We start from the raw sequence: 111,851 nt of genomic DNA, 5'->3' as shown, positions 1-111,851 counted from the left end.
AAAAATCAATTGTTAAGGAAAAATGTAGCAATAAAAAAAACGAAGAGAATTTATGTTAGTCATTCTTTCTCTATTTTTTCAATGTTGGACAACTATTCTCAACTCATATGTAGGTTATACTCTTAATATTTGATGCTTCTATTATTAATTAGTTGAATAAATGAATTTCGGCTACTATATATTAATAAGGGAAATTCCACCTAGTACCACTATACTTTGGGATTTTCCATTTGATACCTATTTTTTTTTTTTTGGATTCTACATGGTAGCATGTAGCTTGGGTTTATTCTGTATCTTAATATTATGACAAACAAAATTTTAGTTTGGGGGTTAAATAGGGTTAGGGATTTGTCTAATTTTGCGTAATTATGATTTTGAGAGTCATTTTTTGTCCTTAACGATAAAACTTAAGGTCCAATTTGAAAAAAAAACAAGTAGGTATTTCCTGACATGTAAAACGAAATCTATCATTTTCTCTACTTTGACCTCAACTGCCATAAGAGCCAAAATTCTCCCAAACTTTAGCTGAACAATTCTCAATGCACAAGACACGTAAAGGAGACAATTTACTAACCATTTTAACCCAAAACTAACATTTTATCTAACAAACTGTCATCGTAGAGAATAAGTCTACAATATAGTGGTACCATGTAGAATCCAATAAATAGTTGGGTACCAAATGGAAAAGCCCAGAGTACAATGGTACCAAATGAAATTTTCCTATTAGTAAAAAGAATATCAAATGTTTTCTAGATTTTTTTTCTCAAATATTGAATTCATAAACTTGTACAACCTAACTATGGATGTATAAAACAGGTATATCTATCATTGTAATTTATAAGAGATACGTTAGTATAGACGTATAAAAGATTCATATTGATCAACCAAATTCCTAAAAAGTATAATCATTGACCATCTTATTTAACAATGTGGTTGTTAATCATTCAACCTTCACATTCTGGTTAATTAAACCAACAAAGAGACTTGTTAATTATAAAAATCGATAAGTTACATGAATAATCTTAAAAATGTTAAGGACGGAGGATATTAAGAAGAAATTATAACTTGCGTATTTGAATTAGTTTATTTTGATCTTCCTACTCCATTTCCAAATTTATAGATCCATCACTGCTTTGTGAAGATTGTTAGCTATTCTCACATGTATACCATAGTGTTCTATTAGCTTATCCAAAAAGACAAAAGTACAAGAGTATCCATGTAACAATTATTCCTATAAAAATGACTATTTGTCGCAATCTCAAATGCTATCAACACTTTACGTACACATCAGTGTACGTAACTGAACAGTCAAATCATAATCCAAATTTTAATACAATCTAGCTAGTTATAAATCTGTAAGTCTCATTATTACGCATCTTACTCTCCTATTTTTAAAGTAGTTCAAACACAATCAACCAATAATTCTCAGAAGCAGAGCATTTGGTACACACTCAAGTCTCTAGCAAATCGAAAGAATCCATAATTGTATTTTGTATACGAACAATGTTCGAGCTAGTAGGATGCTAACAGAAGATTCAGGTTGTTTGAATATGTTTCCTAATACGATGGATGTGTGCAGGGATCTTTGCCATTAGCTCAACAACATGAATAATGTTACATTTCTCGAGAAAAACAATACAACTGCAGATGCTCTAACTAAAGCGACAAGAAATTAAGATAATTGCATGAATGTATCGAGAAACTTCTCCTTCCCCTCTAATTTCTATATGAATGGTTTACACTTTGGATTGTAACAAATTCTCTACCATGAAAAGAAGTCTATAGCAAACCATAATTTAGTTTTACATTGATGATAGATCTAGTACATTATTCATTTATTCTATAACTCCCATGTGTGATGTGATCATGTGACAAGCAAAATGAGTTTCCTCCCCCTAAACTCCAAAACTCTATTCCATCAAATTAATCATTTCAAGGCTATTGTTGTGACTTTTGTGCGCGTTATGTGTTATTTGTCCTATTTTTGGTTTCCCCCAGGTGCTTCATACAAAGGTGGTTTCAAGCTGTGTTTGGCTGTGTTAACAATAAACAAAAAATAACAACCTTTTTTCCATCACATTTTTAACTTTTAACACTTAGGTGTTGTTTGGTTGGAGTTGATTTCCCTTGGAAATACAGATTCCTAGGAAATGTCTAAATGGTGTTGTGTTTGGTTGGAGGAAATTGGCAAAATCATAGGAATTAGAACTTCCTAGGAAATGAAAATTCCCACAAGACATGGGAATTAACTTACCAAGCCCCCCTTGGTGATTTGAATTCCTAGGAATTGCAATTTCCTATGGTTTCAACCAAACACTTTATCTAAATTCCTAGGAAATTAAGAAGGGAAATTACTTCCCATGAAATATCAATTCCCATAGGAAATTAATTCCCATGCGAACCAAACGAATCCTTAGATGGGGATAATTTTTCCCCTCACTTGGAGAAAATAATAAATACATTTACTCGTACTACTTCGAGTAATTTCGTTTTCCCCAACTTCGCACTTCTCACCTTTCCAAACACTCCCAAACTCCGAAGATCGAGGAGAGAGAAAATATCGCCGGCGACCGGATCCACTTTCCGGCGGTGCTGACGGCTAATTTTCATCTCCTGATCTCTTTTTTTTATCGATTCATTCTAACCGTATGATCTTCAATTTTTCCGACGATCGTAGAAATACAATTTTCGTTTGAGGAAATTAGGGTTTATCGTTCTCATTTATTTGAAATTGATTCTTCAAGGTGAGAGAAATAGCTAGTCGAAGAAGAAGTTGTTCATTTTATGTAAGTTTTTTTTCAATTTTTTTTTTTTTGATTATTTTTGTACATCTGAATGTTTGTATTTTGTGAGTTTGATGCTTTCTTTCTGTTTGTGTAATTGAGTAATGCAAATGATGTATGAGAACAAAAAAAAAATATCACTGCAAATTAGATGGCGTTAAATTGAGGCAATGTGTCAAATTAGTCGATGACGTTGGATTGGTGATGAGTGAGCTGCTAACATACGATAGAGTGGTTAAAATGAAGATCATAGTGTCACTTTTAGTTGTTTTTTTTAAGGAAACATTGTATTTTAGAAGAAGAAAGTCTTTTAATGGCAATGTAAGCTATGTGTGTAGGTGACAAGGAAGGTAGTAGTAATGAGATTGCACTCAACGATATGCTTTGGTGGTTCCGCATTCATATATATATATATATATATATGTTGTGGAATTATGTGGTTTCTGTGTAATTTTGATGATGATTTTTTTACCTGAATTGGAAGTTTATTAGTGGCTTTTGTGTCCTGCCTTGATACGGAGGTCATTTGTGATCTAGTGATGGTGAAGGGTGTGCATTGATCTATTCATCAAGGAGCTAAGTGTTAAATGGGGCTTGTTTTAGATTTATTGTGGAATATTAGAAGTTACCCAAAAAAGGTAAGAAGTCCTGTTGTATTAGAATATAGTGATGCTCGGATTATGTTAAGTTTTATGGGGTTTGATGCTAGGTTTTGTCTTCATCAAGTTGTCAATTATTGATTTAACTTACTTTTTGGGGAATTTGGTGAGGTATGGAAGTGGTTTGCATGTGCTAGGATGTAGAAATCATAGTTAGATCTAGAAAAAGTTGGTATAGTAAGATTTGTGTAGAACTATGTAATTGAGAAGGGTAGTTTACTTACTGAGCCTTGCTCTTGTGGAGTTGCTGTTTTGAGATTTTACTTTGCACTGGATTTTCCATGCAGTATCAGCTAGCCGAAAAATTCTATGTGCTCTATGAAGTTGGATGTATCGTCTTGGTTTTTGCTTTCATAGAAGCCTATAGCTTCACATTAGATGATTTTTGGCTGGTGTATGAACAACTGCTTTGTTAAGTTATTTTTTTGAGGAGACAAGCTGACATTTGTCTTCTCTGCATATTGTTCTAGCTGCCCATTTTTGTGTTTATGTATGGTTGTCTTGATTAATATCTGCAAATGAGTAAGGCGATTGAAGGTTTTTGATTTAAATTTGTTTTGGAAGGGAGGGGTGCAAGTTTGTGTAAGTTGTCTCTTCGAAGTAGGTTATGCTTCGTCGACTCAGATGGTTAATTGATTTGACTCAGAGAAATTTTGCGGTGAAGCGATTGACCGATGCAGAGGTTAAACCATTTAAGCCAGCTATGTTGGACACTTTTCATGAGGTGGCTATTTACCTTCACAGGTTTCACAATCTTGATCTTTTCCAGCAAGGGTAAGCTGTTGCTATTAATATAAGCTACCTTTCTTTGTATACTGGATCGGCTAAAAGTAGTCTGTATTAAGTAATGGCTAACAGGCTAAGGCTTAGATTTGAATATTGTTTGCTGAATCAATTTTGTATATTAAGTTTAACCTCAATTCTTAACTCAGATCTGCTTCCATTGCTTATTTAGTGTAATTGCTGTTGCTTTGTGTAGATGGTACCAAATTAAGATTTCTATGAAATGGGAGGATGGGGATGGAACATATGTTGGAATTCCCTCCAGAGTTGTACAATATGAAGGTACTTTTGTTAGATATATGCTTTTATTTTTCCTTTTATGCTCATATTGATTTTGGTGAATTTCGAGAAGTTTTTTTGTTGTTGCTTGTAGGAGACTAGTAGGCGGTAAAATGAAGTTAGTAACTTAGTATTGTTATTTCTTGGTTTTTTGGGAAACCATTATTGTTTTTGGCTTCTGTAGTCCTGCTCAGCCAATGTAATGGACAAACTGACTTTCAAATACCCCTGTCCAGTCTAAACCTGAATACTTTGTTTTGAACTTGATAGTTTTTTTTCCCCTCCTGTCCTTGTTCCTAGTAGTGATGCTTCTCTGAGCCTCTTGCATTTCTCTCATCTCTCTATTCTGTAGTTTCTTTTCTCAAAAAACAAAAGCCAGCGGCCAGCCAATATAGATTATCTATAAGTTTATAACTGTAGGCTATAAGATTAATTCTTATCTTTTGATAGAACACTACTGCTTAGTAACGAAAGGCTAGTTCTAAAAGTACTACAAATAACATTAAGATATGTATAAACAAAATGTAAATTTGTGATCTACTAAATTGAGGAGTGTAAGATTATCAATCTTTATCTTTTATCCCCTTACTCATTTTGGCTTTAAAGTGATTGAGTCTGTAGCCCTAAGTCAGCTTGTCCATTCAGATAATGAGACTATTATCTGTCACTTGCTTAGTTGCTATGACACTTTCAGTGCAGCTTTATTATAACTCATTTGTTGGCCCTTGAGAAAAGAGAGGATTAAAAGAAACAGATTGTTAGAGAAGAGGGGCAGGATGAGAGTTCTAATATTATATCATCCGTCTCAATTTAGATGCTACATAGAGAAAGTGAGGAGTTTTTAAGAAAGGTAGAGAGAAAGTGCAGGACCACCATTTTTTGAATATTTTTTTTTTTGTTAAGGTTAAAGTATGTGTATTTAAAGGAGATAATGGGGGGCCACCGACTTTTAAAGGTTTTTCTTTAGAAAGTTGGGGGTTAAAAGAAGTTCTTTTATGATATATAGCAAGTTTTGTGACATTTCCATTTTGGGGACATGAAGGAAGTATTTTGAAACAGACGAAATATGGGGAAGTGGTATATTTTGTGGGTAAAAGTCCTATTCAATCTAATTGATCGTTACACTAGTAACTTTTCTAGATGACATCAGGAATTGTATAAGGGCTCGTTTTTTGGCACATGAGATTCCTTAGTAGGCAGCAGGCTAGTAAAGAAAAACTATAGGAGTTCACTTTTCAGTGAAGTCTAAGAGAAATCCTAATTATTTCGTGATATAATTGACCTATAATATCAATAGTTCCTTTTCTTGTGAGTGTGAATCTGTTTCGTTGTATGCTGATTGGTAGCATAACCACTAAAGCGACAGAAGTTCCTTGAGCGACTAAATTTCTTTGTCAGTAGTATGTGAAATTTTTAACAAAAGAGAAATTCAACGATGTTCTGATGAGCTTTCTCTTCCTAAAGGTTTTGAATTATTGGAATATCCCTGGCACTGAACCCTGTTGAAAAATGTAAAATCAGAGATTGTGGCCAAGTAAGGGTGCATTCTCTTCACCTTAGAAAACTAAGTTTTATGGTTGATCAAATCTCATCAGGTTTGATGAGGTGCAATGAGGTGTAAACATAAGCTGAAATCAGGTTTTATTAGGTTCAGTCAGGTTTAATAAGTGAACATGAGAGCACTTTGATTATGAGTTTATAAGTACTTGTAATCTTAAGTAGATAATGGCCTGGACGGAGGAAAATGAGGTAAGATAGATATGATTGCAATGTTTTTCTTACCTTTAGATGTTCACGTCTCAGGATAAGTACTTTGTTAAGTGAAAGGACTGCTTTCAAGTTTCATATTTTTGCAATACAATCTGCCTTTCTCATTAGTGTGCTTCTTCTAATTCTTTTTGAAGTTCCATTACTGATAGTTCTTAGAGATCTAGCTTGGAAATTTGCTGTGATGAGTTGGAGTGTATAAAGAATCCGTTATAGGTACCCTTGAGGTGATATGAAGAATCCAAACAACATAGGCTATCTCTTTGTTTGGGCCTGGAGTTTCATGTTCCTATATTTATTTATATTGCTTTCGCTTAGTGGTTCTGTGATAGAGTTTTAGAACTTTTCATGATTCAAAATGGACATAACTGTTGCTGTATATACTTATTTGTTCTATGTCTGGAGCCGAGCTGACTTATTGACATCCACGTTCTCTGCTGCAGCTCCTAAGATGGGTTCTGATGATAGTTATGGAGTTTGGAGAATTGATGATTCTGACAACAGTTTTTCAACTCAACCTTTTAAGATTAGATATGCGAGACAAGATGTTCCTTTATCTGTTATGATTGCTTTTAATGTCTCCCTTTCAAACCGTGAGGTATTTTTGTTCTCCTTTGTGGCATTTGTGATTGTCTTATATTTGTTTATTTACTTTTACCGTATTAGTTTTGGGTTAATTGGGATGAATACTCTTAAATTCTTGAATTAGAGCTGATGTTTACATGAGTAATACAATAGAAACTCGAGATGCGAGCCTCATATGACTATGTGACAGGTACAGCTAGATTGCAGTATTCAGGCTCATAGAAGTCATTTACCCTGCCTCAATTATCAGGTTTATACATGTAATATGCATAGGGGGTAAAGAAGAGTTTTGATGTATTCCCTCCATTCCATATTATCTTACTAGTTACTCCCTCCGTTTCGTTTTAATCTACAAACTTACACTTTTCACGCATGCCAATGTAAAACTTTGAGGACATATATCTTTAGTTTTGTTTTTGTAAAAATTATGAAAAAGTACATATTAATAAAAGACATGTTATGATGAATCTAACAAGATCCCATATGACTATATTTTCATCCGCGTATAAATCACAAGTGATGGTCAAAGTGAAATTTGTGAATAGTGTAAAATATCAAAGTGTAACAATTAAAATGAAACGGAGGGAGTTTTTTTTTTTTACTTTTGATTTTTTGAGTAATGTACATTGTTTATCATTTTAAACACTCTCTTTGTCCTAGAATCTGGAGTTTGAACACCCCTAGTTTACTTTCTTATTCGTCTCATAATAGTTTGATGTTTTGAACACCCCTTTATAGCATCGCTCACCATCTCTTAAAAATTTGTTATCGCTCCTTATTGGACCCACTTATATTTCATGTCCGTTTTCCCATTAAAATAAGATTGGAAATACCTCACTATCTCCTATCATATCTACTTATGTATATTAAGACAATTGTTAAAAGGCAACCACAAGTCCATAATGCTTTTTTTAGAACTTTATGCACTGAAAAGTGTTGTTTTTTTTTGGGACAAGGGGAGTATGTGGGCACCAAAGTACGAATGCAATAATGATACCGTACTATTTATATTTAAATACCAATGTTATAAATATCAGCTTCTTATTTTGTATGCAAAACTTTAGCAAACATTTGATATGAGAATGGAGGTGTAATATAATGCTCCCCTGGCTTCCCTTATCTGGATTATGGTTTTGTTGTTGAGTGACTAGACCGGGCGGTGGAGTAGAGTTTCTATTTTCTGTAATGTGGCAAGGATTCTGATACCTTATCCCCTATACTAAGTCTCAGTCACCGACTTGAGAACAAAATACTGAGACAATCACTATCCTACATGAATGTACAAATTACAGTAGAATGGGTTTGAGGACTATGATTGATCTTGCCAGATTATAGGTCTTATTGTCTATCTCATCATCACAGCTATTGGTTCTATGTTGAGACTTTTGTTGTATTGGTTCTATTCCCTCTGGATAATTATCTCGTACTTGCTTTTATTTATCTATTTTTCATGTGTAGGTTCCTGCTAAGTCTGGTGTTATTATCAAATTTGAACTTATATATTCTCCTTTATTGGAGAAAGGGTGAGTTAATGCGATTTCCCCCCCCTTTACATATTTGTATCTGATAAGATATGATTCACCATTCTTCATTCCCCATTTGTTTACTAATCAATTTATTTTTTTATAAAATACTTTGCATTTTAAGTTTGATATATTTTGAGCAGGTCAGAGTTGCAGGCTATCTTAAGTACCTCTGCTGCTGCTGTCCACGAATTCAGAATCCCTCCTAAAGCTCTTTTGGGACTACATTCATACTGTCCTGTTCTTTTTGATGCCTTCCATTCTGCTCTAGTAGATATTAGTATACATATTAGTCTCTTAAAAACAGTTGCACAGACTTTCCAGAAGAAGCTACCCAGGTTTGTCACTCTTTCCGAAGCCTCTTGTACTGTTCGATAGATGATATTTATCAACGCTAATGCCAATTGTAAATTGCAGCAATTCTTTTACTGTTGAGAATATTGATGGCAAATTTCCTGACAAATCAACTAAAGTACGTGCTCGTATCTTCTTTCTGTTAGTGTACACAACTGATCTTGTCTTTCATGTTATTATAACTTGCAACTCTATTCTGGAGCTGGAGGAGTTTCTTCTCTTACTTCATCCAAAACATGTTCTCTTATACATTTGTCTTCCAGATTAGTTCTTTGAATTTTTTTTAATGAAGGCGAAAGCTGCTGGCATCTATTGCCTGTGTTTAAGTTACGATATTTTTACTATATAGTATGATTTTAGTAGATGATTGATGGCCAGTTGTGGAAGGCAAAAAAGTTAGTGGCTTTTATGTCTGGGTTATAGCTATTAATCTATTAGTGGTTACTTATCTTACCTTTTGGAGTTGTGATGTACCTATTTTGAGTTATCCTCAGAGGAACTGTTCAGTTGTTCACTCATCATTGTTCCTTTTTTTTCTTCAAAATTCTCGGTACATCTGTTTAATAGCTACTTAATCTTGTTTTCATGTTTTTTTTTTTTTAAATTTTTATTGCTCAGGGTTTTGGTAAAGTGGTAAAAGAGGTGCTGCTTGTCAAATCATTGTTAACTGCACGTGACATTCTTTTAGAAGAAGCACAAAAGCTTGGCAGAGCAATTGATCAAACCATCGACTTCACTGAATTCATTTCCCAGCTGGATGATACAAAGTTGTTTGGCTCTTTATTGCAAGCAGATGTATCTTCAACTAGTTCTGATGGAAAAAGACCAGAATTTGATGACTCTCAAAAGAGTAAAGAGGTCTGTGCTCTTACTATATAACCTAAGACGCTAATGATTCTGTTTGCATGTCCAGATTTGACTCCGCAATCTCCCCTTTGTATCTCTATATACTAGTCTCAGCTAGATAGAGACAAGGCTTCATACATTTTTACCTCCCCAGACCCCAACCTAGGGTATTGTGCTGTATGATTTGTGTAGTGGGAGTGCAAATATTTGGGTGCCAATAATTATTCTTGCTTAAAATGTGATGAAGATGTTTGTGGCCTTGTACAGAAGGAAAGTCTTTTTCTTGATTTTCGAAGTAATGGGGCCCTTCAGTCGCTATCTAGGGACAGTCTACTCCATTTTGCTCATACAATTGGAAACCAAAATCACTACTTATGGAATACTTTTTTAAATTTCCACAGGTTAGTCTCTTTATCAATGAAGTTTGACCATCTTTATTTATTTATTTCTTTGGACAAGAGTTCAAAATGTCTATCTATTTATTTGCTTTCAAATCTGTGTTTTATAAACTTGGCAACTTCGCAAGTTCTAATGTTTGATTTCTTAGAGCTGTGGTATTGGTATTTGATGGAGGGTGGGCCATTTAACCATCTATCTGACATATATATGGATTTTGTCTTGCACTTTAAGTAAACATTTATATTAATGTATTTTTTAGTTCATTCCGAAACTAGAAGAATAATACACTTGCTTAGGTATCTGACTATCTAAGAGTAATTTAATCAAACAAAAATTATTTTCCACCAAGATCTCTTTGTAAATAATTGGCAACAGCTTTGTACCATTATGAACTTTGGGATCTGTCTCAGTTTTTAACTTGTCAAGGTCAGACATCTAACCTGTGTATGTCATGTTGCTAAGAGTCAAGCTGGTTGCTTTCACAAATTAGGCTAAAGCAGAGAGAATAAACACAATATGGAGTATGATATGGATATACATGAAACACCTCCTCTAGATCCCCAAGTCTCCAGAGGGCTGGGGCTGTGAACCTTTTCTTCCATTGTATTCATGGATCAAGATGATCAAACCAAACAACATACCCACTTTCAAGAGGTGGAAGCTCTCCCAAATAATATCTCAAATATTTTCTAATACATTCTCCGTTGCCCCATCCTCTGTTTATTGTATCGCCAATAGTTGCTTCTTCTCTACTCTTTGTAACTAACTATTTCTCTCCTTCCCTAATTACCCCTTCTACCAGCCACTCAGACAACTTTCAGAGCATTTCTCCGTTTTCCCCTTGTTTCAGGCGCCTAGCGTAACTAGAGAGTATTCAAGGTTTAGGTTGACCTTTGCACATTTTCAATCTTTCGCTTGAGGGGTGATTTTCTTAATGGTGTGCTTGGAGTATGTTACACATGAAAGCAGATGATGGTATATTTGTGTCCAGCCTGCATTTTCTCTTGTTACATGTCACTATGCAGTGAGGACTTCACTGTTTATTGATGGGACATGGTCACTTATTCATATCCTTTATGGCTCCAGAGTCCAGATGCTGTTGCTAATTTGTAGAAGTGGAACACATTGTGTTTCATACCAGGCAAGAGATTAGATTTGGTTTATAATTGCTAAAAGTCAATCCTCCTAGATTCTGATTAGAATTAGAAATTTTGATTTTTGAAAGGGAAATTTTCAAAAAACTACTTTTTATAATATAAAAATTTCAAAAAACTACCTTTGATTTTTTTTTTTTTGCAGAAAACTACCTTATATAAGAAATCTGTTTCAATATACTACCACTTAACAGGAAAAGTTATGTTTGACTGTTAAATGAGAGTTGACTCTCACGTGGTAGGTCACGTGACCTCTTAACCATTTTCCTCCTTCTGCATCTTATATTTTCCTCGTTTTTTCACATTTCCTTTGACTTCACATTGACCTCTCTTTCATGAAAACCCTATTCTCTTCTCTACAATCTCTCTCCTCATCTTCTCTATATTGTTCATCACTTTTTATCAGATTTTGGAAAAGCATTTGCTTTAACGATTTTCACCAGCCATCCTTTTCTGGTGAATCTAAGAATGTAGGGATATCTTTATCACTTTTGAACTGTCCTTCCAGCAAGCAAACTATACCCTTTCCTTGTAGACCAAATTTTACCTTCATCTTTAAATCCTAAACCATCCTTTTTCCAATCTACGATCTCAAAGTAAGCAACCTCACTAACATTTTTATACTCTTTGCGACAATATTTCTGAGAACCCAACTTGTACTTATATGAAGTTCTAAACTTTCTAGTCACAAACTCACCCCCATAATACAACTTAATATTCACTATGTCCATTAAGTGATAAGCAAGAAGGTACTAGGTTTTTTTTTTTTTTTTTGGATTTTGTCCTGTAGCAAACAAACAACATAAGCAAGTACAAACAATTAAAACATTGAAATTAAATTACTAACAATGCCACCAACCACCTACTTAATAAATACACCAAAATTAAACACACAAATCGACATGAATATTGCCAAAAAGATGCATAAATAATGATTGTAAACATGTTAGTAAGAAGATGCCAACTACAATATTTATTTATTAGTATTTATTTAGTGGGTGTTTTGGCTTCAACTAGTTATGAGAGAAATTAAAGTGAGAGAAACTAGGGATGCATGCTCTGTTTCCCTTTTAGCTGCCTCCTAGAATTTTCCTCTTTTGTTTACTCTAGTAGATTCCACACACTCTAGAATACATTCATTATAATATCACCATCAATTAGCGCACTTACGATTTACCACATAATTACTTTAATTATTTGTTCATTTTAGTTTAACCATCAATTGCCCTTAAACCCTAAGATGCGATTTACCCAATTGAAACAGATAAAAATATCAGTTTTTCTACCCAGACAAAGCCAATAAGGAAAAATAAAGATAATGGCATACTGAAATTCCTTCTTCAATTCGCCTTATTAATATCCCTTCTTCAATTTTGGTAGATGGAGTGCAGTAATTATGGAGAGAAATCCATGACTTGTGTGTTGAAGAGGTGAGAGACTGTGAGGGTTAGATGGAGATGATATTTTTTTATTTTTACGAGGAGGGAGATCACAATTGAAAAGAGAGAAATGTTTAAGAGGTCACATGACCTACCACGTGAGAGTCAACCCTCATTTAACGGTCAAGCATAACTTTTACTGTGAAGTGGTAGTATATTAATTTTTTTTCTTATATAAGGTAGTTTTTTGAAAAACATAATTTAAAAGGTAGTTTTTTGAAATTTTTATGTTATAAAAGGCAGTTTTTTGAAATTTTCCCTTTTTGAAATATTCATTTGCGTGTAAAGGTTTCCGACTTCTGTAATGAATTTTTTTAGTGCCTGTTCAGTATCTTGCAAGATAATCTGTGCTTGCACATACACTGATGTTTCATTTGACTTCAGGGCTAACAAAACTAAGATAATGGAATATCTGAGAGAGTCATGGGCCAATGATCGGAGAATAGAGTGGTCAATATGGATGGTGCATTCCAAGGTTGAGATGCCACACCATTTTATTAGTAGCAGAGGTGATGAGGTTTCACTTCATGGTGGCCTACGTGGAAAAGTATCAGTATTACGGAAGCTGGCTGATGATGTAATTAAACCTGAATACATTAGAGCTCTGATTTTTTTTTCTTCTTGTGGCTCATAAAATGCTTCTCTTACAACCCTCCATTATACGGTATTAAGTTCAAAGTAAATAATAAGACTGTTTCTATCCTTCTTTCAGCCTGCTCAAACTGCAGCTACACGAGCTGAGCTTCACAGACGAAGTATTGCACAAATGAAAGTGAGTTGTTCCTCTAGAATGCTGCTGATTTTTTTTTTTTGCTTTTATGCAAATTTTTTACATATTGGGTTGTGTTGCAGATCAACAGTCGTTCAATTCAAGACTTGCAGATATTTGGAGATCCTTCAAGTGTGCCTGTGGTGATTGTAGAACGTGTTATCAATGCACCAAGGCGTTCTTCTAGTGGCAATTCATACTTTGGTCAAGCTATCCAGAGGGCCCCATCGACCTTGCTTACTGAACTTAGTTCTGCGAGCATAGTATCTGGTGCTAATCATTTACAGAATGGTCGTGTATTGAAGATTGTCATCTTTGTGCATGGATTTCAGGTATAGACTACTCTACAGCTAAGCTATATTGATATGACATAGTTAAATTGTTAGTTGTGGAAAGACTAGAAAGAAAGAAAGATTTACCTGTACATACCACTCTAGTGGTAACTTGAGACACCTTTTCCCTGTCTGCGTTTAGGCATTACTTTCCATTTTATATGCTTGCTGCGGATGATAGTCTTGATGGTTGAAGTCTCTATTCAACCAAAAGAATCTGCATCCACAGTTTAGATTAGGAGTACTATCCAAATGCACGCAATGCGCGCTTCGAGTTACAAAAATATGTACAATAGTCATAGTATATTGACATTAAATTTTGAAACATTAATAAAGAATTGAAGGGTATCAAGGTATTTTAGGAGGACGTAAAGCTCCTTAAGAGTTGGCTTATATTTTAGAGAGACGCTAATTCAGAATTTCTATTCATTTTTTTTTGTCACTTGTCTAAGTTGAGTTTTTTGGATTTTTTTGTGGGCTTCTTGCATTATATCAGATCAATTGAGTTACCACTATGAGCTATAGACATGTGCTACATCTTTCAGTAACGCTCTATTACTCAATAGTTTGAAGGAATCAATGTCTAAATTACTGGCTAAATTCTGAAATGATAGGATGTTTTGACAAAAGTATAAAGTACCTTGAAGGCGGATCTGTTTCACATTGAGGGTTGAACACCTCCCCTCTCCCCCTGAGGCTGTTGTATGCTTGAAGTCAAGTGTTGGATGTCTAGTAGCACTTGTCCTTCAGGATTTTCTAGCTTGAGCGAATGAAACTTTGGTTCTATCCCTCCTTATTCGCTGCTACCACTGTGACATCCATTTACTATACACCCTTATTACTTGTCCATAAGGAACATAAATCATGAATAGCTGAATCGTTCAAATTTGTAGCTTGCATATTCTAGATGATCTGTGATTAAGCCCATTGCAGGAGTTATAGATTTTTCATCTCACGAACTACTTCTCTGTCTCAGCGACCCAGCCATAATAAAAATTGCACCTATGTGTCAACTGCTCTGAGCATCATGCTTTAATCCACCTCCTTGGACATATCTGATGAAGGATGATGATGAAGAGTTTTTAATTTTCTTTTCAGTGCCATAAATCTTCCTCTGTGAATAACTGCATAATGTTTAGTAATTTTGGGTACAAAAGTTCTGTGGGCCATAGGTTCCACCAGTCCTGGCCACAGATCTATTAGTAAGAAGTGGGCTGAACTAACATGTTACGTATATATTAAAAGGATTTTCTGTTGCTATAAGAGCATAATATAATTTTCCTTTTCAGAAAAAGCTTTAAGAATCTCTAGCAAGTGTTGTGTTGCACACTTGCACTGTCAAATTTTATCTATAGAGGCATCATGTTCCATCTTCTACAGCAAATGGCTGTATAATCCCAAGAGAGTTGAAATAAATATTTGGGGACTGATTCTCAGAATGATCTTTTTTCTGTTATGTTCATTTTAGAAGATTATCATATTTTCTCTATCATCAAGAGTGTGATAGAGATAGACCTTTGGCACACTGTTCATTATTCTGTGAAGCAATGGGATGTACAGATTAAGGATCATGGTCTGGCTGGAGCCCAATAGTAGTAGCTGATCCTCTTGACATGTTTCTAGGCATGCGAACATGAGAAACAAGGATATTTGAGTTGGCACTTCACACGTCCTTTTCTCTCTTATCCTCCTATCATAGCATCTTTAATGAACAAGAAAAATCTCTCCAAGCTTTTTTTCTTCAGATAGATCTGCACCGGGAATTATTTTGTTCTAGCTTCGTTGTGCTTATGTGCTTGCCTGCTTTGGTTACTACATATTGGCACTTAAGTAGGCTCCTTCACTGCTTTGAGTGTGGAATGTGGATTAATTGTTAGGTCTAGCTCATTCTTTAACCAGTTCTATAATTTCCAATCTGCTTTTAGGGCATTGTCATGTTATCTTGTGCCAGTGAGTCTTGTGTGGGTACTTTGGGATGAAGTGAAGACATTGAAACATAGCTTGATATCAGTTAAATGGTTACTTGAGTTAGATAATGACTGTTCTTGAATTGGTTATCGATCTGTATAGAATGGCGCTCTGTCATTCATGTGCTCGTATTAGCTGCAAACATAGATTAGCTTTCACTTCATGAGCTATGAACATGCAGGGACATCATTTGGATTTGCGACTCGTCCGTAATCAGTGGCTTTTGATAGATCCAAAGGTAGAGTTTCTTATGTCCGAAGCTAATGAAGATAAAACATCTGGAGACTTCAGAGAAATGGGGAACAGGCTAGCAAAGGAGGTTGTTTCTTTTGTCAAGAAGAAAATGGATAAAGTCTCAAGATCTGGAGGGTTGCGGAGTATCAAGCTTAGTTTTGTTGGGCATTCCATTGGAAATGTCATTATAAGAACTGCATTGGCTGGTATGAACTTGTAGCTCAGGTTGTCTTCCTATGATGATTACTGCCTACCCCTAATTATTTACTTTTAGTACTGCAGATAGTATTATGGAGCCTTATCTCAGGTTCTTGCACACCTATGTATCTGTATCTGGTCCACATTTAGGATATCTGTACAGTTCAAACTCGCTATTTAATTCTGGGCTGTGGCTACTAAAGAAGCTGAAAAGCACACAATGTATCCATCAGCTTACTTTAACTGATGATCCAGATCTCCAGAACACCTTCTTCTTCAAGCTATGCCAGGTATAGCATTCTAGTCATGTTTGTAAAAGCTGCCCCCGCCCCCTTCAATCTGGCCAGTTGATTGTTACAAACTTACAAGCCAGTGAAATGCAAATGACTGAGTTACATCTCTGCTGTTCTGGTATCGTGTCCTGGCATTGTCGCTTAGGATTAGTATGTAAAACTGATCTTCATGTGTTGAAAATTCCACTTTTTCACCTGTTTCTTTTGACCCTTTTTTTTTTCAGCAAAAGACATTGGAGAACTTTAAGAATATCATCCTGCTATCTTCACCACAGGTATTTTACTTTTCTTCTGAGTTCTTTTTGGGTGAAAGAGCTTGCTGGATTATATTTTAAATTAATTATATCCGCTGTCCAGATCATCGTACCTCCTTTTGTCTATTGTCAGCATGTTGGACTGCAAACTTTAATTTTTGACTTGCATTTCAGTCTATTACCTTTTGTGTGTATATATGTGCTAGTGCTACTTCACGTTTGCCTCTGTTAGTTACAAATACAATTCTTATAAGATGTTTCATAAAAAAATTGAAAGTCCTAAAAGACGTTTCTGTTGCCTGTCTGAATATATGATTTTCTGAATGTATGATATGGATAGTTTGCGGTAAGTAAATCTATAAACTTAATTTTTCAAATAGTATGCTTTGTCAATTGGCTTGACGTAAATTCTAGAATTCAACAGTGAGTTCTAGGGGCCAATTTTAGTTTATGTGCCAAATGTCTGTTTTGTTAATAACATGTTGCGTGCTTGAGAAATCAGTAACTACATATGCTTCCTTAGTTGAGATTCTCTTTTATGCTTTCTACTGTGGATTTATTTTCAAGGCTTTTTCTACGTTATACCCTTGTGTTTTTTCAATTTCTGCGTTGTATCCCAAGCTTTTAAAAGTTCCACACGATACCCTCAAACTTACCTTTTTTAATACACAATACCCCTACCGCTAATTATACGTCATTAATTTCATCTACTTTTTATAATTTGGTGGAACGAATCTAATTAGTAATTATCTATCTAATCTAATTAATAATTATCTATCTAAGGGTTAAACTATGTATAAGTCAAATCGGTTCCAATAAGGTAAAAAGAATAAATGAAATTAATGACATATAATCAGCAGTTTGGGCATCGTGCATTAATAAAGGTAAACTTGAGGGTACCGTATGTAGTTTTTAAAAAGTTAGGGTACAATGTAGAAACTGAAGAAACACAAGGGTATAACGTAGAAAAACTCTATTTTCAATCTTCCTTTGTTTTCACTTTTCAGCCATAATATTATCGTGTTCAGTTATTGTTTCACCACTTTATACTCCTGATTAAATATGAAAATATGTTTGTCTTACTGCTCCAATGTGGTGCTACTTCTCCACTAACGAGTTCTCTTTCAGGATGGTTATGTACCATATCATTCTGCAAGAATTGAATTGTGCCCTGCATCCTCAAGTGACTTCTCAAAAAGGGGGAAAGTTTTTCTGGAGATGTTGAACAATTGCTTAGACCAAATACGATCTCCCTCTGTGGAACATCGGGTTTTCATGCGATGTGATGTCAATTTCAACATGTCTTCCCATGGCAAAAACTTAAATACTTTCATCGGCAGGGCCGCCCACATAGAGTTTTTGGAGACCGATATCTTTGCAAAGCTTATAATGTGGTCATTTCCCGACTTGCTTCAGTAATTAGGCTGGAAAGGCAGCCTTGTTAGTGGTTATTAAGATGCGTTATGACCAAACTATTCAGTTTCACGATTCAGGGGTTCACATACAAATCCTTCTCGTCGAGGTTCTGATTGCCAAAGTTTTGCTCATAAATGTTTCCATCGGAAACCAGAGCGAATGCCCGTCCAATGTATACTGTTCTAGGTACGCTAGATTTTGTATTTCTACTTTCTTGGGATTATGTTAGGTTTTCGTTTAGGATTATAGGCAGGAGTTCCCTCATTTAGGAACCTAGAGGATGATTGCTCATTGTACAGTTGACAAATCTGCATAAATAATGTTATGCTTAACAAGTAGCTTAGTTACATGGCGCTTTTTATTTATTTATTATTATTCTTTTTTGATTTTTTTTTTTTTTTGCATTGTATCACTGCAGTGCTGCTCTACCAATTTGTGGTTTCATAACTAAGATACTAGAATAAGAGTTTACAAGTTTCGGAGTGCAGCATTTTATTTTCTGATTAAACTTTATTGGCTGTAAATAACTCAAGTAAGTATTGTGTAAGACAATATTATAATTAAATTTTGGTAAGATTGGAGCACTTATAGATATTGGATAACTTTGTGCTTTAAATGGTTACTTGCTTACTTTTGAGGTATTATAGGCGTTTTATAGTGAGATGTCAAAATGACATCTCACACAAAAATATAATTTTTGGTACTAAAACTAAGTCAAAGTGGTACTAAAATAAAGTCACAATATCAAAATGTAAGCTCTGTATGAAATCATATTGTAACTTTATTGTAATCCTTACATCAATAATCTATAGAGAGACCTTCATGATTGATACAAATGTTAAAGGAAACTTCCCTCCGACCTTTTAAACAAACTTATGGGATCATTAGGCACTTTATTCAGATATAACTGCTTTCTAGATCAGATGTTGAATTCCATTCATAGTTTCGTCTAGAACACTATTGTTGAACTATACCTTGAATTAATTATCTGCCGTTAAGATTGACCAAGCACTTCCATATATTTTGTGATATGTATTATAGATCTCTTCTAAACCTAATAAAATAAGTAAGACGCAACTAGCTTATCATTAGTAAATCACGTTAAATTTTGTGTTGATTGTTCTCTAATTTTTTTATTTATTTACTGCGTTTGTTACAACAATTACCTTTTGCAACTCTCTAGATACTTCACATATAAAGTGTCTAGATGGTGCATATAAATGTCATCATAGCCTTAATATAGTCTACTTTGAAGGGCATATCACGCTCATGATTGACGAGGCTTTCCCGGGATCTAAATTAGGTGGGAAGCAATTTCAAGTGACTTCACCCAATGGCTAGCAGGAAAATAAAATGCAAACTGCAATTTTCCGGTCTTAAAAGCTCATTTCAGCTGATATCTATGCTTGCTTTCCACAAACTTATATTATTTCTTTTTCTTAAATGGGTACAAAGGCTGTAAATGTAAGAAAAAAAATAATCATATTCATAGTTTTGTTGTTCGCCAATATCTTGTATTAGACGATCTCACGATAAGTTATCTAAAGACCAGTGCAACTCTTTCTACCTTAAAGATGAATTCTTACTTTTTAAATTGAAACTTCTAATGTTCGCGATAAATTATTTATGAGATCAGTATCACCCAAAACTTGCTCTCATCCTCATCAAATACAAACTTTGATACAATGGTGCAATATGCATAGCAATTGCTTAGACTTAGTGGGAGATTATCCTAATCTTGATTCAATGTAATGCAACAAGATGTTTACATGTACGTTCGTGACATGAGATATATCATAAACTGGTTATTAATATCATTTATTTACATATCACAGGATAGATGTGTATAACTAACAACTTATAGAAATATAAGTAGTGGTAGAAAGATTGAGATCATTTTTTTTTTTGTAGGAAAGTGATCAATTAACCAATCTCTCAACACATACATATATATATATATATTTAGAAAGAGTGGGATCTGTTGAAGACTTTTCTTAGAGCTTTGTAGCTAAAAGACTTGGCTTTGGTCAAAATGGCATTACTATTAGTTGTACTATTAATTCTGTAATTTCCTTCTGTTTCTTCTAATTTAATGTTGTCTTCAGGATTCCAAAACTGCGCTTCTTTCCTTTTATTCTTGATAGTTGTTAGCACATCATACTTGTTGCAAATTCCCCACACTGTCACCTTTTGTTGTGGATAATCAACATTTACCGAGTAAATTCCTGTTAATATACAAAATTTTTAGTTTTAGTTCCTAATAAGGCAGAATAAGTAAGAAAAGATTGAATTTATAACCACAAATGAGGAAAATAAAGGAGAAATAAAAGGTAGTTTGTATGTACTACACTAGTCTTACATGCACACGGCGCGTGCGAAATCATATAAAAATTCCTTATATATATATAACAAAGATAGAGATATAACGACCATAATTTTTCTTTCCTTAATTAAAATAGGTAGTTAGCCTTTTTTTTTCCAAAATCACAGAAATGAATAACAACATAAAAAGAACATGAAAGAATCTTATTCACGAAATGGAGGTGAACTTAAATACTAACTTGCATTTCCAGTTTGTTTATTACTTAGTAATAATTAGGCCTGAAAATATCATCGCGTGCACAAAAGGCTAGTAATAATAACTGTTACCTTAATGGATTCAACATCATGATTTTATGTTTAGCTACATGCAAGATATCCTAACATTATGAGTAATACGATAGAAACATAAACTAATGACTTGATACAGATTTCTTGCAAACATTTATATCTTTCAAAGTAATAAATAATACAAATTTCAATTATAATTTACCTCTTAAATTACTCAAAGCCTTCTTCACTTTCCTTTCACATCCAAAAGAATATAAAGGAACCTTCAACTCAACATATTGAGGCTCTACACTCTTGTAAGCCGGAACGATTTGTAGATTAGCCATCTCAATTTAGAGTTTGTATCTTAATTACAATCTTATAATGGTGGTATTGTAACAACTTAATAGAAGTTTTTATCAATGCTACCTTATCCAAATGTTCATGTTCATGGTTAGCTATATATATTGGATGAAAAAGCTTAATTATGGGGTTACGTAAGCTAATCTAAATCTCAAAGATGAAAAAGTTAAAGATGCACAAATCTATGATTCCTTGTCTATATTATGTCAACAAAACTTTAGTTAACCTTTCTTCTCATACATAGATTTTTTTTTTGCATTTTCTTAAGTTTGATGTTACCCTTTATAATAAGTTGACAAGAAACTTTAGGCTAAAAGATGTTTGTTAGATTCCTTTTTATGATTAATGATATTTTTTGGAGGTATTACATGAATTCTGAGTCAGATTGGTCATTTTTTGATGAAAATTGATAGCTTTAGTTTAGGGTTCTTCTTATCTTGCATGGCAGTTGAATGTTCTAGCATGGCTACCATGTGCATATTGCTTTGCCATGGGCAGAAAGTTGCAACTTAAAGTAGGTTAATTAAGTTTTGATTAAGTAACAAGAAAAGTAGAAGTTCATTTCTAATCTAGGGTTAAATCAAGGGTTATAGCTATTTTTTTTATTAAATGTGTATTAGTACATTTTACCTTTTACAAAAACAGTTGGCTATAGTGCAATTGATCAATTTCTATAACCAAATAGATGATTTTTGAAGACTAACTTTAGACGATCAAAACCTAAATAAGTCTGCACACTAACGATTATTAGAAATGACATATACATCATTTTGTTAACAGAACGTATGCAAAGAGTCAGATTATTATACATACAGGTAATTTCGAATTTGTGTGACACAATGACATACACTTTAGGTATAACAACATGAAATTATCATTGATTCTTTACATCAATCGATTAGGATTAAGTTAGTTTTACCCCCAAAATATATCCTAATCATTGATAGACCACCCATGTTGTTGAAGACTCTAGCTTTTAGTATGTCTCCGGTGGGTTTTCAACTTTTTATGTCAACCTATTGCCTAGAAGTTGCATCACGCTCATATTTCTAGCACACAAAGAACAAATAACTCATCAAATCCATTGCTTAAAAACTTATTATGGTTTCATACTTTTATGTTATGTTTCACTCTTTAGTCTTTGATCAGGGTATTTCCACCTATATCCTCAAACCTCAAGGTAGTACTTCGTTGTTGTTCATAGATCATAGATGTTAACACGTTTGTATCTCTATATCTTATGAAATTTACAAATTTCTGAGCATACCGAATAATAAAAGTTATAATAACCCCTTCATGTTTGAAACATGCATGCTTGATGCTACATATACATTCATGCAATGTACATAATCCTCCTATTAACTTCTACTTCTTATAACAAATAGCTCATGAAAAATCACAATATTTGCCTACTACTTCCTCCGTTTCTTTTTACTCGCTACACTTTCCATTATGGGAAGTTTCACATTACTTGCTACACTTCTTTTTTTGGCAATAAACTCTCTCTATCTCTCTCCTCCCACATGGGTCCCTTTTCTTTTTACTCTCTACCTCTCTCTTCTCCAAAAAATTGCCTAGGAGTCCGTGAAATGAGAAGTGTAGCGAGTAAAAAGAAACGGAAGAAGTATATATATTATGTGTCCAACAACTACATACGCATGATTGATGAGCTTGAATACTTCAACTTTCAACTGAAATTACCTATATATCATACAAGCATAAGCAATAACTGCAATGAAACCTCAAAGGATAAGAGTAGGCTGAGTAGCACAGCATCAAGTAGAAACAACAAAATAAAGTACTAAAAATTTTCTTTTCAGCCTCAAAAGCAAAGTGATCATCTTATTTATCTTGTTCTTCTTTGAATAAACTAATTATCCTTGGCTCTTTAGCTGACACTCTTTCGTCGCATTGTGGTATTAGATTTTGATCAATGATTTATGTCCATTTTAGTTTTTTTTTTTTTTTTTTGTTTTTTTTTTACATCGAGAAAATGTACATCCATTTTACATTTTACATTTTATATTGTTAAACGTCACCTCAAAATTACTTAAAATCTCCCCAAATTCATTTTTATAGACTATTTTACCCTTCCTCTTTTCCACACCACCCACCACCACCTGCCACCACCTGCAACTACCCGCCATCACCTACCTCCCCACTGCCACCAACCACCTCCTCCACCACCCACCTGGAAGCAGGCGAATCTTTTTAGGACGATGAGCGAACGTCTGGCCTGGACGTTCTCCCCATGGCGCGAATGTCCAGGCTTGGACGTGCGCCCCATGGCGTGAATGTCTAGGCCTGGACGTTCACCCCATGGCGCGAATGTCCAGGCCAGACATTCGCCCATTGTCTGAAAAAAAATTTCGACTCCTTAGGTGGCTGGTGGGTGGCTGTGGCAATGGGGTGGTGGTGGCGGCAGGAGGTGGATGGTGGTAAGTGAGGTGGCTGGTGGCGGGTGGTGGTTTAGAGAAAAAAAGGAAAAGGTTAGAGATGTAATTTTAACTTTTTTAAAAGTGATTTTAAGTATTTTTGGGGCGATGAATAGAAGTTCAGTCAAGATACTCGAGATATATCATCAAATTATCACCATGTTGTGGTCGGTAAAAAACCACCAGGAAGGACCCGGGTACAAATTCTTATGTATTTCCGGCTACACCAAATTTGAGGTGTATCCAGAGTTACATTTTATTTATTTTCTTAATCATGCATATAAACCCTCAGGCCTTAATGAAGATTACTAAATGAGATGGACTTATGGTAAGATGGTCTCAATATTTACTTTATTTACGCTACTTTTTAAGTGACCATTTAACTGAAATAATAATATAAAATAGGTTTTTATTTTATTTTAGAAAAGGCCCAACAATAATCTCAATGGTTTATAAAGCGATTAAAAAATTTAGGAACTTCTTGATCCAAAAAAAGAGAATTTTCTCCCACATAATGCTAAACAAGAATACATTCCAATTTTACGCTGTTTTGAAATATAATTTCTTGTATACTGTCCAAGTAGGAGATATATTACAGATAGCAATTTACTATTTTGAAAAATGCTAACAAAATTAGCATTTATGTTACAAAACTGCTAATATAATAAGCAGTTTAGTTCATATACACAAACACCTCAACTCACATAAGGGATAAACAAATTTTATCTAAACAGAACTGCTAATTAAAGCTAGACCGTTGATTGAATTAGGCTCTGTTTGGCAATACTGTCTGAAATATAGCTGAAACTGATAAGGTAGCTGAAACTGATAAGGTATAGCTGAAACTGATAAGATACTGAAACTGATAAGGTATTTGATTAGTTTAATTGTTTGGCAAAACTAGTTGCATAAGGTGATTAATTATTTAAGTTTTGTAATTTTTTTATTATATATATTTCAACACTGATTCATTTCAATGTACTACGAAATACTTTGTCACCGTCCATGAGAAGCCATTAAGCCTTAAAAGTCCATTTGCCAATTCACTACTATGGCTAGTGAGTATCTCCTTCATCACATGAATTAAAGGTGGGTATTAATACTTTCAAATTATGCCTTTTGGTCACCACAAACCACAAAATCTTCCACAAAAATTTTCGATACAATCAAGATTCAAAAACTTCCATTTAATAGTTTTTCTTTTTTGATAATTTGGAGAATTTTCATTGAAAAAATGGCAAAATTGTTGGAGATACAGACAAACATTCAAGCCTAGGAAACCATCAATCTGCACAGCCTCATTTTCCTCATTTTTATGCAACAACAGCCATAAGATAATAGCAATAACCAAACCATAAAATTCTCAATGTTGGCGAAGCAATGCTTCAACCTCCATTAATAGTTCTTGAAGGTTGTCATTTCAATCATGGAAAAATCAAACCCACTGCAAAACTAAATTCCCCAATTAAATTTCATTGTGTTAGCAACACAAACCCCAAATTCTCTCTTCACACCAAAAAAAAACCCCAAATTCTCTCTCCTCTACTTCACATTGATGCAACATTGAAGTTGTGGCTAGTGGCGCCATTAATGCATGCTTGCTCCTAGTTCATGTTCATGGTTCTCAAAAATACATCTAATTTAAATATAAAAAAAGAAAAAAAAATACAATTTCAGTGCCTGAAATTCAGACGCTACTTTGAGTAGCGTTTCAATTTCAGTCACTTTTAGGGACTGAAATGCAGTTTCAGTTCCATCCCAAACACTTCTATTCATTTAAGGTAGCTTTTTATTTTAGCACCTAGTTATTTCAGCTACCTGAAATAGGTTCCCAAACAGAGCCTTAGCAGTTTTTCTCGGAATTTCTTTTTCCAGCCCATTGTACATAAATATTAATAAAATTTTTTTCGATGAATAATGTCAAAGGGAATATTAATTTCCCATATACGCTGAAGTTGAAATGAATTCCATGGATACCGTCTATGTAGGACAGTACGCGAGAAATTTTTTTGTTTTTTATTTTCGGTAAAACACTATTCAGATTAGAGGTTAACTTTAAGTTAAGTCGCTACTTATGATAGCCATTTACGACATAAACCGCTACATGGCGTGCGAGAAGCACTAAACCTGTGTGGCGCGCGTTCTCTTGTGTTGGTTCTCTTCAGCGATAAACTGCTACTCTGAGTAGCAGCATTTTATATGCGTACCTTATAGCTTGTCTTAGGGACATAATATAACAGCTATTTAAAGTAGCGGTCAACTTCAATGAAACATTATTATTAATATTGATCGCTACTTGGAGTAGTAATTTTATTAAAAAAAACCAAAATTATAGTTGCTGCTTTACATGGACAATATATCGATATCCATGAAATTAATTTCGAGTTCAACATATACGAGGAATTAATACTGTCTTGTGACTATATCCATAGAAAAATTCATAAATAATACGTTGGAAATTATTTTCTCAAACAACGTGAAGTGGGACTTTCTTTTCTCTTTTAGCATTATGTGGGGGAAAAACACAGAAGATAACTATAGATATTGACAAAAGAGACAATACATCGACAAGTCTTACCATAGCCATGCAAATGCCACGTTAAATGTGGGTTCTCTTGAATACCTTTTTCCATGCTCTGACTGGACCTTACTTTGCTGACTCACCTCATCTTGTTCAATTTATGGCCCCAAACCATGTGAGTTACTGTGGATCTCTTTCTCCCTAAATTGGTCAATTTTCTTTACCTATTTATGAAAAAAGTTTCATTTCAGGAAAAGTTAAAAAGGCATCTCTATGTTGATGACCTCCTAAACAGTACTTAAATAGTGTTAAAGTTACAAGATAGCACAACACATTGTATTGTATTGTATTCTCTTTTGCTGACAATTTTTCATGTGCAACCCATAATCTTTCAATTTATTGTACATATTATATTATGTGGAGTCTTAATTTACTATAACTTGATTTTTCTGGATTGACACCATCAGAGAATTCAGGAGTACTATTACAATTTTCTCTAATTTATAATGTTTGATAGAAAGACAATTTATTAAAGTCTTGTATTGGCTTTGGCATAATGGAATAAAAGTTTTTTATCTTAGGGTTTTTAGCTGAACTTAGGGCTCACAATTTGGGTCAGTGAGTTAAGTTTGGTTTTTGATTTTGAGTCAACTTTGATTAAGCTAAACTTAGGGCTCACAATATGATATATTGTGAGCCGCCCTAAGTTTAGCATAATCAAATAAAGTTGACCCAAAACAAAAAAAATATTAACTTTAGCTTGAGTCTGGCCCTAAGGTTGTTCGAGTTGAATTAAGGTTTTTCTCATTAACTTCAAGTTTAATTCAGGTCAAAATATATATTGAACCGGGTTAGAAAATAACGATTCTAATTACACTAGATAGTTGATACAATTATGTGTCTGGTTGGATTTTCGGCTAAAAAGAGTATCATATTTGGCCGAAAAATTTGTACGCATTTATCAAGCCAAATCAGGTTGGATCAATATATAACAGATTAAGTTGAATAGATATTGAAATTTGGATCAAACTATCAAGCCACAAGCCCAAATTTTATGTCTGTTTGATTTGGACCTATCTTTTCGTCTAACCCAACCCAATATCAATTAGACTTGGGCCAAATTGATCACCTCTAACCTTTTTTTTTGAAAGAGAAATTTCATAAGTATTAAAGATATAATCAAACAAAATCAAATTAAATTCGTTTTCGAAGAAACTACAATAAACTAGATCGAGCAATACTGTGCAATTCCCTTGTATTTGCTGAATCAAACAGCTATTAATGAGGAAGTCTATCATTCTGACATAGTTTGGGAAGATCATTATTGATCGAGCCATGTTGACCGCATTCTAGTTTCTAATACCTTCATGTTGATAGTCTTGAACTTCAATCAATCATAATACTTTCTCATATGTAAAGACAAACAAACTAGACTCACAACTCTCAGCATAGAGGAGAATGAGATCTCTAAAACATAGACTAAAGTCTCCCATAGTGGGGCTCGAGAAACTCTCATAAAGAGAGACTAATTTATTCAACAAAAAAGAGAAAATAAACTAATAAAAATTGAAAATAAGAGAGGAAAAGAGCGAGATACCCTGAATGAATGAAATTATCCATGACAACCCCTAACTAAATTAAGAAGGGGAAGAAGAGAAGAGAGGGGTGGCTAGAGAGAAACTAGATTTAAATAATTAATCACCTCTAAGTTGAAAAGAGTTAAAGAAGGGAATTATAAAGATAGATATATTTGAACACTCATTATAGATTTTATCAAGTAATTATAATGATTTTAGAAGTATATCACTTGCTCTATTCACAGTTTATAGAGTAATTATTTTATGGAAAATTTGGTTAAAAATCACCTTTTAAATACAAGTTTTACAACAAACAAACTTTTTTTAAAAAAATCGGCAAGAAGACCCTTAAAATATTATTTTTGTAAGAAACTACCTTGGCCAGTTTTCGGCGTTAACTAAGCATTTTCCGACTTTGACTCATTAAAACCAAACATGTGCAGGGCACGTGACCACAACTCTTATGTTTCAACCTCATTTCCCTCCATTATCCCAACATATACTGATGGAGTCAATAACGGAAAATACTTGGTCAATGCCAGAAAATGGGGTTGAAACATGAGAAATGCATATCACATCCCTACACATGTTTAATTTTGACGAATCAATAGCGAAAAATACGTCAAATTGTTCCTCGCAAAAGTTTTTTTAGGTGTTGTTTTGCTAAATTATTTTCTAAAAAATTGTTTCTCGCAAAATTTTGTATTTTAAAGATTGTCTCTAAATTTTCCTTATTTTTATTGCTTCTCCAAACTGTAAATTTATTAGCAATCCCACACATGAAGAAAAGAAGTGTATTATTTTATAAATTTATCAGCATATAATGGGGGCCAAGATTGGTTCAGTGCTCATAATAATAGTATTTGACCATACGATTTCAAGGTTATAATATAGTCATAAGTCATTTTTGTTGCTTTTCCAAAGACTACATTTTTTTTTAACAATCTTCCACTCATGTATGTTTTATGTTGTTCTTTATACTTCAGTAATATAATGGTGCGTGGTGGTGGTGGCCATTGGACGATCTTACTCTGCTTCTACAGTCCATGCATGATGAAACGCATTAATACTATGCTTTATAGCTTCAAATGTAATGTTTTCACCTTTAGACAAAATTAATTAGTTGAACGTTTCCATCATAAACAAATTCAAACTTCATTGAATAATGAACTTGACTTTAGATTATAGTAGATATTTAATCCGTGCAAAGCACAAATTTGTGCCAAATTTAGGATTTTAGTCTACAAATTGATTAAGAAATACTATAAAAAGAAAGGAGAATCTTAATTCTCATTGACCTAAGAGGTGAAGAAGAAGTTGCTTGCTTTTTGTCTAAATTTGAGAATTGAACGAAGCAAAAATATTGGAGACAGATGATCAAAAAATGAATACGCTTTTAGGGCAAACCATTGATAGTTTCAGAAGTATTAACAAATATTATCCGACTATCAAAATTTAAGGGGTTCTGTATATTCATCACAATCACTTAGTTTTTTCCTGTGCTTTTTATGAAAAATAGCTCAAAAATAATGGATTAAAAAATGCACGAGAATAGTGTAACGACTCACAAAGTCAACTGACAACAAGTTCTTGTTCCGTTTTTATTGAAACGTTTCCTTTATTTGAAAGTTTCTTATTAATGCAATATTTGAAAGTTCTACTTCATATCTATCTCCATCACTATCTTCTTTATATGGATTTCTTAAAAATTTGAACATCAATATAATATGTTGCAATTATTATAAAACAAAGTAACGATATAGCAAACTCTTTTAGAAGAGAATCGGGTCTCTTTTAATTTTAATCCTTGAATTTGTTTGTATTCCGCCAATGTTAAAAGAAAAGTTCCACCCACATGATCCTGAACCCCAAAAAAGAACTTCTATACACATGATCATGTGCATGGAAGTTAGAGTTTTGTGGAAGTAAAATCTCAGAAAAAGCTCCACATAATAGAGTCAGAAGAATACAAATATACAATAAATAGATTATGTCCTCAACATTATAGTATTCAATTTTCTAAAAGTATATTGATTGATTGATTACAATATGAAGGTACTTAGTACATAGATACAGAATGATTCTAACACTTAATTAAAAGAAGAAAAAAAAAGCACTTTATGACAACAACCCAACAAAGTTCTCTATATTCTCATACCATCATGTGGTAGTAATTAACTCTCTATTATATTTGAACTTACAATAATATATTACAAAAACCTTTAATTATCATAAGTTCAAACTTTGATGTGTTGGATTTTTTCACTTCTTGTTTCTTAATTAATTACTTATTCATTAATTAAGGTTATGAAATACAACATGCATTGGGATTTTCATCACTAAACAATTGTGGAGGTGGGATTCTTTCAATCACATACAATGGTTGTTGATATTGATAGTAATTATACATCATTCTTTTCATTGATTCTTCTTCAATGTTAATGGGTTGAATTACTTCATTAACAACTTCACCTTCTTCTTTTTTTACCTCTTCTTTATTAATTTCACCTTGATTATCTCCACCTTTATTTTCACCTCCTTCTGCTTCTGGTGGCTTATTTTGATCACCTCCTTCAGCATTTTGGGGTGCATTGTTGTTTTCTTCTTTATTTTCCTCGGGCTTGGGTTCGTCGGCGGGCTTTTCGGCCTCGACGGGCTTGGGTTCTTCAGCGGGTTTTTCGGGCTCGGGTTGTGGTACTATTCTGGCTTGTTTCTTGGTGCGTCTATACACATACTCAACCAACTTGTTTGCATCCATTGTACCTGTGACTATGACCTTCCCACCACTTAACTCAGTTTCTGCTGTTTGTACACCTGCAATTTAAATATGTTTACTTATATTAGTTAATAGTTATCATATAGACTATGGTAGTATATCATGTCACGTAACGGTGGATGCGAGGGTTAAGATTCGAACCCTTTACCTACTAAGTTATATTTACTAGCATATGAATATTTCGATAGTCTATTAGTTTTTATTAAAATCTAATTAAACTCGTCTCAATGTATATTATTAAGATGCTCACTATATCTCTAATTAATTACTTGTTACATATGAAATGTCTATACCTTTTGAGACAGCTCTTGTGGTGTGATAGCCTGTGGGACATGCCACTTTATAGGTTGATTAATGATCATCACAACTTATTAGTGTTAGATGTGGTAATATATGTGATTGGTAGGTTGGACTAAAGATGGTTAAATGGCAAAAGTGGGGGGTACAATGAGTTTTAATTTTCTTGGTTCCCGAGATATACCTAGCAAGTAATTAGACTCGAGTAGATATCATTTTAGGAAAAAGTTATATGCAGCTTTAAAGGCGGTATATAAGAAGTTAATAATGGAAATAAGTTACATTAATTGATCATTTATTACATTGGTTGATGCAAAAATTTTCCATAAAATCATATAAAAAGACTGCATATAGCATAACCCATCATCTCATTATCATTTTTATTAATATATAATTGAAGATATTAATATAAAAGACCGTGTTTTGGACGAAATTAAATGGGGTACAAGTACATTTATACATATACATTCACATAAATAATAGTACAGTAGTTCAGTAAAGATGAAGTAGAATTATTAAATATGCAGTACTTTATCAGAAGTCTGAAGGATACTCATTTTCCTTAAGTTTTCTGATTGATATACAACTATACAAGTGTTAGTTATGGCAAAAATATGTAATTAATTATATGGTTTTTTCACAAAAATATACTATATATGTATATAGTTTGGTACTTTGTTAGCTGAAGCAAAGCTGCCAGATTCCATGGACCACAAATGAAAGTTGTATGTTTGGTTGCATGAACAATGGAGCATGTGTTAGTTTAAGGTCAAGTCCTTGGCCTAACTCACAATTAACAAACTGTAGATAAACTTTGTTTTTGTTTTTTGGGAATAAGTCTGAATCTTAGAAAGTAGAAAAAGCTCTGAAAAAAGGGGTTGATTAAACTTTTTTTTGTTAGGGATTTCTTTTTTGCATGGAGTGTGCTAAGCTTTAGAGAGTGGGCCAATTGTTATGACATGCAAAAAAGGATTGACATATTGTTGCACAAAATACAAGAATTTTTTTTGCCTATAGTGAAAAATGGCTTGAATATACTTATGTAATGTATGTACCTCTCATTTTGAGTATTTTCTTTTTGAGTTGTCCAGCACAGGCCTCACAGTGCATATTTACTTTAAGTTCCACAGTTGTTAAGCCACTAACCTGGACAAAGAGAAAATCCACCAAAAATTCAAAATATAAGAATTCATTAAAATGTTGACATAATAAGTATATATATATACTAAAAGCAAACTTAATGAATAATAATAGAACATAAAAAGAGAGCTATGAGAACTATTCACTGATGAACAAAGAGGTTTTTAAGTTTATTGTCCTTAGTAACAAAAGATAAGATACAATTAGGGTAAAGATAGTAACGTCAATATACAGAGTGGCGGAACATCATTGGGATCGGTGGGAGCCAGAATCCCGGCCAACTTTTGAATCTTTTTAAAAATTAAAGTTAAAAATGTAATTTTATAAAATAAAATAGGTTAATTTTTATATTTTCCACCCCTTCTAAAAATAAAAATTAAATTTTTAATCCCGTCTAAAATATTTTTCTGATTCCGCCCTAATATACACTTTTTTTTCTCGCGATTAGTTTATTGTTTAGTATATGGCATGAATTAAGTGAAAGAAGTGTTGGTAGGTATCCCATGAAAATTACCTGTGAAGATACAACTTTAGGTATGGGTTCACCCTCATTTGCCGGTAAAGGTGACAAAACCTTTGCTTTTCTCTTTGTTTTCTTCATAATCTTATTGCATATTGCTTGTGGCTCCACCACGCCTTTTATGGTTACCTGATTTTGGGCCATGTCAATTACTACCCCTTCAACTCCTGCTTGCATAACAAGTAATTTATGGGTTAGTAACAGAAATTCAACACAATTATTGCTCCAACTTCTACTCACAAAAAATTAAAAATGAAGAAATACTTCCAAACTTATATTGTCATAGTTGGGATAAAGTGGTATAAATTTTCCATTAATTAAAACCATGCAATTTACTCTTTCCTTGTGTATTTCCGAGCATCGGAGAATCTTAGTTGGGACTGGTAGGGACCTGGCTTCGATAATTTTTTTTGGCATATTTAGATACAACCCCATAGATAGGTTAGAGGTTCAAATCCCCCTCCCCTTCTTTATACTTTGTACCGCTTTCGTGGTTTATATGGATAAAAAAGTAACTAAGGGAAGGAGTAAAATAAATAACCTCTAATTTTCATGATGGACCTCTCAATTTTCTTGGCACATCCAACACAATGCAAGTCTACATAGAGGACAAAAGGTGGTGGTGGTGGTGGCGGTTGCGGTGGTTCCTCTTCCTTCTTTTCTTCCTCAGCCGGAGGTTTCTCTTCCGCCGGTGGTGGTGGCGGTGGTGGGTTTTCTTCTGCTGGTTTCTCCTCAGGCTTAGTCTCAGCTGGAGCTTGCTCCTCCTGTTATTCATATTAACAAAATCAAAAAACCAACATTAACCCACTTCATTAAATTCACCAATAAACAAAACCCATCTCCTAAAATTTTGGAAAACCAATCATATTTGAAATAATTTAACCAAATGATTGATCATTACACTTACTGGCTTAGCTTCTTCACCCATTGGTTAAAACTCTAAAAAAGATGTATTTACTTGTAATAAGAAAATGTAGTAAATTTGGTAAGTGGAGAAAGAGATTGAAGAAAAAATGTTGTTTATATATATGTATATATTTGAGAAGTTAAAGAAGATGTTTGAGATTTGAAAATGGGCGGTGCTCTCTACTTCTGCTTTGCTGCAGCATATGTTATGTATAAAGAAAGTTGTTGATGATTCCAAAGCACATGCAATGCAACTATATATGCCTAAGAAAAAATAAACCTAGAATTAGAATTTGATCTCTTTTTATGAGTTTCTTTTATCCAATCTTTTTGAGAGCTAAAGATCAGGAAAAAGAAGGGGGGAAAACCAATGAAGCAAGGGAAGCTAATTTATAGATGAAATAAAGATGGTGCTTTGGTGAAGTTCTTGGTGTGTGGGGTGAGGTGGAGAGTCAGGACATGAGGTGATGGTGAGAATTTGATGACGAGGAGAAGTGCAATTGTGACTGGCTGCCATGTGGATTTGTCCAATTTAAAATAGCATTATTACTTTTTTGTTCTAGTAATTTCTCGAAAAACGAGTTTTTTTATGAGCAATAATGACAATGAATTAGAGGGAAGTGGTAGCTCAGTGGAGTACCACCTCGAATTTCATGGCCGGTATTGTCCGTGGTTCAGATCCTCATCCCAACAATATGTTGGGCAATTAATTCTGGGCTGTTTTAGCCTTGTACCCAGCCTCTGAGCTGGTGTGCCCTGCAAACTAGTAGCCTGACAGGGGTTGATCTTCGGACTATTATCTTTCCTAATAAAAAAAATAATAATGACAATGAACTATCGAATAGTTCTTATCCTTTAAAAGGAAATATGTATTGATACGAGAAATGTGATAATGAATAGTCGAGTGGTTTTCAGATATAATCACCTTGTTAAAAAGTTTATAATCACTAGTGAACTTTTCCATTCAATCTTAACTATTAAGTTTACTTTTAAGATTCAACTCTTACCTATATGCATAGTAATATTCAATATTCTTTGAAAAGAAAGATTGTTAAAAGGCATGATCTAAAGGCTTAAATTTTATGTCATATGAACTTGAATTCTTTACTAATAAATCAAGTTTTTATGGTCATGCATTTACTTAGCTAGGGTTCATGAGAATGAAGAGATTTGGTGGTTATCATGTGTAACAACTAACATGTTATTTGGACAGGCTGGACACAAGGAATGTGTGATTGATAAAAGTTTATTAGCTAAGCTTATATTAATAATTATACCTTTATCTTTTTACAACAAGATACAAAAAGCTTAATTACTTTAATTAATGGTTGATGCGATACCTAACCACCGTGTGGAGCCAAAACACCATAAACTTAAGTTGATCATGCAAATTAAGTGATCAATCACTTCATTAACTGATAATTATATTGTCCTATTATGGACGCAACATCTAAATAATTTTCCTTGATGAAAGTTGATTTTTTAGGTCCAAGATTTTGTCAGTAATCTTGAACTATGTTTAATGATTATTTTGATCTTTGAATGATTGATCAAAATGAGCTACGAATCAAGAATGGCAAGTATGTATTCTGTTAAAAAAAAAGTGTTCATAACATGGTTTTATCTTAATATAATTACGTTCACTAATCAACAAACTCTATGATCAACAACTTACAAAGAATTACAAGATTGCCAATTACAATTGCAACTGTAATAATTCGTACTGGTTCACTTGGAATCTTAACACTATTCATACTTAGAGAGAATCTTCTCAATTTTTTTCAATTATAAGAAAAAATATATCATGTGAGGTTTTGTTTGATTCGTTTCAATCAATATAATATTAATATTCACTTGTTATAATTTTTAATAATATATAATAAATATTTAAGTTGAAATATGTGCATTCGGAGATGCGCAAAGAAAAGTGAAAAAGATAAAAAAAAAATGAAGGAGTAGCATTTTGCTTAAAAAACTGCCATTTTCGGGGTTGTTAAGTTTTTAACCTTGCTCAAATTTTGTAGTTAGTGTATTAGGCAGCAATGATCTTGCTTTCTACCAATGAGGCAATGACCATATTATTAGAGTGGTTTGGAATCAAAATGATGCTTTTTTTTTATTTTAAACATAACCATATAAGCAAAGAACATGCTCACTTTCGTTTCATCAATGAAACTTAGTTAGTTACAAAGTCAGAAACTTAGATGAGGTGCGTGTGAAAATACCTAGTGCTTAGGAGTATATCTCTAATTACTTTTGAGTGTTTTGTAATACTTGCAACAATTTATACTAACCTTTCTTATCGCTAATTTTCTCTCAAGTTGAGTCTCACATTCACCCATGTACGTTTTTAGTCAACTTCTACACTCTTATTAAAAGTATATATTAATTTAAACTATATTCTGTTCAACTTATTTTAGATAAGATACGATAAGTTTAATTAAGATAGTACAAGTTAATATAAGGTAAGATAAAATAAAAAAAGATAAGTTCATATAAAATATAATAAGATAAAATAAGTTCAGATAAGATCAAATAAGTTAAATAAAGCAAGATTAACTATGTTAGGTAACACAATAAATTAGAATAGAAGTTCAGATTAGATAAAACTAGCTTTTTATGCACGCGATGCGTGCGATGACATTTTTAGGCGTAATTATTACTAAGTAGTAAACAAAAAGCAAATGCAATTTAGTATTTAAGTTTACATCCATTTTGTGAATAAGATTCTTTGAAATACAATCAAATAGTATTTAAAAACACTTTAATAAATAAGTATAAGTATTGAAATTGCATTTGTAACTACTTTTTTGTTGACATTAACTAATTTTCTTGAAAATCCACGCACACTCATCAGCCCAGTCAACTTCAAATATGTAATCAACGATATGGAACTGATTAATATCCATGGTGTTACTTGGTGGATGTAAAAACCATGAGTATTCTTTGAATCCGAAAACTTTCATAACTTTGTTGAAAACTGCTGCTCTTCCATTAGGCTGCAATTAATAGAGATATTAGTTTTTAGTTGTAAAACGATACGTAAAAAAAAGTTTGGAATACTTGACAAACCTGTTGACTATGTTAGGTAACACAATAAATTAGAATAGAAGTTCAGATTAGATAAGATCAAATAAGTTAAATAAAGCAAGATTAACTATGTTAGGTAACACAATAAATTAGAATAGAAGTTCAGATTAGTTAAAATAATTAATAGATAAGTCCATATAAATTGAATAAAACAAAGCTTGACTGTGGTTCATACAAATAATTTTGATGCAGAATGAGCACATCAATATAGTTTCTCTTTTATATAATCATATCAGGCAAGATTGTAACTTAATTTGGAATTTGATTAAGTAATATCATTAATATTCCTTTAGTAGCATATCCAGAAAATTCAAAATAGGCTTGCATAATAAACTTTATCTTATTCCAACTTTCTTAATTCTCGTGTCTCCCCTACGTTTCATTCATTTTAGGACTAATGAAATATATAACTTAACACGTGTTTGTGGGCGCACATTAAACATATTGTAACATTATTTTCCCTTTGGAGACCATAATGATAAAAAATTTGACAAGTCATTTTGATTTACTTTATTTATATGAAAAAATTATATATTTCGAATAAACCCAATTCAATGGTAGTAGGGACGAAGTTTTCTAATACTTTCAAAACATGGATCATGGATGCAAAAAGATGTTGCTTTTAAAAAATTGTGGAGCCCATTCCTTTCATTTTCTCAAAGAGATAATATGACACTTAACTTAAAATGTGATAAGAACTAAAAGAGAACTCTTCTTTTATGAGTTGCCAAGTCCATATTCCTGGACTTGACTAACATTGATAACTAGTCGAATTCCTGAAATCCGAGCAATTAATTGGTAATTAGTTTGTTGAGTACGGATGAAAAGATTCAGGTAGCTGCATCAGATTATTGAATTCCTAGGGATGGAGGAAGCGTATAGGGATTTAAAAGCTTTAAGTGAAAATGCGTGTAAAATGATCTGTGTACTTCAATCTATGGGTACTTCACATGGTGAGTGTATTGCTGCCTTTCACAGCAATAGTTTTTTTTTAGTCACATCCCCTTTTCCTTCCATTCGTACCTCCATGTCCATCCCAATATTGAACTTCTTTATCGTCTCAAAGTTACTTAAAATCGTTCCAAAAAAAATTGAAATTACATCTTTAATATTTTCTTTCTTTTTCTCAAAACCACCACCCCCACCACCAATCACCTCACTCCACCACCATCCACCTCCTGCCACCACTACCATATTGCCACAGCCACCCACCAGTCGGCCATCCCCACCAGCCACCCCCACCCTCTGCAAACCCCACGAGCAACACCCCACCCCTGCACCACCAGCCACCACTCGTCATCACCTACCTCCCCACTACCACCCGTCACCTCCTCCCCCACCCACCTGCAAAGCCGTCGATTTTTTTTAGGGACAACGTACTGGGCCATGGGTGGAACGTCCAGCCTGGACGTTCGCCCATTGTCCCTAAAAAAATTTTGACGGCTTTGCAGGTGGGTGGGGGTCTGGGGGAGGAGGTGACGGGTGGTAGTGGGGAGGTAGGTGATGACGAGTGGTGGCAGGGGGTGACAGGTGGTGGTGGGGGTGGTGTGGAAAAGAAGAAGGGTAAAATGGTCTATAAAAATGAATTTGGGTCAATTTTAAGTAATTTTCGGACGACGTTTAATGATCCCCACCCTTTCATTTTTCAAACTAATTTATTTCTCGTGTAAAAAACAAAATCGATGAATACATATTTAAGACATTGTAATCATGATTTTTAGTACAAATCTGTGAGAAAAACGATATTAGGTAAAAACATGATTAGTGGAATGAATATCAATTGACTCAAATTTGTGACTTAATGTACTACTTTAAACAATAATCGTTTACATTACGCTAAAAATTTACCCAAACTTTTAATGGGGTCATAATTTTGATAGACTCACATCACCAAATTGGTGGGCACATTTAGGTTATTGATGTTGGTACATATTTTCTTTATATCAAAATCAAAGGCCAGACATTATGTACGTCGTGTGTAGAATTGATTAGTATGCCCAAAATGCGACTAAATAAGTTAATATAAACATCAAAAAAGAATGACCGATTAGTAATTACTTTCCATCACAAAGTTGGTTGTTTTTCACTTATACAGAAAGTAATAGGCCCAACTTACACTACTTCCTTTGGTGGTTATGCGTGGAGATGACTCAGCATGGGACACTTAACAGAAAAACCAACCTCTCAAGTCTCAATATTAAAAGATTTTTGGCCATATGAAATCTTAACCAAAAAAATACTATGTTAAGACCATGTTTCTTCAATATGGTTGTACTTTATTGACATTAAATTTGATTAAGCTATTTCACCAACCAAGGAAACATAATGAATTAATTTATCCCCACTTTTTGTTTTTAATAATTTCTTTGATTCATTTACCAACCCTTAATGAGACAAGTGATTCATCTCATGATAGCCATATTCAATGTAAATTGGCATTACCTATTTACCTCCCTCTTAACATCTAACTTTAAGTATAATAGTTATTGAATTTTTTTTATAAAATAATGCATTCACAACAACCTAAGAATGTATGAGATAAATGCTACTTTTTAAGTTTCTATATTACAGAAATTATTACTACATTTTTATAGATAATTTTTTAATGTCTCGCGAAAAAATTAGTTGAGGGAGATCAATATGTAAGACTTATTCAAGGTTATTAATTTTGATCATTTATTTACGAAAAATTATATATGTAATGCTAGTGACTTAGAACTATCATGGAAATTTTAATTGTTGTATATAATGTTAGTTGTAAAACATTAGCTATAAAATGGAACTCTAAGACAATTAATGTCTAGTAATGCTAGTTGTTTGATCAACAAAGTACAAAATTAAAGAATTATGTTTTATATTAGAAAAATACTTCAAAATCTAATTCTGTCTTAAAAATTTATTATTTTTTTTTTAAAAAAAAGGGATTTTCAATACAATATCTCTCAACTACAAAAAAAACAACGGTTTTTATATTCACCAATATTAATGGCGGTTACCTTCGTTAGTTATTCACCCAAATTAAATCCTCTAATCCTAATTAACTCATCTAACCCTAATCTCCTAACCCTAACCCCATGTAATACCCTAACCCTAACTACCCAACCACAACCCTCCCCCACCCCACCACTACAGTCCAACCCCCATAACCCCCACTAATGCAACCCCCCCACCCTCACAACCCTCCAACCCTCCCTTCGATTTTTGCAACCCTCACCCCTCCTTCACGGCCCCACCCTTTTCGAATTTCCGCTTTGGGTCGGTTTCGTAGGTGTGGCGGTGATTGTGTGCAAAACAGGGGCGTAATCGGGGAGGGGAGGATGTTGCCGGTTGCAGGGATGGCATGGGGTGAGGGGTTGCGGGGGTGGGTGAAAAGGAGGGGGTGGAGAAGGAGTAGGTTTGTAGGGGAGTTGTGGTTGGGTGGTTAGGGTTAACATTTGATTAGAGGTTAGGATTATAGATAGAGGGGTTATATTAGGGTTAAAGAGGTTAATTAGGATTACAAGGTTTAATTAGAGTTATGACTAACGGAGTTAAACATCGTGAGTCATTAATGACATTTGGATGTATTGTTATGAAACTAAGGGGTACGTGGTAAATTTTGAAAAGTACAAGGATAACTCGTAAATTTTCTGAAAACGCGAGGGTAATTGGTGAAAAACCCGTAAAAACAAACTTAAAATGGTAATTAATCAAACACAAATTTTCACCTTTAGAAGAATTTTGACTAAGTCAAACTAGCTCTACCTATAAAGCTGTCGTCGAACACTCTCTTGCAAAGAAGTAATCACATAATATATCTTAAAAGTATTTTTGTAAAAGCATCATTTGTAACTGTGTTGGTTCTAATACTATAATGATATAAAATATTACTAATAAGTGTGATGATTCAACCATATAAGAAAGTTTGGAGCAACTTCAATGGTAGATCAAAATGAAAATTGGCTTAGAATGCCACATAGATTTTTCTAGTTAACTCAAGTTTAAGCCAAAATTTCCACAATGGTTAGCCAATATACTTGTTGTTTGACTAGGTCCCACTTGAAGTAAGATAGTTGTCTTTAGAGAAGAAGATAGAAATTGTTCACCGAAATTTCCACATAAGCTCACAACTTTAGCTCAAGTTATTGGCTTAGTTAAGCTATATTGGCTAGCAAATGAAATTTCAGCTACTCACTTCAATGATTGAGCTAATTGCTTAACTTTGTTTTTTACTCCCTCTATTTTTTTTTATCATTCTCACTTTCCTATGCACGTCTCCCAATGCACCTCTTTTAGCTTAAATATCTTTCATTATATATTAGTAAAAATTATAACGATTGAATATTAATAATGTACTAATTGAGACGAATCAAACAAGACCCCACATGACTATGTTTTTTCTTATAAATTGTGAAACAATTAGAAGATTCTCTCTAAGTATGAATAGTACCAAGATTCTAAGTGAGAAAGATAAAAAAAAACAGAGGGAGTATTTACTAGCAAGTCCCTAATGTTCACCATTAGAGTTGCTCTTAGTATCTTGAAGAGTTGAGCTCAAAGCTATCCTCTATATACTTTTTTTTTTTTTGTAAGAGCATCATGGTTCTTTTTTTTTTTCATACCATCTTATGGCTTATAGGTTTAACACAACCAAAAAGAAAAAATCTTATTCTTTTTTAAAGTCTTTGACAGATAGATTAGGTCGCCAGAGCTAAATAATACTACTAATACAGCAAAAAAAATAAAAATTGAAGGGACAAATACATCAAGTTAGTAACCTTTAGTTTTTAAACTCTTCTATAAATAGGCAATCTCTTAAGCCGCCCTACAATTCCTCTTTCTATCCTAAATTTTCTTTCAAATCTTTGATTTCTGACAGAATTCAAATGGTACAAATGGGGGCCAAATCCAGCCAAAAAGAGAGATAAAGCTTGAATGAGAATTCACATCCAACTTAACCTTGGTTAAGTTCCTCTTTTTTGAAAATAACAGCTCACTTATTTTGGTATAATGTCGTCGAGAAAAGATAGATATCTAAATACTCACTCCGTCCCAAAATATAGTTCCCATTTCCATTTTGGGTGTCCCAAAATATAGTTCCCATTTTCATATTTAGTTCCACATTTTTCCGTAATTTGCCTAGAAAAATCGTGTCCCATCATTTATTTGCTTCTTGAATTTTGTTTTTTCCTTTGTTTATTCAACCAAAATGTTACAATTAATGCTCTTTCACCAATTATCTCCATTCTCTCTCCTAAAATCATCTTTTCCCATACAACATTTATTTAAATAAACAAAAAATCTTTACTATCCCAACTTGCATAAATTACCGTGAAAAAAGGGAAATGGGAACTATATTTTGGGACGGAGGGAGTATGAAATAGAATAAATAGGTCCCCCTCTCTTTAAATGAAATTACTTAAATTTTCTTTTTTCTTTATTATTATAGAGTTTAGGTATCTAACAGTTAGATAAGCCTTTGTCTTAATTATAGAAACTAGAATTTTTTTGCACGCGATGCGTGCTTGAATTTTTTCGAAACAGAAACTTGATTTTTTTCGGCATAAGTCAAAATTTGAACATTAGACATACTAAGTATAATTGTTTTTAGTTGCAAAATTTGATTGGTTTAGTTTCTGTCACTTAAGTCTCCACCATCTTTTTGTTTTTTTTTTTTACTTTTCAAAGTTAAATTCTATGAACAAAATAGAAATTTTATTGAATTTATTTATGATTTCTAATATTATATTTTTAGTTGATTTTTGAATTAAGTACAGTACTTCATAAATTGTAAAGAAAGTGGACACTTTGATTTCAAGTCAATTTTTTCATAGGTTGTAGTTTGTAAGTGAATTTTTAAGTTTTTGTAAAGTTTTCTCATTTTAGTGATTTGCATAACATAAATTATGCAATTTTTTTAGTTGACTTGTGAGTGATTGTTATAATTATATTTTTTGTATTTTTGTTTGAAGCCCCCTTTGATTTGTAAGTGAATTTGTAATTTAGAATGAGAAGGGGGGTAACATGGTCTCTTTATTCGGGGACACCATAGCTCCCCCTTCGCTTATATAATAGAGATATGTTGTACTTTAATTCTTGAATGATATTTTACATAAACCTTTTTACCTTGATAATTAATCGCTATTATATAATAGAAAAAATAGGTCCAAATATATGTAAAAGTTTCATTATATATAGGAAACACTATAAAAAAGTAAATAATTTTTTTCCTTGTCTAACTTCTAAATTTCAATTTCACTACAAATACACCTCTATTTTTTTTATCATGACCCACCATTAATTGTGAATGGTTCTTGAGAATAGTGATTTGTAAGTAAATATTTTTGTATGTATTGACATTCTAGGTTATTAGTTTTAGTTTGTATGCTAATTTTAAGTTTTAATAAAGTTTCCTGATTATTTGAGTGATTTGTGTGATTTTTATAACTGATTTTCTCAATTTATGAGTGATTTGTAAAGTTTCTTCTTTTAAGTGATTTGTGAGTGAGTGTTGTAAATTAATTTTCGGTAGTTTTTTTTTGAGTGCCGATTATGATTTTGACAATACTTTTGTAATTTAGAAAGAGAAATGGAAAGGGGCAAAAAAGGCATTTCAATAGAGGACACCATTGCTCCCCCCTTCCCTTATATAATAGAGATAACAATAAGTTAAGGTGTAATTTTATATGCAATGTCTAGTTAAACTTTAGAGAGACAAAAGTAGGAGAAAATAACTTGTTGTAACAACGTAATCAAAGGCAAAAAGTTTGTACAAGAGTTTAGGAAACTTAACCTAAGCCAATGATGAATCTGTGATGAACTCAAAAACTTCGCTAGAGTATGAACAGAATAACTAAGTTCAGGGACGAGTGACAGACAAATAAACAAGTCGCCCAACTAAACGACAATATCATGTTAAACTTTAGAGAGATGTTAACTTTACGAGTGACGATGCATGATACCATGTTGCAAAAAAAAAAATTTATATTCAATGTAACATGTAAAATTGTAAAGATTCCTTGCTTGTTGTAAATATGTTTGCTCCATCCTATTTGTGGTAAATTTCTTCTTCTCCAAAGTTAACGTGGTACAACATTCGCATCTATCAATTAACTTTTACTTCAATTTTACTCCTCTTTCAGATTTGTGTAAAAAAAATTAATGGAGTAGATGAGGAGCTATTCAAATATGTTTGTCTATGAGCAATTCAAAAGTAACTATATCAACACTCTAGTCAAAGTGCAACTTAAGCTGACTTAACTTGAAACCTAAGACGTCAAGTTAAGTAATCACTAACTCGACTCAATAAGCTCGTAAAAAACATGATTTTCCTTATTATTTTGTATCTATATACAATTTTACATAATATAATTTTTTCGAAAAATTAAAGAAGAGAATTGATACATGGTAACTTATACTTATTCTCCCCTTTCTTTTATTATACTCTCTTTCCATTTTTGGATGTATTATATTCCTTATTCGACCATCTGTTGTAGAAACCCCTCACAAACCATGTCCACGCAAGATACTCATCATGGACCCATGCACAATTAACTCTTCTACCATGGCATGCGTTCTATAAGGGTAGAACATGAAAACCAAGGAGGAAGTACTAGAGCTTAAGTGAGTGAGATGACCTTTCAGAAACATATCGACATTGTGGTTATCATGCATGCATGTCTGATTAGTTGACATATTATAATTTGGCAAGCTAGTCAAGATCGATTCCACACGGATCATGGCCAGGTTAATTAGTTGACATATAATCTTTGATTTCCTAGGATCAAATCGATATTCAAGGGGAGTGTAGTTTGTTATTTGAACTATGCCATGAATTAATTATCTGGTGCTAGGATTAATCAAATATGGGCTCTGTTGTTTAGCATATCAAGTCTGTTTTGATTTTGGTATATGTTGTTTAGTATATCGAGTCTATTTTGGTTTATTCAGGTTTACGTCCTTTTGTTTAGGTCAATTGGTAGGGTAATATATATAAACCCTATAATGAACTTTTGCCTTCATATTCTGAAATTTGTACTCTCTACTAAACTTAATAAAAACGTTTCTGTTTTACCTGTGGACATAGCTAACACATTGTTAGTGAACCACATCAATTCTTGTGTCGATTGTTCTTTAATTCTTTGTTGATCAATTACATTTGTACCAACATAGTTACTAAATGTTAAAACCCATTAAGTGCCCACTTGTGAGTGTCACACATTGGAGAAAGAGGAGAGAATAAACCACTTTATAAGATAATAAGGAGTTACTCCTCCTATCACCAATTGGTTTTAGGATGGAACCTCCTAGCTTGTAAGTGGGCTAAACTCTCCTCCTCCTTACTGGGTTACCCAGGCCCATTTTCATATAATCTAAAAATTAACACTAAACGAGAGCAATTTGATGATTAAATCAATGATAAATAAAGGTGTAGGGGACATGGTTTCACCAGGAAGTCCATGATATAAGATTAGCTCTTCACCTTGTTATTCTCATAGGTCATAACTAAAGTTAATCGGGTGATTAGGTAGATCAGAAGTAGTGATCAACTCAAAGATTTTGACATGTGATTAGTTGTTGGTTCACAATTATAGGCCAATATCATGAGTCCTATCTATCCCCAACTTCCATATAGCCAAACTTAACTATGTGATCTTATCTTTTTTTTAAATGCTGATTAACCCCAATGAATCCATTTTCGGGTCTTATTTAAGTTATAACTAGCGTCGCTAGCAAAACCCTACATGTTAACATCAAATAAGGATTTCAAAAGTACTAAAATGCACAAACGTGAGCCTAGCAGAATCACCAAGAGACTAGAGCATAATAAAAGAAGGGGTTGAGACGCCTTAGGAGGCTACTCACGTCTTACACTTAATTAAAACCAATTAAAAGATCTAAGTCGAACAAGTAATTGAGTCGAGCTCAAATCAAATTGTTTCCAACTCAAGTTGAGCATGCTTCAATTACCATTTGACTTGCTTAATCAGCATTTAAAAAAAAGATATTTAAGATTAAAGAATAACTACTTCTAATTATTTATTAATCTTCATTACCACTTACTCGATACTGCAGTTTCCCATTAAAGTAATAACATATGGTAACATAAAAAAAAAGTAACGGTTTTTCAATCATATACCCCTGACAATTTCTTTTTGCACCGTATACCCTTTCAACTTTTCAAATTCACCATATATACCCCTCACTTTTCAAAAAATACATCAACTTGCCCTTAACGACTAACGACGTTGATGTCCGTTAGTCATTGACCCCCTAATCCCTCCTAATCCTAATTAGCTAGTCTAAATCTAAGTCAAAGCCTAATCCTAATCCCAAAATATAATTTCCTAACCCTAACCACTTGTCCCTCACCACTTACCCTTTCCCCCCACTATCCCCACCAACCTAGCAACCCCCTCCCCACCACCCTCGAAGCCCCTCCCTCCTCCCCCTCCCCCGCAACCCCCTTCCCACCACCCTGACCCAGCACCCTCACGGCAAACCCCGACCCCAGCACCCCCCTAACCCCCAGCCCCTTGCTCTCGCTGCACCCTCGCACAACAGTCGCGACACCAACACCTTTGCTGCCGGCAGCCTCCACCGAAACCCGTCCACAACCGCGCCACGCGTAGCTTTCCCCCTGTTACTATGCCTTTCTCCCTCGCGCACTCCTTAGCTTCAGTCGTTTAGAGAACTGCTGGGTTGCGGGAGAAGTGGAGGGAGGTTACAAGATTGCATTAGACTATCGGAGAAGGGGGTGTCAGCGAGCGAGGGAAGGGGAGGGGGTCGGCGAGGAAAGGGTAGGGTGTCGGCGAGGAAAGGGGACGGGAGGGGTGGTGGTGAAGGGGAGGGAAAGGCTAGAGTGGGGCAGGGCTGGTTAGGATATAATTAGATTAGGGTTAAGGTTAGAGTTTGATTTAGGTTAGTTAATTAGTATTAGGGCCTAATGACTAACAAAAGTATAACGCCGTTAGTCAAAAGGGTAGTCTGAGGTATTTTTCGAAAAGTGAGGCGTATATGGTGAATTTGAAAATTTGAAAGGTATATAGTGAAAAAAAATGTTAGGAATGTATGGTGAAAAAGTAAAAAAAAAAAAACACATATTTGACTAAAAATGTATTAGTATTATTACCGTCACTGTCACGTACACGTGACATTCCTAAGACATTTATGTCAGGTGGGGAACTTTGTGTAGAAACTTTAATTTGTGTGGGATGATTCTCAATAAGAGACTTTAATCAAAGATTGTAGGGTCACAAACAGGTCTATAATTAGGAGGGGCGGTTAACAGAATCTAGATAATTTAGCTCAACCTCATAAAGCAGACAATCATTCTCATTTTTCAACTACCCTGTTAAACTCAGTTTTTCCAAGAACAACAAGACATATGCTTAAATTCCTCACGATCAAAATGCAATAATTTAGGTAAATAGTTCCACTTAAGTCTGTAATTATGACTTTTTTTTTTGTTTGTTTAAGGTACATGGTATTTAGTAGGCAGCCATACATTGCATGCAGAAATCTTCTTCATTCTAAAGATGATTTAAATCTATATAAATATGAGTATGCTAGATTAACAGTAAATAAATTCATCTAATAAGTAATAATTCGCAATGGAATTTTGATCTGTAAGAATCTAAATCTTCTCATATATTAGAAAGAAATATATATAATTGTCCTAGGTATTATAGGACAGTTGTAAAGACAATATAATTCAAATTCCTCTTGTTAGTTCCAGGAGAAAATTGTCAGCATGCTGAAATAATTAAGTACAACAAGAAATAGAGCAAGAACCAAGAATTATTTTGTTCTTATAAATGTTTAGCACAGGGCATCTTTTAGGAAAACATAGAGTTAGATCATTAATCAATAAAGTTTTGTTTGCTACAATAACACACGGTGTGATATGAACTGGTCTTAATTAATATAATTATAATATACTTCCTCCGTTTCTAAATAAAGTGTCCGTTTTTTCTATTTATAGTAGGAAATTTCCTGAGGTATCTTTAAGGGTTGGCTTAATTATCAAAATACCCTTATTGAAATTTGAAGTTCAAAGTCTAAGTTTCAAGGTTACCTTAGGAAATCAATGCACTTGAATTTCGGTGTATGATAAGGGTATTTTGATCCCAAACACAAAATTCAGGAGTATTTGAGAAATTTCTCAAATGTGAGGGGTAATTTGAGAATCACGTCAAACATCAGGGGTACCTGAGGAAATTTCCCATTTATATTTGTTCCAAATAGATTTTCTTATTTGGTATGAGTCCGCCAATTAAATTATTATTTTGCTTTGAATTTTTAAAATATCTCCCACTTTTTCATATGGCTCACATTCTCTCTCCTTAATACACAATTCATAAAAAATATACCAATTTATATATTTAATTATGATTTAATACAACTAAGCCGCTACATATAATTTTTTCTTAATACTTATGCTTCAAAGAAATGGGCACTCTATTTAAGGACGTAGAGAATTGATAGGAATATATCTTTAGAGGGAAGTTTCCCTATATTTGTTATTCTATGTATAGAGGTTTCCTTATGTGTATACATATATATATAGTGTAAATCATCAATGAGAAGGCAACAATTTTACCCTAATCTTATTCTTAACATGGTATCGGAGCCCTAATCAAATTTTTTTTTCTCTCTCTCTCGGCCGCCTTCTTCATGACAGGCGACAAATCTTCCGGTGACGTTGCTTCACCAAAACTTGATATCACGAGCCCCTTTTTTCTTAGCCATGGTGATCGCCCTGGTGACTATATCACACCCACTCGTCTTCGCCAAGATAATTATGATGATTGGGCTGGAGATTTACAACTCGCGCTTCAAGCTCGACGAAAAATGGCTTTTCTCGACGGCACCATTACCGGCCCAGTCGCGCCCTACACCGAGTCTGACTGGCTCACCGTGAACGCCATGCTTGTCTCCTGGATCATGAACACCATTGATCCCGATGTAAAAGGTATGCTCACTAAGTTTAGTGAGGCTCGTAAATTATGGCTTCATCTTAAAACCCGATTTGCTACTGTTAATGGCCCCCGAATTCATCAAATAAAATCTAGTATTGCGCGTTGCGAACAAACTAAATCTATGAGTGTTTCCACGTATTATGGTAAATTAAATGTGTTGTGGGAAGAATTGTCGAAACATGAACCATTAATTACATGTACTTGTTGTTCATCTTGTCATGCCGGGGCTTATCATGAATCTCGCCGGGAAACACAATAATTGCATGAATTTCTTATGGGGTTATATTCTGAGTATTATGCGAGGTTGCGCACCCAAATTCTGTCGACCGAACCCCTTCCTAGTCTTGACCGTGCGTATCACTTGGTAGTCCAAGAAGAACGTGTGCGCACCGTCAAGTCTTCGGCCGACGAGGCTCCTGCAGTCCTCGGGTTCTCTGTTCGCGCACCTGCTGGGCGTGGTAAGGGGTCCACAGACAGGTCTCCTTGCTCTCATTGCCATAAGATGGGACATGATGTGTCTCGATGTTGGACGTTATTGGCCTGTTCTCACTGCAAAAAACATGGCCATGATGTGAGTACGTGCTACGAATTGGTGGGATATCCCGAAGGTTCGGATCCCAAGTCTCGTGTTTCTAAGTCCTCGACTGGTCGGGGTCGTGGCGGGGTGAAGGCTACGGCCAACGCCGTGGCTGGCTCAGTTTCGGCTTCTTCTTCGGGTGATGCTCCTTCCACTTTATTTACTCCCGAGCAATGGAAGGCTCTTGCTGGTATTTTTGGCTCTGCCAAGGTTTCTGATGATCGTCTTAGTGGTAAGTTTCTTTCCACTTCTTGGATTATTGACAGTGGTGCTACTCATCACGTTACTGATACTATCTCTGGCATGTTTGATTTGGTTTCTATCTCTCCCTGTCCTGTCGGTCTTCCCAATGGTAGCACTGTTGTTGCTACTCAGAAGGGTTCAGTGAAGTTGTCTGCATCTATCACTCTTATTAATGTTCTTCTTGTACCTCAGTTTGGCTGTAGTTTACTTTCTGTTGCTCAACTTTCTAATGATTTGCAGTGTTTTGTTCAATTTAACTCTTCTATGTGTGCTATACAGGACCACATGAAGGAACTGATTGGAACGGGTCGTAAGGTAGACGGGCTTTACTACTTCAATGGAGATGACAGTGTGCATGTGGCAACTGTAACTGGGGCATCTTCCGAGTTTGACTTGTGGCATCGTCGTATGGGTCATCCTTCAGAGAAAGTGGTGAAGTTACTACCTCCTCTATGTGGTCATGTAGGTCGTTTGTCGAATAAAGCATGTGAGGTTTGTTTTCGTGCTAAGCACACTAGAGAGAAGTTTCCTTTGAGTGACAGTAAAACTAGTCGTATTTTTGAAAAGATTCATTGTGATTTGTGGGGACCTTACAGACATGTATCTTCTTGTGGTGCTCGTTATTTTTTGACTATTGTTGATGATTTTTCTAGAGCTGTTTGGGTTTATTTAATGGAGGATAAAACTGAAGTGTTTGGCATGTTTATGAGTTTTATAGCCATGGTTGACCGTCAATTCTCTCAAACTATTAAACTTGTTCAAAGTGACAATGGTACTGAATTCAATTGTCTACTTGATTATTTTTCTGCATCTGGCATTGTTTTTCAAACCTCTTGTGTTGCTACTCCTCAACAAAATGGGAGAGTCGAACGCAAACATCAACATATATTGAATGTGGGTCGTGCCTTACGTTTTCAAGCCAATCTTCCTATTTATTTCTGGGGGGAAAGTATTCTTGCTGCTGTTCATTTGATCAATCGTACTCCCTCTCCTCTCTTAAATAACAAATCTCCCTTTCATGTTCTTTTTGGCTTTACTCCTGCCTATGCTGCTATTCGTACATTTGGGTGCCTTTGTTTTGCTCATAATCACAAAACTAAAGGTGATAAGTTTGCTAGTCGTAGTCGGAAGTGTGTTTTTGTGGGATATCCTTTTGGGAAGAAGGGGTGGCGGTTGTTTGATCTTGATACCAAAGAATTTTTTGTCTCTAGGGATGTTAAATTTTTTGAGGATGTGTATCCGTTTGTTTCGCCTGATGATGTTAACATTGATGCTCACAATTTGGTGCCCCATACTGATTTTGTTCATGATGATTTCGCTGACTCTCTTGATCTCACAAATTCCTTCTCTCCAATTTCTGAAAATTCTGTTAATGAACCCACAAAAGAGCCCCCCCTTGTTCCTTCCATTGAACCCACAAATGAGCCGCCTATTTCTAGCCCAAATTCTCCTCTTTCTCATGACCCGTCCCCATCTCCTCATGTCCAGCCCACCGAAAATGCTGCCCAGCCCACAAACTCTCTCGCCCAGCCTCACAACTCTCTCGCCCAGCCCGTTAACTCTCTCGCCCCACCTCTCAATCTCACTGACCAGCCCACCGCTAGTCAGCCCAGTTCCCCTGGGCCACCCGTGTCCTTGCTGGGCTCATCTGAGCCGCGTGTTACTTCTTCGCCCAGCGTGTCATCTGGGCCTTCGGACTCCTCTTCTACATTGGGCCGTGGGATGCGCTCTAAGGCTCCCTCGGTATTGCTCAAGGATTATGTCACGCACACTGTTGTTTCTGCTGGCCCGTCTGTCTCTACTTCCTCTCCATCTCTTCCTTCAGGTACTCCTTATCCTATGGCTCACTATATAAATTGTTCAAATTTTTCTGCAAATTATTTGAAGTTTGTTGCAGCTGTTGTTTCTACTTCTGAACCGAGGTCCTTTAAGGAGGCTATGCGGAGTGATGCGTGGAAAGCGTCCATGCAGGACGAAATACAGGCCCTAGAGGCCAATGGCACTTGGACATTGGAGGAACTCCCTCCTGGAAAACGTGCTCTGGGGAGTCAATGGGTTTATCGCACTAAGTTTTTGTCCACTGGTGCAGTTGAGCGTCTGAAATCTCGATTGGTTGTTTTGGGTAATCATCAGGAAGCTGGTATTGATTATACTGAGACATTTGCTCCTGTTGCAAAAATGACTACTGTTCGGGCCTTTCTTACTATTGCTGCTTCTAAGAATTGGGAACTTCATCAGATGGACGTTCACAATGCTTTTCTTCATGGTGATTTGGAAGAGGAGGTTTATATGAAGCTTCCTCCTGGTTTTGCTTGTTCCAACCCCAATCTGGTCTGTCGTCTGTGCAAATCTCTCTATGGTTTGAAACAAGCCCCCCGGTGTTGGTTTGCCAAGCTCGTCACTGCGTTACGAGATTATGGTTTTCTCCAGTCCTACTCTGATTATTCTCTCTTCACTTATACACGACAGTCTGTTCAGCTCAATGTGCTCGTTTATGTTGATGATCTCATTATCTCTGGTAACGATTCCGCTGCTCTCTCCTCCTTCAAATCTTATTTGTCTGATTGCTTTAAAATGAAGGATTTGGGTCCCTTAAAATATTTTCTTGGGATTGAGGTGGCTCGTAGTTCCTCCGGCATTTTTCTTTGTCAGCGAAAATATACTCTGGATATTATCGCTGAAACCGGCTTGTTGGGTTCTAAACCGAGTGGGTTTCCCATTGAGCAACATCATCGTTTGGCTCTTGCTTCTGGCCCCTTGTTATCTGATCCTGCTGCATATCGTCGTCTTGTGGGACGTCTTATTTACTTGGCGGTAACTCGTCCTGACTTAGCCTACTCTGTACATGTTCTTTCTCAGTTTATGCAGGCCCCACGTAGTGAGCACTGGGAGGCTGCTCTGCGTGTGGTTCGCTATCTGAAGGGCACTCCTGGCCAGGGTGTTCTTTTGTGTGCCGATGGTGATCTTTCATTACAGGGTTGGTGTGATTCTGATTGGGCTGCTTGTCCCATTACCCGACGTTCTCTGTCAGGATGGCTTGTCTTCTTAGGTTCTTCTCCTATTTCCTGGAAGACCAAGAAGCAACCCACGGTTTCTCGTTCATCTGCTGAGGCTGAGTATCGCTCTATGGCCTCTCTTACATGTGAGTTGAAATGGTTGAAGGCGCTTTTATTGAGCTTGGGTATTCAGCATCCCAAGGCTATTCCTCTATACTGTGATAGTCAGTCTGCTTTGCATATTGCGAAAAATCCGGTCTTTCATGAGCGCACAAAGCATATTGAGGTTGATTGTCATTTTGTGCGTGATGCCATTGTTGATGGTCTCATTTCACCTTCGTATGTTTCCACCAAGGCGCAACTTGCAGATATTTTCACTAAAGCACTTGGGAAAACGCAGTTCGATCTCTTGTTATCCAAGTTGGGCATTCTTGATCCTACCCATGTCCAACTTGAGGGGGGGTGATAGGAATATATCTTTAGAGGGAAGTTTCCCTATATTTGTTATTCTATGTATAGAGGTTTCCTTATGTGTATACATATATATATAGTGTAAATCATCAATGAGAAGGCAACAATTTTACCCTAATCTTATTCTTAACAAGAATACATGCTCGTTACAATAACAATAACAATGCCAAAGTTTTGATCCTAATTTGTGGGATTGGCTACATGAGTCTTAGTCGTCCTAATATACATGTCTCAACAAAATTGATACACAATTCAACAAATTATAAAAATTGATCTGTATTTGAACAAACTGAATTAACCAAATATTCTTCTATGTTTAAGGAAAATTAATTTGAAAAGGGTAACATCTGCGTAGTATGATATTATTGTAGCTCAAGAAAAATTCTATCATTTTAGCTCAGTTTCAACTTGCAAATCCACATTTCAAGAAAGTTAATAGGGGACCATAGATGAGAATTTGGACTACTACTTTTGCAAATTATGCTACTATGTTAGCATATTTACATGCAGTATATACTTCTCTATGACCAATAAAATTTAAGATATTGTATAATGATGATATAAGCAGCAGAAAAAGCTAACGATTTTTCATGAAATGAGTGCCAAAAAAAGATTTCAGGATTTCCTGAAGCTCAGGAACCTTACAGAATGTAAAGTTATGGTGATGAGCTAACTACCAATATAATTTTATCATATTTTATGATTAGAAAGAAAAGCAATTCTAGCTAGTCTAAAAGACAGATCGATGGACCACACGCCTTATTTTGCTTTCTGAACATAATATAGAAGATCCTGCACCTGTCATCAGACAGAAACTATATATGATCAATAATAAAGATGTTATAATTTGATCTGAGACATGTAGAATGAAGAACATGCTTTGTTTGTAAGTAGTAGCTAGGTGATCAAATTATTTTCCAACTAAATTTGGCATCTTTGACTTGAAATCATTTGAAGTAAGTATAGTAATATAAGCACAATATGGGAAAGAAGAAAAAAAAAAACAGATCTAGAACTTGTTTCTTAAGAATTCTAAGGCTTTTTTTGAATGATACATGTTTCAAAAGTTGGAAAAAAGAAAGATGTATAGTAGTATATGATCTTGCATGATGGGACCTGTATAACAAGGTTTGTCATGTTGTGGCAAGTATGTTATAGTGCTTCATGGTATGTTATGGATTTATGGTTCCATACTTTTATTACATCAAGGGTTGTTTTTCAAGGAAATGGGTCGCCATGCTTTTGATCATGTATGATTAATAATAATAGGGAAAGGGGGACATGAAGTGAATTCCATGCATGAATAATAGACAAACATTTCAATCAAAGATGTTTTGACCTAGTGGTTAAGATTGAGGTGTTGTGAACAAGGTTACAGATTCGAATCCCCCATCCCCTGGCCTTCTTTGTACTCTATATATATTGCCTTCATGCTCATATGGATCAAAAAAAAAAAAAAAAGACAAACATTTCGATGTGCAAGGATAGTTTGGTAAAATTGTAAGTTAACTGGGTATATGATAAAAACACCTTACTTTTTTAGTTGCACCATTTGATTTTGTGGTACTATTCATCAACCAACTTTGTTAAGCTATCTCGCATTATTATATAAGAAAAAAGCATAGTCAAGTGGGGTCTTGTTAGATTCGTCTCAATGCGAGGATTCCAAATATCAAATTTTTATAATTTTTACTTACACTCAATAAGAGATATTGACGTTCAAAAAATCGTCTCGGCAAATGCGAAAAAGCAAATGGTGCAACAAAAAAAATACAGAGGTAGTATAGTCTCTTATTACATGTACTATAATATATGGTTTTTTTCACCAAATACCCCGAGTTTTTAGAAAATTCACGAGTTACCTTACACTTTTGAAAATACACGGGGTACCCCTCAGTTTTACAATAATACACCCAAATGTCTTTAATGACTAACTAACTCTAATTAAACCCTAATTAACCTAACTAAATGCTAACTTCTAACCCTACCTTAACCCTAACTACTCCTAACCCGCAAAAATCGATCGGGTTGGGCTGGGGGATGGGTTTGAAAACCGACGGGTTTAAAACAGAAGATTAGGGTTGATAACTAACGGCGGTTAGCGCTCTTAGTCATTAAAGGCATTTTAGTGTATTATTGTGAAATTGAGGGGTACCACGTCTATTTTCAAAAGTATGAGGATACTTCGTGAATTTTATCTCTGAAAACTCGGAATATTTGGTGAAAAAACCGTATAATATAAAAACGAGGAGTGAATGATTTTCTTTGCTCCTAATATCCTTCTTACTTTTTATATGCAGTATACACTTGAGATTGTTATTGGTCTTTCTTTTATTTTAGCCTGATTTATTTTTTTGACAACATTATAATAATATGTATGCACATAATACGATTCTCTGATTTTAGAAAATGAAGGGAGTATATATATACAATTTCTTTAGGTCGATTGTGATGTACGCACATACAATTGTCTAATAGTGTGACATGAACAAACTCATTGCAAAATACTTGGCATTTCTTGACCTCGAAAAGACAATTATTACATGAATTATTATCATATTTATTATAACGAATGGGAAAAGAAAAACTTCTATGTAAGCATGTAATTGGGACAAACTATGTATGAAGTTTTTTCCATTATTTTCTCGTTAAAAGAATTCTTAATCTACTCCATATTGTAGCTCTATATTAATTCGCGGTTTAAGAAATACTCTATTCATAAAAGAACTATTTCAATAAAGGTCATTTTAACTTAACAATTAAGATTCGAATCATAATCACACTAATAAAAAAACAATCCAAAAAAAAAAGTAGGTAAATATATAAAACCAGAGGAAGTACGACACTAGTGCATAGAAGTCTAGTAAAACATCATATTCTTTACGATTTTGCGTGTATCTAAATGTGGATACCGTTTTCCTGAAAAAATAGATATGTAGTACTTCTTGGTTAAACGAGAAGTGGGCTCATGCTCAACGAAACTTAAGCTACTGACCACTACAAAGGCATAATCATGAATATAATTGTTCTGTAAGCTAATTTCTCAACAAGGGGTGGTGGCGCAGTTGGCTAGCGCGTAGGTCTCATAGCTAAGTTGAGTGATCCTGAGGTCGAGAGTTCGAGCCTCTCTCACCCCATCAGTTTTTTTGTGCCGTTAAAATTGTTTACTTTTTGCGGCTTTTGGATGAAATATAATTCATGGTGATAAAAGAAATACGAAATGCCAACTCTATTCTTGTAATTGGTGTATTAGGAATACTCGTGTTGAGGATGTCCAATGTTTTTACTTTTTGCGGCTTATGGAGGAAATATAATTCATGGTGATAAAAGAAATACGAAATGCCAACTCTATCCTTGTCACTGATGTACTAGGAATACTCGTGTTGAGGATGTCCAATGTTTTTACTTTTTGCGGCTTTTGGAGGAAATATAATTCATGGTAAAAGAAATGCTGAATTTAGTACGCACCTTTTCAGAATTGTTCATGGTCAGATCTTGTCAACTTCAACTACAATATTGTGCTCACTTGCTATATCATCATGCAAATACCTTTCAAAATGTAGTATATATTCCTAGTCCTATGTAGAGAAGTAAATAGAGCAACTAATTAGACAGTTTTTTTTTTGGTTGGGGGGGAGGCGAAAGTACAATGAACCTTGAATATTAAGGTCAAGTGTATGACATAATTAAAAAGTGTTATTCATAAGGGTTTGAAAATACCAAAATAAGGCTTGGACGAACCTTATTTTAATCAAATTGATGTTCATGTTTTATTGCTTGTCTGCAGAAGAAGAGTACTTCTAGCTCCAGATGATGACTGCTTAATTTCCAATTATAAACATCCAAGAGGCTATACAAACTCAGCAGTATCAAGATCACTTGTTCATTGCTGACGAAATGAGTTACAAGTTGAACATATTCAACAAAGTCTACAGCTTTAACAACACGAAAATCGGGAAAATGATCCCTTCCAGTAAGTAACTAGAAAAGCTGATAGTGGATGATAACAAGAGGCTACAAACTAAACCAGATCTGACTAATCTACAGAATCCAGCACTGATTACGAAGGAGCACCAAGGTAAGAGGCCAAGCGCAAAATATCACTGAATACTCCACCAGCTGTAACCTCAGCTCCAGCACCAGGACCCCGAACTATAAGAGGTTGCTCCTTATACCTCTCCGTGGTAAATAAGATGATATTATCCGACCCTGAGAGCTGAGAAAATGGGTGATCTTTCTTGTAGCTCTTCAACTTCACAAGTCCCTTTTCATTGGACACATCCACCACTCCCACATATCTTAGAACCTTTAGACATGATTTTTTCACAATTTAACAAAAAATTTACATAAGACAGAAGCATGAGAACAAAACTGTGAAAGCATAAACTTGACGTATTCAGAATTTGCTATATTTCATATGAAAGTTTGAATACTCACCTCCCCTGCATCTTCAGCGGCTTGTAATTTCTTTGCCCAGTCATCATCAAACTGAGGAAGCTGATCCATGAATTCCTCGGCTGATGTAGTAGCCTATATAGGAAAACACAAGTGTCAGACCCAGCTAGACAGGTTGCTTTGCCTCCCCATCTCCCTTCCCCCCTACTCTTCTTTTTCCATGCAATACCATATTATCATGACTGATGATTTGGTTCACCGGAAAACATATTGAGATACTGACCAATTCGGTAAGTTAAAATAAATGGTGCAAACAATATAGGTAGATCTGTACAGAAAGACCCATCCCAATGTCTATGATCATGCTTGACCTTCGTTTAATACTAAAATTCCATTATCATCCATTACAACTTAGATATGATATTAAGTGGTCATGAAAATTCATGAAGGAACACATGTTTGTGGATGAAGTCATATTCCCTTGGACATTGACATGATCCTTTCTTTACAAAATTACATATAAGAGGCCAATCTGTTCACTACCGAGGAAAGAGATAATCAAGAAAGATAAAGGAAACAAAAAGGATCAGTTTAATACCCTGCAATTAACTGTTGTGTTTGGTTGGAATAATACAAGGCCCTTCTCCCTCCTCATTATCTATCATCTTCCTCCTGTCTCCCTCAGATAGTCACACTTCTTGATCCCCAGATAACTACTAGACCTCAATTACAACCGACCACCACTTCAGTCAACGAAAATGTGGTCAAATGCAAATATTAAAACTCCAAATCTTGAGTTTTATCACTCGACTTTGACCATGCAAAGCCATTGTTAAGGATATGAACGGTAATGTGTCACGGTCTCTCTTTCTCAAATCATCTCCGTTTCATTAAGTTGGGGTGGCTGTCATGGTGGTGGGATTATGATGGTTCTGATTTTAGGGTCAGCAGTGGGCTGGTGTAGTGAAAGAGGTATGTCGGTAAGGTTGTTGGTGAAGCACGAGTACGCATGCTTTGATGATGATATGTGGGGCCGGTGGTGGGATTTAGGTTATGAAGGTGGTCAATGCCTCAACGGGATAGGAGTTTGGAATCTTGGGTTGTCCATATCTAGGTTGTTGCCTGTTGGTGGTTAGTTGTAAGGTGTATAGGCCATAGGGTGCGGGCTATAGCTGTTGGGGTGTAGGTTTAGTCGAGGGTTCGTATTGTAGACTGTAAGGGAGTTTGGGGGGTTCTGTGAAAACCTTGCAGGGGGGGGGGGGGGGAGGGGGTTAGAGTAGAGGGGATTTGCAGGGGGCGGGAACTGAGAAAAGGCGAAAGGAGACTCCAAAGAGTATCAACGAAACACTATCTAAGGGAATAATAGTCTTGGTAACCTTTTTTTTATATGAAACCCCCATACCAAACACCACTCAAATTCACTATCATTACAATCATTGCCAACATGGTAGAAAATGTGAGATTACTCTCTTCTTTACAAACCAAACAGAAGAACAAAAGCAACTGGTTCATGAAAAAAAATTATCCGCTGCCAAAAATAGCCTCAAAGAATAGTGAAACTTACTCTCAGTGGTTCTGGCACAAGGCTTTCTGGAGGAATATCTGAAAGTTCAAGCTTCAATCCACATTCTCTTGCTAGAATTATTACCTGTCACATTAAATCTTCTTCAAGAAACATACTATTGAGCTCGAAACAGCAAGCAAGGAGTGCAAAGAATTATATGCACAATAATTTTCTTAAAAAGAATTTCCCAAGAACCCACAGATCCATACTCGGTGGTTATTTAAGATTAGCAAAATGTACTCAGAGTAACATACTAGTATTTTAAAGCATTTTACACACCAGAGAAACTGGTCTCATGATAAGTCATCAATATGAAGAAGATTCAGAGCAGCAACTTGAACACTCCAAAGGAAAAAAAAAAATAGTTTGTCCCAATTGTTGCCTTATTACTTTATATTATGAAAAACTTCTTTCTCCTTCCATCCAACCACGATAAGTTACTAAATAAGTGCAGCAGCTGTAAGTTTGTCACTGGAGAGAAATAGTACACACTAGACCTAACTGGTTTCCCTTTGAGGGGATTTCCCATTCAGCTGCTAAGAAGAGAGACAGAAAGCAAGGTGACTTAGTTCTTTGGCAGCATTAGTCTTGTTGCTAATAGATGCATTTGAGATCCAAACAAGATTTTGGTCCATCCCTCAGAGAAATCATTCAGTGATATAATATCATACATATGCCACACAAGCAAAAACGAAGCTGTTGAGCAGCATGAGGCCTGATTTGTTTCACTATGTTCACGTTAAGTGTGTTTACCTTTCTAGCAACATCTGTTCCAGAGAGATCATCCCTAGGATCAGGCTCCGTATAACCAGCTTGTTTTGCCTCAGTGACCACCTCACTGAAATTTCTTCCGCCTTTGAATTTGTTGAATATATAGCTTAAAGTCCCACTGCAATAGTGATAAACAAAATGCAGTCATGAGAGTAGAGAAATGGAATTCAGAATTTGCAAGAAGCAGATGCTACAATTCCAAAAGAAAAAGCTTCAATCTTCTTTTTTGCTCCACCAGCACATCATATTCAATTATTCATTTAGGGCAGGGCTAAGGAGACGAGGGGAGGGGTGCAGAACAAGGGAAATGAGTACTCACCTGAATACACCCTCAATACTCAAGATTTTGTCGCCGGTTTCAAGAAGACCTCTTAGAGTACTAATTATTGGAAGACCCGCACCAACTGTAGCTTCATAAAAGTAGTGCGTATAGGATTGCCGTTGCAGAGATCTCAACTTCAAATACTACAGTGTTTTGCGAGAGAGAGCAGGTTATTAGCCAACTATCCAAATATTGCAAATGGTTTTAGAAGATTGATTAATAGATATTCTGACAATTACCAAAAGCCAAAAAGAAAAATTCTAGAGGACAGAAAACTATCTGATTGTGTTACATTACACAATGTAATACCAAAATTAAAAGGGCAAACAAAATTATTGTTGGCAATCCTCAGTATGAAAATAAACAAACAATATAAGGGGAGGGGAGGGGAGGGGAGGGGGAATCAAAAAGATGTGCATGAGAAAAATTAAGAACACCCTTAATCCACTGAGTATATCCTATAGTTATCTAATATCACCTACCAGAGAAAATGATACTTCTACAAAGCTTGTCAATTCAGCACAAACCATATTTAGATTTTAGCTATCAATCATTACCTGATCAAGAGGTCCAGAATTTGCCTTCTTGTTAGGCGTAATTATGTGAATTCCTTTACGCAACCAGTCATAGTAATGACTTGCAACATAAGAGTCAGCTGTACAATCTACTAACACAGTGTTAGGGATGAAATGATTCCCATGAACATGTTGAACAAATTTCTGCAAGTTGGCTACTTGTCCTTCTTCACTCCGGAGTTCCCTCCATCTAGACAAGTCAAGACCCCTAAAAGGAACAAAGAAGATACAATACATAAATCTGGCAAAAGGTTTCTGAAAAAATGAGAAAGCAACACAGTCGAAAGATTGAAACAGGGTACAAAAAACTTAATGACTCGAGGATCTGACACTAGCATTCAGAAGATATAACGGGTATGAGATTGCATGATAACCTAAAGTATTAATTATGTTCTTCCAACCAGGATATTCTACCATCAAAAATTTCAGACTTGAAAGCACACTGGTCTATGACAGCACATCCAAGATAATGCATTGTCTTATCAGTGGCATAATTGTTAAAGGACATCAGAGTCCCAGACAGTCCTGGTTTACATACTAGCATACAAGCTGTGAAGTCATGCCATGGATATAATAGCTAATTCCTCCATAACAAAATAAATGATACACTTTCTAAATATGGTTGAAACAAAATAGATGTTACACTTCCTTTTTAGGCAACAATCTCTCTCTATCTCTCTCCTATCACATGGGACCCCCTATTTCTTTCTCTCTATCCCTTTCTTCTTCAAAAACTTGCCTAGGAAAATGTGTTTTTTTAAAGGCAACATCTATTTTGTTACGGACAAGTATTTTGTTTCAGATCCCTCATTCACAGAGTGGATAACAGGATCATGTTACATCAGTAGTGGTCTTACTAACTATAAGGCGTGGTATAAACCGATAAACGAATTGCAGGTCCACATACTCTTGTCACTTATGCTACATGATCCATCAGTACAGTGCTGGATATTGTGTACAAGGTGTGTGTCAGGAGTAGATAGTCACCATCACCAAACTGACCTTTGGTGCAAATAAAGATGTGAATAGCTGGTGCATGCAATGCAGTAAGAACTTGGAACAAGTAGGTAAATGTGATTTGCTGCCTGGTTTTGTCAAAGAAGTCCACTGGAGCACCGTAGTACCAAGGTGACATGCACCATGTACCAATTGGTACGCTCCAAACTTTGTTCTCACAGGGAAGAAGGGATGAGCAAATTAGGTAACACTGGCTAAAAAATATGACTTGTATAGTAGATCAAATTTGACAGCCACGAGAAAGGTCAAGAAGATATGTCCTACCAGCCTCACCTTCTAGGTTGTTTATAATCTATGCATAAAAAAATAACTCTATTTGTTGCTAGTACCCACATGGTCAATAATCAAAAGTTGCCTGTTTCTCAAACAAATTTAGGACGTTTCAATGTTGTGCAAGTACACAGCTAGCTTGTAATAATAGGAATATAGGATCATAAAAGCATGTCAAGCATTTGAATCTCCATCCTAAAGCATCTACAGGCGTCTGAATAAAAAAAAGTTCACATGAAGAACACAATACAGATAAGATAATGCATAATAACATTAAACTACAAAATTACCAATATCTATCAGATGCATACACAAACTAATTTATATAGAAAGCAGTATAATATCTCTAGAAGAGTACTTCCTGAAGAAAAGACAAAAAGGGAGATCTGAAACAGAGCACATAACAAATGAGTTAAAAATAGAACTTCAGAGGCACATAGTAAATAACAATAGAACTCACAAGACATCTATGGATAAGGAAACTCCACATGCTACACAGCAAATAAAATCATACTTCTTCCGTTCTATTCTTTATGAAACATAGGGGATTGGCACAGGGATTTAGGAGAGGAGAGAGATAAAGGGAAAGAGAGAGAGAGAAGTAAATAGCAAATAAATTAACGTTTCATTTATTTTGAAACGGCCTAAAATGGTAAGTATTTCATTTATTTTAGAACGGAGGAAGTACATAACTTTATGAACGTTCCCACCTCACCCACCACTCCCCACCCCCCAAAAAAAAAAATTACCGCCAAAAAATAGCCTGATGGTTCTACTTTCCACCATGATTCAAATATAAAAGCTATGCCTTCCTTTCAATTAGAACAGGTTAGATGTGAAATTTATGAATGATACTCCAACACGATATGGGAAAAAAAGTAACAGCTTACAAGTCAGAAAGAAGCATTTTGTTTGAGCTTGTGATTCCCATAACACGCAGATCAATGTTAAACTTCTCCTTTAATTCAGCTGCCTGTCACAGATTCAAACCACAATATGTTCTAGAGTGAAATTTCAACTATTTTCAGACTACTCTCTGACAGTAACAGCTATTGAAAGGGAATACAAAATTAAAGATAGATCTCATTATACCTGATCACGAAGTTGGTCAAGCAGAGTTGCCCCAATCAATCCTGGCCCAATAATTCCCACAGCAAGAGTGGTCCTTGAGAGATAGAACCTGGAATGAACAGCCCTCAGGGCTTTAATACAATCATCCCTCTTGACGACTACAGTGATGTTGTATTCAGAACAGCCTTGTGCTATAGCACGGATATTAATATTGGCCTGCATTATTATCACAGAAGTTGCCACACAAGATAAAATAAGTACAAAGAAAAATTTGAAGATTAAAACTTCATTGACGGAGAGAGTTGATCAATATGAATAATAAGAATATATCCATATATATAGAAGTATTTGCTAACCTTAGCAAGTGCGTTAAAAAGAGTGGCACTAACTCCTGGCGTGCTGGCCATTTTCTGCCCAACTGCTGCCAGAATGCTGCAATTCGGGATAACAGCGACCTGAGAAGAGCTCCATCAGTTCAGATTATAGCTCTATGAGTATAGCAAGCAGAGCATAAGATACAAAAAAAAAAAATCATTGGGCATGAAAACTTCGATTAAAACGAAAAAGAGGAACCTGAGAAAGACGTCCAGCTTCTAAAGCTTGGCTAAATCGAGACCGCAGAGCTTCAGCCACAACTTCAACTTCCTTCTCAGGCACAGCAAAGCACACAGAATGTTCACTACTTGCCTGCAATATACAACATTGATTGAACCTAGCAAATGTTAGTGGGAGAATACAAATCTTTCTATCCCTGAAAACTGGAAATCTGAAAGAGACCTGAGATAGAATGACAATGCTAGATTGTTAGGTCCATGACCAGAAAGCAAAAATAGTATTTGAATCTCACGATTCCAGAGGGAAGGGGGAGGGGAAGGATAATAACCTGAGAGATCATGATAACATTAGCCCCTACATCCTTCACCGCACTGAAAATGGCACTAGCAGTACCAGGAACTCCAGCCATACCAGTACTGTGAATTGCAATTCGGAAAGACCAAGTTAAATGGGAACAGGAATAAGAGAAATAACCATAAGGATCCATTGCACTGAAATATATTATCTTACCCCTCCACATTTATAAGGGCCAAATTATCGATTGTGGCAAATCCTTTGACAGGAGATTGCAGATACTCGCCATTCTCATCAGCAGAAGGACGACAAATCTTTGTTCCAGGAGCCCCCAGGTTAAATACATTTCTTATTACAATTGGAATGTCAAACCGCATCACAGGAATGATGGTCCGAGGATGTAATACATTTGCACCAAAGTATGACTGCAAGCAAATTATCACCTATGTAAATAACTCGAAGTATTGGCTAACAAACATGTCGTCAAGTAAGAGTCAATTATTTTGTATATATATTGCTCCAAGACAAAATAGATATTGATAGCATTTTGTTAGTTACACCACAAGATTTAACAAGCATGGTTAAAAGTATTTGATGAATAGGTAAAAATTTACCATCTCCCAAGCCTCTTGATAAGACAATGTGTGAAGTATCACAGCTTCACTTACTGCAAACAAGATGAATTTTACTCATAAGAGCATCACAAATAGGACAAAACACAGACTCCAAAAAGGAAAAGGAAATTCAGATTAGTAAATGCAGACCTTTTCTCGGATCAGCACTGTAAACACCATCTACATCTGTCCATATTGTAACTTGACGAGCTCTAAAAAGAGCACCCATTATAGCCGCAGAAAAGTCACTTCCATCCCTCTTAAGTGTAGTTGGAATACTTTGAGGAGTACTAGCTATAAAGCCAGTAGCTATAATGATACTTGATGGGTTATAGGAAAACCATTTGTCAAGTCTTTTTTCAGATTCCAAAAAATCTGGATCAACTTGATTTGAACTTGTCGGATTTACAACAAGGACTTCCCTGGTATCCATCCATGTACAATCATATCCTTTCTGTGCATCACAAATGGGTACCCAAATAAAGAAGTTGGAATCAATAAGATAATTATATTAATAATAGTATTATTCTATATAATGAATAACTAATGAGAAAAACCTGTTTGATGACAAGGGATAGCATCTGTGCAGACCATAATTCTCCATGTCCAACAACGAAATCAGTGAATGATTCAGTTGCATGACCAGCTGTGAAAGAAAGTTGAGAAGAGATGGATATTTTAGCCTATAACTGTATATGCATAGAGAGACTATCATACAAATATCAAATCTTTCTCCATTTAAGAAGAAACGGCATTGCAACTTGCAAGTTTAATACAAAGCAACCTTTTTTCTTCTTCATATGATTAGTGTTATCTTATGTATCATGCTATTGATGCATATTAAGATTTTGTTTCCCCTCTGTGTGTTTTAATTGTGCCTATTATGTATAAGAATGTATATTTAGGTAAAAGAAATATGTCCCATGGTTCATCAAGGCGTAAAACTTCACCTACATTTATGCCTCTTGTCTCAACTTTACAACACCATCAAATCTATGCACTTCGTGGTTTTTTGCACAAAGGCAAGGGCGTAACACAACAAACAGCCAACATGCTATGAAAATAAGGCATATGTACTATCAAACACATTAACATCATACTCCAACTAGTAGCAGGGAGCTAGTCAAGAACACAACCAACATCAAGAAGAGGACCAGTTAATATTGGTCATATGAGTCAGATAAATATGATACCAGCTTTGAAAAAAGTTGTTTCATGGAAACAGTTTCCACTGCAAACACAAGAGGCCTAGAACAGCCTTCATACCTATGTATATTGCACGCAGCATAGCTTTAAGATTATTGATATCGTCATGCAACCTTGATAAGAAACTTAGAAGATCATCACCCTCTAACATATCTTTTGCTGTTAGCGTGTGTTTCTCTAAAACAACATCCAAAGCAGACATAAAAGACTCGTCCCGTGATTGAGCCCTATTTATTGAGTCATACATCATGTCAGTCACCTTTGACATGGCAGATACAATCACCAACTTCCTCTCGGAATTGTCTTGCACAACTATTTCTGCAACGCTCTTTATCCGGTCAGAACTTCCAACGCAAGTGCCACCAAATTTATGAACAGACCACATGTCACCTTTCGGCAGTTCAATTTTATCAATCGCACCCTCTACAGAAGTAGCTGCCAACAAAGAACAAGTAATACTAAGGAGAAAGTAGTAGTCACCCTGCCAAGTCACAAATACAAAACTAGTTCATTACTACTCCTATAACAGCTAAGACACATATCTAACCTTTGACAGAGGCTTGAATGTAACCAGGACACGGCCACCGCTTCCCCCATTGAGAAACCAAATTCTTTCTGAAACAACCCAAATTAAAGTAATGCATTTTCTTTAAGATGAAATAGCACCATGTCAAGAGATTGAATTTGACGACGAGACGACATACAGAAACACAATCCAATATCATAAATTGAAGTTGGGAACCCCAAACAGGAAAATCAAAACACAAACAAACATTTCAAAATTCAAAAAACAATAAGCTAGGTCATCCTAACAAAAATAGGCCCAGTTCTTTACAACTAACAAAAATCAGATTTTAATCAGTAAAAATCAGCTTAGAGCATTAATAATAATGAAATTTCACCAGTAAAAGACAGTTCAATATAGTAAATAACAAATTGTAACAAAAAAAACTAGCAAAAAAGAACAAGGAATCACTCTTTGATTAAAAAAAGATCATTAGAACTTATTTAAAATGTGATTTTCAAAAAGTAGCATAATTTTATCCAAATGCATCATACCATCAAGGAATAATGTTAGTGGCTAATCTGACATCGGAATATTCAAAATTAATCAACAAAAAAAGCAGATTCCACATCCAAATTAGGCATTCTAAAAGCAACTTTACTCAAATTAATTAATCAATTTACCTCACATGCACCAGTAACAACCTCGAATCACAAAATAATTTCACAAATTAAGCACACAACACAAATCAAAAATCAATTTCCACAAATGAACAAAGAAACAAGGTTAAATTACAGAATATATGAGATTAGAATCTTAAATGTACGAATCAAATGTAACAAAAAATAAAAGACCTTGGGAAAGAGGAGAGAGAAGGACGAGTAGAAGAAGGAAGAAAGAATGTGGAGAGTTTGATATGAGAGCGAGACAATGTGTTGGAGAAGACGCCATTAGAGGAGGTTGAAGAAATCGAGGAAGAGAGCGCCATGACTGTTGTAGTTTGGGTTTTGCTTTTGCAGCTTGTTTTGATGTTTTTTTTTTTTGGTATTTGACGGCTGAAAAGCCTAAAAGTCGTGTATGTGTGTGTGTGTTTTTGGTTTAATGGTGGGCAACGAAACAATGAGATACTGCGCCAAAGTCCAAACCAAAAACTAAAAAACGTTGAGCTTTTCAATTGAATCAAAGGGTATAAATGATAAAAGATTTTAATAGTAGAGAATATATGGCTAATACATAGTACTCTCTCCATTTCATTTTAATCTACACCCTTACACTTTTCACGCATGTTAATGTAAAACTTTGAGGACATATATCTTTAGTTTTGTATTTATAAAAATCATCAAAAATATATATTAATAAAATACATGTTATGATGAATCTAACAACATCCTATATGACTATATTTTCATCTGTGTATAAATCACAAATGATGGTGAAAGTGAAATTTGTGAATAGTGTAAAATATCAAAGTGTAACCATTCAAATGAAACGGATGGAGTAATGTATATACTCCCTCCCACCATTCTTCGAAACTATATCTCAATTGCTAAAGATGGCAGGTGGGTATAATTTAGTGGATTTCGCAACTTATTTGTTTATTGGTATGAGTGTGTGGGCCTTTGATAGATTTTGAGCTTTTTTTATGTCAAAAGTCATATCTGTCACGCACCACAGTCGTCTGCTTTGACCTAGGATCTAAATTTCATGTAATATTGTTATTTATGTAAATATATATTTCCCAAGCACAAATAAAATATTAATGGACATTAGCCTAAAAATCTAAACCTTTGTACATTTACATAGGTATATTAAACCTTTTAATATAAGAAATTTGGATAGTTGAAACATAAACCATACACCTCCAGTACTAAACGACTAGGCACATATGAGGCGAATTTGAGGCCGTTGGTGGATATAGGTGGGGTGTTGGATATGCAATCAAGAGGGAGGCAGGTTGTCGAGCATGGATGCTGGAATTGCACACATCATGGATACTGGGTAAGTGGTGGATATAAAAAAAATTGCGTGTGTATGGGTTTGGAAGAGGGGGTATTATCAATGTACATTTTGTATCATCAATATCTTTAGTTATATGGAGTATTAGTAAAAGTTGTACAAGTTTGATACTTTTTTTAATAAACTCATTAATTAAGATGAACCAAGTAATACCTCACATTCTTTTCTTTTTTTATATATTAGAAAAAACTTATTTGACTTTAAATAGTGTCAATATTGTAAAATAAAATAACTTCATGTTAATACTGGGAGTAATATATTTACAAAGTTTTGTCTACAAGTACAATAATCATGTCTTTTCTCGTTATCTAATTTTTAGCTCACAACTGATTATTTCCTAAATATTAACTTAATTTTATATATATATATATATATATATATATATATATATATATATATATATATATATATATATATATATATATATATATATAACCAACAAGGTCTTATTTGGTAACAAAACTATCAACCAGACAATCGTAACAAAACTGAGACCATAGTACATAGATAGGCAGAAGCTGGGAAAAAGACCACAGAAATTGACTGCTTTAAAGTTTAAGGTGTTAATCTTAGTAGTTAGAACACAATTAATAACTTGATAAAGTGGTGATCCCATCCACGAATTACAGATCCTGGTGTCTACAAAAACAGAAAATCTACAACACCGCGGCCTCCCTAGAAAGTTGGTTTCTGTGTGCTCTCATTTTATGTTGTGCAAAAAAAAAAAAAATATTGTGTCATTCACTTAGGGCTAATTCGACAAAAGTAGTTATTGTATTAGTTATTAGCTGGTTTAGTAGCTGTTAGCTGTTAAATATTAGTTATAGAGTATGACTGTGAAAAATTAGTGTTTGGTAAAATTCACCGTTAGTTTTGACAAAAAATAAACTATATTCAATTTTCAAAAGCTACCTCTACCCAAAAATTAATATTATAACTTTTCCAAACAACAATTCAAACACCAAAATCTACTTTAAACACTAATTCACCAAACACAACTTTTCACCATTATTAGAGGTATCAGGTCTGCTTGCGGTCGTCGGGTTGGGTTATGGTAATCGCCTGGTCGGGTCGGGTTGCGGATGGGTGGTGGTGGTGGTTGGGTGGTTAAGGAGATGATCAAGATTGAGTCAAAGAAAGGGTAAGTGAAATCCTAGGGGAGTGGGGAAATGAAAGTAGAGGACTTTGAGGGTAAATGATATCATCATAATGTGCAAACAAACAACAACTAAGGGATTAGAGAATCAGATTACTTGATTCTCTTACCCTTTTCACAAGACCTCCGACCAAATGCCCTTAAAAGGTTTTTGGAAAGAGCAAGAAAAATATAGGGACATTGTGTTGGACAATATTAATGAACAGTCTTATTGCAAATTATGTTTATAATTGTTTCGTTAAAGTTAGACTTTGAGCTCTAATATTTTTTAAAAACGGTACAATGTTTGTTTAAAGATTTGCAAGCCTCTTCAACTAGAACAAGTTCATGGTCGAGCAGAACAACACACATGAAGGTGATTATGTTCAAGAACCTTGGGATTTTGTGGCTAGTAGACTTTGGGAGCTACTAGTTGAGTTGCGGCAATCTACTTTTGAAGATCGTTTTGGTGTTGTCCTTCAACAGGTTTCTTCTCATTCGAGGTCTGTTATATCAAGACCTTTGTCCCACATCCTCTTACCATCGCTCGAGATTAGTCTAAGTTGGTTCGAATATGTAATAGTTTGTTTGTATTTCATCGAGTCTGTAAGAGCCAATGAAGCTCTTCTAGTTTCCTTGGCTTTGTCTTCTTTTCATTGTATTAGTATTAGGTTGTACTTTCAATTTTAATTAATGCAAATTAACTCGATGTCAAAAAAAAAAAAAAAAAAAAAAAAGAGAGATATGACTAGAGACTAGAATGAGCTTCAATCCCTCAGCTCCTAACTTGATATGCATATATTTTCACTAATAGGAGAAGATGAACAGGAAGATTTGATACCATTATTAAGAAGAATATTTATTGGAGCATATGAAGCAGAACATCACTTGTTTAAGGTCTTTAAGCACATGCTAAATTGCAGGGGATTCTTTATCATAAAAGTTAATATATAAGAATATTCTTTGTTTAATGGTCCTAAATTGCTTAAATTTAGAAAATGATGTTCATGATCGAGTTCAACTCGTTAACTTAAGGAAAATAATATATACGCTATGAGATATTTAGATATTTTTTACATTTGGGCCTTATTTATTAATTAAACAACAAAGATGGGATTTCTTAATATGACTTACTCTAACCAAAATTCGTTATTGGAGCCAAGTAGTATTTAAAGTATATATAGTCGTAATTATTGTTGGGACATGATTTATCTAGCCAAGCTCGAATTCAACTCTAACTCGAGTTATATAGGATCAAGTCGAGATGTAAAATATTTTAGAGTTTGAGATAAGTTCAGTTTTAAGAGTTAGAACTCACTAAAACTTTATTATCTATCTTCAATTCGGTCAGCATGTTAGAGTTCAGTTCGACTGGCTTCGTGGCCAACCCTATATCCAACTATTCAAACATAGCTAGTTAGCTATTATGAAGTGCAGCTCTAGCCTCTAGCAATAATTTTCCAAGAACTTGTCAGTGTAACTTATAAGAACATGCAACCAAGAACTTTATCTCTTCCTATCTATCAACTTGATTCTCAAATTTGAGTTTATGAAAAAATACATCGAGACGAATCCAACAACATATTACATTATAACGTTTGATTTTATCTAATTGTAAATAATGCATGGTCAAACCTCATAGATAAATAGTGGAATTTTCAAAATGTAGCGAGTAATTTGAAACGGAAGAAGTATATACTATTCAATACCACATACTAAATTGTAACAGATGGTAGTTCAGTTTTGTGAAGGACAAAAAGTCCGAGGGTTAGATTATTATTATCATTATCATGAACACTAATATGAGATCTCATGAAATTACACTAAACGTGGTTACTAACTTACTATACTACCCGTTATTGTCATTTGTCCACTATCATACAAGCCTGTAGGAATAGTGGACAATATATTTGAAGAAGAATTCATTGCCCCAAGAAAAAGAAAGAGATAAAAAGATGAAACTGAAACCAGCTGATATACAAAAAACTGTAGGAGATTTGTCATATAGATAGTAGTATATAATAATTAGCAAGCTAACTCTGATGCTCTAAAAACAAAAGGACAGCCTAAACACAAACCAGTCTAGAATCTGTACATCATTCCCCTCTTACCATATATAGATTGGCTAAGATATGAGGGACACTCATATATACAAAATTTTAGCTCGAGAGTATCGATACATTCCGAGCTATCCATAAGCCAATGCAAGCCATGAACAAGAAAACAACCATAACTACCTTAACCATATGCACCATCATAGACTTCTTGACAAAACTACACTTTTGATCAGGTCCGCCATCAGAGTTACCAGCACATTGCTTTTCAACAACTTTCTCGGACTCATTCCTTACCTCAGCAACCAACGGTTTAACCTCAGCTACTTTGAACTTATTACTTGATCGCTTCTGCAGGCGAATTCTTCTATGCGCAGTTCCCTGCTGTACAGATTTCGAGGCACCAAACCGAGATCTCTGTAGATGGGTTCTTATCTTGATCCCTGTTTCAACAACTTCACCATTATGACCAGCAGCATTTTCTCCAAGATCTGCCAGGGAGATGACATCCTCAGAAGGAGCAATGGTAGAAGACAAGTCAAATGCAGCTGGAGAACAACTTCTCTCAGTAACTGCAAATTCCAAGTGTTTTTCCTCATCATTGTTCACTTGTAAACGGACTCTTCTTGGTGCACTTCCCTGTTCTCCAAAGTTTGAGGACTGCATCTGCCTTCCACGCATGTGAGACCTTATAATGATTCCATTATTTCCAACAAACTGATTACCATCTTCAGCTTTCACACTAGGTATGTTCAAGAATCGATCCAGAGAAGCCTCAGAGAAGATATCATCATCATCAGCCAAAGTGTGTTGCTGTATAATTTCCTTGTTGCCCTTTGGATCATTACAATTCTTGTTGTTACCAGTTATGCAGCGAATGTATCCCACATCACCCTGTAAAATAAAATAAGATCATCAGCATATGAAAACTTCCATCCATCAACACCCACTTATAAATATTATTATGACATACGACCCAAGCAAAATGAACTTCTAGATGGTACTCGTCTCATAACCACTGGTACTGTATGCTTGGCAAGCATGCTACAACAGTAGCAATGGTCGCAGCCTAACCAAACACATGCAAATATATCAGTTAAACGATGAGCCAATTATAAGCAGCCCCTTAGTGCAACGAGGTTGGCCAGTCGCTCAACAGCAGATCATGGCAGAATTGGGAATTGACAAGCAATCAATCCATATAAATTGACTGGTATGGTTTCAGGAGGACCAGACCAGAAAAAATATATTGATAATAAATCAGATTGGATCCACAGACAAAATGGCCAAACCAGGTTTCTTTCAGGAATTCAGGCTACTGATTCCAAAGTTCTAATCAACAGGAGGAAATATATATATTAAGGATATAATAAAATCTCTATCATAGACCAATTCCTAAACCCACCAAGTTCTTTGTTTTCCTCTGTTTGGTATTTTCACTTAAAATATATTGTTCTCATCAACCCCCCCCCCCTTCTCTTCAAACTAACCTTCTACTCTATCTGATGGATACAAAATAAGACTAGTTGTCTACTACCTTTATTGTGTCGCTATATCATTCTTTAACTAACATCCGTTTATTAATTGAGTGAAACTGATCTAGGACCAGTTCCCATGACCAAGTTTATCACTGTTTTAATTAATAGAATGACCAGTAGCTAGTAAGGTCTTCCCTACCTGATACCGGACTACATCAACATCAGACCCACTACATGATCCACTCTCCTTCATATATGAATTCCTCCACATGTCACCTCCAATGCTTAAAGGCCCTTGACCAACAGCTTCCTCGTAGACGGGCATATCTGGATTAATAAGAACAGAATCAAGGAAGTCAGCAATGGGATCCCTTCCATTGTTGTCCTGAAAATGCAATTCACTACGACCATCACCAATGTCTGCAGGGAAAAGGTCATCCATGCCAACAGGTCCCTGGTTCAAAGGCATTGTCGGCCATTTGAAGTAACCCTCAGGAGGATCATAAAAGTAATTAGGTTCATTGACATGGGAATCCACCTGATAAGCAAAACAAGACAGCACATATTGGTAAAGAGTTAATCTCCATATTCTATGAAGGACGAATAGAATCAGATTTTAACAAGTGAGACTGATTAGTCTAAATCACCTCATGCATCATCTCTACATTTGCCTGAGTACGATCAGGATATAGAGCTTCAGATGTTGTGCTATCAGAAGTTTTGACTACGCAATTCTCGGATATCATTTGCTGCTCTACACTCTGTTCAACAGACAGAGGAGAAGCCTGAACAACTGCTGGCTCAGACTGAATGTCTTCCTGTGAAATAATAGTTGGATTAGGAGAACAAATGTTTGTTTCAACTTCTTCAGTGTGAGAACCATCATCATTATCATCTGGTTTCACATCATCAGCTTTGTTGAATAAGCGACAAAGTACAAACGCCCCCTGTGAGAAACAGATTATTAGAAAAATTACTAGAACAGGAACTTTAGATTGCAAGTTCTGAAGAGCTAAACACCAATGGTCACTAATCAGTAATCACTATCATTGGAAAAACACATCCTCAATTCCCCACAGAGAAGATCCATTTTCCTTCTGAATCCTACTTTCTGTACTAAATTATAAAAGCACCATGGATGTGGTATCAGCTTGCAAATCAACTCAAGTAAGCAGGGAAGAAGAACAATGAAGCAACAGAAAAGATAAACAACTTATACCAAAGCAAGCAATTGAAAAACTTTTTTTCACCAAAAGAAACATTCATTTTCTTATTTATATCAAATAAACTACTACTCGGTGTGTTGTCTTCAGTTGACATTCACTTATTTGAACATATTTGAAGTTAGCCCTAAAAATAACTTCTTTGAACTCAATGTAGTTGTGAATTGAACTACGGTAGCTCTTATTGGAACCGAAGTTAACTTTTCTGAACTTATTGGACCTAGTCTGAACTAAACTGAACATGTTACCCTTGAACTTAGCTAAACTAAACTGTTCTTTTCTTGATAATGTTGAAAATAAGAAGAGGAAAACAAAGCATAACCTGCTTATTAACCTTTCTATTCTTTCAGTTTATTATTTTGGAAAAAAAATCCTTCATAACCAATAACATGATGCAAAATTGCTATTATATACCAACAATACAAATTCAAGAAAGAAAATTCAGGGTGTAAATTCATGTTTCTCTAGTGCAAGATTCTCCCATGTACTATATGATAGGCATACTAAAAAAAACAGGAGGCAACAAAGTGCTTAACCTACTGCCATAAGTTGCCAATTGCTTAACCCTCCAACATGAACTATACAGGTCCAACCAGATGCACGCAGGCAAGCACGTGCACGCAGATGCACAAACTAGCATAATAACCCACACAACTCAAACAATACGCAAGATGCACAAAGGAAACCCCTGGATCAAAACACGTGCACCCACACAGGCAACAAAATTGCATAAACGACTCAAACAATACGCAATATGCACAAAGGCAACCCCATGGAGCTAAACAAGCACACATACACAAGCACAAACTAGCATAAACAAACCAAACAATAAGCAATATGCACAAAGGAAGCCCCCTCGAGCTAAAATCAATACGATAAAGAAGCGAATAATATGCGTGTAGCATGTGATATTGCAGATATACCTGCCCTGGGTGCGAGCCATCAAGCTCCTGAAGAGTAGTACGATACTCATGAATAACCCAATGGGTACGCTGCCCCTTGGGAGCTCGCCCCTTGTAAAATACAAGAGTCTTCTTCATACCAATCAAACCCATTTTCCTTGACTTGATGCTCCTGTCTTTACCAGTGGCCTTCCAGTATCCAGCTTCAGTAGCTCGATTCGACCTCTGACCATTGGGGTACTTCCGGTCACGAGGACAAAAGAAGAACCATTCATGATCCATCGATTTGATAAATGACAAACCTGAACAACAGCATCAACATAGAAACCACATCAACAAAATGCAACAATACTTACAACCTGTTAAGTACTAATTATCATTTCATTAAATGAAATCTCATATTCATGATCAACAAGTAGACATACAAACATCAAATATGCAGTTTCACCTATAATCTCCAAATCAATGCAACATCATCAACAAAAGGGCAAATTTCCAACAACTCAGACCTAGTCACCTTATTACAAAACCCTAAATCCCCCCATTTCACAAATTACCCCCAATTCCTAAAATGAAAAACCATACATCATTCAATCAAAAATCCCACATTAAATGATTAAATAAACAGATATACAATCAACCTTATTAATCACCCAATAAACCCAATTTCACATCAATCCCAAATAATCCCTAAATCAACAAAATTCACAACATTTCTTCATCACCAACCAAATCAAAACCCCCCACAAAACACATGAAAAAACATTAAGAAAGAGAAGAAACACATACAAATTACACTAATAACTTTTACCAGGAAGATCCCAGGGTTCAACCCTGCAAATATCAACTTCAGTGATACATGCAACTTCTTTATCTTTACCGTTGATCTTCAACCTAAGATAATGATCGATTAACTCCACATCTGTTGGCTTAAACCTAAACCCAAGTGGTAATCTTTCAAAAGGCATAGCTAAAGCCTCCATTTTTCCTGATTTTTCCACAGCTAAAGCCCCCATTTTTCCTGATTTTTCCACTAAAAAGCTTCAAACTTTACTAAATTTATCAACTAAAGATGATTATAAACCATGAAATTTTTCTGGGTTTTTCAGTTTTTGATGTTTTTATTTTATGGGTTCTTTTGGGTTTTTTTTACTGATTCAGTAGCAGAAAAATTCTGGGTATATCAAAGAAGCAGATATCTGAGTAAGAGAGAGAAATCAAGAGAGATTTTTTAGTTTTTGGAGAGTTTGCTTACACAGGTGAATAAAGAGAAAGCAAGAGAGAGAGTGGGTCAATTTATGGAGTTTTCATTTCATTTTCTCTCTCCTCCCAAATTCACACTCGTATATCCCGCGTTCTACAGTATCAACTCAGCCGCGTTAATCTTTATGTGAAATTCCAATTTTGCCCCTCAAAGATCCATATGTTTATGTGATTTATCATTTTTTCATTGTATAGAGTAAGGTTTTATGAAGGGTAATTTGGGGATTTAAAGAAGCGTTATGAGGAAGAATACGTTGGAGTCAGTTAACCAATGGTATGATGACATGTAGGACAAATGGTAAAAATTGGAAGAGTAGGGAGGTGGGACCCACTTGTTTTGTAAGAACTAAGAAGGAAAGTGTAACGAAATTTTAGAGGGAATTTTCTTGTTCATTTCTTATTAAAATAATAAAATAATTACTGTGGATTGGTGGGACCTTCCAAGAAAGGAGAATGGTGAGTGATGTGGATGTGACATTTATCCATCATTTTGATGGATTTTGATTCGGGCCCAAGGTATCCAAATTAGAGATCTTTAGCGCATTCGGGTTTTGGATTTTGGCCCATGAATCATAGGATACTATGCACATTGATGATCGGTGTCTTGTAAGGAGTTAGAATCGAACCCCTGTTACATGAGTGTAAGAACAATTTTACAAGGTTGCAAGTTCCATTTAAGCACAATCCAAAAATCACAATCGAAGCTATCAGTAAAAGCATACTTGCAAAATACAAAGCTACCAGATCAACTCAAAGAGAAGGCTGCATTCGTCTGCATACGGCAATGTCTGCATACGGCAAAACTTATCAAACACAAAGCGGCAAAACTTATCAAACGCAAAGCGGCAAAACTTATCAAATACATTTCATGAATCGAACCCATGTCACATGAGTGTAAGAACAATTTTACAAGTTACAAATTACAACCACTAGGTCGAGGAGTGATAAAATGCTTATAGTTAATGGGCAGCTTGTCCACTAACAAGGCTAATATTCAACATTTTTACATACACAAAAAGGGGGTGGTTTAACAAAAACATGGGTTTGAAACACACAAACATGGGTTGATACGACAATAACAAAAGAAAAAGAAAAAAATATTGCATTATATGGGAAGAGAGTATTTCATTTGTGGCTTGAAGTCAAATTATATTACTTCCTCCGTTTCAATTTAGTTGTGACACTTTTCATTTTAGGAAGTTTTGAATTAGTTGTTACACTTTATTCTGGGTAATAACTTCTCTTTATATCTCTCCTATCATATGAGACCCTTTTATTTTATTTCTTTATCTTTCTCCTCTATAAGAATTGCCTAAGAGTCCGTATTTTTAAAATGTCACAATTAAATTTAAACGGATGAAGTATATTATTCCATGAACCTATATCTATGTATTATTCTAATTTGTGTCTATTATTTCTAATAAGTCTAACCAATGATTAACGACACATGAGAAGTTGACAACTCATAGGCTACCCATAAGGCGAAAGTAAGGTCTTCTTTGGTGAAGAAAGGTTCCGGACAAAAATTAGAGGTTTAGATTCATATTAGAGGTTTTGACTAGTCAATATCTAATTTGAGTGTTTGTTAGAAAGGGGTTTCAATTAGTTGGTTGTGTTCAAAAAGCTCTTTTAGAAAAAGCTCAAGGGGAGGAGTTTTTTGACATTAGAAGTTTGGGAATGAGTGGGCCAATTACATTTATGTCTTAAGGTTGTTAAAAATTACATTTATAAACAATAAAAGGTATAACAATAGATTATGCACATATCCTTATTAGTTATTTTACACAATTATGTAACAATTAGATGTCAACTACTTACTACATACTTTTGTACAAACACCTAATACATCCAGTTAGTCAAATCAACTAATACAAGTAGTTATCAGCTAACAACTATCCATTAATTATCAAATATAGTCTAATTTTGGGAATTGAAGCATTAACCGAATACGGTTAATCCAATTACTGGTAATAACATGTTTCAACCTTCAACATAAAAAATGTCAATTTTTATGTAATTGTAGTAAATGAAGTACTTACTAATATTAAAGTATTAGTGTAGTGTGAACATGAACGTGGAAGAAAGCGAAAGCCGAAAAGGACAAGGCCACTAGGACTAACCATGCAATAGTCTCTACTCACTAGCTACCCTTTGATTAAAGAAAACAAAACAATAAAAGTACATATATTTAATAAATATATAGAAAGGATTTTTCTCAGGCAAGAATTTGACCACAACCATCATTATTCATTAGTAAGAAACTCGAGATATTTTTGTAGGAAAGTCATAGAAGGTAACCATGGAAAATATATTTGGTGCCAAAATTAACACTTTTATTATCTGTATACAATTATATATATTAGTTTGATTCCGAGATAGATAGAACACTTTTATTAACCTTTGTATTTTTTCTTAATTTTTTTTTAATGGTAAGGAAAAGACGCTTCACCAGACGAAAACCTTATAAGTGATGCTCCTTGGAAGTATACGGAAATGGTAATAGCTGTAAAATTCCCGCCCCAAAGTACCTCTTATGAAATTTGATCCATAAGCTCAAGGCTATGAGGTACAGATCAAACCACTACACCAAATAACTTGGTATATTATTTCTTTACTAGAACCACATTTTTTTATGATATATTATAAAAATATTATTACAAAAGATATTTTTAGCATAGTCTTAATACTCAATTTATATTTTTAAAACATCAACTTTGTTAGAATATTTTTTTTCCTAATTAAGTAACAAAGAATATGATGTGGATGATGAAAATTTTGAGTTGGCTAACATGCTATATATACTGATAATTTATAAGATTATATATTTTGGTAAGGAAAAAAAATATTAGACTGTCCTCCTCTGAAGGGGAATACCTCATGCGTTAGACACAGGAATAAGATGAAGGGAAAAATTATTACAATATGGAATTTCAAAACTAGAAGTAACTAATTAAATGTCCAACGTTGGCGATCCAATCTGTTGCTCGATTTGCTTCCCGCCGAATTTGAAATGAGTTGAACTTTGAAAGTAGGGTGTTGGAGTCTTCAATAATATTGGCTATTCTCCATGGGACTGGCAAGAGATTCTTGAGATTATTACAAGTGTATAGCTATTTCGAAATTGAACCATCATATCTATTATATATACTAAAAGAGAATACATGGTTCAGTTTTCCCCCCAAAACTATCCTAGGTGGCATGTCCTGATTAATTTAATTCCCGCCTAAATGTATTGATGATGTGGCATTTTAAAAAAAAAACTGAACTTCTTCTTCCTTGAAAAAAGAAATCAGACTCTTTTGTTTCCAATACAAATCATTTATGACTAGCCCTTTTTTTTTCAGTTTACCCAAAAAAATACTGAACTTGCTTCTTCCTTGAAAAAAGAAATCACTCTTTTGTTTCCAATACAAATTATTTATGACTAGCCCTTTTCTTTTCAGTTCCTTCATCTTCATAGCACATTTCTCTATCTTTTTTTTTATATATAATTATCACCCTTTCATTACTACTCAAAGCTTTGGATTTCTCTATCCTTCTTCATTCTCTATTACTCAAACTTGAAAGTTGAAACCTGATTTGGAGTTTGATTTGGGTAAGTTGTTAGACTCGATTTTGGGGTTGATTGGAGTGGATTGATAGGTTCGAGTTGGGGGTTGTTTTGGGTGGGTTACAAGTTCGATTTGGGGGTTTTATTTGGGTCTTTTGATCTGGGGTTTGATTTGGGTTTGATTTGGGTAAGTTGTTAGATTCGATTTTGGGGTTGATTGGAGAAGATTGATAGGTTCGAATTTGGGAATGAATTTGGTGAGTTGTTAGGTTCGAATTTGGGGATTGACTTGGGTAATGGTTGGGTTCGAATTTGGGATGAATTTGGTGATGGCGGTTAGTTGTCGGCGGTGGTGGATGGTTGGGCTGCAGTGGTCGTTGATGAATGACGGTGATGATGTTGTCGTCAATGGTGATGATAATGGTGATAGCAATAAAAAGAAGTTGATGACGATGATCTGATGATGAAGATGTTGATGATCTGATGATAAAGATGCTAATGATAATGAAGTTAATTTACAATATTGAAATTTTTTTTTTTGAGGGGAATTTACAATATTGATTAGTATAAGAGTATGGTTACTGATTAATTAAAAAATGAATTGAAATATATGCTAAGGTTACAATACTTTATGTCTTTATCTAAGATAAAATGACAAAATGTTGTGGCAATGCAATTTTTTTTAAAAAAATACGATATATGAAGTATGATAAGTTTTTTCAAATAAAATAAGTGTAGCTCATGAGGAGGTGTATATATGTAGGTACCTAAATTAAGCTATGTTACTGACACAAATATTGTTAAGCTAACTAATTAAATGTATTCAAATTTATTGTACTAATTAAAATTGGTATAAAATGATCAGAATTGATTTATATTGCAGTGTTCTAAAGTTAATAGTACCTTGAAATATTTAACTTTTTATTAAATTATTGCATAATTAATATTTAAATATATTTTTCAAAATCATGCATTGCACGAGTGTTTGATATAAAGCAACCTGTTAATTTAGGTTCCATGTTCACACTTCATCTGGTTTGTGTAATTCAAGTCGAGATTTGATATATTGCAAAGAGATTTTACTGTTAAAACAAATAAATACATATTAGACTCAATTATCATTGAGTTGGGTTAATTTTGGTTTTAGAAAGTTTTCTAGCATGTTTTAGTCTTGGACAAGTTGAGTATTTGGGCCATGTAATTATGTATGTGTAGGCCTCAACAACACCAACGAACTTTTGTTTGGGTGCAATTAATGATGCAAATTTTAATGGGTGCACCTTGCAGTAAAAACTTTAATGCGGGGTGTAAACAACGACATAGATGAGGTATAAAGTTTGAGATTGCCCAAGGAAATTATAGTGAACGTAATTACTATCATCTTAATTACTTATATAAAAGAAAACAAGTTCATATAATTTACCCCAAAATTAGACGAAATTTCATATACTTACAAGACTATCTGCTCTAATATAAAATTTTATGCTACATACCAACCATCATTGGCTTTGTGAGCTATTACCTCACCAACTGCCTAATACTCTGCTCACCTTTCTAATATTCAACTAAAAGGAAGAAATTAAAAGAAGGATCTTAATGCTGTTTCACAGCTCTGTCAAGGCTTTTTCTTTATGTCGAATAAGGACCCAATATCAAAGCTTTTCTAAAGAATGTCTACTCCTTTTCAAAATTCCCACGGCCTAATCATCTGCTTGCCACCCAGTTCTTTATTACGATTTCTTCAACCCTCATGAGCTATTTGTTTCTGTGTCTTCCTTCTTCGTTCTAGAGGAGGATCACATGCTCATTCCAGGAAAAAGGTGATTGGGGCGGGTTGCAAGCTACTAGACAAGGATGAGGCAGCTGCTCTCGAGAAACGATAAGCATGACATTCTTTCTTAACTTCCGTATTGATTAGTGCCCCTAACATTAAAGTTTTTACTATTAAATGGAGCTGTTAAAGTTTGTGTTGTTGGATGACAATAATTAATTACCTGATATAAAAGATTTCACTATTATTTCAATTAAACTAAAAGAAATTCATACAAAATTAATATTCAATTTTATCAACCGTGCATCGCACGGGTCTTATACTAGTACAATTATACAAGCAAACACAAAAAACGTTGAAGCAACAATTATTGAGATCTTAGAAAAACTAAATTGGCGGGTCCAAAGTATTAAAGTAAACCTAAAGTTGTAAGCTTTGGAAAGATTGATAACGTTGCATGAACTTTTCACTTTCTGGACGATTCTTATCGCAAATCTTATGCTCTAATTACTCTCAATCGTACGTTCAATTCATAACCCAAACTTTTATTACTTATTTGCTCTTTCTGCTTTTGGGTATTAAGATTGAAGCCAACTTCACTTTTTAGCTTTATTTGGTTGTATTAATAATAATAGTGGTGGTGTGTTTTTGGTACCAAAAGAATAATATCTAATAGGTACCCATATCTCAATCCTCCGTCTTTTAGGTTGAATGTTCAGTAGAATTGGGATTATGCTCCATTCCTTGATTCTTATTCAAGGAATAGGATTTAATTGAATATGGACTAGAGATAATCTATGTATAATTAGATTAGCCATACATGTAGGGGTATTTAGATTTTATGAAGTGTGTTTTTAGCCGGAAGTGCTTTTAGTAAGTTTTATTGAACGTGGTCAAACTTGAATTCGCTTTATGTTTAATTCTTATTGGACATGATCAGTGCTGAAATTTATTTAAATTCGTGAAAAAATGACAATTGTTTGACTAGTTTTTTTTTTACATGGGTCTGACACTAAACATGATATACATAAAACTCAGGGGTTAATCCTCAAGGCAAAGTTTTTTTTGCTCAAGTTAACACCCAAATAGATGAAATGGGAAGTACTAGAGATGACAAATATTATATTAAATATAAGGGCTTACAAATATTACACCAAAAATTAGGGCTTACAAATATTACATCAAAAATTAGGACTGACAAAAGTTGACTTGATAATATGTCGTTAACCTTACCCGAAATAAGCAGGTTAGATTCGAATTTCGCTCCAAATACAGTTAACTTTCTAATTAGTAAGGTGCATTAAAAGGCGTGCGAAAATAAGAAAGTGCATATACTAAAGTTCTAACCACTAAACTAAGTTGTATTTAGTGTTATTATCATAAAGTAATATATTAATAAATGAAATTTTTTCATACCCAGAGCCCGGGCATAATAACTAGTTTTAATCCAAAAACTGTGCCACGTGGCGCTTTTCCTAGGGGATTTTAATTCATGTAATCCATTTATAATAAAAAAATTAAGAAATTGCATAGTAAAGGGTTTGATCCGACTCATCCGAGACCTCGAGTACATATACTAAAGTTTTAACCACTAGGCTAAGTTGTATTTAGTGTTATTATCATAAAGTATTATATTAATAAATGAAATTTTTTCTTATCCGGGGATAACCCGGGCCTAATAACTAGTTATATTTATAAAATGTGAAATTTTACTTTTCTTTATATGATAATAATATTGAATTTATAAGTGTGCTGTGAAGAAAAACGTCCGTAGTTATACTTATCAATCTTTCATAAACTATTTTTCTTTATAAATCTTCTACAATTGAGTGGTACAAATTACAATGATACTCCATCACTGCTTTAGGTGTTCTTAATTGGAATCTTTCTAATAAATCAAACTAGAAGCATCTAAAGGGAATATCAAGGCAGTCTCATAAAATTAGGGGTCCTGTGCTAAAATAAATTATAAAGATTAAATTTTTTGGTGAATAGAAAGACGGAAGAGTTATAAATGGGGCATTCTGGAGAATAGGAGAAGAAGAAAAACACCAAATAGAAATTAATCTCTTTATATTTGTAATTAGATTTAGATTTTTTTTTTCTGGGGTGGACAACTAATAGAATTGGGCCCCATATATTTCGGGGGCCCTGTGCAGTTGCTCATCCTGCACATGGCCTTAGCCGCCTCTGGGGAATAGTAAATGACATTTAATATTGACATGACATGAAACTTTCTTTAGAAAATCACATATCTATCGAGTATACAAAATATGGAAACATTTACCCATGACTGCCAAACGGGTTTACATCCCGTCTTGTAGTTGGTTATAAATGATGGTAATGTAAGGGTCTGTTCTCCCCAGCTTATTTTCAGTTCAGTTCAATTCAGTTCAGTTCAGTTCAATTCAGTTTAGTTTAGTTCAGCTCTTGACAATACTTTTACTCTCACATATCACTATTCATTTCAGTTAAGTTCAGTTCAATTCAATTCAGTTCAAATCAATTCAGTTCAGTTCAGTTCAATTCAGTTCAGTCCAGCTGTTTTATGCCGAAGAGAACAAGCCCTAAATGAATTTATATGTAAATTTATGGAAAAATCATTTATATTTACATGATAATGCTAATTTATTTTGAAGTGTATTTTTTCTTAAATTTTCATTCTCATCCAATACCACCTTGTAGGTGAAATGAGAGGCAATGAAAACTACTTCCCCTTGGAGGAAAAAAACACAAGCTAAGGGGTTAGATTTCTTCCGCGTGGAGAAAATACAAACTTGGGAGTTGAAATTGATTCCCTATGCAAATTTTAATGGTGTTTTCCTTGTAACATTACACTTAAAATTCATTTCTATCCCCACCATTTGACATTTATTAACGATTACCAGACGGGCCGTTAATGTCATGTTTTGGAGGAAGGTGAGAATAGTGAATGTCAGGACATAAGTTCGAAAATGAACTACTATAGAATTCAGTCATTCACCACTCAATGAGGATTGCATTAAATTGGCGCAGTCTAGATACAAAAACTGGTATAAATTATACACACTAACTACAAAATCTCACAGTGACTGAACTGGATACACACATTTACAGTATACAACCTCATCCTTCTCCCCTTCTTCACCATACTTCATCATTCCCTGTCATACCTCATCTCTGTCCCCCCGGCCCGATCAGAAGCCGCTGAAGATAATTTGGTCTTAAAATTGCTCGTCCTCCCATAACTGAAGGTCGATTCATTCATAAAATGCAAAAAACATGATTATGTGCCCCTGATATGTTCATCCTCTGAACTAAAATTTCCATCAACAGAGGTCTATCATCTGGTGATTGTTGGATTACGATTTATAAACTTTCAAACCAAGAACATCCTCCTCTGCATATATCCACATTTCCTGTTTTCTGCTTATGCAATCTTATATATGCTGAAACCTCTTTTTGGCATCTGTTTTTATCAGAAAATCAGCTGAGAGCATGGCATTCGTACTGGTGAAAACACTACAGTAAGCCGAGCATGATCAGACAATGAGTAGTCTTCGGGCCACATCCCTTTCTCCACTTCAGTAGGGAAAAGAACAGCATTCTTCACACTGAAACCAATAGCTTGCTGCATGCCTGGCACCATATCATGGACATCGTTGTCATGCACACTTCCATCATCCGTGTCTTCTAAATTCCAAATTCTTTGCTGCAAAGACAAGATATGAGATTTATCAAGATCAGATCAGGTTCTTGTTTTTTGGGAACACCACTAGGTCCATCATACCGAGTACATGCAGCTTAACACAATAGGAAATATGATGCTTTATTACCTGAAATTCACTAAAATCGAGAACTCCATTTCCATCAATATCTGCCTGAACCCATAAGTCTTTCATTTCTTCCTCGCTCAGTCCATAACAGTGACCAGCTAAATTTAGCTGCAAAACAGAAAGATCGGTTAGAAATTTTTAAGAGAAGAAAAATCTTAAACTTGATGTAGAAGCCTATCATTACCTGTCTAAGTGCTTCACAAAAACCTGAATAAATTATAAAATCGCCCCCACTATGAGCCTTTAGAAAAGCAAATGCATCAGTTTCTGTCAATGAAGCTCTTCTTAGTAGTGTCTGCAAAGAAACAAATCAGTTAGATACATAACTGAAAAGAGAAACCTTATTATCCATGGTTCAAAGAAACTTAATGTACTACTTCTGATTGGTCAAAACAAAATGCTCGTCTTATATATATTCATTGCTCAGTTAGTTAAGCAGAACAGTAACAACTAAAATCACTGCAAAATGCAATGAATTCAATAGATCAGAGCACTAGTTCACAATCTTTTGTGATCACTGTTATCAACTGATTATCATGGTCTCTGAGTTAAAACTCTGAAACAATTATCAAATCAGAATTACATCATTTTACAATCAAAGAAAACCAAAACATCTAATCTTTTCCCAATCTCTATATTTTAAAAAATCATGGCCCTTGGAGATAAAATATTAGCAAATACGGCCCATTTGTGATGAACTATTAGATGGTAGTAATATGAAGTTTTATGGTTGTACTATAAGAGGTTCTAGTGGAACAGGTTGGTCACGATGAGCATATGGTAGTACTACTATAAAGTGTTGTACTAGTACCTATACTGCCATATGATATAATGGTAAAGAATTATCAACGTGCCTTTCTTAAAAGACTCGGAAAATACATATTTGGCCAATACCTGTTATAGGTTTATCATGAGTTCTGAAACAGATGTTTGTTAAGATGAATATCATGGTTTTCCATCTCCAGCAGGTGGTACTAGGAAGTGTTCTGGTAGAACTAGAAAGCTTTTCAGGTAGTACTAGAAAGTGTTGTACTAGGACCTATACTGCCACATACTATAATGAAACAGAATTATCAACTTGCCCTTGTTAAATGACTCAGAAAACACATAGTTGGCAAATACCTGTTCTAGGTTTATCATGACCCCTGAAACAGATGTTCTTTAAGATGAATATCATGGTTTCCATCTCCAGATGATAAGTTCAGGACTTTATATAGAGATGTTCATAGTAATAAATTTCATGGTTTCTATCTCTAGCACTATTAGTTAGGGTATTCTTAGGTTGTACAAAAAAACCATACATCCAATCTTCTCCAATGAGTTCACTCTACTACGGTCTACTTTACTAACTTTTCCTAACAGAATATACAAGGGAACATGAAGGAAGATATAGACATACATGCTGCATTTAACATCTGAACTGCAAGGTCAGAAATGAAGTAGGCTTCCTACCTTAAACATGCTAAATACCGTCTCATTCCAGCTTGTTTTGAGAAGCTTCCGATATCTGTTTGGGTTGAGAAGCCAAATGAAATCAACCCCGCAGATGTTTCCTCGGTGATTGCGGTGGCTAACCCACTGTGTGAAACAAAAGAAGAAGAAAAAATATCAGCCAGACCTGCATATGCAGAGAAGACAGAACAATTCTTAATATTAACTTGGGGCGACTATCACCTTATGAGCATCAGCATCTGTGTACTGGTGGGCAGTGTCATATGATGAGACAAACCCTTGAGATCTTAGAAACTTGTAAACATGTCCGCGTTTGCTGCCATTCCAATCACTGCAGCAAAAATGATTCAACATTTAATAATGTACCATACAACTGCAAATACGTAGTTACAAAATGAACATGTGCGAGAAACCTACCCACAAAGTAGGATAGGCATGGGATTCAGCTTAAATTCTTTCTGATAAGATTCCACATTTTGTAGGATCTCATAAACCTGAATAGTACAAACATTTATAGGTAAGAAGCATGTAAAAGGAAAGAAACAACTACACCAACATTTGGAATTCCACATACTTGGTGCAATCTCACTAGGCAGAGACTTGAATCATGAGGAAATAACAAGTGGGTGTTTACTATGAGTATCTCTTGTCGAACATTTGTACTTCGATTTAGAAAGAAGGGGTTAACTAATTCAACATGTAGTAACTGAGCAACACGGTCTCCAATATCATTGAGCAGCAAATCTCGGTGATTAATAACCCTGAAATAATCTCGGTGTACGGCTGTCAGGAGACCTACATGTTCCAAGAAAAGCACCTCAGACAAGAGAAAGAAACCCAAAATATTTTTTAGCAGCACCATAAGTACACACACTACAGAAAAATTGTTAAATTTACTAGTTGTATTGACATAATATCTTATTGCAACGGATGACAATACTTTAGCTGGACAATACTTTAAACTACTGATGTATGGAATTCAATATCCAAATTATGGCAACTAATTTCCTTTTATTATAGGGAACACCACATGGATGTGACGTTGCAAACCTCACCAAACAACAGAATAGCGCAATATCCCTCCTTTCTTTATCCCACCAAATACCAACTCCTTTGTATATACCTCTCTAATTCCCCAACAGCAACTATTGGAGAGAACATTAGGACAGACGGTTGAGAATCTAATGAAATGATCCAAGTAGAATTGCAAAAAAGAAAAATTCATCCACATCATTAGAACAATACAATTTAAGAGCATAAACTAATCTATACTTAAATATCTAGCTAATCTTGACACTCAATATGTAACTAGAATTGAGCAATGGCCTACCGTCTCCACGATTGTTGGTTCGTGCAAGCTGGAAATTGATGTAACCAGCGTCACCAAGCCTCTTTTCATACATACTGACGAGTTCTTCATTTCCGACCCAGAACTCCTGAACATAACATCAAAAACACATGTATTAACACCCAATAACAAATTGCAACACAACATAAAGAGTAACATACTATTGAACAAGCCAAATAAAGGGCATGAAAATGCAGAGGAAAGGCAATGCCAACCTGAAGACAAATGATGGTAGATCTTTCACGCAACAACCAATCCAATATTCTTTGGTTTCTAGCTAGCCAATATGCCCTGTAATCGCTTTCACGACCGGCCTCATTCTGTTTCTTACCAAAAAACGCGAAAAACCACAATCAGCCAACAAGGAACCAAAAACCCAATTGAGTATGTAATTACAATCAATGAACATTGGATCATAATGCTAACAAACCTCATCACTAAGCCTTTTGTAAATTGGAGCAAGGATATTGAAGGTAGTACAAGTAATACATTGATCTGTAATCGATGAAGCAATAGCATATCTCCCAATCCTTGAAATCCTTCCTTTCAACATACCTTTTCTTCTTACCATTCCTTTTTCAATTTCCTTTTCTTCTTCTACCCTTACTTCCAGCGCAACAACTTAACAAAATTCAATGCTCCTTTCCTATGATTTCCAATAAAACCAATCACACACATATATGTATATTAGTTTTAATAATTGAAAAATGCACCCAAATTCAACTGTAACAAATAAAATAATCAACAAAAAAAAAGGGGAGGAGGGAACAAACACCTTAAAACATGGGTTTTAAAAGCCATAAGTAATCAATCCAATTCCATTGAATGACAAACATACCCAGAAACAAAATATTAAAATCTTTACAAAAAAACTTGAAAAACAAGCCAGAAAATGTCACTAAAAAATCACCCCAATGCCAGAAAAAGTTATTCAATTACAAATCCCAAAGCGACCCAGAAACAAACACCTTATGTGCATTCCAGAAACTTAAAAAAAACGGCAAAAAAACCTTAAAAAAATCCAAATTTAATAAACCCATTTCGAAGAAAATGACCCTCATCCTATAAACAACATTAAATCTCAAAAGATTAGCCTTTTCCTTTACCTAAAGGGTTCTTCAAACTGCAAGCAACCGTCTTTTTTTGGTTACAGTAAAAAAAATGCAGATTTTTTCTCTGGGTTTTTAGTATTATTCTCTTGATTCTTAGAGAATTGCTTAAAAATAGGAAATTGAGGAACTTTATCGAGATTTCAGAGAAATATACAGATTATAGAGAGAAAATTTTTGCCGGCTTCGTTTAAACTGTTTATATTTAGAAAGAAATAGTTGAGGAGAGAGAAAGAGAGAGATGAAAGGGCGTAATTAACAGAATTACCGGTACCGACACACCCTTCAAAGCTTCTATAAATTGTTCTCTTGTTTTTAAGATAAGAACTAACTAATGAAGTGAAGTCTTCTTAGTTCTTCATAACATGAAATTTGATTGATTGAAGAATAAATTCTATCACTACTTGAATAGTGAACCTATATTTGTAACAACTAAAGGGTAAGAGAATTAAGTATATATGCCTTTTGGCTTTTTTGTGTGTAAATGAATGGTCCATGTTCTTTGGACATTGATGAATGTTTTTATATTTATGTTCTTTGTTTTTCCCTCCATTAATCATATATATGTGACATTGTTTAAGTTATGGTCTTTGGCTCTCTGTCGAAAAAATAGTAGAATATTAAAGGAATGGTACCGAAACTTGGAGATTATTACATCTATTCAATAAGCTGATTATAACTAAAAAAACTGTAATTAATGTTGGATTAGATCGTTTTACTGTCTCTTAAATTCTTTAAGGACATAACTACATTTATCTGTTGCCTACTGGCTAGATTACTCACTCCTAATAGATCATTAAAAAATAATTATTAATGTTTAGTTTGATTTCACCATGCATTAAATTCTATTAGTAGTGAGTAAATTACGCAGTGGTTTAACTAAGTTTTATCCAACAAATTTTATCCTAGAAATTAAATTAAATACTTGTGCAAGAATAAATGTTTATTAGCTTGATTGGTAATTGTGGGGTTAATACCCATTACTTGAGATTGAATTTGTTTGCGCCACAACCCTGAAAAGCCACATGTCAAATTTCATAATAGCGGAACAGTATCCCCATTTATGTATTTTCTTCACGAAATTTCACTAACAATTGATATCAATGTGGTAAAAGAACGATAATGATCAATTAAAATGGGGATGAAGACAAAGATAGGTTTGGAGAATTGGAGGTGGACAAACATAGCATAGACATTAGCATGTGAAAAAATATGTTGTTAAGAGACTGTGACCCACATGTAGTTGGAACTAGTTATCTCGCAATAAAAAATAGAGAGAGAATGACAACATAGAAGATTGGTGGGCTATTTTACCTATTAATTGGTTCTAAGATGAAATCCTACTAAGCTTGTATATGGTCAAACTCTCTTTCAGTGTGAGTTTGTGTTAGACTTACTAAAGTTTATAATATATTTATAGTTTACTTGATTACTTTTCAAGTAAAGAGGCATCACTTTTAAATCTTTGTATTAAATGGTTCATTTTCACTCTCATTTATATAAAGGTAACACATTTAGAGCAAAGAGTTATTCCCGTCAAACAAGCAACTTTTTACCTTAAGGGGGATATTTAGGATACAAAGTATCTCGTCTTAGTTCTCACAATGATGTATTTTACACCTGTTTCATTTAAAAATTTGTGATATCATTTAGGTTGCTTGGAGCAATTCAGAATTTCTCTAGAAGAAATATGGGATCCTACCTCCGAAGATTCGATGATACTTCTCGTAAAAAAAGTACATCTTGATAATAATACCATTTAGCCAGTTCTCAAGGACCATAGTAAACATGCATATTCACATACATACCCCCATTACCTTGCTCCTTATAGAAAGGTTTTTATTTGAAAGATCCACAAAAGAACTGTATCACGCACGTGCAAGGAGGAGATCAACTAACATATAGTAAGCCTATACTTTAGAATAGTAAGCTAGTTATGAGTTTACCATTGATAATTGGTGTTAGGGTTAGCACAAGAAAAAAAACAAATGATTAAAAACTAAAAACATCCAACACTTCAAATGATCTTGAATTTGGTTCGACTCTTTTCTTTTTGATGGGAATTTGATTCGACTCTTTCTCTAATACACGAGTTACATTAGTTCATATATCATAAATATTCATCCATCTCTCTATTTATAATTATTATTAAAATATGTGAGGTGTAAATGAAATTCACCTCGTATCAGCAAATATTATTCAAATGTTGATATGGCACCACATAAACTATTGTATGGAATTTATATTTTCAATGTCCAAAACTTTTCATAATTAATAGTGCTATAATACTACCAAGTACCACCTAACTACCAATCTCTTTCCATAACCAAAGTCCAATTCTATCAACTACTAAATCTTAAATCAATACATATACTTAGAGTGTGTGGCCAAAAAAAAAACAGCCACATGCCTCCCCTTTCTCTCTTAAATGCTTACATGATATGACATTCTTTGGAAACTCTTGTATCACTCATAAACTTAAGAAAAATGTTTGTAGAAAAGGTTTCGAACCCGTATCTTCTCAATAATGTGCAAGTCATTGCAAAACCACCAAACTAAAACTTCTACTTAAGACAAAATGTTAACCTCGATCAATACCTCTTTTTGTCTTATCATATAATTTAGGACATCGTCTGTGCTCATTAAAGCTAAAAAATTGTTAAATTTCTAATATTGTTGTTCATTCATAAAAATTAATTAAATGTGCGTTTCAAAGTACTGATTGGTTAAAAATAGACAATCTAACAGAAATTAGCCACAATTCTATATAGCATACATCTCGGAAAGAGGGGTATAAACTATATGCTTGTCAACTGTTCTTTGCTCCCTTGTCTTGCACTTTTACAGCTTTATATGTTGTTTATGTTTTTTTATTATTATTATTCGGTAATTAACTGACTAAGTAGGCTCAACCTTCATGAGTTAGGGGTAACAAGGGGATCCCAACCCATAAAGAAACTTTTAGAGACTGAAAAGTAGGGATTTATACCCACAAGCAAACATCCACACAAACACCCCAAATTCGGGATTAATGACAATCGAACTCCCGACCGTGATGTTGGAAGGTGGAAGCTCCAACCATTACGCTCCCACATGATTCTCATTGTTTCTGTATTATAACCCTAAACAATAAATAATCATTTTTCTTCACATAATATTGTTAATTCCGAATATTGTTATCCATACGTAAAATTAAAGTTACATCTCATAATATTGAATATTAATTGGGTAAAAATAGATAGTTTAATAAAAATTGTCCATGATTTTATATATTAATATAGCATTTGGGGAAGAGGGAGTATAAACTATAGTATATGTTTGTCAATTGTTTCTTGCTCCCTTGTCTTGCACTTTTTATAGCTTATGCCTTATAGATATTGTTTATGTATTACAAAATTCAAGTGCTATTGCTTTATGGTGACAAGTTTGGAAACAGTAAGTGACCCTTGTGTTTTTGTCTGTGGTCTACTACTATACTATAACTTTTTTATCAAGCCGAAAGTTAAAGTTAATGATTTCTTTTTTACTATATATGAAAACAGTGCTACTATGCTAGTATCTTTCTGTTTACTTCAAGTTAAGCTAATAGTCTAAGATGCTTAATTTAGTACATGAATGTTTGGAATGTGTACCTCTTGAGTCTTGGCTCTTGCTTTAGTCCAAGCGATAGAAACCTGTTTTTCTTTGCTTGTGGTCTAATGTACGTGATATGCTAGCTCAATCGTCGCCTTCTGAAAATATATAATTATTATACAAAACAAAACACAGAAATATCTAGTTTATATTGACTAATACTAGGTACACATATAGCCATACAAAAATATCCTAACAAGAAACATACATGCGAATATTATTATATATCTTATACTCCCTCCGTTTCATTTTAATCTACACACTTACACTTTTCACGCATGCCAATGTAAAACTTTGAAGACATATATCTTTAGTTTTGTATTTGTAAAAATTATAAAAAGTACATATTAATAAAATACATATTAAGACGAATCTAACAAGATCCAACATGACCATGTTTTTATTCACGTATAAATCACAAACGAGAGTCAAAGTGTAATTTGTGAATAGTGTAAAATATCAAAGTGTGTAGATTAATATGAAATGGAGGGTGTAATATTTATATTGCTATCTATTAGTATATATACAAATGATACAATAGATATAGTTTTTTTACGTTTGTGCGTTGCGTGTATCTTTCAATCAGAATAGCATGGAGCTATATATGTCACACACATGACTTAGACGTGATCGTATGCATCCGAATTATATTATGTAACTATATTGCTATCTAGCTACACTATATGATATGTATAGAAGACATACACTTTTTAACTTTCGTGTGTTGCGTGTACGTAGCTTCTAATCAGTGGCGGAGTCAGAATTATTTTAATTTATTAGAGGACCGGATCCGTTAATCATATGTGAATTTCAATGGGAACCATGAAAGCAAATTAAAAAAATGACAGTAATAAGATTTGAACATTAAACATGAAGCCACAATGATCAAAAGAGCATTTAGTATCAAGTATGTTGCAATATATTGGCCATGTCCCAACCCTAGGAGCCCCCCTTAATTAGATCCATCCCTGCTTCCAAAGTTCCAATCAAAACATGGTGCTATATATGTATGTCACACATAACTTAGAAGTGGTCACTAGCTAAGTTTATGTATTGAAGATCTTCAACTATGTATAACTAAAAGTTATAAAAGCTAGTAATATTTGATATAATAAATTAAGACTAATTTAATAAAATCTCACTTGTATTTTTTATGAGGTCATAGTTAATAAGTAAAGAGTGTCAAAAGTCGACATGCTATTGCAACAATAAATTTGAAAGAGGTATATAGCAAAAGATTTTACAATAATATATATATGTATATATATACATATATATATGTATATATATACATATATATATGTATATATATACATATATATATGTATATATATACATATATATATGTATATATATACATATATATATGTATATATATATATATATATATATATATATGGTGTGAGTAAAGTAGGAGAAAGAAAGGGGTTAAAATAAATAAACAAATATAAAGGGGTTAAAGTAGGAGAGAGAAAGGGAGTAAAATTGAATTAATAATGTAATGGTGGACCATATGATAGTGACATGAGAGGGTAAATAGGGAAATTTGTTTTGCCAAATAAGGAATAAAGCAAAAGAGGGAAGATCTTTTGGAAACACCCTTAAACGGAAAGAGGGAAGATCTTTAGGAAACGGAGGGAGTTTATAATAGCGATTAATTATCAAGGTAAAAAGGTTTACGTAAATTAAAATATCATTCAAGAATTAAAGTACAACACATCTCTATTATATAAGGGAAGGGAGGAGCTATGGTGTCCTCGAATGAAGAGACTATGTTACCCTCTTCCCATTCTAAATTACAAATTCACTTACAAATCAAAGGGGCTTCAAACAAAAAACCAAAAATATAATTATAACAATCACTCACAAGTCAACTAAAATCATAAAATTGCATAATTTGCATTATGCAAATCACTAAAATGAGGAAGCTAAGCTTTACAAAAACTTAAAAATTCACTTACAAACTACAACCTATGAAAAAATTGACTTGAAATCAGAGTGTCCACTTTCTTTACAATTTATGAAGTATTGTACTTAATTCAAAAATCAACTAAAAAATTATAATATTAGAAATCATAAATAAAATTCAATAAAATTTCTATTTTGTTCATATAATTTAACTTTGAAAAGTAAAAAAAAAAACAAAAGAATGGTGAGAGACTTAAGTGACAGAGACTAAACCAATCAAATTTTACAACTAAAAAATTTATACTTCGTATGTCCAATGTTCAAATTTTGACTCTTATGTCGAAGAAAATCGAGTTTATGTTTCGAAAAAAATTCAAGTCACGCATCGCGTGCAAAAAAATCTAGTTGTATTTATTTCATTTTGATATGTATTTGTTTAATTTTGACTTCTATTGTAGATGTCGTATGACTTTGAATCAATGAATTAATGTTAATTTCAAAAATAAATAAAATAATAATTCATATTTAAAATATTATATACCTTAACAACCTAACATATCATGGGATTTCAATTTATTAATAGCTAAAATGTATATTCTAATTAAATATATTTTACCAATCGTAGTTAGAAATCTTGACAAATTAAATGACTCTAATTCTTTTTAAAGTCTATATATGCATATGTCCTTTAATTTTTTGATTGAGTAATATTTTTCTATATCTTAAGTGTTTATATTTTCGCTATTTTTCTAATTTAAGAAAATGGTGATATTAAATATATATAATAAAAACATACTATATGGTATAATAGTAGGTGTTCTTTCACAGACGTAACCTTAAATACAATTTGTAACAGTGATCACTTGTATGTAATGCTAGTATATATGATATCACCTAAGAGTTAAAGTAATAGTTTGCTTGTCAAATTGTCCATGCAAGAACCGTAAGATGTTAATATTTTGAGCAATGATATTCACATACCCGGTATTATCCAATATCATGCCATTTATGTAAGTTTTATGATAAAAGTAATATTAAAAAATTATAATTACTTTTTCATTAGTTGAAATCTTATATCATATCTTAATACTATCTTATCATATCAGTTAGTTATTATATCATATCTGGGCTACATCTAATCATATCAAGTAAATGGTATGAGAAAAGTTGACCCTACCGGATATGGCATACGGGGAATACTTCCTCGTAATATGTTATATACAAACATATAGATCAAACTCTCTAGCAAGTGGAGTAATGCACTTTCCAAATGTTCACCCATAAAAAGCAAACAATTGGTGATGATCAATCAAGTAAGAAAAAGGTTATGCTTTAACTAATCGATCACTTTATGTGCTTAGTATCATAGTATGTAAACTAATAAAGCCCTAGCTTTCTTGCAGCCCTCACCACCTTCTTGCTATGCAACATGCCTTTTTCTTTAATTTCTCAATTATTGAAACAATTGCATGCACGGATAAAACAATGCATTTTTTGTACAACAAGCCACACGAAACCCAAACCGTGTGGCCACCTCCTTCCCTGCCCACTTGATTTACACACACGGGTCATACACTCATCAGTACACTCATACATGCCTCCCCCCACACACTACCCAAATTACACTCATTTTCTCTCTCCTCTCACCCCAGTTCCTCCTCGATCCTCCTTCCTCCCTCCTCCCTCCTCCCTCCTCAGATCTAGGGGAATACTCATCTTCCGGAAAGTTCACTATCATAAACAAGCAGAAATTAATAAAGGTCCAACTCCACTCCAAAACAATCGAGAAAATATTCTAAGCCAACTTTAGTCATCATCCAATAAGCCAAAATTAACATTACCAATTTTTTGGATTTTCAGTTACACAAATATCATAACAATATGAAGTTTGAGATTGACCCTCTCTAGTGTTTCTTGAGCATTGCTTTTCTTCTTTTTGGAAAATTTTTGCATATCTATGGGCAATTTTGACAATTAAAGGTCAATCGGATCTCCTTCAATTCAATTTCACTTTTACATTTGACTCCTTGATTGAGTACATTTACACATCTGTTGAAGGAAAAATGCTATTGTGGAAACTTGAATTGCGTACGAGATAAATTGATTTTGCTAGCATTCTGGATCCAGTCTGTCATAATTTGCTTGGATTTATGTTTATAGTTCGGTTGGTGTTTAACAATATGTTTGATTTGCAATCATAAAGGGAAAGGAAGGTAGAAAAAGTTGTGGTGGAGGAAGGAAGACAGAGAAGGGCAAAGAATTTAGAGAGAGGGGAGATTCAAAGGAGTGAGAGGAAGTGTTTTAAAAAGTAACCCCTTATTATTACTAAAAGTAACCTCTATTCACTGTAGAAGTAACCTCTTATAATTAAAAAGTAACCCCTAATTTCAATAAAAGTAAACCCTTATTATTACTAAAAGTAACTTCTATTCAATGTAGAAGTAATCCCTTATAATTAAAAAGTAACCCCTAATTTTAATAAAAGTAACCCCTTATAATTACAAAAGTAACACATATTTTTAGTAGAAGTAACTCCTTAATATTACAAAAAAATAATTTCTAATTATAGTAAAAGTAACCCCTAATTATAGCAAAAGTAACCCCCTTACAGTTACAAAAAGTAACCTATACTTTCAGTAAAAGTAACCCCTGTTTATAATAAAAATAACCCCTATTTACAAAAAAAAGTAACCCCCTTATAGATACAAAAAGTAACCTATACTTTCAGTTTAAGTAACCCCTTAGCATTATAAAAAGTAATCCCTAATGTCAGTCGAATAACCCCTTAGTATTCGATAAAGTAATCTCTAATTCACTAAAAGTAACACTTTAGCATTGAAAAGCAACGCGTTTTACTTTTTATGAATAAATAAGATTACTTTATATATATATATAATGGGGATACTTTTTATGAACTAATTAATGGGTTACTTGTACCTTTCTTATGATTACTTTCTATAAACATTTCAAGCTATTATATAATAACTAGAGTTACTTTTGCGAACATATGAGGTTACTAACAAATAAATAAGGTTACTCAAACATGTAATTAGGGTTACTTTTATTAACTAATGAGGTTACTTTTATAATATAATGGGTCATTTGAAAATATATATGAGGGTTACTTGTAGAATAAATGGGTTATTCGTATGATAAAATAAGGGTACAAATAATAATAATTATTTATTATGAAGTAATGGGTTTCTCGTATCATAAGATAAGGTTACAAATAATAAGGGTTTCACGTACATTCAGATATGGTAATCCGAAAACGGATTCACGCTTGGGCTTTTTTTAAAGGGGACACGAGCATCATTATAAGGCATAGCTTAGACTTATTATTAGCTGGTCACGTCCTTATTTATCAATGTGTTAATGGTAAAATTCAAGAGGAAATAAGAGGAGAGAGAAAATAGGAAAAAAAAATAGGGGAAATAAGATGGAGAGAAAATGAGGCAAAAAAATAGGAAAAATGAGAGACATTAAAGAGAAAAAATAAGAAAAAAGAAGTTTAAAAAAAATGAGAGAAAAGAGAAAATAAGAAAAAAATAGGGGAAATAAGAGGAGAGAGAAAATGAGGCAAAAAAATTAGAAAAAAATGAGAGAGAAAAAAAAAAAGAAGAAAAGAAAAAAGAAAGAGTTAAAAAAAAAAGGATAAGAGAAAGAGGGGAGGCGTGAAAAAGGAAAGGAGGAGGGGTGGCCACACCATTAGTTGAAGGTGTGGCCCGCCTCATATAAAAGTTTGTGCGGATAAAAAAAGTTGTCTTTTTGTTTCTTGATCAAGGAGAATAATCATAAAAAAAAAAACATATCTCACCCGAATTAAGATCAAAATATGTTATTTGGGGAGATTAAAAATATACAATTTAAAAATAATTAACTTTACTAAGTTGTAGAAATTATTTCACTAATCTGTAGTGGGTAAATTATCCATTGAATAAATAATAAAGTTTTTTCCGTTAGTTTTAACATGATTTTCTGTTTCATATTATAAGATATTATAATAAAACTAAAAAAATATTTCAAAATATAAGACATTTTACACTATCAATGTAAAATTAGATGTAATTTTATACTATAGAGATAAGATTATAGGTTATTTTATATTATTAATGTAATATTTAATATTACTAGTGTAATTAAATTTAACTAAAACTAACTAATTTGTTAATGTGTGCAAAAACTAAAAAAAATTGACATGCCATATAATTTGAAATGGAGAGAGTAACAAATTTTAAATATGATAGATGCTAGCTATTAGTTGCACATTAGATCAACTCATTTCGATTTTAAACTATAAATGACTTCAATCTCGACTCATCTACAAACAACTAATTAAGCAAGTCAAGTTGAATGAATTTTTTTAACCAATCCAACTCCAAACTGATTGCTAGTAGATTTGCTTACGACCACTCTAAACTACAAGTTAATTTTGCTAAAATTTAACTTACGCACTCCATGAACAAGTCTTCTCTTATGACGTATACAACTATGATTTGTTCCAAGTTACTATATTTGTACGTACCAATTTAAACACTAGTTTTAGTAGACTTATGATTATATATTTATATAGTATATACCAGCCTACTAGCAGTGTGGAGTCACATAGCAAGTTGTGGGATCATTTGACCCCACTCAAACTTAAAAAGTACGAAATTTTCTCCTTTTTTTTTTTTGAGATTTTGGTGTATTTATATTTTCTTATAAATTTGACTATTTGATTCCTCTGAATTTCATCAATTTTATTTTGACCCCATTAAATATATTTTTTAGATCTGACACTGCCTACTAGGCTATTAGCTAGTGCAAATGTATAATGCATTACAAGTTTTGTTTGTCAAATTGTCATGGAACTAAAAAGATAAGGATGTTTTAACAAGAATAATACAAATTTTTGCCCGTTTTCTCGCAATAATACAAACTTTTGATTATTTTTTAATAATACAAACTTCTGATCAAAATTCCTCCAATAGGGTAATACCGGTTATTAACTTGTTGTAGGAGGTAACAAGTTGAGGAGGTTCAGGTTGGGGGGGTTTGGGGATGATGGAGAAAGAAGAAAGATCATTTTGTAATTTTTTTTTGACCTGTTTTACAAGTTACAAGTCAACTTGACAAATTGGAGGAATTTTGATGTAAAGTTTGTATTATTAAAAAATAGTTAAAAGTTTGTATTGTTGCAAAAGAACGGACAAAAATTTGTATTATTATTATTATAGTTAAAAAATCCAAAAAATAATAGTAAGTTGGCCTTTTTGTTTTTCTCTTTATGGTCTGCAGAGAAAGTGAAAGGAGAGTATAATTAAGGGGAATGTCAAAATCTAAAAATAAAGAAATTGTGCATGGAGTCAACTTCTATGTGCCGACGTGAGAGAACATGGTTTCTCTCTTTATTGGTTTTGGCACCGTCCCTTGTCCTAATTTTCCGTAATATGAATACTTATATGATAATATCCTCTTAACAAATTAATGTTTAATGAATGAAGAATTGTCACACCTTGACTTGATGCACGCCCATCAGGATACTAATCAAAGGTTAATCAACCCTAAAATAAAGATTTGTTGCAAAGTCGTGTTTAATTATGTGAATATATGAGCTAAAAAATACTGATGTAGTTATGTTTTAGCAGGCTCTAGAGTTATTGGCCAAATATCGGCATTCTTCATGTAGAAGCCCTTTGCCTCGACTTATGAGAAATTAGTAATCGAGCTTGTTAATCCCTTAATTAAGAAGAATTCAACAATTGAAGGCGATAATCTTTATGTTAATGGTTCTATCAATTGGCGTGGTTTGATGTGGGTTCTTGGGTGAACGTCTGAACGATCAACAAAATTGTTAGTGATATCGAGAGATTTTTTTGAAAGGGAGAGAGATTTTGTTACTCGATGTTGTTTGATCATAGACCATTGCTCCCAACTTTCCATATTTATAGAGGTGATCCGTTCGAAAACTACTCCTAGCCAAACACCTTTAAGTGAAGAATATCTGAACTTATGAATTTTCTAATTAAGGAAAGATGCACTTACATGGTTAGTATAATCACTGGGTATTAGATGCAACCCCACTTTAAAACAACAATGCTCTTGTTTAATTAGATCAACTTAATTAGCCCACTTATTGTTTAAGTCATCGATTGGAAGAAATTTTCTAATATTCGCGTGAAAGCTTCCTATTGAAGTTATAACTCAGACTCGACACAAAAGGAGATTTTTCCTATGATACAAATTCAATGTGTAGCCAAAACCTACAATGTAAAACTCAACAATCATTATTAGGAATGCTGCCTAATTGGAAAATACATGCATAGCGAAATGCAACTTAATGACCATATAGCGAAGAAAAAATAGCCGACTCAAACTCGAAGGTTGATAGTTTGTGGGAAAAAAATACAATTGCTGATTTAAGTTGGTTTATTCATTTATTTTAGGGTTTTTTCACCAAATACCCCTGACTTTTCAATAAATTCACAATATACACTCAATGTTCCAAAAATGCACCATATACCCCTGACTTTTCAAAACTGTGCACCAGATGCCCTTTTTCTATCTGCCGTTAAGTCACCGTTAGCTTTATTTACAATTTTACCATTATTAACCCGGCCTAAACCCTAATTCTAATCTAACCTAACCTAATCTAACTCTTACCCTTACCCTAATCTTAACTATACCCTTACCTCAAACTCTAACCCACCCAACCCACTACCCCTCCACCCCAGGCCCAACCCCCCAACCCCACCCCTCCCCCTCCACCGCCAGCCTCCCCCTCCCCTCCCCGGCAGCATTCCTCCACCACCCCCGCCCCTCCCCTCCACCGCTGCTCCCCCACCCATCCCCGTCGATTTCCAAGTCGCTCCCCCAACCCTCCCAGTCACTCTCCCACCCAACCCCTTCCCCATCGATTTCCCCAGTTCCCTGACAACCCTTCAAATTCGCCGTCGATTTTGCCATTAATTCTCGAGCTTCATGGTCGCCAGTGTTCGAAGAGGAGTGGTGGGGAATTCGAAAGGTCGGGGCTGGGAAATCGACGGGAAAGGGGTGAGGGGAGGTCGGCGGTGAACGGACACGCAGGGGGTGGGGGAGGCCGGCACACGCAACGGCGGTGTGGGAGAGGTAGGGGCTGGGCTGGGGTACAGAGGAGGGGGGATGCCAAGGAGTAAGGTTAGGGTAAGGGGGAGGTTTTAGGGGTAGGATTAGATTAAGGGTTAGGATTGTATTACGGTTAGGGTTAGGTTTAAATTAGGATTATGTCTTAATAATGGCAAAGTCGTAAATAAATCTAACGGTGGATTAACAGCAGTTAGGAAAAGGGTATATGGTGCACAGTTTTCGAAAACTCAAGGGTATATGTTGCATTTCTGAAACATTGAGGGTATATAGTGAATTTGTTAATTTGTTGCGGGTATTTGGTGAAAAAACCCTTTATTTTATTTTATTATCCTACTATGAGGAGTTTTCCACCGCTTTCAGCAAGTGAACTAATCTCTTGTGAGAGTTTGCATGGGTACCTCAAAGAGCAGCATCTCTCCCAACTGGGATTTCTTTCATATCCAATGCTCGAACCAAAGACCTTGATTAAGGAGCGAGAGACCCTTAATAACCACTCACGTCAACCCCAATTGGTATTTTAGTTGGTTTATTTCATGATCGACCATGTAATTCTAATGTTGAAAGAGATGTTTAGTTGTTTACCCTAAACTTATTCCACTGGTTAAGAAAGAAGCTGCCATTCAAAAAAAAAAAAAAAAATCGATATGATGATATAAGTGATTGTCATTAAACAATTTTAAGGATGCTACATGAGCCACCAATTAATGAACATTGGTCGTGAGTCGTGAGTACTACCTAGCTGCATGCTATCTTAATCATAGCACAATGCCAAATTTAGTAGGCCACTCCAAATTTAAAATCACAAAAAAGAAAGCAATACTGCCTGAATGTTCGACGGTGGAACACGTCTGATTTTTCTAACAAATTATTCTCCTTGTTAAGCTTAGGGCTAACAACCAGATCGGATCGAGTCAAATTCAGGTCGACCTGTTTACATAAACAGGTCAGTACTCTCGAATCCGAACCATTTGCTTAAACATGTCAGAAATTCCAACTCTGAAACCTAACCTGTTTATAAACGGGGTGACCTAAAGTCGTCCGTTTAATATCTGATTTTTTTTTAAAAAAATTGAGATTCAAAAATAGGTGGGCAAATTCTCTATGGTGAGAATTATGTATGAAAATATATATATAATTAATCGGGAGAATTCAGCCCCTATAGCTTTTATCAATAATTTGTTGTGTCCTTTTGTATAGTCTCCACGTCACTTCTTCTATTCCTTTATCACTTGAAGCTGCAACATATAATTCCATTTTCAATTATATAAATTAGGCTAATTTACGAGTTTATTCTTCCCACTTTCTCTTTCTCATACTCTATCTCTTCGTGAGTCTGGCTTTATAATTAATTTAAACGGGCTAGGTGGGTTATTTTGGATTGAAATTTCAACCCAAACCTAACCCGTTTAGTTTTCAGGTCGGATTTAAATCAACCCATTTAATTAAACATGTCAAACCCTTCAACTCGAACCCGCTTATATCGAGTCAAGTTCTGATCGGATTCTCGAATTTGGTCAACCTTTGCCGGCATTAGTTAAGCTTATCACTTCTTGTTAAAATTGGCATCTCACGATTAGAATCATGGCCTAACATCGACGTATGTTTCACAATAATAAGTATTAAAAAGTGATGTTAAGTTTGTACCTTTATGTTTCACAATGGTGTGTTTGGTTCATCTCAAAAAAAAAAGTTTATGTTGATTTAATTAGTTTATAAAAGTTCGTACAAGTACTAATATTCTAATGAAATGAAACAAATTTAAATAAGTTCATACAAATTCTAACAAGTTTTAAAATCTTACTTCCTCCGTTTAGAAATAGTTGCATCATTTCATATTTTCACGCTTGTCGATGCATGATTTCAAACGTTAATTATCTTCAATTATCAACGAATAAAAACTATAAAAAATTAATATTAAAAAAATATACATTGAGACGAATCTAACAAGATCCCATATGACTATATTTTTCCTAAAATATAAATCACCAATGATAATCAAAGTGTAAGACGTAAATAGTAAACATGCAAATGGTGCAACTATTTCTTGACGAAGAAAGTATAAATTAAGTTCGAATAAGTTGTAACAAATGTAGATAAGTTAGTAAAAAGACGGTTTCAATTAGGGTTCAATTTCTTGTGAACCAACTGTTGTTAATTTGTTGTTTTGATTTCATCCAATTTGTGAAATACCAATCAAAAGTTGTTTCGGTTTTTTTTTTTTTTAAAGAAATAAAATTTTGGAGAATAATTGTGTTAACCTACTTAGGTTAACCCTGACATTCAATATATAGTGTTTACAATACAGACATAAGATTAGTAAAAATCCCTACTATCCTTTTACATACAATATTACTCTAATAATTACACCAAAATGAAACGGCGACGACTCTTATAATTGATAAGATGTGCAGGGTTCACAACCAATGCTTCCAATATATGGAGGTCCAATTATGCCCAAGGAAGTTCAACTACATCGCAGATAGATTCGCAAAGGAATGAAGCAAAGATAACTTATAAGTTATTAATGTAACCAGACTTATCCCCACCCCCTTAGTTACCTCTTGAATATTTAGGACGAATTTGTATTAAGGCTTTTAGCCACAGCTTCTTAATTTAATGCATCCGTTTCTTTTATATAAAAAAAAACTCGTTCGCCGCCTACTTTATTTTTCAATGTTATGTCGCCGACCTTTTTATTTTAACCTTAACTCGTATCTACAATTTTGTTACTCGAGTCTATAACATATTACCTTCAGGCTTCATCAACGATTATGACTGGGGGTTATGAATTGTGAAACGATAGTTTGCAAGGAATCGTCCTACCTCATATTTTGTTTACTTATTACACGAGATTCTCAAGGCTAGTTAAGTAACATGACCGTCTATTATGGCGTGCAAAGCGACCTATAGCACATGACCTCACATTTTAGGGAGGTCCAAAAGTCTTGCATCAAATGTTTGTTTTAGTCATATATTGTTCAAACTCGAGCTTTATTTTGTCAATTTTTTTTCAAAATGACTATTTTATAAAATACATTATTTATATTTTCACAATTTATGCTTAATATTTTAAAATTTAGGGCCTAACTTTATACTTACTAAGGGAGCCCCAAAATTTTTTAAGACGGTGTTGTTAACTGTTAAGTAAATTGAGTAAGAGTCAGTTTTATGATGTCATAATTGTAAATCACGGGGATAATTAGCTGAATTTTCTCTGACAGAGTAATATAAAGAAGAAAATGAGAAATTGAGATATTGAAGAAAGTATAGACAATATTCGTGGAGTTATGGCCCAACAAGGTAATGACTTGTTCGCAAACTGGGCTTCGCATGAATTCAGACAGCGAGGTAGGATTATTTTTTTTGGGTAGACTAGATGCCCACATGATATCAAATTAAGCTTCTTATGGGCCTATGGCCTGTACACTGTTCATTTTCAAGTTTGAGTGACAGTGATAGGCCCATTTACAATCCACTACAAAAGGACAGTCAGACATAGCTTAGTAGCCTACCATACGTCCATACCATGAGCCATGAGTCCATGACCTGCCAATCAGGTCTGGTCTCTCCGTGCCACGTGTTATTTCGGGTCGAGTCAATTTAGGTTACTGTCTAGGTGTGGATATGTGCTCGATTATAATCTAGAGTTCTAGGTTAACCCAAATGGTCTATAGTAACATTTTCGTATTTAGTTTCTTTTGTTGGGCTTTGTGAATGTAAAAAGTTGAGTTTTATGTTATTTTATACCTTTTTTTCAATTTTTGAACGAATAAAGTTACATATGCATTAAATCATTAAAAGTGGCGGGAAAACAAGTTGTGAAATAGAGAATAGATATATAGATCTCCCTATTATAATCCTATTATGATAGAATTATACCTATATAATTCACCATTCATCATTGTGGAATATCCACAACCTTATTAGCTAAATGGTAATTCGTACAAACAATACGTTCATTCGCTTCTCGTGGAGTAAGTTGCTAGTATGGTTCCCTAATCCCCGATTCTACTATTTACTTAAGGCGAAATTCAATTTTATGAAATAATATCACTAGAATAGTATTTTGGAATAGTCGCACATATAGTCTATTACTATGTCATAACAAGCTCGCATCTCTCTATTCCGTAAGCCATCTCTTGAGTAGCTTCATATTCACATATAAAGACTAAATTACCCTAAATCACATAATAATAAAAAAGTGATGCAAACATTGTTTAAATATGGTTTTCGCTACATATGCATGTGATTATTTAATGTTTGTTAAAGAGAATTGAAATGGTGTCAACTTTTTCTATAAAAAAAGTATGTAAACGTTTTTTCTTACGTATTATTTGAGATTTGAGATTATTAGATGTAATATACAAATTTTACTTTTATGTTCACAATCGTAAACAACACACATATATGTAAGACCAATATTGATTAAGAAAACCCATTAATATGCAATATATGTCCTTTTAAGATCCACTTTTATCATACATCCTGATTCCTGCAGGTGGTGAATTCTTTATCTTGCATGCTAATTGCTATAATTCTAACAAATCATGACATTTTGGATTATGTGTCTCCGAGCAACAAAATCCCCTTGAGTTTGAGGAACAATTTCAAGTACTTAGGGCATGTTCTCCCCAGCTTATTTTCAGTTCAGTTCAGTTCAATTCAGTTCAATTCAGTTTAGTTCAGTTCAATTCAGTTCAATTCAATTCAATTCAGTTCAGATCAGTTCAGTTCAGCTCTTGACAATACTTTTACTCTCACATATCACTATTCATTTCAGTTCAGTTCAGTTCAATTCAGTTCAGTTCAGTTCAGTTCAGTTCAGATCAGTTCAGTTCAGTTCAGATCAATTCAGTTCAATTCAGTTCAGTTCAGTTCAGTTCAACTGTTTTATGCCGAAGAGAACATGCCCTTAGTAGATTAGTTTCCATTCCTCACAAAAATTACTTTGTGATACATTATTTTATATACTATTTTGCAGCGTGAAATGGGCCTAAATCTCGAGCATTGCAATTTGCAACCTCAGCCAAAAGATTGAATTTTCTACTAGTTGGCGTGATGGCTTCTTGCATTTTATTTATTTTCTAATAGGACTTCTCGCAATTTATAGTTAGGAGGTTTATTGCACAAATGTACAATGCGAGTTTCCACTTATTGGTTGCTCTTAACATTTCTCGATGTCAAATTTTTTTTATCAACACCATATATAAAAATGGATGAATAGTTAACCTTCGATGATCAAACACAGAAATTATTGAGGTCACAAACATTATATTAATAGCGATTGGGTATTATAATCTTATAAATTATAACATATCGAGGAACAACTAGCTAAATTTTATTATCTATCGTATTTTTACTCAACTTATTCGCCATTTTAGTTAGCTAATTTGAGAAGCTAGCTAAACCCATTTTCATATTTAGAACTAAAAATCATTATGAGTGTTGATCATAACTTACAAAATTCATATTGCTCAATAAACTGTTTGCACTTCTTATAATGGTTATATAGCGGGTTATATTGGGAAATTAAAATGAGTTTTTTTTTTTTTTTTTTTTACTTTTTTTAATAGTTGTGTTATGGTTACAAGTTCGGTGTAGTGATCTATTATGATTTTCAAACATGTACATTTGTCCACATAATTTGGTATACGATTTCAATTTTCAGCACTTGGTCACTAGGGACCTAGGGTAGTCTGTGTTTGATATATAAATCTAAGCTATGGGATTTGTTGTTGAAGTTTGTCCGTAATTCTTTTAAAAATTCAATCTCTTCTTTATTACGAGTCTTCCAGTTCTAGTTGATATCTGATAAATTTGATGGAACTTAAAAGCCTCTTTCTCCAATGTCGAACTGTACACATTAATATCCTCATCGGGAATGAACGTCCAATTGAAGCCCTTATCCAGTTGCTTGACAAATGCCCATTATGAAAGACACAGCAACTTGGGCTCTGATACCAACCCAATACGAAGGAGAGTTTGGTACACATATAAGTCCAAATGAAGTCCCATACTAAAACAAATTGACAATAGTAGGAGTAGCTCCTCTAACTTATATTATGACACTTTCTCTCCTCTTTCTCCAATATGGGACAACTCACATACATGTACACAACATATATGGGGTTCAACAATATCCTACTACCAACTTCATGCATACACGAAAGTTAGAGTGATAGTCTACTTGTAATCATAATATCTAGTTGTTAGTGCTAGCTAGGAATGTTTTATAATATTTACAATCCTAGTTGGCCTAGGGTTTAGGTAGTACGTAGTCATAAATTAGAAACTTAGAAGGTCACTATGAGAATATGAGGTATTGGCCAATTGTGTAATCCGATCAATTGTAAATTCATGTTGTCTCCATCATATTAAAAATCCATGTATATTTTACTATATATTGTTGTTTTCTTTGATTTCTTACTTATATAATCCATCCCCTTATTTTTTGGTCCAACTACGAGAAGTTTCCCACCGCCTTTGGCGAGTGGACTAATCTTCTGCGAGAGTTTACATGCTATGGGTATCTTAAAGGATAGCATCCCTCCCAACTGGAATTTTTTCCATACCCAAGACTCAAAATCTCAAACCCGAGACCTTGATTAAGGAGCGAGAGGCCCTTAACCACTTACGCCAACCCCAGTTAGTATAATCCAGCCCCTTATAGAGTTAAATCCCTAACTTCTTTTAGGGGATATCCATAATAAAAAGACCCAAGAAAAAAAAAATCTCAAAATTAACTTCCCCAACAGTGACCAAAGACATCAGTAGGCAGTAGCAAACAAATTAAAAGGGTTGACAACAATAGATGAAAGACATGATTGTTTTGCAACATAAATGCTCACATGAGCTTTTCCCTTTGCACCAGACATTCCGTTACACCCTTTCGACCATTTGCTATTAAATTCCCTCAGGCTCCTCCCATACTTCCCACTCCTCAATCAAAATCAATAATAACACACACCAACAAAAAAACAAACACACTCAAAACTCTCCCATACATACACTTATTCTTCCCATATAACACTAACTTAACCACATTGTATGTTCTTATCATCCTCCACATTTTGCACCTAATCTAATACAATGGGTGAAGTTGATGCAAAATCAAAGTACAAACAACATAAGAAGTTGATGTTGTCAAGAAATCGAAGCACGAGGATTAGTTTTTCAGCTAACTTGCCTAGTGATGTTGGTGATGTTTGGGCTAATAATGCGATATGTGCAGTATTATACACGAAAGATCCTTTCTTCGATTTGAAAAAATCGATACTCGAAATGATTCGAGAGGTTGGAGTTTGTAATTGGGGAGACATGGAAGAGCTTGTGTACTGTTACATTGCCCTTAATTCCTCTCAAGTTCATAGTTTAATTCAGGATGCTTTTCTTAGCTTGTTTAGCTCAAGCTCGCATAATATGTGATATATTGTGAGTGTATTCAGCTTGAGCTCATTATATTCTTTCTTATATTAGATTGTAAGTAAGATCTTGAACTAATTGATTGTAGAATACCCTGTTCTGCAATAATATTAATGCTTGCTTTCATTGGAAAATTTGAAGCTCCTTATTATCATATTTGTTTTATTGGTGTAGCAATTGGTACGACTTTTACCTTTTAAACGCGTTTTTATAGAGATGGTGATTTTCCTTATCCTTTTTTCATCTTTAATGGACATGTCTTACAAGTTACAAATCTGAATTAATTTACCTTTAAGAGGTTGTATTCGATATTTTCCCTTACCATTAATCTCTATTATATAAGCCAAGGGAGGAGGTGTGGTGTCCTTTTTTGAAGTGATTAAAATACCCTTTAATAATTTAAAATAATATTTTTTTTTTATAAAAAATTGAAAATTGAGATTCAATGAAACTTGCCATATGAGTGCGTCAAAAATTGAATATGCAATACCATTAATAACTTGAAAAACTAGATTGACAATCAATTCACGAAATCAATTAGAATCTTCAACCAGAAAAAGTTAGCAATATATGTGATATTACAAAGTTCAAACAATATGGTTTATTAATATTTATAATTGTTAAAGAACTATACTAAAGTCGCTGAAAAGAAAATTATTAAATTATCGACCAAATTTTACAGTGACGGTATTGAACAGTTAAGAATCATTCACCTTTAATTTTAAAACATAATAGCATCTACAAAAGAACATCAATAATTTACATCACTATAAAAAAAAAAGTAGATAAAAAAAATTACAAAAGAAAATAATTTAAGAATCATTTCTTATTTGAACTTGCCATTCAAAACAAGTTAAAAATGATAATGTCAAATATTTCAATTAGAAAATTAAATGGACAAAATATCTTCACCTTTTTTAATAATAGAATATGGTATACATGACGTCCACCTGAAAATTTTAAACTGAAACACTCACTACTTTGATACTCTTTAATTCAGTCACAACAAATTAATATTAAAAATTACTCACAACCTTAATTAGTTTTTTATATTGGCAAATTAATATATCTAAATTCATCTAACTATTAATTTTTGACATTTTAAATGTCATCATAATTATAGTATGAATGGAGTATATATAATAAATTTGCCAAATACATCCTTTTTAAGTGATCACTTTGTTAATTGTAGCCCTTTCATTTCAATATTTTTAATTGCAGTTTCAAATAAAGCAAATTGGTCACTTTGAAGAGTTGCATTTGGCAAAAAAATCTAAATAAAATAACAAGTTTTCAAACCAACGCATGCATCGCGTGCATATAAGACTAGTAACAATAAAAGTAAGGAATGGATTGGCACATATGCCAAGCCTTAATAAGTGGTCATCATTGCCTTATGTTACTAGCACTGCTGGATGCACTGATGTATTATACTTCCGTCGTTTCGTTGTAAATGCAATAAAGGAATATTTTATATTTCACTAATAATATTTTTTTATTGTATTTAAAATGAAACTGAGAAAGTAGTTAGGTTGTTAGCTAGATGTGGGAGACAAGTAAATATAAGAGATCATTTTCTTGTTTTGTCCATACATATATTGGTGTAATGGAGTTCACCACCAAGGCAGCAACTACAATATTTTACACTGCAGGTTATGAATTTGATGGAATCAATGTCATCCCAATCTTATTTTATACTAATAAAGAAGTGAACTTGATCTAGATTCGGTGTAACTAGATCATATTTATTTTGGATTCTGTTGGCTCGGCAATGGTTTGTTTATGTTTCCTAAGCATCTTCAGTTCTGTATTTCAGACACACTTGTCACTTGTCATAATATTATTATTAGTAGTAGTAGGAAATATTATGTGATATTCTTAAAATAAGAGCATGTTTGGTATGAAATTTTTTAGGGTTGGCACCGAAAAGAATAAACCATTTTTGTTACCTGTTATTTGATGTGAGGGGTGGATAATGGTTTTCATTTCTCGAGGGAAATCATAATTAACCCCATGGTAATACATTAGATTACAATTCTCGTACTTCCTCCGTTTCAAAATAGATAATACTTCCTCCGTCCCAAAATATAGTTCCCATTTCATTTTGCACAGTCTCCAAGACGTACCTTTGACCTAAGATATCTTCTATTTCTTATTAGTAAAAAAATATAAAAAGTTGATATTACAAATTTATACATTGAAACGAATCTAACAAGACCCCTCATGAGTATGTTTTTTTGTATACATTAGTAAGAATATTTGGTCAAAGTATTTAAAATTTGACTCCCAAAATAGAAATGGGAACTATATTTTGGGACGGAGGGAGTACATTTTGACTTTTCCACTATTCATGAATGAGGTTTGACCATGCATTATTTACTATTAGGTAAAATCAAATGTTATAATGTAATATGTTGTTGGATTTGTCTTAATGTATATTTTCAGAAAATCAAAATTTTATACTTTACTCTAATACATAATTAAAGATATTAGTAGTCAAAGTAGTGCATCGAAAAGCGTGTTAGTCAAAATGTATCATCTATTTTGAAACGGAGGAAGTATATTGTTTCCGTAATGGAACCAAATATCCAATAAAAATAAAAATTATTATTATTAGTTCTTTCTTTCTTCGTATCTATTTCACTTTCATTTAATAAGTCGAACCAAACATACATTAATTGCAATTATAATTCGTTAAAAGATAGCCTTTTCATATTATATATATCATATCAACAGGCCCGACCTTAGCATGTCCAAGTGAGACATGGAACATGCCTCACTTTCAAAGGGGCCTTCAAATTGAAAAAAAGTCTTTAACCATAAAATACTTGATGTTGATAGTCAAAATGTTTGCAAGTTAATTTCTTGAATTCAACTCTTCTTGAAATGTATCAAAAGATTTTGAAGAGAAAGTTTAGTTTGATGCATATTTGTTATTTCGTTTGCTTGCATATTTTATGGATTCTTGATCTATTTTTCAGTATTAGAACATGGCCTCTATATTATTCGG

At 34.1% G+C, this 111,851-nt stretch overlaps 6 protein-coding genes and 1 non-coding gene across 19 annotated transcripts; 2 read left to right on the top strand and 5 right to left on the bottom strand.

Annotated features, from left to right (window-relative positions):
* Positions 1 to 2,430: 2,430 nt before the first annotated feature.
* LOC104888134 (uncharacterized) lies at positions 2,431 to 18,421 on the top strand. Of its 8 annotated transcripts, none has more exons than XM_048640838.2 (17): positions 2,439 to 2,786; positions 4,011 to 4,216; positions 4,422 to 4,507; positions 6,715 to 6,869; positions 7,047 to 7,106; positions 8,315 to 8,379; positions 8,523 to 8,717; positions 8,797 to 8,851; positions 9,352 to 9,591; positions 9,847 to 9,980; positions 12,956 to 13,148; positions 13,284 to 13,343; positions 13,424 to 13,672; positions 15,822 to 16,080; positions 16,157 to 16,362; positions 16,590 to 16,640; positions 17,748 to 18,421. In XM_048640838.2, exons 2-17 carry the CDS (start codon positions 4,050 to 4,052, stop codon positions 18,036 to 18,038), a joined length of 2,466 nt encoding a protein of 821 aa, XP_048496795.1. In that variant the 5' UTR covers positions 2,439 to 2,786; positions 4,011 to 4,049; the 3' UTR covers positions 18,039 to 18,421. The 8 variants fall into 8 exon arrangements, with proteins under 8 accessions (XP_048496799.1, XP_048496795.1, XP_048496798.1 ...); XM_048640841.2 differs by having other exon boundaries at positions 2,440 to 2,744; positions 4,089 to 4,216; XM_048640839.2 differs by having other exon boundaries at positions 2,440 to 2,786; positions 4,007 to 4,216; positions 7,053 to 7,106.
* A 1,307-nt stretch (positions 18,422 to 19,728) lies between these two features.
* Positions 19,729 to 21,170, bottom strand: LOC104888133 (heavy metal-associated isoprenylated plant protein 28). The gene is made up of 2 exons (XM_010673005.4): positions 20,848 to 21,170; positions 19,729 to 20,260 (listed from the first exon to the last, which is right to left on the bottom strand). The coding sequence occupies exons 1-2, from the start codon at positions 20,969 to 20,971 to the stop codon at positions 19,998 to 20,000; spliced, it is 387 nt and encodes a 128-aa protein (XP_010671307.1). The 5' UTR covers positions 20,972 to 21,170; the 3' UTR covers positions 19,729 to 19,997.
* Positions 21,171 to 29,508: 8,338 nt separating this feature from the next.
* On the bottom strand, positions 29,509 to 33,535 carry LOC104888131 (heavy metal-associated isoprenylated plant protein 9). 2 transcript variants are annotated; one of them, XM_010673003.4, is made up of 5 exons: positions 33,155 to 33,535; positions 32,795 to 33,017; positions 32,248 to 32,420; positions 31,649 to 31,739; positions 29,509 to 30,334 (listed from the first exon to the last, which is right to left on the bottom strand). In XM_010673003.4, the coding sequence occupies exons 1-5, from the start codon at positions 33,179 to 33,181 to the stop codon at positions 29,826 to 29,828; spliced, it is 1,023 nt and encodes a 340-aa protein (XP_010671305.2). In that variant the 5' UTR covers positions 33,182 to 33,535; the 3' UTR covers positions 29,509 to 29,825. The 2 variants fall into 2 exon arrangements, with proteins under 2 accessions (XP_010671305.2, XP_010671306.2); XM_010673004.4 differs by having other exon boundaries at positions 33,161 to 33,534.
* A 22,011-nt stretch (positions 33,536 to 55,546) lies between these two features.
* TRNAM-CAU (transfer RNA methionine (anticodon CAU)) lies at positions 55,547 to 55,633 on the top strand. The gene is given in 2 exon segments: positions 55,547 to 55,584; positions 55,598 to 55,633. It is a non-coding gene; the product is annotated as a tRNA-Met (tRNA).
* Positions 55,634 to 56,347: 714 nt separating this feature from the next.
* Positions 56,348 to 66,791, bottom strand: LOC104888130 (bifunctional aspartokinase/homoserine dehydrogenase 2, chloroplastic). The gene is made up of 18 exons (XM_010673002.3): positions 66,510 to 66,791; positions 65,698 to 65,765; positions 65,211 to 65,585; positions 64,502 to 64,590; positions 64,095 to 64,398; positions 63,945 to 63,997; positions 63,547 to 63,755; positions 63,365 to 63,452; positions 63,055 to 63,168; positions 62,838 to 62,936; positions 62,503 to 62,697; positions 62,301 to 62,383; positions 60,106 to 60,331; positions 59,546 to 59,691; positions 59,209 to 59,344; positions 58,456 to 58,539; positions 56,934 to 57,026; positions 56,348 to 56,802 (listed from the first exon to the last, which is right to left on the bottom strand). The coding sequence occupies exons 1-18, from the start codon at positions 66,641 to 66,643 to the stop codon at positions 56,557 to 56,559; spliced, it is 2,742 nt and encodes a 913-aa protein (XP_010671304.1). The 5' UTR covers positions 66,644 to 66,791; the 3' UTR covers positions 56,348 to 56,556.
* Positions 66,792 to 70,783: 3,992 nt separating this feature from the next.
* Positions 70,784 to 75,779, bottom strand: LOC104888129 (protein NTM1-like 9). 3 transcript variants are annotated; one of them, XM_010673001.4, is made up of 6 exons: positions 75,275 to 75,779; positions 74,485 to 74,765; positions 72,986 to 73,285; positions 72,753 to 72,876; positions 72,538 to 72,665; positions 70,784 to 71,754 (listed from the first exon to the last, which is right to left on the bottom strand). In XM_010673001.4, exons 1-6 carry the CDS (start codon positions 75,477 to 75,479, stop codon positions 70,966 to 70,968), a joined length of 1,827 nt encoding a protein of 608 aa, XP_010671303.2. In that variant the 5' UTR covers positions 75,480 to 75,779; the 3' UTR covers positions 70,784 to 70,965. The 3 variants fall into 3 exon arrangements, with proteins under 3 accessions (XP_010671303.2, XP_010671302.2, XP_048496793.1); XM_010673000.4 differs by having other exon boundaries at positions 72,538 to 72,876; XM_048640836.2 differs by having other exon boundaries at positions 72,538 to 72,876; positions 75,253 to 75,391.
* Positions 75,780 to 83,994: 8,215 nt separating this feature from the next.
* On the bottom strand, positions 83,995 to 89,278 carry LOC104888128 (uncharacterized calcium-binding protein At1g02270). Of its 3 annotated transcripts, none has more exons than XM_010672999.4 (11): positions 88,769 to 89,278; positions 88,093 to 88,308; positions 87,878 to 87,982; positions 87,645 to 87,750; positions 86,889 to 87,109; positions 86,732 to 86,808; positions 86,537 to 86,645; positions 86,315 to 86,440; positions 85,047 to 85,157; positions 84,863 to 84,970; positions 83,995 to 84,738 (listed from the first exon to the last, which is right to left on the bottom strand). In XM_010672999.4, the coding sequence occupies exons 2-11, from the start codon at positions 88,231 to 88,233 to the stop codon at positions 84,505 to 84,507; spliced, it is 1,338 nt and encodes a 445-aa protein (XP_010671301.2). In that variant the 5' UTR covers positions 88,234 to 88,308; positions 88,769 to 89,278; the 3' UTR covers positions 83,995 to 84,504. The 3 variants fall into 3 exon arrangements, with proteins under 3 accessions (XP_010671301.2, XP_010671299.2, XP_010671300.2); XM_010672997.4 differs by having other exon boundaries at positions 87,878 to 87,988; positions 88,769 to 89,277; XM_010672998.4 differs by having other exon boundaries at positions 87,878 to 87,988; positions 89,040 to 89,277.
* Positions 89,279 to 111,851: the final 22,573 nt, after the last annotated feature.

Source organism: Beta vulgaris, chromosome 3, assembly GCF_026745355.1.
Source record: "Beta vulgaris subsp. vulgaris cultivar EL10 chromosome 3, EL10.2, whole genome shotgun sequence".
Lineage (NCBI taxonomy): Eukaryota > Viridiplantae > Streptophyta > Magnoliopsida > Caryophyllales > Amaranthaceae > Beta > Beta vulgaris.
The sequence above is the reverse complement of the archived record's forward strand: the minus strand, read 5'-3'. Positions and strand labels throughout refer to the sequence as shown.

Excerpts from the sequence above, each read along its gene's own strand:
- LOC104888134 (XM_048640838.2), top strand. The coding sequence starts at position 4,050 with ATGCTTCGTCGACTCAGATGGTTAATTGATTTGACTCAGAGAAATTTT. Across the intron at positions 8,380-8,522 it reads TCTCCTTTATTGGAGAAAGG|GTCAGAGTTGCAGGCTATCT; the intron begins GTGAGTTAATGC and ends TATTTTGAGCAG. Across the intron at positions 16,363-16,589 it reads TCTTCTTCAAGCTATGCCAG|CAAAAGACATTGGAGAACTT; the intron begins GTATAGCATTCT and ends TTTTTTTTTCAG.
- LOC104888133 (XM_010673005.4), bottom strand. The coding sequence starts at position 20,971 with ATGGCTAATCTACAAATCGTTCCGGCTTACAAGAGTGTAGAGCCTCAA. Across the intron at positions 20,261-20,847 it reads GGCTTTGAGTAATTTAAGAG|GAATTTACTCGGTAAATGTT; the intron begins GTAAATTATAAT and ends GTATATTAACAG.
- LOC104888131 (XM_010673003.4), bottom strand. The coding sequence starts at position 33,181 with ATGGGTGAAGAAGCTAAGCCAGTAAGT. Across the intron at positions 33,018-33,154 it reads AAGAAGCTAAGCCAGTAAGT|GAGGAGCAAGCTCCAGCTGA; the intron begins GTAATGATCAAT and ends TATGAATAACAG. Across the intron at positions 32,421-32,794 it reads GTCCATCATGAAAATTAGAG|GAGTTGAAGGGGTAGTAATT; the intron begins GTTATTTATTTT and ends TTATGCAAGCAG.
- LOC104888130 (XM_010673002.3), bottom strand. The coding sequence starts at position 66,643 with ATGGCGCTCTCTTCCTCGATTTCTTCAACCTCCTCTAATGGCGTCTTC. Across the intron at positions 64,591-65,210 it reads GCTGCGTGCAATATACATAG|CTGGTCATGCAACTGAATCA; the intron begins GTATGAAGGCTG and ends TTTCTTTCACAG. Across the intron at positions 59,345-59,545 it reads AGTATTGAGGGTGTATTCAG|TGGGACTTTAAGCTATATAT; the intron begins GTGAGTACTCAT and ends TCACTATTGCAG.
- LOC104888129 (XM_010673000.4), bottom strand. The coding sequence starts at position 75,479 with ATGGGGGCTTTAGCTGTGGAAAAATCAGGAAAAATGGAGGCTTTAGCT. Across the intron at positions 74,766-75,274 it reads TGAACCCTGGGATCTTCCTG|GTTTGTCATTTATCAAATCG; the intron begins GTAAAAGTTATT and ends GCTGTTGTTCAG. Across the intron at positions 72,877-72,985 it reads ATGTAGAGATGATGCATGAG|GTGGATTCCCATGTCAATGA; the intron begins GTGATTTAGACT and ends TTTGCTTATCAG.
- LOC104888128 (XM_010672997.4), bottom strand. The coding sequence starts at position 88,233 with ATGGTAAGAAGAAAAGGTATGTTGAAAGGAAGGATTTCAAGGATTGGG. Across the intron at positions 84,971-85,046 it reads TTTGTGAAGCACTTAGACAG|CTAAATTTAGCTGGTCACTG; the intron begins GTAATGATAGGC and ends TCTGTTTTGCAG. Across the intron at positions 84,739-84,862 it reads TCGATTTTAGTGAATTTCAG|CAAAGAATTTGGAATTTAGA; the intron begins GTAATAAAGCAT and ends TTGTCTTTGCAG.